This window comes from Gymnogyps californianus, chromosome 1 (genome assembly GCF_018139145.2).
Source record: "Gymnogyps californianus isolate 813 chromosome 1, ASM1813914v2, whole genome shotgun sequence".
NCBI classification, from domain to species: Eukaryota; Metazoa; Chordata; class Aves; order Accipitriformes; family Cathartidae; genus Gymnogyps; species Gymnogyps californianus.
In genome coordinates, this window is record NC_059471.1 from 154,787,267 (window position 1) to 154,892,753 (window position 105,487).

Sequence of the window (105,487 nt, forward strand, 5' to 3'; positions counted from 1 at the left end):
CTGTAGATAGTTAGTGAACGGGGAGATAAGAGTAGACAAGAACTGAGTGCCCTGTATAGCAGTGGGATGAAGGAAGTAAACTGAAATGACCAATACATTCATGTCCATTACACCAAATTTCTTAAGCTTCTCTGTGGTGTCCCAACCACAAGCACATGCCATAGTATGGAAATGTTAGTACATATTTCGTGTGCACATGTTGGGACAAACATCTAGACAGTCATACTGCTTTTAACTCTACAGTATCTAGTATCTAATAAATAATTGCAAAACTACCAGTATCCAATCCCAGCTACTCATGTCTTCATTAACCACACATATACCTTCCCCTCTGCCTTTCCTTTTCCATACAGTTAGAAGAGGCCTGTTATCTGTTGCATCTTGCCTGTCAGTATGTGATTGTTTCCTGCAGCATATTTGCTGGAACTGGAACATTGTAGTGGAGCTTAAACCAAATGGTATGAGTATAGAGGCCTGGTTATTTTGAAAGTAATTTCTGTGTGAATTAAGTCCTACGTGGCCCCAGATACAGTTAGCCCAGCCATTTCTTTTTTGCTAAACTCATGGAGGTCATTAAATGAATCCACTTCTGCTTTTTATGCTTACCTAAAGTCATCTTTTCTTGTACTTGAATGCTCTAGCAGTTGATGATGATGCAGGATGTTTGAGGCCAAATACTGCCATCTTATCATGGCCTCTCAACATCACTTGGATTAGTATGTGCTCATTAGAGGCAGAATTTGGCCTTCACAACATAAAATGAGTGAAATGCTGACTGTTGATAAATACCACGTCTTTCCACAAATGCCCAAATCAGGGCAAAAAGTACACTGCAGATCATGCATAAATAGGTTTGCTTCTGTGTTTGCCTGGGGATGTAAATGCATCCAGCATTTTACAGAACATTTGGGGAAGCCAGATCCCCAGCAACCTCACAAACAAGTACAAGTTGAAGTTTTGATAGCTGGAGGGGCTAAATTTAGGGAAGAAGCATGGAGACATTTCACACTTCTGCAGCCTGTAGATTTCATTCCCTTCTTGACTGTGAGTGCAGCATGTGTAGCACGAACTATTCATAGTACTGTAGAGAACGTGTCTTCTGTCTGTTGAAAAAAGTATCACCCGTAGCACAATGTGACAGGCAAAGCTTCTAGGTACAGTCAAGTTCAGTTAAAAAGCAGTTGCATGAGTGGACTGTTACGGCATCCCTTTGAAGCTGCTGGGAGTTCTGGTTTTCTGTTACGCATTTTACATAGAAGTTTATGAAACGAACTTTGTTTACTGCAGCCTTGTTAATATGCGTTTGCACTTCGTATTTGTTTTGGCATGCATTTTAAATATATTTCTTCATTGCTTCATTACTTCTTACCTAGTAAATAAAATTATCAGAAGAGCAGAGCAGAGCAAAGTTGTTAAAACTTTTTCTTTGCATTTAAGTTTCAAGGATGCTAACACAGAAGCTAAGTCAGCACCATGACAGCAGTAAATAAACTACGAAAATGTGGAAGGAGGAAACTTTAAAAACTGCAGAATATAGAGTACACCAAGAGCAAATTCAGATGAAAACTAGCAGGTCTCTTTTCTTTAGAAAAGAGAGCTACCAAGACCCTCTGTTAAATGGTTTACATAGGGATCCCCCAAAACAGTCTTTGCAGTTTGCCAAATGATCATGTGCCTTTGCAACCTTAAAAAGTACAACAGAATGTAAACCAGGTGCTTTGTAACTAGAGCAGTGGCTTTGGTTTACTTCTGATGCAGTAGTTTTGTATATAGCAATTACTATAGATAGGTAGTTTGGAGTTGGTAAACTTCTGTAAAGGAGCAAGGAGGGCAGAGAGCATTCCCCAAAACACCCATGATCATTTCAGAGCTAGGAATTGAAGGATACCTAATTCAGTTAGAGTAAACCTGCTGCTTGAAATCTGCTCTATCAAAAGTTAAATGAGGTTCATTTAATTTAAAAATAAATAAGCCCTCCTCCCCCTCCAAAGACACAAAGATCTTGTTAAAGAAAAGTAATAGGAAGCTCTGAAGAGGCCCGAAGTTACACTGTCATAGCATCTTGGCATGAGACGGTAGATGAAAAATGAGAGCTAGATGAGGAGAAATTGATGGCTAGTACTCATGTAATCGAAGTCCACATATATCAGACCATACAATTAATTCCCTGGCCCAGAAAGTGCAATTAATTTTGTTTTCTGGAATATCAGCAGGTTTCCTTAGTTCTTCCTCAGGCCTCTTGAGCTCTCTTCAGTGATCGCATGCTGTTATTGCACGTTAACTGTGGGAGATGGTAGGTGTCTGGTCAGCTGAGGCGCAACCAGTATGTTTGAATTTGATTTGTTCAAATTTCAAACCGTTTACGTAGACTTCTGGCAGTACCTACATACCAGTGTCATATTTAACCTACTTGTCCATAAAGGACAAAATAATGGGGTTTGGCATTAGTGCTTTTTCAGATCTTTTCCTTTTCTTCTTTGGGGCAAAACTTTGGGCATAATTGTAAATGACAAAGTTATGTCTAAATGCACAGTTCATATGGAATATCAGACCAATTTTAATTTGGTTTTGTTCCTTTTAGAAAGCAAAGTGTAAAAACGTTTTACTAATGTTCCAGGAACTATCTGGAATCCTTCTACCTACCCCAAATTCTGCACTAAAAGTACACGTGAGAAGATGGTATTTTGTCCTTTTTTTTTTTTTTTTTTAAACAAAATCACAAAGAAACTATTTCCCTAAGAGAAGGGAGCTGATGGGAGGGTTTAGAAACTTCTGAACTACCTAGGCATTTGCTTCGTAGCATCACAGCAGCAGTGTGTTCAGCTCATCCAGCCTCCTTAAGAGCCAACAGTGGCCTGTCGGGTCATTTTGTCTCGTTTGTCGCGTTTGCAGCAGCTGTACTTTAGAATAAGCCTTGTGTGACATTTACTTTTGAGTGAGTAAACCACAAAAAATAACTATGTTTTCTTTTTTTGTTTGGGTTTGGAAAATGGTTGGGTTTTGTTTTGATAAATGTCATTCTGTGTTGCATTTGTATATTCACCCTAGTTGAAAAGAAAATCTGTCTGTGTGTTTGGGAGTTCAGTGGAACATTAGGAGAAGAAATGAAGCCCACCATCTGGGCATGGATGTTGGGTCTAGGGGGCAAAATGGACCAAACTTGGGTGTTGGGTTATTTTGGGATGGTGGGGGGTTCCGAGGGCATAATTTAAATTAACTCTGTCTAAAATAAAATGTAAGTGCAATAAATGTGCTTTTTTTATTCAAAGCTGTGAACCTTTAGGAAAAAAAAAACAACAAAATCAACAAAAAAAATGGACATCATTCCTTCCATGAGCCTTGTGTCCTACCTGCCTCCCCTTCCTCCCCCCTCTCCACTTCTCAACTGACAGAAACCTGACAGTGGCCAACTTGCATGTGTTGGCAGCCCAAATTAACGTTGCTTTTCTTGTGATCTCATTTGTTGGGACTGGGGAAAGTCCTGCCCCCTACTTCTTGCCACCCTTGAAATCCCTTTGGGATCCAGGGCTGACCCGTGCCACTAGAGCAAGGTCTACCACTGTTGGGGACGCACGCGCCCACCCGCCTCGTGCTGCGGTCATCCTGACTGCAAGCGCGGTGTTGCTCCTGGCCCTTCGTCCTCCAGTTGTAACTTCCCTCCCCACCTCATTTCAGGTGTAGTGACGGTCTCCCACGGCTGGGCAGGTGATGTTTTTCTTAAGCAATTGCAAAAGTAATCAGTCATCAGCTGCCTAATTGGATCCCTTTTCCCCTTTGTCAAACCACATGTGCAGGCTGGCCACTGTTGCCTTCTGTGACTCTGCCTTGTTTTGAAGGAGCAGGTATACGTGTTTGTGATCGGTTGTGCATTACTTGCACTGTCTCTCTTTCTTACTTGAGCGCAGGCTGCTTTTCCTAGATTAGGAAAGGTGCACCGGTCTCTTGGGGGGGGTTCCACGAGAGGCGCAATTGCATACGTTTCATTAAAAAGTGATGGAAGGTGTAGCACTCACTAGTTGGACCCTATGGGGGAGTAAGAGAGGACTGGCTTGTTTAAAGTTTATAGATATACAGATCTATATCCTTTAAACTTGATTATTTTTATATATAGTCAAGACAATGGCATTACCTCATAATACAGAGGCTTGTTTATGAGAGGCAAAGTATCTAGTAAGGAGAGGAAAGGGAAATTTATATACAGATTTGATTTCTTTTTGTTTGTTTGTTTGTTCCTTAGTGCAATGAAATGTATGTCCCACCAATTTAAACTCTGTGCTAACACAACATTCCTTTCAGCTGTATTTTTTTTTTTTTTTTGACCACCAGAGGTTTGCGAGGGGCTTATGACTGCAAAGTAGAAGGTCCAGTCTGGTTACTTAAAAAAACAATTGTGTTAGTAGATTTCCATAGCTGCTTTTTAAAATCTACAATGGAGTAATTGTTTTGAAACTTGTATTTATTTTTTAATTCATAACAAAATGTTTATTTTCGGTTTCCTGTTACATAGGTCATGGCAACTCCCCTTCTTTCCTTCTCAAGTTTCCCCTGTAATTGCCAATACAACTTATTTTTCTTGTTTGTTCCTTCCCCCTTTACTTTTGTTGTCCCTTCATTTGTACTTTGGAGTTTTTCTCATGTAAATTTGTACAATGGGAAATATTGTCCAGTTTGGTTAGAGAGCATGGAGACTTAAAACATATTAAAATTTGATAGCTGAATTCAGATTGAAGAAAACTATTTCTGTGTAAAGTTATTTAAAGAACTCTGTATTATATAAAAGGCAAAAAGTTCTATGTACTTGATGTGAATATGAGAATACTGCTATAATAAAGATTGACTGCATGGAAAAGCCTGGAGGAGATTGTTTATCATGTAATTCACAACTCCTCCTCTCCATGAAGTTCCAGAGGTGCAACAAGGTGGTTAGGGGGAGTGAGAAATTTACTTTGATGTTGTTGCTTTAGAATGTAACTCTGGAAGGAAAAAAAAGGGGGGGGGTGGGGGGAACCAAACCGAAAAAACCACCAAGGAATGCCTGGAGAGTAACCCCCCTCCCTTCATCTTCCTTATGCTGGACCGCTGCCCCCTTGACCGCTGCGCTTAGCCCTAAGGCGTTTTAATCTTTGCAGAGGGTTTCACTTCACAAGGATTATTCTGGACTTCAGTAATACCCAAGGGCGATTCCCCCTCACCCTGGGGAAAGCTTGGCACCAGTTGGTCTGGGTTCTCTTCAGGGTAACTTCCCCTGCTTCTGTGGCAACTGTTATTTGGTGACAAGATTTCAGTGAAATGTCTTCAAGTTAGCTTCTCTGCAGTTCTAACACGGACAAGTTTTATTTCCCCCCACCCTTTTAATGGTTATTTGGCAGAGCTTTAATGGTAAGATTCTTGCCTACTATGCATTCATGGAAGTCTTAAATCACTCTCTGAACATGGAAGTATTGCCTTATTTCTTGGGGGCAGCACATTATAGATCAAGCAAACATTACAGAAGCTCATGTGGACTCAAGCACCCCACCTCTAAAGCTGGAACGTTTGTTCTCCAGAAATCCTACAGCACTCAAAAACAAGGTACACTTTAGCTTAGAGTTTGTTTACAGTTCACTTTTATTGAAATAAGGACCGAGGAGCCAAAGCTTTGGTTCCAGGGGCCTCTTTAGTTCCAGGGACCTGCAAGTAACAGAAGAGAATCCTGAGAACCTTTTCACCCGTCCTTTTCCCACCACTGAGAGCAGGGGAAGGACCTCCTCCATAGTGCCCATGCTGCCTTCAGCAGTAGCTGAAGCTGTTAGTTTTAGAGCCATAATGTGACACAGCAGCTTAAGAGGTAGGGCAGTTAAAGAATTAGAACAAGCAAAAGCCTCAAACCTTTAAGAGGACAACTGCACGGGTCTCTCTAGAAACAGAGAGAGCATGTCCTCAAGGTTAAGTAATGCTGGGTCTACAGAATAGCGTAAAGAAAAGAATTTTAAACTGGTAGCAGTTAAGCTACAACTCGTCAAAAAATAAGTTGTTACACTGCAGGCTTACATTGCCAAAACTAGACTACCAGGACTTGAGCGTTCAGGTACCCAAGAAAAGAGTGTGTGAAGGCACTGTTTATAGTGCAAACAAATATCTGCATTCTGTACAACAGAGATTTGGCACATCTACCTTTGGAAGTGCACAAATAATTGCTGAAAGTAGGGTACTTCTAGCAGTACCAAGAGAAGACGACCCGTAAGCAGAGCCAGGCACAATGCCCTGGCACTGTATCGCAGCTGGGAGCTTTGAAGCAAAGTTAAAGCACAATCCCGACGGCGTGTGCACTACTGACTGCATTTATTGCTGTTTAAAGCAAAGCCCAGCCTAGCCGCAGTCCCCGGGGGCAGCCGTGCCAGGGCCGCCGGGCCCCTGCGAGGAGGGGCGGCGGGAGGCGTACCGGTGTGCTGCCGGGAGGGCCGGCACCCGCGGCTGGAGGCGCCTATTCCGCGTCGTCCGGAGGGATCCCGAGCTCCTCGTCCGTCCAGGCCGAAGGGTCGGGGTAGGGGAAGTGGCCCTGGGAGAGAGGCACGGTCAGAGCTCGGCCAAGGCCCCGGCCCCCGGTTCCCGCCCCCGGCCCTCCCGCCGCCGCGCCGGCCTCACCAGCACCATGTCCGAGCTGTGCCAGAAGTGCCAGAGGATCCAGAACCACATGAAGCCGCTGAGGAGCTCGCTCCGGATCACCTGCGCCCGCGTCAGCTCCGGGAACTGCCGGTACCGCGGCTCGATGTGCACCCCGCCGCCCGCGCTGCAACAAACGCACCGCCGCCGCCGCCTCACTCCCGGCCCCGCCGGCACCCGGCCCGCCCCACTCCCCTCGCCCGCCCCACTCACTGCCGCAGCCCGGTCGCGCCGCTCCCGGCCCGCAGCAGCCGCCCCGCCGACCGCCCCAGCGACGCCAGCATGATGGCAGCTCCGCCGCCACTCCCCCCGCGCCGCTCCCCCAATGTCACCCCTGCCACCTCCCAACAACATCCGCGGCGATTGGCCCGCCCCGGCGCCTACCAACTCCGGGGGCGGGGGGGCGGAGGGGCCGCGGGCGGGAGCGAGGCACGGCACCCCGCTCCAGGCGGCGGCGTCGCACGGCGGCACGGAGACCCTCTCCGCACCGTCACGCTGCCCCCCGCCCCGCGGGTGGGCCCGCTGTGGCTGCGAGGGCACCCCTGCCTCCCCACCTCCCCCCGCCACTTGGGAGCGGCGGGACGACACCAACGCACCGGCGGAGGGTTCCTCGTGAGTCCCAAAAGTTGGCGTCGCCCACCGAGGGCGCAGAGGAGGGAGCGGGGTGACCTGCCCAGCCAAACCGCTCATTTCGGAGCGGGGAAGGCAAACGAAGCGCCGGCTGCTCGCCTTTAAGGAAGGGGCTAAAGAAATAACCCGCCCCTCTTTTCCCCCCTGGGCAGCCCAGGTGGTCCAGCCCACAGCGTCCGGTTGCGTAGCAACGGGGCACGCGCGCGGTACCGGCCGGTCCCGGGCGGCCCTGGCTGCGCCTGCCCGCCATGGCGGGGCCGGGCCCCGGCCCCGGGCCCCGGGCGCAGGGCCTCACCTTCGTGGTCGGGATGCGGGCGGGCGCGGCCCCCGCGGCGGGGCTCCTGAAGGAGCGCCTGGTGCGGAGCCTCTTCCTGCTGGCCGGCGGTCCCGCCGGCGCCCTCTTCAACGTCGTGGCGTTCTCCAGCAAGGCGAGGCGGGCGAGGAGCGGGCAGGGCGGCGGGGAGCACTCGCGGTGGGAGGGCGCCAGCCGCCGGGGGCGAGGCAAGGCCCTCTCCGTAGGCCGGCTGCTGTAGCGGGAATGCTGGGGCGAGCTATAGGACGCCTGAGCCCAGAAATACCCGATAAAGAATCTCACGCCTGTCCCACGTTAGCAAAGACCTGCACGTGTGAGTGGGCTTTTGTTACTTCTTTCCTTCTTTCTTTCCTCTTCTTTGTTTTTTTTTTTAATAGGTGTTAAAATGGCGCAACTGCCTAGTCCGGTGTTCGCTCAGCAGTGTCACTGAAGCAGCAGCCTGGATTCGATCCCTGCGGTTTGAGAATGGCACGAACGCTGCGAGCGGCCTGGCGGTGGCATTTGAGGACCCAGGCTGCCAGTCGGTGTATCTGTTCACTGACATACTCCCAGAGCAAGAGTCAGAGGAAATCTGCCAACTTCTTACGGAGAACAAGTTGCATCCAGTACATGTTGTATGCCTTCTGGGAGATTCAGATGATCATGAAAGAAGCAAGCAAAAAATAATGGAGAAAGTAGCCAGACAGTCAGGGGGGTCCTTTCAAGCGATCAGACTCCCCGCTACCTCTTCTGAAAAGGTATACCACTAATATAAGATTAGTGTATACTAATTAGTTCCTCCTGAATCTTTATTGGATGAGATTTCACAAAGTAGAACCGGGGAAGAGTTTCTGTGACCCTCTGGAAGGGTAACCTTGTTTTGCCTGGCAGCTTATGAACACAGCAGTCTGTGGACAAAGATTTAAAATAGGTTTGGCATCTCTGTGACAGGCTATACCTGTCATCCCGAGCTGGCATATCCACCCTTCTATTTGTACATTACTTGTACCTTAAATCTCTGCTTGTGAGGAAAGAGCACTTCACATAGCCCCGGAGCAAAAGGCATCACCGCCAACACTTGGGGTCAAAATCAGGTATATCTTGGTCTAGCTCCATTTACTTTTGCAGGGAAAGACTTGCCCTGTGAAGTGATTTCATTGAACTTTACAGACCAGCACTTGAAAAGAGGTGTCTCTGACAGGTGAAGGTGAAGACCCCGAAGGAAATAACAAATGCCTTGCTTTCATTTTACCTTTTCTTTGCTAGGTGACTGTGCAGCTTTGCTGACAGCCCGTGTATCCTGATTCACAGACTTCAATGTTGTTTTACTCTTAGGCAGTGGTTGTCGAATACTGTGCTTTAAATAAATAACAATCTCTTCTAAATGTGTTAACATCCCAAACAGCTGACGTCCTCAGCTGAAACAGCATAGGTTTTGCATGTCTACCCTGTGGATGTCCTTGTAGTTACGGCATTTTAAGTTCCCTGCTCTTCTGAGTCTTGTAACAGCCCTAATGCATTATCAGCAACAGTTTACAGAGAATAGCGGCAAACTATTCAACTGCTGTTTTTACTTAACATACGATTAATGCAACATGAGTTTATCTTTTTCCCTAAAAGCTGAACGCTCTAATATAAGGTTCATAGTTTTGTTGTCGACTCCACCTCCCAACTCCCTTGCATTTTGTCTTTCTCCCTTCTCGCAGTCCCTGGCATATTGTCCTCTGTGTCACTGTTCTCAAACATTTCACGTTTTCCATCCTGCTCAGGCCAGATGGCTCCACTGCTGGCTTTGACCTGCAAAGGCAACGTTGTCTTCCTAGACTCAATCCCCACCTTCTTCATTCTTCCTTGGCTTCAGCTCCTTTCATTGACCTGACAGCTCTTGCTTGCTTGGGGAGTTTGGATAGCTGCGTAACAAGCGGGTTACAAGAGGAGGCAATGCACATGTGACCACTGGCTGCCCATGAGCTACTGTTTGAGAGCCAGGGGCAGACTGACTGGGAGGAAGCCAGCAGGGCTGATATGCCTGCATTGCTCCTGGGGATGGGAGAGGCAGCTCCAGAACCCCCACCCTGCCTCCATTCTGCTGCCTGTCTCCAAGCTGCGCCTTGTCCTGAGAAACTGGTGTATTTTCCAGGTTCAAAGCTCTTTGCTAAAATCAATTAACTAAAAGGCATAAGAATTAGTAAGAAAGGAAAACTGTTCTGATTTAAGAATCACATGCTTAGTGCTTCCTTCACAGTAGAATAACATGATGTTAGGATCTGAGATGGGCCAAAATGGATATCTACTACAGCTTTGTGTACACTTGAAATGACACATTGTTCTTTGAAGAACAGGTCTCATCATGATTGAAGAAACAGTGATACACCTGCTACATATCTAGCAGCTGAACAGAAGGCAGGTGAAACACATGGGGTTTTTAATCATATAGTTCTTTTTTTTTTTCTTTTATTTCTTCTTTCCAAGCTTGATTTCTTAAAATCAAAACCATTTGTGATGAGCTTACAGATAAACAGCATAGCACCACAAGATATGATGGAAGAATTAAAACAAAGAGAGAAGTAAAATACTGGAAAGTAAATTTCAATTTTATAAATAATATTCCTGTTTAAGGATTTAAGTGTTCAATAAATCATGCTCATCTGCTTCCATCTCCTCCTTCCCCGCTCCAGGTAAGCTCCATGTGCATCTCACATGTCCAGTGTTGTCACACAGCTAATAAAGATCCCTGTGGCTCTCTGCTGCCAAGATGTCCGGTAACATAGTAAGTTCAAAATCTGTAGATGGGTCACTGGAAATGCAGAGAAGAAAACAGCTAGGAAACAAAGACAGTTACTGTGGGGTGGGGTGGGTGTCCCATGTGGATTTAGTTTCTTTTCGTTGTAGCAAGTTGCAGAAGTTCTGTTGCCAAGGTCTTCATTTCTTCTTGTATTTTTGTTTTCCACAGCTTTCCTGTTTGTGCGTGGAACCCAGATGCCCTTTGTATGCCCTTGATATCCTCAGCAAAAAGGAATTTCACTGATTCATCCCCAGAGGCTTCCAGTTTCATGAGGGGGGCTCGTGTGTTGGCAAGGAGAGAAGCTGATGGCTATTACTACCTGGGCCACATCGCCCAAGAGGTGAAGGTAGCTATTTATTGGGAACTATGCTGTAAGAGGATCTGTGTGTCTTTTCCCTGTTTTTCCCATGCCTCATCGGTCCCATGCCCTTGTTGTGGGGTGGCTCTCCCGTGATACCGTTCACTTCATAACCACTATTGTCTCCCCACATCCTATTTTCATCTGTTTCCTGATGATGACTGGCTGTTTACTGTGAGGCGTCCTGCAAGCAAAAGCAGCCTGGAAATCAATCCATCTTAGTAGTTACAATAAGTTGTTATTCAGAGACAACCAAACAAAGCAGGTCCCTCATCTCTATTGCCTACTTCTGCTCAGTCTAGCAGCAAAGTCAATCAGCTAAACAGCATAACAGTAACCCAAAACGCCTGCCTCCAGGGACCACCTCCTCCTTACCAAACTGAGAGCTTTCCTTGTTCTCTTCCATCTATGTTTCTGGGATTTGTGAGATGATTTTGGATGCCAGACAGAAAATCCCCCCTGCAGGCTTTCTTTAAAAATCCAGTTCATTTCACAGTTTGTAGGTTAGTTAAATAAATAGTGATGCTTGTATAGGTGAGGATGGCTGTAAGCTCCAGTGTGGGGTGGAACAGATGGGTACAGCTAAAGGCACGAGTGACATTAGCTGGAGTAGGAGCTGACAGCATTATTTGTGTAAGTGCACTCACAGATCTGCAGAGAAGGCTGAGATTTCGGTAATAGATCTGCCCCACACCCATTGCTGAAGGCTTAAATTAAAGCATTTAAATTTATGACAGTTGTGACATTTTACTGGTTTGTTATCCTTTTGATTACTATGTAATGAACTGCATCATACACAGCAGTTTCTTTTGGCTACTCTTTTTCTGATGGGAGGTTTTCCTGGTAAAGTTCTGCCTTAGCGTGCTAATTGTGTTCTTACAAAAATCTAAGTCCAAAATGAAAGGAAGAGAAAGCCTGTCAGCCCCTTATGCCCCAGCTTTTTAATTACTTTCAAAGTCCAATATGGACACAGTACAGTGAAAAACCTTGTAGAAGAGGAAAGCTACATTCCCAGATCACATTCCGCTTCCTGGGATTTCTGCCACTTCCCTCTTAGCACTTATGTTTGGCCGTTAATTGGACCCAGATGTCTGTCTTGCAAACCGCATGTTTTACTCTTGTAGGGCTCCAGGGAACGCTTTTTAATTGAGTTTGACAAAAGTCGCACTCTGAAAGGCAAGGTACAGCTTCGCATGCAGGAAACGCCTCTCTATGACATTCTTCACTACGAAGATGCCAGGCAACAGCCTCTTGCTCCAGGAGACAGGGTCTTGGCACCATGGGAGGCTAGAGCTGAACGTTTTGGCCCGGGCACTGTGCTAAAGGTTATGGAGAACAAGGAGGCACGTTTAGGTACGGGGTATTGGCTTTCTTAATAGTGCTAGACTCGCCACGGTTGCTGGTCATGATACAGAAAAGAACAGTCTCAGTCATGGAGAATTCACCACCTGCTGCTTGGGTTCTCCTCATCTTTTTTTTTTTTTGTTGTTGGCACTAAGCAGCCTGTTCTCTTTCAGTGCCAGAATTAATGCAGTTCCCAGAATTAGCCTTTGCTTTGTTTTGTGAGTGGAAACTTCCTAAAAAGTTGGGGGTGGGGGAGGGGAGGCACGTCCTCCTGACACAAGGAGAAAAATGTTCCTGGCCCTCATGAGCATTCACCTGATTATCTGTTAGTCTAGTTTCCAGCTTTTGCAGGGTAAAATCCTGGCTCGCTGTGATGAGTGAGAATTTTGCTATCTGCTGTCTCTTCATAGGAAGTTCAAAAGAAGGTCAAATTTTAAACCTATAAAGAAAAAATCATGGAAGTTGTTACAAAATTGTCTGAAACACAAGCTGTTACTTTTATCTCCTGCTTTCTAAGAGATAAATCAAACAGGTTGACATGCTTCTAATACATTCTTTGCTTTTTTTTTTTTTTTTTTTTTTTTTTTTAATATGCACAGCACACAACAGAAGGGGCGTGCTTGTGAATTTCTGGAATGGGCAGACTAAGGAGGTGTCTTCTGACCAAGCTCTGCGGATCCCTCTGCCCTTAAGCGAACGCATCATCCTAGAACTGCAGATGCCTTTAGCAGCCAGGCAGATGGTGGTAGATTCAAGCTTGGATTACCCATACATCGTGACACCGGGTTACAGAGCCTCAGGCCATTACAGACAGGGTCACTCAGAGCTGGACTACTGGCCAAGGGGTCTGTATTCGACTCAGCCATGTGCTAAGTGCAGCTGTAGGTGTACCTCGCTTCTCCATTGCTGCCTTGCAGCCTGGGAACCCACACGGCCTACAGGGTGCAAAGTGCAGCAGGAAGATGCCTTCATCCCAGGAATAAGCTTGACTAAACAAGAGCTCAGCAAGAAAACAGAAGAGCAACTGTCTGAAGTGAGTATCTCATCTTCAGAAAGTGTTTCCAGAGAGGAAGAGAAAGAAGATAAGAGATTGAAGACAGAAAATGTTCCAAAAGATGTTCAGGCTTGTTTGGAAGGGGACAGTGAGGTTATAGAACCTAAGAAGGTAAAAAGTGCTTCACCCTGGGTCTTCTGTTAACATGTGGTCTGCTATTTGTATAATGTCTGCTTTGTTACCTCAAGTTTTCTGCTCTTGGTACCAAAAAATTACTAGAGGTTTTAGGCCTGACCCTTATGTATGCCTGCTAAAGAATGGAGAGACTTTGCTTTGCACTGTCTTCCTGATCCTTTGACCGGGGAAAGAGCTAGAAGCTGTCATTGTCACTTGCTGGAGCAGACTCCTAGAACCTCTTCCACGGATGCAGAATGAGAAGTGTCACATAGCCCGGTTCCTCTACATTCTGCCTCTGCGTAAAGGAGGTAAAGGCCAGAAAAAGTGTCAGACAGAAGACTTTACACCAGATAAGGATTACAGTAGGGATTGCTCCATACCAAGGCAGTCCCTGGCATAATTCTATTAAGATATTTCTCCACCTTGTTAGAGGTGTCACCTCTCCCAATCAAAGACCAAAAGAGACTTTTGTGATCCTTGGTAGTTGGTTTGGTGCTTGTGAACAGGGCACTGGATGAGGATCAGTAAGGAGGAGGTTAATGTGCACCAGCTACTGCCAAGCTTTTCTCCATTGCTCTGCAAGGGTTAGAATCCCGATTTCTGGCACGTGCCAGAAACGTGACTGTCTTTCAGCCAGAGCTCCTCTGGCCTGATCTCTTTTGTACCAGTTTGGACCCTTCCAGGCAGAAGTACTGCCAGTTTTAGGTCATTTGAAGATGTAGAGAAACCCACAAAGTGATCAGAAATTACTCTACTTAAGAGTTGTTTCTTTAGGAAAGAACTCCCCTGGAGTTTTTTTTTATTCTTTCTTAAACTTCAGTTGCAACTTACGACCTTACGCTGTAAGTTCATGGAACTAACCTATTCTTTTCCATATCAGGTCTGGATTATGATTGCATTTCTTGTTGTTTCTAGAGTCCTCAGAGGGAGATGGCTCATGCTATGGTTGATACTGCTGTCAACACAGACAGCTGGTTAATGGAGACAGTCCACAAGGAAGAAGCAGACCGCAGACAGCAGGATGCTGAAACTGAGGCTAATTTTAGACATGAACATGGTATTGAAACTGTAGCTCTTTTATCCAAACGTAAGACTTACCACACAATTATCAGTGCAGCAGGCCATCATGTCTAAGATCTGTTGCCATAGTTCTTGATGCTTCAAAAGAAAATGCCATAATGCCATGCTGTGAGTATAGGCACCATAGTGTAGTATCATTATATGTCGGTATTAATGGTAGTATGGTTTGAGAAGTTGTTCATCATCTTCTCAAGGTGAAAGTATTTTCAGATGAAGTTGGGGTTTTTTGGCTTTTACAGCTACTGCAGTAGCAGCTTTTGGGTTTTCTTAACCTTTATCATAATGCTCACTATAAATATTATTTATTATAAAATTTCCTTACTTTAAAAATTAATCTGTAACCTTAACTATGACTGCCTATAGGAAAAAGATTTCACCAGGACTGTTCTGCAGAACACTCCTTCTCTTACCTGTGCTGAAAATGATTGCTTTATAATGTCATTGAGTAAACTTTTGTTCCGTTATCATCCAAAAGAGGCTGGATCGTGATTTTAATCAGATTGTTGCTGTTCTCATTTTCTCAAGCTAGTTTTGTGAGAATTGCAGGCATTTAAGTGAGGATTCTGAAAGCCTAAAGCTTTCGCTAAGTGTTATTGCTTTGCTCTGCGTCACTGCTGGTAGAGGGAGAATGAAAAGTCAAACAGAAGTGCACATTTCCTCCCAGCTGGTGTTCCAGCATCATTCCATGCAACAACTGCAACTCAGGTCCACGCTGTCTGTAGCAGAAAGGTCCAAGCAAACTCTGCTCATGTTCTCAGTTACCCAAAAGCTGTGTTAGCACGGTGTTATGCCCAAGCTAATTTCTCCTGTCTCTCAGCAGGATGTATAGCTCAGGCTTTGCCCTGTCAAGAAATTTATAATTTTTGCTTGTCTCGGAGCATTGGCAGAAGCAGCTCATGTCTGTCTGTGAAATACCATGTAAACAATCCCTTAGCCTGAGTAGCTGTAAGTACAGTCAATGATCTTGTGTTACCAGGCAAAACTCTTGCTTGATTGCAATGGCAAGCTTGTTTTTTGAAAGCTGGGACCTGTTTTGTGGAGACTAAAAAATGTCCCACTTCCTCAGATGAAAATGTTGGTACTAAGTTATGAAAGTCTTGCTTGAATATATTTTATATGAGAAGACCTTTTTTTTTTTTTTAAATTTGGTTTCTTTTTATAAGCTGCCTATAACCTCATATGTCCCTGCCCTAATTTATTTGAAAGGTCTTTTTGAGTCCAGAGTGGCAGAAGCTCCAATCCAGCATTCCCAAAGGAGCCCTTCCCTGGGAACCAGTGCTTTGGTTCCTTTCAGGCGCCAAAGCTTCTTTGACCGAGTGAATCAATCACTAGAGAAAGACAGCCTGACCATCAAATCAGCTCTACGTGTACAGAGACCACACAGTACCCCCAATGTGCAGGCTAGGAGATTCACAAATCTTCAAAAAGACAAAAGCATTCCAGTAAGTATTTGGTCCAAACTAGATTTAGCTATATTAGGATCAAGCAATTTGTTTATGTCATGTGAGAATATACTCTCCTTTTATCTCTTTCTCAAACGTTTTTACTGCAACAAAAATTATGCCTATGTAGAATAATGGCTATGTATAAATAGAAACATAAGGTTTCCACTTGGGAATCAGTGTTGTACACGAACAGGGCACTTCTGGTATTTTTACTCAGCACTTTTGATAAGAGTTTTTTATTTCAGATCTAATCTTTTCTAAATAAACCTCTCAGCCAGCTCTACTAGATAGCAAAAAATTATTCCTCTTTTACAAATACAAAAGCAAAAAAGAGAAAGTCTAGGTAGCCAGCTGAATCCCCTAGCAGAGAGTGCATGTCAGGGCTGGGATGGAACTTCAAGTCTCCTAATCCTTAGGCCAATCCTTTACCTGCTAGATAACACCATTTGTTCACCTCCCACCTATAAAAGACCTTTGATTCTTTCTTTGATCTCTCCCTCTGTATGTCATTAAACACAAACCAACCACAAGGTACAGTTTTTGCAAAGGATAGCAATACAGTGGAGAACAAAGGTGTTTACTGCCCCTAGGAAGCCATACAGATCAATGTGTTGTTAAAAGAAATCAGTCCAAATGCTACATGAGACTGGCAGGGACATTATTTGAAGGTCCTGTAGTGTTTTCCAGCTTGCGGTATTAGAGATGACCTCAGGAAAGAACTGGAAGGAGACATTCTGTTTGCAGCGGAGCAGCTAATGGCAGGAACATGCTAATTGCAGCTGGGAATAGAAGAGAGAATGCATTTGAGAGAGGAAAATATTTTGTGGAAACTGTTCCAGGCCCAAACAGCTCTAGCAATGTAAACTGGAATGCATGTCTAAGTTTTGGTGATGTTTCCTTGCTCCTTTCCTCATACAGGGCACTGTAAGGAGTACAAGAGGGATAAATATTTCACTATGGCTGTGAAAAGAAGCCTTGTAGGTGCTCCTTCATCTCTTTACACAGCACAGTGCATTTAAAAATGCAAATTAGGAACACTGCCCAGCATTGAAATGCAGCTACTACTGAAGAAAACACAAAGACTGCTTGACCATGGGTAGAAATCTCAGATAACAAGAAGTGAAGAGTTAGTACACCTGCACAGAACTCCAGGAAGATTTTGTGTTTGGCCAGGGGGAGGCAGATATTTCTCTTTCTAATAAAATCTAATAAGGAATCTGTTATATGATTTGTGGTCAGAACCTGTATTTTCCATCCAATCCAGAAGCTGACACAAAGATTGGGCAGTTTTAAGCATTGGCTCAAAATCGGAACAACCAGAACAGCACAGCCTACTGACCTATGAAGAACTCTTAAAATACTTGGATTTTCAGGCACCCCTTTGTTGGTTAAGCCTAATCTTTTGTACAGGTTTTAGCATCATACGCAGTGTTTTCATGGATGGGAAGTGACGCTATAGTATTCATGAGCCAGTGTGGCTTCCAGAGCTCAGGAGTGACATTAGAAGACTAAGCTCTTCTGGTTTTGTAGGTTACAGTTTACATTAGAAAAATATACTGATGAGATTAAGGGTTTGTTGGTTTTTTTCTCTTAGAAATCAATCCTTAATGGTGCATCTCAGGAGAGATGGAAAGAGATGGACTACAGAGCCAAGATTGAGCACAAAAGGTGGCAAAAGGAACAGAGGCAGCTGAAGAGGGAGCAGCAGCAAGAGGAAGATGGCATCCGACGCCAGCTGCGCAGGGACAACCAGAGGTGATACCTAGGAGCTAACTGGTTTTTGTAGTAAATGTCGGAAGGTTGGTAATGTCTACTCCCTGGTCCTCTCATTCAGTCTCTGAACATCACGCCTTGTGCCTCATGCTAGTCTCTGCAGTGGTCATGGTGGTTTACTAATGGGAATAAAATTGATGCTTGAGGTATGGACGAGTGAGTACGCGTGGACCCATAGCCTTTAGCATTACCTCCAAGGGCAAATTCCCTTCAATCTCATCCTCAGACCCAAAGTCCTTTTGCCTCCCAAATCCCTGTTCCCTACCCCTGGCCCCACAGTCCACTTAAGCTTAGCAGGTCCTTGCACCCATGACCCACCTCCTTCCATCTCTTCTGTTGTCCCTGTGGCTCCACCAGCAATACACATAGCCACCCAGTTGTCCGGATTAGTCCTACAGCCCTCTCCGCACAATCCATTTCCTTGGTTCCTGGTCTTCAGGGCCAAGAACACACGGCCGCACCAGGTTACGTAGTCAGGTGAAGAGATGACTGCAGTTAGCTGACATCAGGCACCAGCCCATTTGGGTGTTTTGCCACCTCTGTTTAGGACACAGGTTTAACCTTCATAACCTAACAAAGAGCCCTGGAATATTAACTGAGCACACATTGCCAGAATATCTGCTTTGTGTCTTATGCACTGTCTTTTTCTTTTATTGCTCTTTCTTTCTCAGAAATTTGAGAAATTTTGTTTTGGAAACAGGCAGCGATTGCATCAGAGAACATTGCAAGGGCTGGAGAAACAGCTGGAGCACAAAGACAGAGCTCTGCAGCATGTGGCACTGCTCCAGGCTGCTGGGGCAGAGAGGAGCAGGAAAGAATCCTTCTTGTCAGAGGAGGAGAAGAGGAAGGCAAAGTCAGAGGCTGCAGTTCTTAAAGACACAGCGTTTGCAGAGAGAGGAGTTGCACGCAGAACGCAATGAAAGAAGCTTTGAACAAGAGAAAGAAAGGCTGGTAAGGGCAATTCCAGAAATGTTTTTCCTGTACTACCATGTTTCCAACAGTGGCACCATCCAGAGTATTTGTCTTTCATCTGTTTTATATCCAATGTAATTATATCATTTAGAGATAAATAAATGAAGGGTAATGTTTTTTGACACATGTATGAAGATGAAAGATGGGAAGTAAAATTCTCCATCTCTGTGGTAGACAGAGTCTTTCTGCATGCAAGGAATGAATCCATAGATTATACCCATTTCTGACTTCTGCCAGTGATAACTGCGGATGAAATTCAGCATGAAAGCTGGCTGTACAATTGTAAATGTCTTTTTATTTTTATATAGGATTTTCTCAGGAGCAGAATGCAGTCACGGCAGGAAATGTTGGAACAAGAATCACGGGAGCAGGACAGGCAACAGAAACTGCACTGGGCTGCCAAAGGAAGAGTGTTCCAGAGCAGAGACCGTTCACGCCAGAAGATGGAAAAAGGCGGCCAGAAACTCCTGTGACCTCCAGCAGTACCTCAGAGAACAGAATCTTTTGATGCTCCGGGCATCACTGCTAGCGTAAGGAAGCTGCAGCGTGGGCAAGCAGGCCCTTGAGCAGTTCACAGAGCTGCTCTGTATCTTGTAGGTGTGAGTCAGTGTGCTGGAGCTTGGGTGCTTGAGTGCAGTTGTGACAAGTGGAATTATGATTCCTGGAGAAGTCTTTAATCTCCCTTTCATTGCAGCCAGAGTGCATTTTCACTGCTCCATCCTTTACATGCCTTTCTTTCTGGAGTTACTATTCTAGTCCACCTCTGTCCAGTGAAGTGGTGCAAGCACAGGCACAGGTTATGTCCTGCTAATACAAGCCTGCAGGGAAATCAAATACAGGCCTGAAAAGGCTTCTGCTGCTAAATTCTGGGAACTTTCTGCCCTGCTGTGTTTCTTGCAGAGCAGCGCCAGAGGAGCACATTTCTTTAAGGTCAAGGAGTACATAAAATAGGAAGTGTAGTTACGTGATGCTGTCTTATGACTTACCTTGCTATGTTAACGTTACATGAAATATGGGGAAGGAGAGCTGGACACCAGCTGGATGTTAAAAAAACGGAAACAACTGCAGCAGTGAAAATGTACATGCTAAAATACAATGTAAATTATCCACTGCGGTTTCTACCATTAACAATGGACTCTTTTGCAAGTGTCCTATTGCAGTTGAGTTGCAGAGATCCCTAGGGAAGATGTCCCCATACATATGACACAGTTGTGCTACTTCCTGCCAAAACTGCTGTAGGGGGCAGGGCAGGGATCCAGTGACATGAGAGGTGCTTCAGAAAACCTGGTAAGACAACTGGGAACCCTCCAGCTTGGGCTTCAGGTAAGTGTAGATCTTCTACTGTCAGGGTGTACGTACTGCTCGGAATACATAGGCCACTCCCCTACAGGAGGAATGACTTAGAGAAGCCCAAAATGCAAAAAGGAAGATTTTTTTTTTGGTGACAAGCCACTCTTTCTAGACATAGTGATGAGAAAAACATCTTTTCTCTGAAATACCTGTCTTTGGAGAATCACCAAACCCAATGGTGGGCTTGAGGGTCTGTTTTCCCTACAACCTTGCTTTCAGGCTGGCAGTCTCCAAAAGCAGGTAATCTGTCAGAAAGATACTCAGATATCTTTGCAGATAGGGTGCCTGGTCAGAATAAACAGACTTTTTGTTCACCATGAATAAATGAGGAGAATGCTACAAAGACAAATGAATTGTTAAATTGACAGTTAACAAATTGTGTAAGAATCCAAGGTAGCCAGTAGCGCTATAGGAGGAGAAGAGTTCCCCATTCAGGCTATAGGGTAAAACATAGTTACCACCTGGAGTCCACAATGCGACTTGCTCATGACTCCCCTGAATTTCTAAGTGCGTGCATTACCGACTCCTTAGTGAAGCATGTGGTGTCAGCCACCCCCATGGACAAGCTACCAGCTTCTCCCCTCCCCTGAAAGGAAACAGTAAGGCACATCAAGAGACAGTTTTCTGCAACAGGAAAGGAGAGAAGAGGTTTTTTCACGCATTGTACTCTGATTAGTGGAGGTGCCTTCATTCACAAACGGGAGGAGGAGGTTATGCTTGTCACCTCCTGAAGTGCTGTCCCTCTTCCTCACATCGTCAGAGGTACAAAATACAGCGGCTGTGACACAGAGGATGCTATTATCAGCTTTGGGTAGCCAGAGATGTCACTGTTCTTTTCATATGGGTATTTAGGAAAGGAGAATGGACGTGGCACAATTTATTTGCTGGAGCAGTCAGAGCTATATCGAAGGATGTTCTTATTTGATACAAAATTATGTTAAAATATATATAAAATATTTGCAATACCTTGTTATAAGTAATACCTAGAACCAAACTAGAAACAAAATATAAATGTTGTTGCCTGACATTCTGTGCACACTTAGAAACGTTACACATTTTCTGGCACATCACTCAGCAAAGAGCCTATTATAAAAATTCACCCCTTTTACAGGAACACAGCACCAGTGATAACAGCAGTTTCTAAGTAAAAATTTAAAAATTAAGAAAACTTGTAAAAGCGAGCTCCTTTGAAATTCTGCCCAATCTTTTGAATGGCCAGCAGTTTCTTAGCAGTAAGTCTCAGACTGTGTTCCTCCAAGAAGGCTATGCCTTCAGCTTTCCCAAAAAAAGACAGTTAAAGCCTCTCATCCAGATGTTTACAAACTATTCTAAGGCCTTAATAGCTAAAAGGGATATTTTAAACTTTAGGATCCATAATATGCATGAACCATCCTGAGATTTTTGTTTAAAAAAAAAAAAAGGGGGGAGGGAAGGGAAAGAAAGATGAACCTATATATAAGGTGAAGGCTTTGACATTTTGTTTGTTTGTTTAAATTAAGGTCTGAAAAAATTATAACTTGCTGCATATATGGAAACTACATGTGAAGCACAGTTTTGCATTTTAGACATGGAATTCTATCATTTGGTTTAAGCTCTGTTTAGCCTCTGGAAAAGTTGGCTGAAATTTGCTCAGCAAGAACATGGACAGCTGTGCCCCAAACCCACCTAACTGATGGACTCAGCCCCGGCTGCACACACTGCAGAGTGCTGTGCCTGGCACCTCTACCCCCCCAGCTGGGTGGAAACGGGAGGGAGCATGCACACTACTGAGGGAAAGTGGGTGCTGGCAGCACATGGAGATTTGCTTTAATGTAAAGTTTGGGGGTCGCTTGCTTTTCTTCTTTTTTGAGTTCTCTTTTATGCAAAATGATGTGCTAGTTAGGACAACAGTGTACCTAGTTATGAGCTTAAGTCTAACTAGACTTACAGAAACAAGCCTAAAACTTAAAGACATTAAACTCTACTGCTGCTTTCATCCTTAAGCATTTGGAAATGGAATATGTAATGATTAAAGGAAAGTACATGAAATATATTGAGCAGAATCTAAACTTTTTTCAGACTTCAGTTATATATCATTAATCATTATTTTATAATCACCATAAAACAGCAGATTGTCTGCTTATGTACTTTCTCTTCATTGCTTAACTGTCTGAAAACAGACCACTGCAGACACCCTGTGCTGCTGCAATTTCACATACAGTATATCTAGGAATATATTTAGTATTACAGTATTTCCAATCATTCATAGACTCTGTATTTAAATACAGCCATAAAATAAAAATAAATTTTAATACTACTATTAAAATAACTGACTGTAAAAGCCATGTATGATCTAGATCTTTTGCTGGCTTTATTTAATTTTAAACATTTACAATGTGTTTTCCATCCATTAGGAAAATGCTTGGACTCCTCGTTTTGCAAACTACTAGAAACAAAACCATTTGCATATTAGTTAAGGTTTTGAGTTGACTAGGGTGAGACTAGGGGAGCAGGGGGGAGGGTGGTAGGAAGGAAGCACACAGAGGTTAAAAAAAACAAACAAAAAACTTTTTTTTTTATGGTTCAAAAAAAACTAAGACCAGTACAAATATTCCCAAAATTTGTTTTTATTATGGAATTAGCTTTTCTGCCTAGGCAAATATTTTCTTTTGCTGTTTATAATCCAAACTCCTATAGTATTGTGCTAGAGCACAGAAGTTTGAAAAAATCAGATTGACTCATCTGTTTTTATCATCCAAAATTACTAACAGACCACTCCATGCAGGATCTCAGGACACTTCTACAATAAAAGTAGAAGTTAAAAGTACAAAAGACAAAAAGGTTTGTTGGCTTTTTTCAGCCTGAATTAGTTGCTTAGGTGGTGTTAGAACATCATTTCTCATACCACAGTGACAGATAAGTCAGTAAATTGTCTTTAAATATTTAACCTGATGTATTTCAAAACAGACTTGATCAATGAACATCTTTTTAAAGACTTTTAGACAAGTAAGACTGCTTTTCTCATCAGGCTGCAGTGATCTTGTGCACCTAAACTACATGATAAGTCAGTTTAAAAACTACCAGAGCATATTAGCTCGTAGAACTGTGTAATGAGTCAGAACTCTCCACCTGTGCAAAGTCTTCCTGGTTTCTGGAATAGACCTTCTAATCATCCCACGCCTGGTGCTTGGCTGAAGTGACTGAAGGCAACATTAATGGACAGTAACCACCTCGTGGCATTTCCCCAAGATACATGTGACTTCTCACCTTCAGCTTCTTTCTCTGCCAGCTCACAGATGGCATAGGTAACCCTGCGCAGTGAGAGGGCAGCAGCCACAAGAGTCTATTCGAGGACAGAAGCTGCAGTCTTGATGAGCAGTGGTTTAGCTGCCTCTAGGATGTCCAGTTCGGGGTCCAGTGAACGACCAAGACCTTCCAGAACCATGATGGCAAAGATGATGGAAGCAAAATTGCTCTCGAGCTTCACCTAGAGCCACAAGCGACTGAATGAACTCAGTGGACCTTTTTTTTTTTTCCCCCCTGAGTCCATTCCACAGCACTACCCGCTCTAGCTAAGCTTAGAGGGAAGGGAAGAGGCAGGGGAGAGCATACACACATCTGAAACTATAGTGCAACTCCATCACTTGGAGTTTCAGAACACACTGAAATCCAGCAGCAGGCCCAAAAATAAGACAACAGTTTCAGGGTAAGTGCATGCCCTGAGGGAACCCAAGAGTTTGTTTTTCCAGTTCCAAGAAGGGGAATGGGATCTTTTTCTTCCATACTGGAATAGCAGGAGCTTAGGAGTGCTCACCATTGCTACAGTAGTTATAAGCTGCAGTAGTATCGAATGTACTTGAACACATGCACTTGTGTAAGGGGGAGCTCACCTTCTGAATGGCCACGAGAGACCCCCACAGATCACAGAGGAAACGATCCTCTGCTCCGCATGTGAACAAACTACTCCCAAATTCCCAGTCAGGCACCAGGATTGTTTCAAGGCATACCAGGGCATTAAGAATTCATGGAGTTGGGAGGACTTGCTTTCTAAGGGCCTAAATTACATCTCATGTTATTAGAAACCAGCTTAATGAGGCTTAATGACAAAAACCTCTAACTAAGAAATGTTTAGGGGGACCCTCTGCAGGCTGGGCAGCCCTGTGGCTGACAACCTTCTCATCTCCTCTAGTTCAGGCCACCATAGCTCTGTTGATTTCCAAAGTTGTTTGCAACTGTGGAAACTTGTCCCCCAAATACTATCAATTACAAGAAGGAATCTCTGTTCTGTGAACAACTCCTCACTTCTGAGGCCTCTAACAAACCAGTAAAATGGCCTAGTGCTGTTACATAACCCCATATCAAGAAAGAGGTCCAGGGAAGAAAGCCCGCAATGATATACAAATGGAGCATACATTAGATTTCCTTTTTGGCTTCTAAGGGACTATAAAAAAAGATGGGAAAAACTATGTGTTACAGCAACATTCCTTTTAGTAAATAGTATCAACCATTAGATGCAGCATTAAGACAAAACCCCACAAAACAGAAATTGGTCTTGGTAGGGTACATATCAAGGCCTGAGAAAGTGTGCCTGCAACACCTGGATGCATTCCTGCAGCCCCCCTCCTAGCAGTTCATTTCAGAAGTCACAGTCCCCCTCCTTGTCAGCCCTTCATGTTCCCAGTAGTTCTCCCTCCCCAAATGAACTTCCAGCTATTGAAGGCAGACAGCGACAGGACCTCACCTTATGCGTCATCAATAATTTAAAGACATTCGAGAGGAGATTGGCCACCTGAAGCTGGAATACAAAAGGAGAAGTTAACAACTAATCAAAAAAACCTGTGGTCAAGAAGACTGAGCCACGTGAGTGACAGGCAGGATTCTTTCTAAGTGTTTTTTAGCATTTGGTTCTGGTGGTGGGACAAGATTATTGGGCTGACAACAGCCAGCACCAAGGTATGATCCCCCCCACCCCACCCAGGATAAGGAGTTCAGCTGTGACCCCCGGTTCTGCTTACTTGCCAGCCCAGGAAGGCTGAGAATGTCTGACCTCACAGCAGTACACAACATGCACTAATTTGTTCAATACCACCATACTACACTCTGTGAAGTGCCCAGCCTGGCCTTAGCTAACAGGATGCAAGCTGTGACATCAGGCTCAGCAACTCCTCACAGGGAGCTGCAGATGTTAGAGATTTAAAAAAAACCCCAAAACAAAACACCCCACAAACACACATGGTTTTTTAATTAAAGGGAAATAAGAAAGGATTTTATGGACTTTTGCTGCACCTGAGACTAAAAGCACCCAGTATTGGTTGGTGGTGCTGATGAGATCAGAGCTGGCCTTTCCACATGGATCATTCTGAAAGCCAAGCTGCACTGAATTACAGGTAAGTGAGGGTGGGACATTGTTTGTGCACTTGCCTTTCCTAGGGCAATGGTGTTCCCCCGGACCTTGGTCACTAGTTCCGCCATCTCAGCTTTGAATCGCTCGATATCCTGGCACTGGTTAGCACGGGCATGATGAAGGATCAGTTCTGCCACTCTCTCCCCCTGTGAAACAAGTTGAAAAGGAAAATCAGAACTTGATCACTGGTGCCAGCAGGCCTACAGGGAGCTGCACAGCATCGTCCCTGGAAGGCCTCTGCTGCAAAGGCCCCTGGAGGAGGCATACTGCAGGGAGAACTCTGAGGGCCATGCTTTCCCATTCCAGCATCAGAGACCCAACGAATCAACAGAAGGTGCAGGAAGAGCAGAACTGGTCCAAAAGTCTTAGCTGCTATCTGGCAAAACCCTGCTTATTTTTTTTGCAGGCCTCGTAGGGTAGAACACAACAAAGATCTCTCAAAGACAGTCAGGAGAAGTCTCGGGGGGAAAAATAAAATCCACAGGATTGGCACTTTCTTCTTAGTGGAAGAGAGAATGGTGTAAAGAAGGGCATATATTAACCTCCCTTATGGGCTAAGTCCAGTCTTCCATTTGCAAATTGCAGAGGAAGAGCGAGCAGATTCTACGCCAGCAGATGCTTGTTGAGAAAGGAGGGTAGCCATAGCCAAGCTTCACTTGTGAGAGGCTTTATAGCTCTTTTTGGAAGACGTGTCTGACAGCAACATACCGAGCCAGAGGCCCCAGGTTTGGCGATGAGACTTGGTGTAGAAGTTTTTCACCTGTAGATCATGAGTTACACCCAGCCAGAGCCATGAAGGACTCGCAATCAAATGTTTGCTGTTTTTGCTTAGTAGCTGAGAAGTCAGTCTGGCAGCACAGGATGGGCCTGAATACACAGTTTAGCACTGAGTCCTCGGTATGCTTTGGCAGATTAAACAGACCAAGTCAAAACATGTCCCTCTTGAGATATGCTGGTGAGCCATCCAGCCCACAGCTGAGAAACAGCAACGTGCAAGTATGAGCACAGATGCTTTTTCTCAGAATGAACAGGAGACATCAGCACTGGATTCTCTGGTCCATCCGAGAGTGTATTTTAAATAAGTGGGAAGGAGGATAAAGTAGTTCCCCTTATACAGAGGAGCCTGGCAGAGGCTAGACCTCCCCACCCCCACCTGTTTTGCTTCCTCTTCTCTACAGACGCTGACACAACAACAAAATGGAGGATGGCGTATGGGCTTTCCAGCAGCAAAGCTGCAGAAGGGAACATGTGTGGAAGACCGAGGTGTTAATCCATTCCCTCCTCTTCTCTAGCAAAACCTGGCAGATTCTGCAACAGTCTCAAACACAAGTGGGTCCCAGGCAGTCCTAAATTGCATCAGAAGCACTCCTAACCAGGGAGTGGCAGCCACTGCTTCCCATTTAACACCTTCCGTTTCCTGGGCCACTGAAGCCACTCCACTCTGGCAGCCTCCTTGCTGTAGCTGAACATCTTATCCCTGTGTCTGGTATAGCTTCCACTCTAGCAAGTCTCCTCTCCCCTCTTAGGGAGGATTGTAAGGGGAAAATAGAGAGAAAACTATCACTTCGGCCATCAGACTCTCCAGCTGTCTCCCTTCCCCAGCCTCAGCTCCCCAGCCCCACAACAGAGGCCTCACCTGGCCCTGGACCACAGCCGTGAAAACCGCCCGGAAGTTCTGCATGTCAGCGCTCTGCAGCTCCGCCACGATCCCTGCGTCCAGCAGCACCAGGCAGAGCCGCCTGAGGGGTGGCTGCACTTCCACCACGAGCGTGTCGCACAGGTCCACGATGGCTGTCTGCTCCTTGCAGCTGGTGCTGACGTGGGCCGTGCCTTGAACTAGGATGTTCCCAGGGTGCAGGTCAGCATGGACAAAGTTGTCAACAAAGACCTAGAGGATGGGCAAGTCTTAAAGCAGCTCATTCCAACCACACCTGCCCACCAAAACTCCCAGGCAAACAGCAGAGGTTTGTTTCTGGTCTGTTCGCTGTCACTACTAATGTGCATCACCCTAGGCAGCAATACAGCAAATGGCTTCTGCTGGAAACCAGCTGTGCTGAAATGGCATGGGTGCTACTCACTCTAGGGGAGTCAGCAGAGCTGTGTGAAGCAATGCTGTGCGTTTGCTAGCAGTCAGGTAGGACAGCCAGGAGTCCCAGCAGGGAACAGTAGTGCTCTCTGGCAATTAACCCTAAACTGGGGGCACACTGGTGGGGCCTTGGCAAACCGTAATGCAGTAAGAATAGGCCATTTGCCTTTCAGTGGCATGGGTTATAGTGAATGGTTAAGTTTGCCTAGTCCGGGACATCAACCCATATTACAACTGTATTGAAAAGTAAGGAAAACAAGTTACGAGAAGAGGAAACAAATGTATGTAGCACTTCTCTGCCTCTGCTAGCAGTTAGCACCAGAAAGGACTAGCAAGAGGGCAAGCACAAGACAGTACTTCTCCACTAACCCTCCTGGCCACCTGGGACTGCAGGACTTCCTGCCCCAAGGAGGTTATCTTTGTATTTCATGGATTTCTCCTACAAATTTGTCCAATTGCCACGTAAATAATTAGAGCTGTGTGAAAAAAGGAGATTTTTTTTAGGTGATTACCTCTGGTAATTTTACGTCCTCCTCATTGTTCTATTTTGAGAAACCATACACAATAGATCCATATTCACTCTCATGCACTCATGACTGCACATATCTCTGTCATAAGCTACTCATTTCTCTGCTTTCCAGAGTTAAGAGTCCAAATTATTTCACCATTCCAGTATGGAAGCCATTCCACACCAGTAATCATCCTGGCTGCCTTCCTCTGCACCTCTTCTAATTCTATTAGAGTCCTTGAAATGGAGGGTCCTAGACAGTGAGGGACTAGAACTGCACAGAGTATTCAAGAAACAGGTATTTGTTTTACTTACAGCCATAATGTTGTTTCTTTGCTCTTTAGTTCTTTTCTACTCCTAAAATTTGGGGGTTTTGCTTTGCTCGTAACCATTCAATCCAATGTTAGCGTAAAACTATTCTAGTTCCACCATTGCTTTTCTGAGTGGTAAAAGCTATTTCAGATTCTGTCATACTACAGGGAGTCAGAACTGCAGGCCTCGCCATCGCTCTAGCATGATGTTGCAGTTATCAGCTGAATTTCATCTGACACTTACTGCCCATGCACTCAGTACTGTGAAGTTCTTCTGCAACTCTTCCCTGCTAGTTCTCATGGCTCCTCATGAGACAATTGTCTCACCCTCTCAAAACTCCTTTCCAGATCATTTGTGATTATTGCAACCACAGAAGAACTAGACAGTCAGAAGCTGAATCATACGCTGAATCTGGCCAGGTTTGTTTGCTTTACTCCATACTTAGTTCTTCCTTAAAAAAAGGCAGTTTTGGAGGAGGAGTCAATAAATGAAGAAACTAGCTAGCTGTTTTCCCTGCAAGTCGCATCCATGGTCTCTGCACGGAGCATGATATTTGCTAATTACATTGCACTTTATAGTACTTGGGCAATATGTGAATATTCATTAAATGGATTAGTGGGTTTCCTAAGCAATGCACTGATCAAGTTGCCTAGGATGACCCTACTGTGTGCACGCAGATCACCCTTCTGCAGTGGAAGAAGCTCCGTGTCAAAGTCTACAGGAGTGGCGTATCTTGTCCAGGCTTTACTCAGACCTTGTGTTACACTGCACATGAAGTATGGACCCTCCCTCTGCCAGTTCAGGAGCTGCACAGTGCCCTAACGGCCCATGTCCTGGGTTACTGCGAGATACCTGGCATCCATGGGCTGGCTCCAAAAGGCACAGCTGTATCTTTCAGTCCATGGCGAGAAGGGTAGGAGACATGGGAAGCAAACAGGTTCTCTCTTTAGCCATATTGTCTTATTACCCCAACTGAATAGCTTCTGCAGGAAAACAACCTTCACTTCCAGCCTCAGCCAAGTGCCTACCATCTTTAGGAGCATGTCCATGCCCATCTTTGCAAGCCTCTGCCTCAGCTCTGTGGCAATCTCCGCATGCAGGTAGCGTGAAATAGGCTCACTCTCCTGAAATAAAGATGGAGCTGGAGTCAAACACACCCTGTGTCTCACCTTCAACCACACCTTTACCACCACCACCACACCTAGGTGCCCAGAGTTGAGGGAAGGCAATTAAGAATACCCTAGAAAGGACCTGCTCAGTAGAGGCTGTACCTGCTGTGATGGAGAATATGAGAGAAGCAAGGGTTTGTTCTTTGGAAAGGGAGTGATACAGCCTGGGGCAGAAATACTCTTGCCAGGATCACATGCACGAAAACTAAGGCTGAGAGCAGCTTTGGTCTGTGACTCAAACATCCACAAGGGAAGTGAGGCAAGCATCAGAACGTGTCAGATTGCTGAGCTCCTTGCTTTGACCCACCACAGAGGAGAGTTGAAGCGTGGTGTTGGTTTGCAAAGCACAGGCAAGCACATGGTGGCTGGACACACTGCTGGTCTGCTTGGTTTCAGGCCAAATGTTCACTTCTATATGGAGTTGTCTGCCACCTGTCTTCTGGGATGCACTGCTTACAGACAAAGAGAGTGGAAGAGACACTGAGGAAGGACACCAATCTCTTAGCAAATAAAAGCATCCTTCTGCCTCTGATTGCTCCTTCTCAAAAAAACCCCTCCTTGGCATGTTCTCCTAAGGGCCTTCTCACTGCTACCACCGCTCCCAGACCCTGCAATTCTTACCTCAAATGTTTCCACTAGGACATCTGTCGTTACCAAAGGCCGAAGGGGAGTTGGGAACTTCACAAAATCGACATCTAGGAAATTTTGTCGGAAGCGCTCCAGATTTCTGGCTTCGTAGCGTAAGTCAATCTCAAGGGAGAAAAAGAAAAAGCAGGTTGGAAATGAGGTGCAATTAGATCTTCAGGATCCTGTATGAGGATATGACTGTACAGTGCAATACTCAATACCAACAAAACTAGTCAGAAAGCCAGAACGAAAACAAAATAGAGTGGTGCTTCTTACATGCTTATAGCTTTCCTGATGGAAGAGTAGAGTAACAGACTGGGTAACAGATGGCCTACAACCCAGCACCTTCGAAATACGGGTGACTCTTACTATAGGCATGGGGTCTCAAAAAAGACAAGGACTGCATTATTTTCAAGGGTAAGACAGATCCTGAACCAAAGCTTACCGTCCAAATAGCAAGGCAGGCAGACAGGATAGAAGAACTGCAGCCCTAGCCTCACTTTACAGATAGGCAGCCATAGCAGGAAGAAATTTGATGTAACACATACAAAATAATCCACTATGCAAAGTCCTGGCCCCAGCTCTTCAGTGATCCAGTGCCTTGAAACAAGGCCATCCCCCCTGCCCACTGCTGCTGCTCAAGGGGACAGGATAACTTTGCCTCACCTCCCTCATCTGGCAATGGGAAATATCACAGGAATACTTCTTGTTCTTTCAAAGAGAAATGAAAGGAAATTACAACAAGCCTATCAGATGCTCTCCTAATCCTCAGTCTTCAGAGCATGCACCAAAAGCTCTGCCGAACTAAACTGGTACTAAGGACCTCGAGTGACATCTGAATACAGTCAACAGTTTACAACATGGATTTACTGTGCAGATTTTTTGCAATAGTAGAAAAGAATTAAGACTTTCAAAAGCTTGTAACAGGCTTCAGACTCCGCAATCTAGACACAAAAATGAAATTAGCAGATAATGGTTCATTTTAATAGAAACATAAGCCAAATTAAGCCTGTAGTGAAATCTTTGTAAGTTTGGTAGTAAGGATGTTTCAGGACTGTGTCTTTATAAGACATTAGTGAACCAGGATGTTTTCAGATCTATTTGCAAAGCTTAACTTTACCGATGCTATGAGTCTGATGACAATGCAATACAGAATGTATTATTAACTCATGTAAAAGTATATTAGTTATGCCAATATGTATACCTCGGTGCTAACGAACATGACCTGTGAGTATAGATTGCAAACATATGAGTAGGACTGAAGAGTAAAAACACATGTCTGAGCACTTGTTTGGAGAGATTCTCTTCCTAAGGAGAGAATGAGTCTCTCACCAGTGTTCATCTTTCACAATGCTGCAAAAAGGACTGTGACTATGGCTAGCTAGCTGTTCAGGCTGTTCACTAGAAAACATACTCAAAGTCTAAAAAAGATTTTTAAGTCTAATAAAGATTGTTAAATTTTTTCATTGCTTTGCTTTTTTACTCTGTGAGCATATAAGCTTTCCTACAGTAACATTACGTGACTGATTAGAATAAAGAACATAACTAAAGAACAAGCAAACCTTCATCTAACCCTTTAAAAAGTAGCAGTATGAACAGTTAGAGCCAGTCAGCAGCAAGACAAAGGGCAGTTTTGTTTCAGTACGTGGGGACCATGGCATGGCACGCACCTGCTGAATCATAAGCTTCTCAAACTCCTCCACGATCTCTGTCAAACTGAGCCACTTGAATCCAGGGAGAAGTCCAATGATGTGGCTACCCATCTTCATGAGAAACAGATCCATCTGGACTTGGTGGACCAGCCCAGGGTGCAGGACCTGCACAAGAATGAACAGTGGCAAGATCAACTCTCCAAACACTCCATTTCAATCAGCTCAAGTGATGCATTCCAAATAGACAGAACCCAGCCTATTAGACTGGGAGCTAACAAGGCTTCTCCAGCTAGTCCTCAGAAGAACTGACATTTTACCATGGATTAAGTTGTAAAGAAACATTTTGTAATTGTCAAATGGAATATATCTGTGCTGGAGACTACAGTGTCACCCAATGCCATTTTCTATTGCTTTCACGCTCCCGCCCTCTCCCTGCCATATAGTACTGACTAGTGTTTGGAGCAGCTCGAATTAAGATTTCTTTAAATAAACTTTGCTGGAAAGAACTCATCTGTTCCAGATTTCTTCATGTGAGCAGAGAAAGAGTTTCATTGTCTGGAAGGTGAAACCAAGCTTAATATTCATTCTTTTAATGTAAACTGGGCCTTTGTAGGCATCTCTGGTATCCACATGCCACGTCAAATGGTGCCATAGGCAGTATGCATACTCGAGCTCTTCCGGCTGGGAAGAGCTGGGGCCACCGCAAGTCTGGATTGCAGCTGGATGGAACCAAAGCGCTGAGAAAAGACACCGAGGGAGACGAGCATCACTTCTCTTGCTCTACTTGGCCCTAGCCACCTACTCAGCTCCATGGGAATTAAAATCTCATTGGCCTCATCCAGCACGCTCCATTTTCACACATCTACCAGCCAGATGTATGACTTACTTTAATGGCTACAGGCGTGAGATGTCTGGCTGATGAAGTATTTGCATTCAGGAGTGGTTTGGCCATCTGCTCCATTAGGGACATCCCACTCACAGGACTTCCCCGGGAGCAGTCTGCTGGCCTCAGCTCCTCCCTGCTCCTCTCGTCCCGCATCTCCTCGCTCTTCCTCCTCCTCAGCCACCTGAGAAGGCCTCTAAAGCCTGACACTTCCCACGCTTCAAAAGCGGACTTTAACTCCGAGTGTTGCGCTAGCTCCTTGGCCTGGGAGCCGGCGATAGCTGTGAGGTCGGCATAGGCTTTATACACCTGGGCGACGCAGCCTGAGCCAACCGGCTCCCGGCTTTGGAACTTGAGGATGCCTGTCCAGTCCTCACCAAAGGCCTTCCTTAGGAGCTCATCGGTGTGGCCCCACGGGTGTGGGCTCACCTCGACGTGCAGCTTGGAAAACTCATCGCAGAAGGCCTCAGAGAAGAGGTCCCTCCGGGTGCTGGCCCACTGGCCCAGCTTGACACAGGTGGGGCCGGCAGCCTCGGCCGCCCTCCGCAGCAGCCGCAGCCACAGGGCACCCAGGCCGGGCCACAGGCGGCTCAGCGGGTAGAGCAGGAGCAGGGGGCCGAAGCGCAGCAGCAACCCGCAGGCCCGCAGACTCAACCGGAACACCAGACCCAAGCGCCATAGCAGTCCCCCAGGCGGCCGCTCCGGGCCGCGCTCCCCCACCCACACCGGCCCCCGCTGCCCCGGCCTCTCCTTCCAGCCGGTCCCAGCGGGCACCGCCAAGGCCACCGCGACCCAGCGCCCGGCACGTAGCCCGCCGCGCCCCGCTGCCGCCCAGCCGGACAGCGCCCCCCTCGCCCCGCCGGCCCGCCCGAGGAGGGGGCGCGGGAGCGGCAACAGCCGCACCGCGCCACCCGCCACCATCGCCCGCCCGCCGCCGTTAACGGCCGCTAACGGCCGCCCGGGGGGGCGGGGGAGGGGGAGGGGGAGGGAAGGGGGCGGGGCCAGCCAATGAACGCCGGCGGGCGGTGGCGGCCCGCCCCTTAAAGGGACAGGAGAGAGAGCCTCGAAGGATTATGAGGTGATTTTCCCTGCCTCACAGATTGGCACCTGAGCCTTGTGAGGGGAAGAGCTTGCCTGAGCTGTAGCCTCATGAGCGGGAGCGTCCCCTCAGGTTCAGGCTATACTAGAGAAGGATGAGAGGCCCCTTCCCTCTTGTCACCGGGCGCCCGCAGGGACGCGGATGCGTCCCTGCGGGCGCCCGGTGACAAGAGGGAAGGACCCCGCACTTGGGCCGGGGGCCTTCACGTCTCCATCCATTTTGACAGTTGAGGTGGGGTCTTGCCATCTTGGTTTTGAGCCTACCTTGGTTTGGACTGGTGCAGTGCACCAAGCTACGGGTGAAATGAGGGGGCTGACACATGCCAGGGGGTACTTCAGCCATTGCAAGGTGGCGGCTGCCTCTCCTTTTTTTCCCATGATGAGAGAAGCTGGCAGTGACCTTTTTATTTTTAAGCAAAAGCCGAGGCCTTCTAGTGGTAGCCTGCTGCTGGCAGGTGAAGTGTTGTGATTATTAGTGGTTTCCTTAGTGGAGTATTAATGAAACAGTCAGTGCTTTAAGTAATGGAAGTACCTGAGGGCACAAGATGGTGCATCATGACTGGTAAAAGAAATTAAAAGCAAAAGCCTGCTGAGGTGATGATGGTAGTTCAGTAGAGCTAACAAGTTGTTTCATCTTCCAGGCTTGCTCTGAACCTTGGGCTTTCTGCTCCACAGAAGGGCTGCTGATGGCAGTGCTGGGTCTCCTGCTTATTCCCAAGTCAGCTGGCAATGGATTGACCTCATTCGTAATTACACAGCTACAGAGGAGTGCTCATTTCCTTCGCAAAGGACACATGCCTTTTATAAATTGAAACTAATGCACCCGCTGCTGAGGATGCAGCTGATGACGACATCATCCATCTCTCCCTTTTGGGAGCTTCTGTGTATGTGACCGCAACCCACCAAAGAGTGTGTTTTAGGGGACAGCCACCGCAAAGGTGATGCCGCAACTCACGTTGCCATTGCGGCTGTTCAGCAAAGCTACTGTCTTGCGCAGGGAGGCTTTGGGCTGGGAGCTGCGGCCTTTCACACTGGGAGTTCGGTTGGTTCCCAGCTTTAGGTGTATGTTACTAACTGCATACTCAGAGGAAAAAAAGTTTGGGAGCCAAAAGCCTGCAGGAATAATTAATCCACTTTCCAATCCAGATCCCTCCCTCGCTTTAACGGGTAGCTCAGATCTGACCAAACAAATCTCGGTGCCAACAGGGAGCTGGATTATGGCCCCGCGCAGGTGAACAGATCAGCTGATGGAAATCGTTTCGCAGGCTTTCGAGGCTTTCCTGGCCAGCTGCTTTCCTGTGAAGCGTCTGTGAGCCGATCAGATGCCGTGACAGGTCCCTTCAGCAGCGGGAAGCTGTTGGAGCAACTGGTGCTGGTTTGGTAGCACGTAGGGACTTTCTGCTTTCCCTCGGGTATTTCTGTTTGCAACCAGAAAGGCGTCTTGCGCACCTCGTCGCTTTTTTTTAATTTTTGGCCTTGCCACCGGCAGCCCCCCCCCCCCCCACCTCCGCGGCCCCCCCGCCCCAGCCTTGCCTACCGTCCCACCGCCCGGGCCGGGTGCCGGCTGGCGGGCAGCACAGGACGCGGTATTCCCCCGAGCGGGGGGGGGGGGGGAGGGGGGGGGGGGGCGGGCGGGCGCGGTTGCCATGGCGGCGGGGCGGGGCGGGGCGGGGCGGTGCTCCCGCCGGAGGGCGGCCGGGGCCGGGGCCGGTGCCGGCGGGGGGCGGCGGCAGCAGCGGCGCGGCGCTGCATGGCGCGGCGGGCGGGGAGCCCCCAGCCGTGCGTCCGCTCGCCGCCAGCCCGGCGCCGGGCGCCGCCGCCGCCGCCATGCCGGGGCACGGTCCCCCACCCCCGCCGAGGAAGGTAGGGGTGCGCGGAGGGGCCCGTGGCGGGGCCGGGGCAGCGGCGGGCGTTACCGGGGGAGAGCGGGCCGACGTGCCGGGAGGCAGCCCGACGCCGCCGCCTGAAGACCGCTCGTCTCCCGTGGCGGCGGTCGGGGCGCGGGGGATCGGTGCCGCTCCAAAAAAATCTCTAATGCATTTTTCCCTTCAGCCCCCAAATTGGCTTTTCTTCTCCCCAGTACTGCGTTCGGCTGCAGAGACGGAAACCGGGGGGAGTGAGCCGAACCCCCCCACCCTCCCGGCCGCTGAGTGCACCGCCGCTCGCCCCCGCCACTTTCCCGCCGGGACGGGGAGGGCTGCAGCTCCCTCCGTCCCCGCCGGGTGCGGGTGGGCCGGGTCGGCTGCCGGAGCGGCTCTTGGCCGCGGGCGGGTGGGAGAAGGGCCGAGGGGACGCGGGGAGCTGCTGAAAAGCCGACCCAAGTGGTTCGGGAGCGATGGGGCGGAGGAGCAGAGGCAGCTCAGCCACCCAGCATGGGGCCCCTGGGTGAACTCAGCCCTGCCTCGGTCTCCGGCAACAAAAAAGACGAGGAAACGCTAAGCAAATCCTTTGGGGGAAACCTGGGCCCTCCTGAAGCAAGCAGCAGAGTCGTCCTCGGTTTCAGCAAAGCCCTGAATCCCTCCGTGATCGTAGCTCTGCATTTCTCTCTTTCTGCTCTGGATAGCCTGCTTTTCTCTTACTTTGCCTCAGCAGGAGGAAATGTCTGCACTTGGGTGCAGCCTTTAGCTTAACAGGGTGGCATTTCTGACTCCCGCTTGGGATCCATAAGAATATTCACCTGTTATGGGGGGAGAAACGCCAGCTTGCGTTCCTGCTGTGGTACCCAGGGATGATGGGTGCTAATGGGTTAGGCATGGAGTTGGTGGAGGAGAACAGTGGTTGGGAAGGGAACAGGGAAGAATTTACAGCTGTCTGCTGCCATGGTGCCAGGGTGTCAAATGCAAACTGGAGGGTAAACCATGCAAGGTGTATTTGGGATGCTTTCAGAGGTTTTGATTTTATGAGTCTCCAAGGAGCCTGGCTCTTGATGCTCGGTGCTGGAAAAGGGATGGTCTAGCGGGGATTGAGGCTTTCTGACTGCTTGGGGCTGCACTGGAGCCTCTCAGGAGCAGGCAGCAAGTGCTAAGCACGGGGCGCTTAATCCTGCTTTTTGTAAGAGCACAGTTTGTTTCCTGGACAGGTCAGCAAGTTGTATGGGAGCTGTTCCTGACCCTGAGGTGTTCCTGGCCACCTTTGCTCTTGCTATTTAAGCAGGTTGTTGCTTTTGGAGAGGAGTGTCTCCGGCCTGGAGCTCAGCTGGGAGGATAAAAAGAGAGAGGCAGAGGGATTTCCGTGGGGCTTTCATTTGCTGCTGGGAGGGGAGCTGTTGGTGTTGCTGGTGGATTAAAAAGCTGTTTTCTGTGTTGGCTGCCACCTTACTGACCACTCGTTCTTGGTGTGTGGTGGTGAAGTCCAGTAAAGCGTACTGGCTCCGTTTCTGAACCACCAGAAAGGGAGTCGTTACTGCATCCTGCCAGAGGAAAGGAATGCGTTTCCTTGACCCTTGTGTTGTATTCTGAATTGTTGTCATCGGGGTAGTGTTTGTGGGGTTTGGTGGTTGTTGGGTTGAGGGCGGGGGGTTGTTTGGTTGTTTTTTTTAAAGTAATCCAAACAGTGTTTCAGTGTGTGAGAATGGATATCTACCACATTGGGACAGACTTGGAAGCAACTGAAAACGCTAAGTATGGAAATGAGAGGAAAGCCACAAGATTTCCCAGGGTAATACAGCGCCTCTTTGAGAAACGGAAGAGAAAGCACTGGAAACAAAGGGCGCTGGAGCGACCCAGGATGTAAAAAGCAGCTTAAAGATTTATGGCTCAGCTGGGACCTCTCTTTGCCTGTGGGTGAGAAGGTTGTGTGCTGAAGCCTGGGTTGGCCTTTGGCACGTCCCTGTCCTGACAGTCTACGCAGAAATTGCTCCCTGTTCATCAGCTCAGATCCCCAAGTACAGTACTCCTTGTAGACCACAAGTGCATGTGGAGTGTCCCAAAGTGCTGCTTTCAGTAGTGTCCCCAGCTCGCTGCCTTGGGAAATCTTTTAGGACATTTTGTCTGCAGAGACAACCACGTGATGCTTTCTGTTCTCCAAAAACAAGAAGGGCATTTAGATCCTTTGTCAAGTGGTTACAATATGCTTGTCTTTCTCCCATGCCTGGCATATTTACGTGTTAGAAATGTTCATTTTGACAAGGAGATGATAAATAAAGACCACATCAGCTGCAAGGATGTGGTTTTCAGAGGTGACCTTAATTCAATAGGAGCTTTTCCACTGAGTTATTCTGAACATCAGCCATAATAACTAATTCATATGGACAGGAATTGAAACCTCTGTTTTGCTAGGTGCTGTGGGGGCACAGAGGCTAATGCAATCCTTGCCCCAAGTTTAAGAAATTTGCCAATGAGATCTTCACGCAACAGAGCCAGACTCTTAAACATGGAGAGATGCTGGGCATTTCAGAAATGCCCGATAAGTGTCATGTTCTTTTGGATCCCCCTGAATGCATCATCCAAGGCAGCTGGTTCTCTCTTCCTTTTGTAGCACCTGACATTTATTTCCTGACTGGAACTGTGCTGAAGCTGCTCCTTCCGAAGTGGAGGCCAGACCAAGGGGAGAGAAGGCTCCGTAGTGCACCATTAAGCCCATGAGAGTGGAGAAGAACCTCTCTTAAGCTGTTGTTGAGGCTGGTTAATCGTGATGATCAGGTCTCTTAGGCATCCAGAACTGGGGTATAAGCTCTTTAGGGAAGCATTTTTTAGCGGAAGGATTTAAGTACTAGTGGCTGATATGTCTGTTGGCAGGATCCCAAGAGCTGGCTGGAAGAGGCCTCTACTATGAAGGAAATGCTGAAATAGGACTTTTAATGAACTTGCATAGCAGTTCCTTAAGGACTGAGAAGACTCTCCACAGGGAAGAAGGGAGTGGGATGTAGCTAGAAAGAAGTTCTTTGTTGCATTCAAGTTCTGACAGTAAATGAGTGAGCCCAGTTTTGCCTAGATACAGCTCAAATAACATTGCATCTGAGGGGTACCGATCTGTAAGCACCGTTTTACCCAGACAAGGCTGGAGAAGAGACAATGTTTTCTTGATTATAGCTCTGAAGTGTGATGGAAAGGACAACAGCACGCTTATCTTGCTTATGGGGTTTTTCTCTGGTTTTCATCTCTAAGCGGCTTTACCAACTACTGGAAATGAAACCAAAGGCTGAAATGTGTGAATATGGATGCCGTTTGGTGGTGGTTTCAGCCCAGATTTTAGTGAAGACCACTTTCATTCTCGGTGTCCCTCGTCAGCCTTGTGTACACCATATGACTGGACTCCAGGCTCCTGGGTTCATGAAGGCTGTGCTTTTGAAATGTAGGCTTCCGCAGGGGCCTTGGGTGATCTTGAAGTTGGGTGCCTAAGACAAAGAAGCTAGAATCCCTGGAGCCGCTGACCCTCTACAACCTGGGTTTTCAACCGAGAGCCCTGTCATTAGGTGGAAACCTGGCACAGAACAGGCTGAGGATCAGTTCAAGGTCTCTGTTGTCGTTATAGCACTAAAAGGCATCATCACTATCTTACATAAGTAAATACTTAAGGTCCTATAGGCCAATCCTATTCAAGATCTGTCCCAACCTTTACGTGGTTCACTACCTAATTGGGTCAAGGTACTCTGTGTCTGTAGACATAGGACTGATGAGGTGGAAGTCGTAAGTCCCCAGTCTGGTTCCTGATCGGAGCAATGGATACTTGGCCTGCCACTCATGTGAGTCTTCACCAGTTCATGTCTTTTAGTGAGCCAGGAGCTCAGTGGAACTCGCAGCACAGAGCCTACAGCGAAAACACCTTTGGGGCTCTGCCATCATGATGGTCCCATCCCTCCTGTACCGAGACGGCTCTGAGCAGCTCTGAACCGTATGATGTGGTTCCAGCCTGTCACTGTTGCAGTTGCCAGCAGAGGTTGTGCTCTTGGGATAATCCTGGTGTGATGGCCAGGGTAATCCTATGTTGAAACCCCCTGGGTTTGTACTGCTCTGAGGTAAATACGTTGCCTAAACATTTGCTGGTCAAATGTGGGGTGCCACATGTGTGTGACAAAGACCCCAAAAGGGGGCTCATGAGAAAGCTTCCTCACAAGAAGCTTGACACACTAGGACTCCTTTCTTTAGTGCAGATAACATGTATTGAGAACCTTATTTCTATCTTTTCTGCAAATAGTACTGTCCCACGGTAAAGCTCAGGGGAAGTCACGCATAGCTGGAAAGATAGAAGCTCGAAAGAGTAACGTCCTGCTGAACGAATGCTGTGAGTGCTGGTATAATCTTCATCCTTTGTTTCAGTGCTTCTTCCCCTCCCCAGGTTAGGGAAACCAGCTGCAGCTGGCATACTGTTTGAGGGATTTTAGCAGGGCAGATTCAATAGTTACAGTGGTGATTAAAGGTCACTTTTTACTAATTAAACTTGTTAGGAGGTAGTACAGCTCTGAGGCTGCCTGATACATTTCGGGCAAGGTCGTCACCCCACCGCCGGGACACTGCCAGCCAGGTTTGCTTGGGGTCTTTTGGTTTTCTTTTTTAATCGCTTGTGCGAACGAGAATTTGGCTTGAATGTTACCTGTTATCTTTATGTGCTATTACACGTGTCCTTTGCTGAACGTGAGATACGTCTGTGTGGGCCATCTGACGAGCAACTGATGGGTGGTTGGGGTAGAGCCTCGGGTTGCTCATCGGGAGCAGGGGGGCCAGAAGAGGAGGCGGTTGCCCTGTGGCCAGGCTGCCATGTTCAGCCCGGGCAGGAGTCACTGGTCCTCAGTCCCCCTGCGCTGCAGCCAAAGCTCTCGCTCAGGCCTGTGCTCCTGGGCTGGGAACTGGCAGTGTTTATGCAATGAAAGGGAGCAGAAGATGGCTTTTCCTGAGCACTGCCTTTGCCCATACATGTGCTGGCCCAGAGCCAGGATGGAAACTCTGTCCTCATGAGCAGAGAGAGGGAGATGGGAGGGGCGAGAGATGGAGAGGGGCCCAGAAGCAGAGGGAGTTAAAATAAAAACACCAACCCACACAGAGAAAAGCCTCTAACAGATGGGCCTGGCCATTCCCCGGGTTCTTCACACGGTTGGCTTCACATGCAGTGCTGATGAGGTCTCATCTAGGAGTGTGGGTATGGGGCATGGATCATTTTGAGATGTGTAATGGAAGATCAGAGTAAAAGGCAAAAGGAAGGAAGCTAGACAGGTAAGTTAGCTGTTATTTAGCTCCATCTGTGGATGGAGTAGGGTTTGTGAGTTGCTACGGGTGCTATGCCACTAGGAAGACAGATGCTGCTGTGAGCCATTGGAGGGCCATTACTTTGTTTTCAGCTGTGCCATCCTTTAACTGTGGCAAGTCTTGTCTTCTCTGTAAAATAGTATTGCTAGTGCTGATGGAGGTTTGTTTCACTGGTCTTGTTCCTTCTAACACACATACAGCAGAGAGCTATTGATCTGGATTGAGACTAGTGTAAAGATAGGTTCTGCATGTAGGTGCTGGCAGCTGTATTTTCCTATGCCCAGCTCCTCATTAGGCATCATGCTAAGTAATCAGATTTGCTGAACAGTTCAGCATACGGGGTGCCGACCTTGCTTGGAAGGGTCTTGCCTTGGTTAGATATCAGTGCAGGAGACCGTGCCTGGCAGAAAATCTGGTCTCGGAGAAGCAGTCACAAGAGCTTGGCTCTGAGCTCATTTGAAAATCTGGCCCAGACACTTCAAATATCGAGAGCTGATGATGGTTAGGGGCAGCTCACTTGGAAGCGGACAAAAGAGTTCTGGGTGGGACCCTGCCAGGCACTGAGACTCCTGATCCTGCAGATCCCTCAGAGCAGATGGCTCCTGACCAAGTTCAGGCACGTAAGTTGTGTTTCCAGAAACTTACTGGGGACTCTGGCAATCCACCAGAGAGACTGTTTCGGGGGCAAGGACTTACTGCTCTTTGTAACCAGAATAATTTTAAATGACTGGATGCTCTGTGTTTTAATTAAATTTCCCTTTGGGAATAAAAGTGGTGAACTGTTTCTGTGATCCTGCTACGCTTAAATGTTCTGTACAGTGCCCCCAGTTTGGCAAATCGTTTAAGCAGACGTGGAGGTCTAAGCGCCTGCTTAAATCCACCCAGCAGAGCACTTGGGCTCCCAGTGCAGTACATCATTCCTGCTCAGGGAAGTTTGGACTGGACTTCATGCAATCTAACTGAAGATAGTGGGCTTTGAGCATAGGCTTAAAATTAAACACCTGTTTAGGTGTTTTGCTCATCACAAGTGGTCTCTCACACACCCAGTTGTATTCTGTAGAATCATTTTATATTAGCGATGTCCTTGAACATTGCTTTCCTCTTAATAATCCTGCGAGACTTCTTGCCAAGTGCTTGCTGATGAGCCGTGTTGCTGTGAGCAGTTCAGGTGAGATGCTGTCACCGCCCTGGTATTTTGCTAGCATTGTGAATAGGCATGCATATGTGAATGATTAAATCAACCCATCAGGGTGTCATCTGGAGAGGAACAAATGCTGAGCTTGCTTTGCAGGCAGGGGGAGGATGAGATCCCCCTCTGTATTTTTTGCTGAAAGCTTTTCCCCTCTGCAGATGTGCAGCTGCTGTAGTTCTTCGCCAAAAGCCAGCCGTGACTTTCAGAGCTGGGGAACGTGCACACATCTGTGTGCAGAGGAGAGCAGCGAAGGGGCTCAGGTCTCCTGTCCTAGGGGATTATGTTCTCGTGATAGATAGTGCTGACTGTTGTGGAGGGAAATGGCAAATTTCACAGGGCACTGTGAGGGCACTTCATAAATATGAGTTTGCTTGCCAGTGTCAGCCAAACACCACCTTGCTAAATTGAAAAGGAAAGAGCTCCCAGAGACTTTTCAGACCATTGGAGCTTTTTCTTTAAAAACGTTAAGCCCCCCCAGAAGATGGATGTGTTTCAGCTGCAAAGCATGCTGTGAATACAGGCTTCACGTTTTCTTTTAGGTAAGAGTAGAGTCTTGGGTTATCCAGAGCTCAGAGTGGCACAGTAGCAAAGAGAAATAAATGCCTCTTACTAAAATCGAGAAGGGTGTCTTCTCCAGTGCATGTAGCACTTCAGAAATCAACCTCTGGCTAAAACCAGACCCTGAAGCATCCTCTGCAGTCTACTGAAGTCCATGGGAACTTGTCCATGAATTCAGGGAGCTTGGGATCAGGCTGTAATTGAGAATCTTTTTCCCTGCCTTGACATGCTAGGCTGTATGTGCGGCAATCCGCAGTCAAATTCTGCAAGAGAATTTCTTACTGAAAAGAGATGTGTAAGGTATTGAGCTTTTTCCAGATGATGTAAGAAGCCCTAATCTAGCTGGCTGCCATTTTTCTGCTTTGTCAAACTCTGAGAGAGGCCTGAGAGGTTTCCTGCTGGGAAACCAACACGTGGTAACTGTTTTTTGCATCAGATTTCTGTCTGTGCCCCCCGAGATAACTATGAGTGACTTCAAGTTGAAGTTTTGCCATGGTGTCACCTCTCATGTACAACAGTCCTGTACTTCTGTTGATGGTGAAGGATATTGATGGCTATTGCCATTAGTCTGTGCTAAAGCTTGCCCCATCGGTATCCTCTTGTTTGCACAGTAGGAAACTTTCCTTGTAGGATGATTTAGTGTACACAAATTCAGTGGGAAACCAAGGTTTCCCCTGTTAAATTCCTAAATTCCTTCACTGGTCAGAGAAAGACATTTTTGGGTGTGTTTCAAGGAAAAATAGGATCACCTCTAAAAGGCACAAATTTCATAAAATGTTGTCAGAATTTGATGAGGTTGGTTTTTTTTTAAACTAACTTATTCTTACATGTAATATACTGCTTCATGTCCCACTTGCTTAAAGTTTGCTTGCATGGGGTAAAATTATTTTTCTGATCCAAAGGAATCTGCAAACATTACCAGAAACAGAGGATCTGCCCTGTCGGAGCAGTGAAGGACTTCAACTCTGACCAGCAATCACTGCAGGAATAAAAATTCTAGCTTTTCTGTTCTTCAAACCGAACTATTCATATACGCTGATGCCAGTCCCTCTGCTCATTCATGCTCAAGGCAGCCTTCCATTAGATTTTTATTATTATTATTCTTGTTAGTACAATAGAATAGACTATTTCAGTTGGAAGGGACCTACAACAATCATCTAGTCCAACTGCCTGACCACTTCAGGGCTGACCTAAAGTCAAAGCATGTTGTTAAGGACATTGTCCAAATACCTCTTAAACACTGACAGGCTTGGGGCATCGACCACCTCTCTAGGAAGCCTGTTCCCAGGTTTGACCACCCTCTCTGTAAAGAAATGCTTCCTAACGTCCAGTCTCAACCTCCCCTGGCGCAGCTTTCAACCATTCCCATGTGTTCTATCACTGGGTGCCAGGGAGAAGAGATCAGCACCTCCCTCTCTGCTTCCCCTCCTCAGGAAGCTGTAGAGAGCAATGAGGTCGCCCCTCAGCCTCCTTTTCTCCAAACTAGACCGGAGTCCTCAGCCACTCCTTGTAGGGCATTCCTTCCAGCCCTTTCACCAGCTTTGTTGCCCTCCTCTGGACGCATTCAGTAGTAGTATTTTATTTTTACTTCAGGCTCCTGGTAAAGATCTGCTGTTTGAAAAATCAAGCCTGACCTTGGATTACATTGATTTTTCTTTCTTTCTATTTTTAAGTAAAAAGAAATTTTAAAAAAAGCCTGGAAACAGGTAATCGCCAACCCATTCTTTTTTCCTGAAGGACTTAAGAAGTTCAGCCGTCTCACTGTCTCTGTTGCACATGTAACTTTTTTCTTTTTTTTTAAACTTGTGAACAATATTTTGCAATAGAGGAGTTTTTTGTATGACTTGCCAAGAAATCATTGAATGCAGAATTAAGCAGAAGATTGTATAATGCAACTTAAGAAAGCAGTTGTTTCACAGAGTCAGCATAACTTGGTGACACACTGATGAAGCACAGTGAGAGATGTATGTGGATGAGATCACCAGAAAAACAAGGTGGTGTCAACTGTCATTGCTTCATTAACTTGAGCTGAGCAATGACCTGGAAGTGAGGTTCAGGGCTTTTTTGGTGCTTTGGAGGAAATTTTGTGGTATTTCTTTTTCAGTTTTGTGGTTGAATTAAAAATTATATAACTAACTATTTGGAGAAAGGTGGCAGGGTAGCCCCATCTCTTCCCTTCCCTCCTTTTCTCCCTTCCCCCCCAAAAAAAGGTGGAAAGGAGAAGCCTAAACAAAGTGTTTCAGCTCCTTGTGAAGGGAAGGTTTAACACACACCCACCCAATCTAGCTATATTTTTTTGGGGTAATGTCATTTCACAATAAAGAACCTGACTCTTGTAAGCTTCCTTCAGATTACATCAAGCATTTTCTTGGAAGTTTCTCTGTTGTTGGTTTGGGGTTTTTTTGGCATACTGAATTTAGATCAAACTTGGCACGAATTATTTCAGTTGATCAGAAACCATAAGTAATTTACTCATCCAGCAACACTCAAACCTGTTTGTGGTTTATGCAAATTGAATTGCTGAGACCATGCAGCTGTATTTCAGGTATGTGAGTGCATCTTGCCCAGGTAAGTTAGTTTCTGGACCCTTTCTGATCAGGTAAGAGAAACGGGCACTTTTACAGTACGGTTCAGAGTTTGCGAGATGCCTACCTCAGGAAGAGAGAATACTTACAGAGCACAAATTACCTCTTGTGAGTATTAAAGAGGCTGAAAGAGTAGCTCACGTGGACATCAAGAGTTAGCTGAGATGGATCGGCCCATTGTTCCAGTTTAGTTCCTTCATAGAAAATTATATTAATCTGAGGTATCTGGGAGCATATTTGCCATATAAATGGCTTACTTAGTGTACAATATTTTGAAAAGTCAGTCTTGCCAAACATATGACCTGAGGTAGGACTGATTTCTTATTCATCATCATTTTTACCTGTCATCAAAAGTCAGATTCATGTGAAGAAAGTCTAAAGAAAAGTGATTTCTTAGTTTTATATTATAACTGTATTTACAAACACTATGCATCTCTAATATTCTTTTTGCTTGGGAAGGCATATAAGCAAAGATAACCTTTTGCTAACCTGTTTCTAGTGCCGAAATTTCTCCTCTGTCTTATTTTTCTTTTTAATATGAATACAGTGAACTCACTTGAAGAAGTGAATGACAGATTTTTATTAAGTAAATGCTATCCAATCTGAATGTTTGAGTTATTACGTGTGGAAGAGATGGGAAGAAGAATGCCTACTTCAATGCCAAACGTTTTTCTTACCAGCCAAGAAGTGAATCAAGTATAGCATTACATAAGCTCTTCTTGCACCTCTTCTAATTGGAGAAGGGGAATTTCCCCTAAAAGATCAAGTTTAGGTTTAGTTTGCCAGTAATGTCTGTAGACATTCTCTTTTCAATAAAGAAAATCTAGTTGTTATCAAAAGATCCATTGTGTTCGGCCATGGATAATTGAAGCAACATAGTGCAGCTTCTGCCTTTGCATACAGAAGGTGGTTCTGGTGAGGTATATCTAGCTGGCCTATTCATAGGGTATCTAATCTAGAGAACGTGTGCGTTTGTTAAAACCACCATCTTCTGCAGGGAGGAAGACATTTATGGGCAGCCTCTTTCCTGAGCCAGACCTTTAGAGCTGAGTGTGTAATGCTGATATTTTGGGGGCCTGGGGGATGGGAACTTCACAGAGGAACCTGCATATCATCAGGGTGTTGTACCGGGTAGGTCACCTGTCTCCTAGTGCTGGTCATCTACTGTGGGAGACCTCATCTCTCACCCTGCGGGAAACCTTTGTAGTCTTTTAACATCACATAAGAACCTGTAAGACTTGTCCCCTCCAGAGAGGTTTTATGGACTTGAGCTGAGGGGGCTCTGCTTGGGTTTCTGTAGGTAGACCTGTGTTGGTGAGGAGCAGAAATGAGGTCAATGTGGAGGGTTTGGTGGGTGAAATGCAAGCCACACCATAATCACTGGAGTCAAATCAATACCTTCAGTACAGCTAGGATTTTGCCTCGCATTGGACTGGAAACAAGATGTTTATGAGCATTTAAGATGAAAGGGGATGATGTTTATTGAATAGTTCAGGGGACAGGGGTTTCCGCAAAGGGTTCGACTCCAGAAGACTCCTACTTTGATAGTTTGTTCTGGGTCCTGTAAAATGCGCCCTTGTGAAATGCATTCAGTACTGGCTGCTTTGTAGTAATGAGTTTTTCCTGTGCACAATAAACAGTATCGGGGCCCAGTCCAGGACAACATTCAAACATCTTGGGTGGAGTATGCCCTTGTGGTTACCCTGGAATACAAAACTTGGATGCATGTTCTCTGGGTTGGAAGCTTCTGTAAGAATAGCTCTGCTTTGGTTGTGAGATAAGGGCTCGATGGAGGAAATTGTACATGGGTGCTCTGCTTCTGCTCCGTTATCAACCAGTTTGATGTATATGAAAGAAAGTAAACAATGGAAATTAAAGTCCTCTAGAGTATGTATTGCCTTTAGCACATCCCTTGGAAGACTGTAGTGAACAATATGTGCTTGTTTGATAACTCTCCAGTTTCTAGTTTTTCTGCCATAAGATATCGAAAGAAATGCTTCAGCAAAGAAAAAACCCAAATCTCCCAAATAAATGCTTTCAGTATTTCTCAGTTTTGTTTTGTTTGGGTTTTTTTAATTTAGTTATGAAATAACTTTAAGCTTTTCAAAAAATTGTACCCTGGTCTCTCTGAAAGTGGAATGAATTTGGGAAGAAAATATTTTCTTTTTCTAATAGTGAGAATTTACAGCACTCATCAGTATTTGCCAAAGCAGCCTTACGGGTGGATTCATGGCCTCCCTAATAGCTTCCACTGAACTGTTGAAGTTTGTTAGGCATTACAGAATTACTAGGGACAAAAGACTGTGGAAATGGGTTAGGGGTAGCATAATTGTATGTCTTGTTTTAGCAGCCATTTTGTACTGCTTGCTTGCTGGTCAGTTGGAGAAAGACAAAAAAATATCTCTTGGGGAGGAAAAGGCACCTAGTAATAATGTTTTGAAAGGGATTTTTTGTGCAGTTTTTTGTTTGTTTGTTTTGTTTTCTATAGAGAAAATGAGAGTGAATTCTCTCTTTTACAGTAATTAATGACAGGTTATCATAGGATAATCCAGGTTGGAAGGGATTGCAGGAGGTGTCTACTCCAGCCTCCTGCTTAAAGAGGTTCAGGTCTGAGCTCAGACCAGGTTGCTCAGGGCTTTGTCTGGTTGGGTCTTGAAAATCTCCAGTGATGGAGACGGCAGGGCTGTTCCAGAGCTGTATTATCCTCACAGTGAAAAAAATTTTTCCTTATATCAAGTCTCTACGTTGTTTCCACTTGTTCCCATTGTCTCTTCATCCAGCCAAGAGAGAAGCAGCCAAGGAATTTGCTTCAGGTCACACACTGTGCTACACCGATGGTTTTGTTTTTACGAGAAGTAATATGTTTAAAAAGTCACGACAGAATGTGGAAAACTGAGTCTCGTTTCTGAAAGGGACTGGGGCATGTAGGGTGGCAGTCCAGATCTGACTTGGACAGCCTTAGGTACAGAGTGTCACTGGGTCAGTCTGTCCATCTTCTGAGCTGCCAGGACATGAAGCAGCTCTTTAGACCATGTCTGGATTAATCAGTTCTTCTGGAAGTGCCTTTTTCAGGACTGTGACCTGTTATCTCGGACATCTCCCACATTAGCAAGTTCTGCTGGCTCTGTGGAGCTGGATCTGGCACCTGGTAGGTGCCAGAGTTTGCAAGGTATGTAGGCACACAAAGGTGCAGATAGATGATCTCTCAGTTTTCCCAGCAATATCTAGACAACATCTCCTGTTGCAATCAGTGGAAAAGGAACGTGTGCTTACAATTCCTTGAAAACGTTAGCCGCTTTCACAATGTTTGTTTAAAAAAAATCAGATCCTCGGTTGGTTTTGAAAATGGGTCTTAAACTTCAAAGTCGTGTAGTCACTTCTGAAAATTTTACCTTTCTCTATTTTATTTATTTATTTCCCCCGGGGCTTTTCTGCCACAAAGGTGGCAGAAGAATATGCCACCAAGCCATCATGGTGTTTTGCCAGCATTTTTGCCTGACAGTACCAGGAGAAGATCAGATCTTTTTTCCTTCCTGTTACATAGTTTTGTTTTATAGTCAGAAGCTGTACCAAAGCCCACGGGGGAGAATGTATGGGTGGTTATATGCAACAGACTTGCTCCTTACGCTCTACCCTTGTCTGGTGGGTCGGGGAGCCAAAGAGCAAAGGGTCCTTCCCCAAACCATTCTGTGCTCAGGTTGCTAAATGCCTGGTTACTGAGAGGGCGTGGGCAGATGAGCAACATGGTGATGTGAGTTGATTTTCTGTTTGTGGTGCTTTCTTGTCTGGGGGTGCCAGTGTCAGCGCAGGGGGAAACCCTTGTGTTTCCCCAGGCCATTGCCCTCCTGGCACGCTCCTCTGCTGAGCCCCTTCAGCGGTTCCTGTGCTTGGGATCACCCTGGGAGGGAGAGTATCGAACCACATGCGAGAGTGAAAGGGCGGAGGAGGAAGAGCAATTTTCCGTAGGATTTGGGGTTTTTGGTTAGGGTTTTTCTTCCCACTTTTATTGGCCGTGAGTGCAATGACCGCTTAACCACATGGACTGGGCTCGCTCCCTCCCCCACGCTTCCTCTCCCTGGCAGAGCACAGGCTCTCAGATTTCCTCCCAGCGCGGGCGGATGGCGGCTCTCAGCTACATTCCTCTTAGTACAAAAGGAAAGGAAAAACTGCTCTCCACACGGGCAGATGGCCGACTGTTTCCTGGCAGCTCCGCTCCAACGTCCTTTTTCCTATTGTCCTGACAAACACACGCACACATGCACGCACACACCCACCGAGAGCAGCCTTCCTCCTGGAAAAATAAATAAATGCAAGTCCTCTTTGCAGAGGTTTTTCTTCTTTGGAGCTGTGCGGGTTTCCTCCTCGTGATGGGTAAATCTTTGGCGGCTCACGTGCTGCCTGGCCCTGCTCTCTGCTGAGGAAGGTCGAACGAGGGGATGGTGGGCTGCGCTGTGGTTGAAAGATTTCGATAAGGAATAAGATCTGCAATAAGCAGATTCTGCATTTGTGATGGCCAAGATATGTGGGAGAGTGAGGGTGGGAGGAAAGAGGAGGTTGAGCAAGGCAGGGGGAGGCAGGGTCTCCGGAAGCAAAAAGCAATCTACAGGTGACTTTTTGCTTGAGCTCAGAAGGTGATGCTTAATAGAGACAGACTGTAGTGGCAGGTCATGGTCTCGGAGCTGGTACAGGAAGGTCTCCTGGAGCATGCAGCTGCCAGGGCTCTGCAGATGGTGCCCCAAGGTTGTGGTGATGGACACTTCAGGAAGCTGTGTGCTAAATCCTCATCAGGAGGGGCAAGAGTCAGCATCCTGCAGGGTGAAGGCCACCAAAGAAGAGATTTGCTGAGGCTCCGTTTGTCTTCCCCGATGATAACTTATTTTGGAAGAAGTTGAGGTTCTTCATTTTAATGCTCTCATTTCCTTTCTGAATGTGAGACAATTTGTCTTCCTGCCAGGAAACTCTTTGCAGAGTTGCTCCTCGAAGGGACCTCTTTGAGTCCCGTTTATGCTAGAATAGCAGAGGTTATCTCACCACATCGAAAATGAATTCCCGTGTGGTTCATGAGCTGAACACTGTATTTTAGTGGCAGGTTGTTTCCTATGCTGTCAAATGTTTGGGTTTCTTATAAGCACAATAATATCCCTGAATTCTTTCCAATTCTTTTTACACTGGAAGTGATTTACTGTTGTAGTAGGACTGGTCTATTTGTAACACAGCATTTCTGTCAAAGGAGAGAAAGTATCTACACCAATTGGCTACACTGGTAGAAATGCATATTTGCCAATGTAGTTTCGTCTTTGTTGGGGACTGAAGCCAGTTCCACTGCATCTGCTAGGAATCCTTCCTCTCCGTGTGGCTGATAGACGGTTCTGCTGGCAAATGTGTGCTTGTGTAAATCTGGTCCGTATTTCTTTTGTTTTATTCTGTATTGACTACAGTCGTCTTGTATGTGGGTAGTTTCAAAGCCAAAGAAAACAGGTATGAAACGCTGGCTCTGCTGATGTCATCAGCAAGCTTATGTTCACTTCAGTAACACAGGATTCACCATTAATGTCTTCTTCAGCCTTGACTTAAAGTAACTGAATTTTCATTTATTAGGCTGCAAAGCATAAGTAAATATTATCCCACTTTGAAAGGGGCTGAGCAACCCCACTGTGTGCACACATGCGCTAATGCAAGATCTAAAACACAAGGAGATGGTGTAGTATTGCCAAGAACCGTCACAGAAGAGCTGTCCTCTACTCCTGCCTTCACTTCTCAGGGTCTTGGTTTCTCCATCTGGAATTGTATTTTTTTCATCTTTTATTCATGACTTCCTTGTAGAAAGCTTAGCTTGAAACATGTCATTCCACTAAACATTGTAATTAGGCTTCATTTTAGCAGCCAGATTGGGAAATACTGAATCTTTCTCTTCCTTCCCATGTGAATTTTTTCTTAGTATTTGTTAACCTACCTGCAGGAGTGAAGACTCATCATGTCTCTAAGCAGTAATACAAACTATGCTTGCCACCACAACGAATAACAATATTTACCTTCTGTACATGCAGGACTTAATCTGTGCTTGTGAGCAGTGAATTAGAACAAGAGTGTTGCTGTTTTGTTTGACATGGTCATGTAACATCCCACCGCTAACCCTGGAAATGCTGTGTTTTCCAGCTGAGGGTGTGGTTGCCTGAAGGAAACTGGAGGGATGTCGAATACCCTTTGAGTTGTTGAGCTTTTTTTCTGTTTGTTATGTGTTTAGAGGGAGGAACAAAGGGAAAATAAGACAATGGGAAATGTGGGACAAGCTTAATAATAGTGGGTGCAGCGAGCCCCACCTTTAACAGAAGACAATTCACATTGTGAGACCCTGTTTTCGATTTCTGTCTTCGGGTCAATTTTTTTTTTTTTGTTTCAGTCTGCAGTTTTCCATGCTGAGCATTGCCTCTGGCTGAATTACTTTTGAAAGCCTTCAGCCAAAATGTTTCAGCTGTTTCAAGGAGTGAAGCTAGGGGAGAAAAATGTGCTGTTTCCCCTGCGTTAGTACATCAGGCTTTTCTTTTGCTAAGACTAATCTTATGCTTTGAAACAGAAGTGTTATATGCTGTTTGGACCAGGAATTTGTCATTTGCCACTCCTGTGTCATCTCTACCTTAACTTTTCCAAAGCTCTGTGGGAAGAAAATTTCAGCTGGCGCATGGTCAGCAGAGGTTTTTATTTTTAGTAGCTAAAATCTTCTGTAGTTACCTTGTTCCCAAATATGCTGTCCTTCCAGCTCCCTGTGCCAGGCAGGTGACACTGGTGCTGTCCCTGTGGAGCTTGACCTACAACCTTCAGCAAATGGGTAGTGGAGGGAAGTAATGGCCAGGAGGTGAGAGTAGTTTTTCAAGGGTCCAGCTGCTTTGCTACAGAACAGGGATGGCGTAAGGATGCAATTGAGACCCAGGGTGACCCACCAATATTGCCCACAGCAGGTCCTGCTGGCTCCGCTCTTCTCGTTGCTGAGGGTTAGCTTCTTTCCAAGCAGAGTCTTGTTGCCAACCCAGTCCTGACACTGGTCCTATAATAAAGCCCCAACCTGGGAGTCGTAAGTGGATGGATACATGCCATCTGCAGTTCAGAGCCAAAGGCAGGCCACCTAACCAGTGGTACAGAATACATTTCTGGGGTTTAGTAGGACCTCCATGTAAACCTCTGTCCAGGAACAGTGGACTAGACTACCAGGAGTTTTTTTCTCCTGTGCCATCGATTATCTCACTGGCACCGTAGCAGAAAAGAGGCGGAAACAGCTTAATTTACTAGTGTCCAGAAGAGGCGAAGCCTGGACTAGGAAGGAAGGAAAAGTTCATTGGTCCTAGTCAAGGTCAATGATTTGGACATAAAGATGCAGTCATTCTGCTTCTAAAGAAATAATTGCTACACTGTGCATGTGTGGGTATGCAATGAGGAAGAGGTGTGGGATCCACTCAGGATATTGACAGTGGAAATGCATGTATGGAGTCCAGTGTCTTCAACATTTAGGTGCAGACCATCCGTGTAGGGCAAAGATTGTCTCAGATAAGCACTGTGGACATGCAGAAGCTGTATCCAGGAGTTCGGGATGTTTGGTAGCCAGGAGACAGCTGTAGTGGATCTTAAACCTGGGGAAATGTGCAAGCTCCTCAAGTTCTGCCCTGTAAGTGTGGGCAGAAAGGAGGTGGTGTCAGGTGGCTTTGTTTTGGTGATGCTAGGCCTGGGGGCAGGTAAAAAAAAACCAAACTGGAAGCTGTAGGGAAGCAGCTTTTAAGGTAGTAGACTGAGTAGTGGAGGCTTCCTGAGGCTGGAAGTGTGGAGGGGAGGCTGTTTCTGCTGGAGCAGGGAGGTAGGACGGGGTGGGTGAGGAAAACTGAAGGCAGGGCTGAGGGCCTGGTAGGTCTGGGAGAGCCCTTAGTTTGGGCAGGGAGGAGGAAGTAAGGGGAGGAAGAGTCTGCAGCTAGGAGCCATTGTAGAAAGTCCTTAGGATGGAAGGAAGGTATTTGGACGAGCTATGGGTAGAGAAGGACTCGCTAAGCAATGATTTGAGGGGACAAGTCTGGAAAGAGAGGGATACAGGGAAGTGGTGATGGGGAGGGGCAGAGAGGGCCTGGCTGGGACAGCTGATAGTGAGTGTGAGATGAGCAGTAGGTGAGGAAACTGGGTCTTAAATCGTGACCTTGGAGAGTTAAACCCGGGCTGTCTGGGCAAGGGGAGACCTGGGAAGCATGGACTGGTATTGAGTAGGTGAGGAAGACTATACGTAACAAGGATCTAGCGTGAGGAGGGGAGAGGACAGAGGTGGGGGCAGATCAGAGGAGTTTTTTGCCAGACGGGGTCAAACTTAAAATAATTGTCAGGCTTGACTGGGCGATCACAGTCATCTGTTTGGTGCATCTGTGGTCTCCTTCAGTGCAACAGAGGGGACCTGCTCTGGAGGTGAATCTGGGTAATGTAGCAAGTGAAATGGGTGTCTGCAGGGGTTCCTTGCTTAATTTGGCAGGTAATGAGGGAGAAATGGCTAGGAACATCCTCACCAGCCCTTCCCAGAGCTCGCCGCCATGTTGGACAAACCCTGAAAGTGGAGGTTTTGCCAGCTGCAGCCAGCTGTGTGCTCTCTGGCCTGGGTGCCAGACATGGGGACGTGGGGCCAGCCCCATGGCTGCTTGTGAAGGCAGCGGGGGTTGCACTTGTAACAGTCTGAAAAATCAAGTCTTGCTCATCCCTGTACTAAGAGCAAATTGTAGTTTTGCCTGTAGTCAGCGCAATCCCGTTTTGCCATTTATATCATTATATGGTGAACAACAGCTGTCCTTGAAGGGAAGCAATGAGGAGAAAGCAAAATATTCAGTGAATCTGTCCCAGCAATATGATTTCATCCCTTCCATGTGCTTCAGTGCTCATCAGGTTTTCTATGACAGCTGACGTCACTATCCGAGCAAGAAACTTTTTGCTTTTCCCCCCTTTTTATTTCTTTGCTGGTTTAGCGAGTTGAACTAGCTAGCTTGCTGGTCCCTGCTAGCTCAGAAAGGGCTTTACAAGCATTGGAGCTGATACAAAGGAAGCAGGAGCAAGAAGGGAGGAAAAAGTAGGCACACCCTTAGTCAATGGCAACTATTAGATCTGATCAGGCATGTCCTTTACCAAGGACAGGGATGAGACCATGTTGCTGGCAGCCAAGGGAAGAGCAGGGGCCCAGGGAGAGGAAGAAGCAGGGCAGTCCCTTTAACCATAGTAATCCTTTAAATCAGATTAGTGACATATAAGCAGGCAGAGTTTGTTCTGTGGGCTTAGAGAGGGAGAAGGTCAGTAGAACAAATTGTATCATAAAATTAAAGACATATAACACACAACACAGCTTTTCTGCACACAGGCTGAATGCCGACACTGCGAGTTTCTGCATTCTTTGCGTTGCAGCATTGTTCCTCTGACATGAGGTACATGCATAAAGAAAGAGGTTGCGGTACATCGCTTCCACTTGAGGTTTTTGAAAATACAGTTTGTTTTGACACATGGGATTCTCCTGACCCCCTTGTAAGCCCTTGTGGTGTAAGATATGATAGATCAAAGGGAGAAGTTAGGACAGAGTGGGGCAAGGCAGGTAGGAGGCTGTGTGGGATCTGGCTCTAAAAGATACTGTAGGAGCATATCGCTTCCCAGTCATTGGTCCTTCATGGATATGTTTACGTAAGTTTATCCTGCTTTTTTTTCTTTAATAAATGACTTGGGCCTGACTATCTACAATTAGGATCCCATTACGAGTGTGATGAACTGAACGATCCTGCTATTAGTGTCTTCAGTCTCTGTGGCCTGCAGGAGACTCGCGTAGCCAGGACAATCAGTGCCTGCAAAGAGGTGACAGCGCATCTTGCCCCAAACTAACTGTGCCCAGCACAGGATGGCAGAGTAGCTGAGGGGGGAAGGCACCTCTGGAGATGGCCAAGTCCAGCCCCCTGCTCAGAGTGGGGTCACACAGAGCAGCTTGCTCAGGACATTGTCCAGTTGGGTTTTGAGTGTCTCCAAGGACAGAACCTCCACAACCTCTCTGGTGCTCAGTCAGCCTCTCGGTAAAAAAAGTTTTTCCTCATGTGTAAACTGAATCGTCCTTTGACTGGATGCCACTGAGAAGCCGTGCTGTTGCGGAGGTGGCCTGTCCTCCCGGACCTTGGGGTACACTTATCTGCAGGGCTGACTGGGAGAGGAAAGAAGTGGACTTCACGGAAGTCCTCTGAGGAGAAACTTGCTGCTGTCAGCTAGGGAAGGCTCATGGCACATGTCGTGGAGTTTTGGGTCAAACACCCTGAGCTGAAATTTCAGAAAACCCTTGCCTTGCCACTGGGTTGGCGTTGGACACCTTGAGTCAGTGACTCCCCCACTGCAAGCATCTTGTTTCGCCAAGGGAGCCTGCTCTTGGGTCCTGTTGCCCTTCTCAGCTCCAGCCGCGTCCCCACTCGGCTCATGTCCTACTCGCTCTGCGGGGGTTACCCCCTGAGGTCGCCCTGCTGCCGGGGACCTCGGGAAGGCAGCGTGCTTGTACGCAGGCCCAGGGACACTGCCTGGTGCTGGGACTGTGCACAGGGGCCCATGCGGCGGCCTGTATGTGTGCGTGCACAAGCACGCATCCTCATGCCTGCTTCTTCCCCCAAAGGGAAGCGGGCTCCAAACAGAGCAAGGGTTGGGGGAGGGAGCCTTGAAGGCTTTAACTGTTGGCTTCCTTACTCACGATTTTCCTGTTAGTGTTTTGTCTTCTTGGCATCCTTCCTGTTCTTTATATATGTATGTTATATATTGTTGTCTCATTGCTGCTGTCTGTATGTTGCATCCTTTGTTCTGTAAAGCACTGGAGTGGAGAGGTGTTACTTGCAAGCTTTGTCTGGCTGCTTGGAGTTAGTTGTGAAAGTAACTGGAGAGACTCGTGAAAGTAACTGTGAGCACCCAGGAGAAGAAACGCAGCGTGTCTTTTTTCTTCCTGGAGGAGAGTTTGACCAGCTGTGGGTCGCTCCTGGTGCCTTACTGTTTATATGCACCAGTGGTGTGGCTAGTATCCAGCTACGGACTTGGATCCAATTTTTGTGCGAGGTGCAGAGTAAACAGAGCAAAGAAAATCTTGAAACATGGCCTCCAGCACGCGGCAATGGTAATACCCATCCCCAAACCACAAGACCCTTTGAGGTATGCTTGGTTTATTCCCCACAAACGAAATAGCAAAGAAGGGAGGCCTTGGGAGGCTTGCTGCCATCACTGCCTGACCTTATCGGAGGCAAGACACCATGTGTGCGACCTGTGTGCTGGCTGCGTATGTTTCTGATGATGTAGACTGCAGGGCATTTGGTGCTTTTCTGGCTTTTGTCATCGTCGTGGCTGCACCAAGTGCAGCGGGCAAAGCTGGTTTCTTCCTCTCCCTAAAGGAGTTTAGCTGGTATTTCTGTGGAAGACTTCTCTGTCCTTTGGGGGTGGGAGCGTGCCTACTGTCAGTGCCTCTTTTTTTAATTCACCGGTTGCTTTGGAAACATCGTGTAGTATCTGGTGCCCTGAACCAGATGTGCGTACTCCAAAAGCGTTTTGATCGGAAGTGGGGAAGAGGGCATAGGGGAAGGGAGGGTGGGAGGAAAACTTAAATTAGAAGAAAGCCAAACAGCTATTGCTGGAGACAGATGATTACAGCTCATTTCAAGGCTGTTTCCTGCATGCCAATGATAGATCAGTAAACAAACGCCTCTTTGCGAACACAAAGCAGGCAGGAACTCTGTTTGGAAGAGAGAGGTCAGGGTAGGTCTCGCTTCGCTTGGTAGCAGGAAGCCCCTATCACATGGCCCTGGGAATTGTGAGGCCGAGTGCGTGTGGGAGATACGCCGAGAGGCTTCTGCTGGGAGACTTCACATCCTTCCCAGGGTCCCGCCAACAGGTTTGAGAGCTCCCTCCCCTCCCTCTTTCCTCCCACCTCCTCCCCTGTCCTTCCTTTCTCAGTTTAATTTTGAAACGATATCAGATGACTGCTTTGTTCCCCCAAACAATGGCAGGGATTACTGAATAAATGGCAGTGGTGAGGCTCTCCAAATGGGGTTCAGCATCTTCTCTCCCCTTTTATAGCGTTGCTGCTCCAGAATGTACGTGCCAGGAGCAGTGGCCTGGGGCTCAGGTTGCCACGGGGATGTGCATCCTGTTGCCGGTAGAAAGTTCTTGTGGGGTTTTTAGAGAAAGCAGCAATTGGTCAAGAAGCACCAGCCTGATGTATGTATGACCTTCTTGGGTCGCCTGCTAACTGAACTCAGCCCTGCTTGTTTCTTCTAGGCAGTTTGTAGGGCTGTGGTCACCTTGCACATGAGGGAGGAAAGGAGAGCGTTTCGGATAACGCTTCTGAGCCTCTGGCAGGTCTCCCTTCCTGATCCCTACACGCACACTCTCTCGTGCTCTCTCTCCCCACTTCCCTCCCTCTTTCCCTCCTGTCCACACAGTCTCATCACCTCCCTTGTACCACATCGGGGGCATGCTGGACCCCTTCAATGAGCTGCTTTGTCTAAAACTCTCAGTGAACTATAGCAGGTCACAGAGGTGCTCCAAAGAGAGCCCAAGCCAGCACACAATCAGGGTAGTGTGTGGTCAGTCGTAGCAGAGATGTGGGGAGACAGGAGGCACAGGAGCTCCCCTTGCCCTTTGCAGTGAACTGTCATGTTAACTCTGGGTGCCTTGTGGAGCCAAACCTCGGTAGAGAAGATCTACCTTTTGTTTTCCTACTGGAGGCAATTTTCCATCACTGCCATCCCAGCTTCCTCTTGTCAGGTGTTGGCAATGCCTGTGGGCCAGGCCTGCAAGTCATTTCTGGTGACCTTATTAATGGAAGAGATGATCCCATCACCTTTGAAGTTCATTTGGGCTTGGGATTGGCCCCAAGCAAATTATCTGACTATTGGACTAATTGGGAGGTACCTTTTTATTTTCTGTTATTTTATTCCAGAGGTGACTCTTTTTTTCCCTTGTGTCTTCCAGTGTGTTTGGATAAATATTTACTCTTTTGGGCAGGACCAGCTAACGTGCTACAGTAATCCCCTAGGTGATGCTGAGGACACCCTGTATACCCTGCTCAAGGGTGAAGGCACAGCACTCTGTGTATCTCCTCGGGGTGACTTTACTCCCCTAAGCGGCGTGTGTTGTCAATGGGTGTGTCGGTAGGTACCTGGTTGTTGTCACGTTGCAGCATCTGATGTGTTGCTGCTTTGGATGCTCCTGGCCCGCTCTCTAATCTGCCTAGCGTGTGTGTGTTACTTTGGTTACTCCTGCCACACGTGGTGGCTGGGTGGGACAGATGTCCCTCTGTCCTTGGCTCCAAGTCATGGTGATCCGCTGGTGGCAGTGGTAGTCCTTTCACGGGAGACTCTTTTGCAGCACTCGGCAACTGCTTTGTGCCTCGCTTCTGCTCACCGAGGGCAATGGGGTCTGTCCGATCCACTACAGATGAAGAAATGAGTGCACCTCTTATTCCGTATTATCTTCTTTTTGGCCTCTCCCACAGGAGGTATGTCAGGTACGTGACTGTGCTGAGCACCAGCACACATCTGCTCATACCCAGATGTTCATTTTCAAGGCAGTGTTTGTTAGGGGGCTATTGGAAAAGGCTGAGAGGTGGAGTTTCCTGATGGGGAAATTGTGTGATCTTATCAAGACAGAGGAGCTCATCCCAAGCGAGCGTTCGGTGTGGCAGCAGAGCCACAGCGCTTGTGTGTATGCCGACTCTTGTTGTCATTACATTTCTTACTGCTAAAGGCAGTGCTGAGGAGCTCCGGCCACTGACCCTGCTGTGCGAGGCACTAAATGAGTGATGAGTGAAGAGACCATCCCTGCTCTAGGGATGTTGTAAGCCAAGTGCAGAGCAGCCTCTGTTGCAGCTTTGCAGGAATCTGCTTTGGCTGCCTGGGTGAGTCATTCTTTGGCCAGGGACGCGAGCGATCATTAGTTTTTCATTACTCTCAATCCATAATAGTTAATGGATGGATGAATAGATTTTGTTCGTCGGGCTGGTAAATTTTCTTGACAGTGTTGCAAGGCTGCTCTGTGTCTAGAAGTGAAGTGGGTGTTTGTTCCAGTTACTAACGAGGAAGAGAAGCCAAGGGGGTTTATTGTCTGGGGAAACAGAGTCCGCTAAATGCTTAGCAATGAGCTGCCCTGAGTGTGTACACATTGAGTTGACCCAGAGTTCACTCCTTGCCTCAGGAACGTTGCCAGTGTGGGATAAAGGGAGGGAGAGAAAACTGCGAACAAAGACTGATTTTTTTTTTTTTCTTTTTCCCTTTTTTCCTCTCTCTGCCCAAAATACTTGAACAGTGGAAACGAGAGATCCTTTTGTTCTTTACTGTTTCTGGTATGGTGGTTTGGGGTTTTTTTATTGACAAGAACCTACTAAATTTCCTTAGGCACTCGGTCTTGTTGCCAAATGCTAGGCATGGCGGGGCAGCATCTGACAGACCAACCAAGTGGACAGGTTTGAGAGGCTTCAGATTTTCCAAGTATTGCCTACAAGATGGTGAGCCTGTTGTCATTGCAATGCTGCAGAGCAGGCAGACCACCCTGAGAAGTGAGGAGAGATGGTGCTGCAGAGTAACAGAGTAATTCTTTTATTTTTTATTTAACGAGTAAGAGTATTGTGGGGCAATAAAAAGAGGACAGAGTCTGTTGCATTGACCGGGTAGCAGCAGTGCTCAAAAGAAAGAGAGGGACAGGCGCTCCATGAATGCTAGAAATCATGAGGCAAACAGAGTGACTCATTTTTGTGACTGATTTATCTTACCCCCACGAGGAGTTATCCTCTGAAATCAGATCAGCCTAATCAGTGACAGCCTAACATGGCCTACCAGAGAGAAGGAAACCAGTGGCTGCAGTGCAACGTCTCTTCAGCCTAAAATGTTTTTTGTCCCAAGCTGGGGACGTTGTGACAGTGTTGCATGCCCAGGGACCACTTCAGTCATGTGGCCTTAACACAGGTTATTTTAAAATTGTTTTTGTTTTAGTCTTTTGCGAGGGGAAAAAATCTAAATCCGCTGAGATTTTGGCAACAATAAAAGCCTTCATAAAATGTGCTCCATATTCAAGTCGTGGTACAGCAGTTGATGCTGAGTCAAAGATAAGTTTTGCCCTCAAAACCCGTTGACTCCTCCCTGGGCTTCTGTGGGGTGATGCTATCACCCCTCTTCCCATTTGGCAGAGGAGGAGACCAAGGCTGTCCTCGGAGAGCTGTCATGTCTTGCTTCTGCTCTTCTCCTGGATTTCAAGGAGAAACGTGTGTGTGTGTGTGTAGAAGGAAGAGAGAAGGATACTGAGCACAGAGCAACACTTCTTCCTTGTGTCTGTTTGCAGGTGACCTGCTGCCCTGCTGTGTGCTGACATGATGACAGCTAGCAAGGCGGCCGATGTGAGCAGCAAGTCTGAAAGCAGTGTCCGCAAGTGTGTTGAGAGGTGAGAGCTTTCCGTGTTTCAGTGCCGGGGTGCTTCGCTTGTGTTTATTATCCCCAACAGAAAGAAAACCAAAGGAAGGAAACATTCTCTGCTCTGCGCTGTCCCTCTCTCCTCACACGTTAAAACACACCCCTGCAGGTCTTGGGTGGTTTCACTGCCATCTCAGGACTGTGATGCTATGCATTTTAGCATCCAGTCAGACTGATAATGTCCTAGACTCACAGTGCTAGAAGAGGTCTGCCCCAAGGCAAGACCGTTTGTGCTGATTGATATCCCTGTCAATATTTGCACCGCCTGCACTTGAAATCTTCAGCGCTGCAGACTCCTCAGACGAGCCCTGCTGTCCCCACCTATTGCAGGTTTTTCCCAGTGTCCAACCTTGGTTTCTACTGTGCAGTCCAACCACCAGTGGCACTGCGATGCCCTGCTCCTTGGGAAAGGCCGTGGTGTTCACAGTGCCAGCTCTTAACCAAAGCATGATGTTGTCACTGAGACAGCAAGGAGTTAAATATCTGTAAGGCTAGGGAAGAACAGTATCTGGCTCAGGTCCCATTTCTGCTCAGAAACCCATCCCAGACTCAATTTGCGCTACAACTGAGTCTGCAATGGCTGCCAGCGTTGCTTAACTCAAGGACAAAGCTCAAGGCCTGCCAGTGCACAGGGTGTCCACATGGATGCTCTTACAAGAGCGCTAAGTTCTGGAAGAAGCACACCTGATACATTTAAGTTAATGGACCAATTTCCCAAGTTGAATCTCAGTGTTAGGATCGTGGTTAAATGGGACTAATGATATGGGTTTGCATCCCAGTAACTACCTTGTGTTGTCCTGGTGCTCTTTCCCAAGCCCAGGCAAACCCCAAAGACATGGCTAAGCGCTTTGGTTCAGAAACATTTTGTGTTGGAATAACTGTCTGTTCAGCTGGACCTTTACTATATTGATAAAATATCACTATGTTGATATTGTGATAACACACACTTGGAAATCGCTAGACTAAATATACTAGGGATTTTTGGTGCAGTTTGGACTCAAACAGTGAAGACGTTTAATCCTTTGCTCTGAGAATGTTGAATCTGGTCTCTGGGTGCTACGTCACGTGCTCTAGGCTGAGGGAGTGTGCCGAGGTGCGTGGGAGCCCAAGCCCGTATGTGGTCTGGGATGGTAGGGCCATAGAAATGTAATAATAAAAGTGCAGTCTTTGTGCGTTAATATGCATTTGGGAAACATTTGGATGGACCGAGAGAGATGCTCTGAGCAGGCACTAGAGGAATGCTAGCTGTATCATATGTTTTCTCCTCTGTTTAACAGCAGCAATTTTGCTATTGTTTGCAGATGGTCCATTTTGCCTTTATTTGCAGTGGACCTGCTTAATGTCCTGACGATGTCCAAAACTCTGCTGCACTTCTGAACACGCACACACACACATACAAAAATGCTGGTGAACCTCTCATTGGTGTCAGCATGTCTGATGTACAAAAAATACCTCTCTCACCTGCCACCTACTTCTTCCACAGAGAAAAACTTCATTTCAAACTGCATCTTAGTTGTAACAAGAGGAGAGTGTTGTGTTCTGGCTAGAAGGACCTTTCCCTGAGCGTCCTCCCCCATAAGCCCATCTCTCAAGTGCTTGGCTTGAGCATCCTCTCCTGTTATCAGCTTTACGAGTAGAGCTTGTAGAGCTGATGGTCTAAACCAAGGCTGAGCAACAGTGGTGAATGTTTCTTCTCTTTTTGTCTTTGGTGTGTAGGATCAAGCTTGCAGATAAAAACAATACAGCAGCTGTGAAGGAATTAGAAAGACCTTTGTGTGGATTTTTGAGTGAGAGATGTTCTGAAGGTGCCTCTGTCACCCTGGGTTTTACACCTGAAGCTGAACCAGTTTCTTCTGTGGTGAAGAACCCACTGGGAGCCTTGGAGAACTTGATGCTGGATCCAAGGCTAGACTGCTTTCAGCAGAACATGCTTAGTCCCAAAATGATCATCAGTGACCCGTCTGTGGATCTGAACGTTAAAGAAAACAGTAAAATCATCAGGAGACAGATAGGAGGCACTCAGAATATACGGTCACCTGGAAAAATTGGCTTGAGGAATAAGTCCTTCAGCATCAAGGACAAAATTTCAGAATGGGAAGGGAAAAAGGAAACACAGTCCACTCCTCGCAGAGAGGAGGAGCAGGGAGTTAAAGAGGAGCACAGGGTGCCCTGTGTAACTGAGAAGACAAGCGGGGAAGCACTGGTGACTCGGAAGGTGGAGACCAAGAGACTTACGAACTGGGAACTGGAGTGCAAAGGGGCAGGCAAAGAGAATGAGCGGAAAGCAGGAACTCAGAAAGGCACAGGGCAGGCAGCAGAGCGAAAGGGGGCAGCGCAGAAGGATGAGGAAGCGGAGTCCAGCCCTGGAAAATGCAAGGAGGTGAAAGGTGGGAAGTGGGAGGTCCAGAAGGAGAATCTTTCAGTGCTTAGTCAGGTCAAGAAGCTAGAGCAGGCTTTGAAAGATGGCTCAGCAGAGCTGCAGCCGCAGTTGCCTGGTACTTACTATTCCCCACAGTGCTTGCAGGAGAAGGCAGCACAAGGACACACCGCTCCCGAGGGCCATGAGAGCATATGTGGAGCTGAGCTCAGTAAAAGGCTTCTTGGCTTGGACTCTGAAATCAGTGAGCCAATTTTTGGAACTCTAGAAGAGGTAAGAACTTCTCATGTGAAATCCAAGGGCTGCACAGTGGAGAACGTGTACACAGAGCCAGGGGTGCCAGAGAAGAAACCCTTCATCAACCCACTGCCAAAGCCCCGGCGAACTTTCAAACACGAGGGGGAAGAGGACTGGGTGCCAGCAGCTAGGAATAAAAGAAACTTGCCCCCTCTGCCATCCATTCCTCCCCCTCCTCTACCATCCTCTCCTCCCCCGTCAGCTGTCAGCAGGAGGCTCTGGAGCGGGAAGCACAAGAACAACGCCGACCACAGGTATTCGGACTGTGTTTCACAAAGGTGTTGGTCTTGATGGTGGAGTCCTGCCTTCCCATATCTCTCTGGGAGAGACGGATCTTCCCTGGTCGCTCATGATACCCAGAGAGCCTTGCTGACCATAACCAGCACTCAGTCATCTCTCTGAGAACGTATGAGTGGCCAGCACAACTTCACAGGATAACTGTGAAGGGATAAGTCATGGCAGATTTGGGCTTTAAGGTTGCTGTATTACGTGGCTTAACCTTCGAGCCCAAGATTGAAGGGTTTGGGGTTTTGTTTTGGTGTTTTAGCAGAAAATCTATTTAATTACAAAATGACTACAGCTGGTCTGGAATGGGGTCTGGAATGATAATCTCTAGACTCTACCGCAGCATTTTCACTGTTCATAGTAAAGCTATTCCTTTAACTGAATCTGATGTGTATATATTCTTCTGGAGTGCTTTCTTGCCTTTTCTCCCCTCCCACATGGTTGTCCCACATTTTTGGGATGGGGAGCATAAAATGCACAGCTGTTTCTTATGCCCTCTGCGTAAACTGTCACCTAAAAATTCCTGGCTTGGGTGCAGGAAGGAAATTGAAACTTTCCAGGTTTGTTAGTGGAGGACACTTAATTGTTTTTACCCTTTCTACCATCCTGCATGCAAGTATTGCTTTCCTGTACTGCTCAAAGAGAGCTGATTTTGGGGCCCCCCTATTCCTGCCGAGGGTGGGATCTGCGCTGTAAATGGGACCTCTCATGGCCTAAGGTTCTGTGCCATGTTGCAGGATGTGGCACTTAACACTTGCATCTTCACAGTGTGCTATTGCCATGACAACCCAGATTATCTACAGCATCCCCAAAATGCGTTTATTTGTGTGGCTGATAAAAATAAGCAATCTCAGTTTACTTTTCCATGCTTTATATGGGATGAGGCTGTGAAATGTTCTCAGTAATTCGTTTTGCTAGCTGGGTGGCATGTTGGAGACGTGAATTAGCTGTGATTTGGTTATAAATGCTGGTTAACTGTATCACTCTCCTCTTTGCTCCTTCTCCCCTCCCATCAATGGCGCAGGAAGTCGTATGAGTTTGAAGACTTGCTGCAGTCATCGTCTGAGAACGGCCGGGTGGATTGGTACGCGCAGACCAAGCTGGCCCTCACACGCACTTTATCTGAGGAGAACGTCTATGAAGACATCCTGGGTAGGAGCTTTGGACAGGACATACTGGGTAGGAGCTCTGGACAGGGAAGCGATTTGACTGCTAATGCTGAGTAACTGAGAAGACTCATGATCAACAGGCACTCACCCGAGGTGCTAAATACAGTATGTCTATTATCCAAATGCAAGCCAAGACACATTTTACACAGATTATTGGCAAGTAATGAGAAAAATGGACGGAATATTTCAAAACTCATCAGCTTCAAAGATGAACCTGAGGCATGTGGGAACCAGCTTTTATTTTTTGCTGGCATCTCTCCTTTGTCTTCCTTTTGTCCTGTGGACTAATTCTCACAGCTCTGGTCTGTCCATTGTGGTGAGCTTGTCACCGCTGAGATAATGCGAACAGTCTGAAAACATAGCCTTGAAGTCAATTCTGCGGTTCAGAAATAGGATTGTGTATGGCTCCAGGTACCATTGAAATTAAGAAACTAGGTCCCACAATCTCTGAAATTGAGTTTTATTTCATTCTCTGACTTCGGTGGCAGATCAATGCCATTTTAAAGATTATTTCCTGTAACACTCTCAATTTATATAGTGTTTTTTAATATTGTGAGTTAGATGGCCTTTTATGGAACATAGAATAGAAGCATCCCTCTTGAAAAAGCCTTAAGTTTTAGTAGCTGTAGGCTGGTGCTGTGTAAAGCTCTTGGCTGAGTTTAGCAGAATAGGAAGAGAATAGCTGCATCAGCTCTCGCCATGCAGCTGTAATCCTACAAAGGTGGTCTGTGTTGTTCAGCGTGGGAGGAGCTGCGCCTTCTCAGGAGCAGGCCAGGCATTATTATTTTGATATGAATAAAATCTGATCATACTTGATGAGAAAGATCTCTCAAAGGAATCATGTTCCTTTGGGACTGATGGCAGACAAAGTGATGCCAATCTGTCCTTTTTGACATTTTTGAAGTTGTCGGCCTCGTTTGTGGAGCTAGGGGCCTTGTGTTTGCTTTTTTCTTCTCTTTAGTTGGGGGGGCCAAAGGAACAGGGAGTGCCTGAGCAGCTGCCGGGGTTTTTTTGTGTTGGGGCGTGGTGGGAGGTCTCAGAAACCACTGAGTAAGGGTCACCTTGTCAGCTGGAATAACATGGATAGCGTTACAGAGTGGCTGTATAGGCAAATCCATCCATTCAAACATAAGCACACTCCTGCATCCCAAGCTTGCAGGGAACTCAAATACCAGGCTGAAGTTCCTCTCCCCTCCAGCTTTTAGTTGCAAAGATTAGAAGAAAACAAAGTTACGGGTAATTGTAGCTAATGGGGCATGTTTGGTTTTTTTGTTTTCTTGCTGCATGTTTAGGCTTTGCCTGGAGTCAGTGATCTTTAATTGGTTCCTGCAGTCCTGGTGGTGTTACCATGGAAGCTTGGGAAAAGGGGTGGACAGGGATAACTCAAAAAAAGCTACAGTTTTGTTTTTCACAAGACCACAGGCGGGTATAGGTCACAAAACAAACAACATGTGAAAACCACACCAATGGAGGGGGAACCGAGACTTCAGCCACAGGACACTAGTGCTGACCCACAGATAATCATGTGTGTCCATCAGGGCATGCAAGCACACACATACACCCCATATTCATATGCGTGACTTGCGGGGGGGTTCAGCTGTTGGTGGGAGAACCGTTCCCTTTCCCAGCAAGTCACACAGATTCCCTTCGTGCACCATCTTTTTACCCCTTTGCCATTGCTTACCTGGAATATTGGAAATTGTACTGGGCAGATGGATGACAAGGTTTATTTGTCAAAAAGAGGGAAATGGTGTTCTTTCTTCTAGACTGAGGCTAATTGGACATGCTGCCGAGCAGTTTGAGGATGGGGTAGGCAACAGAACTCAAGCTTGTTCTTTTTTCTCCCATCTACCCAGTTATCTGACAGCTGAAGTATATTTTCAGTACTGAAGTGTGCCATTGAAATTAGAAAGTGGAGCCACTTTCAGGGACAGGAGCATGTTTGCTGACAAAATGTTCATGCAGACTTGCTTTGCTGGTGTCACACATGCTTACCTTCTCCTCCTTGGTGAATTCAGAGCCACCACTGTAGTGCTGGGTATCACCAAGCCACAGATAGAAGGCAGTGTTGGAAAAGACTTGAGTTTCTGTCCTTGTCTGAAGACTCCAGCTACATTCCTGCCCCAGCAGGGCAGGCAGGTGGGAGCACACCAGTTAGACAGATCCTACAGCCATTGCCGATCCCTGCTCCAGAGGCCTGCAGCATCAATGACCTCCGGTCTTTGCTCTCAGCCAAGCATTACGTGACAATAAGAGAAAGGCAGTTGCTTCAAGTCCCAGCTGTCCACTGGGATGGCAAGAAATGATGGCAATGAAGAGAGAAATGTCATAACAAATTGCCTGCCCGTGCAGATGCTTGGGCTAAGCCTTTGTCATTGGTTTCTTAGATGCTTGGATGGAGATGTCACAACCTGCTTTTTCGGAGTTGTGTGTTCTTTTTGAACACACTTGGGTTTGCATTTCCCAGCGCTGCTGAAGAGTGGGATGTAAGAATTTCATTATACGTCATTTTGGGTGTTTAAAACTCAGATTAGTTGTGTGCCTCATCTCCAGAATCAGTGGAAAGAAAGGGACACCTCTGTGTGGTCATTCAAGCTCTGTGTTTTTGAGGGGATCCTAGGTAAGAATGAGCTGAATGTTACCTTAGAGGTGTCCCTTCCCCCCACCCCTCCAGGGAGAGAGCATCCTGACTTTGGATGGCCTAGGCTAGGTGAGGTGAATCCTTCCCTCTTTCTAAAGTGGGGCATGTGAGGTTGAGGCATCCATGATTGGTAGATGTGTTTGAAAACCTATGTTGTGTGATGGACATCCATGTTCAGAGAGTGGATTAAATCTTTCTACAGAGTCAGCCCAAGAGCAGTGCATCGCTTCAGCCCCAATTAAATGATGATCAGAGGTCCCCCTAAACATGGGGTTTAAACAGAGGAGAGAGGACCCTTATGCTAGCCTTCAGCTCGCAGTTTCATTTAGAGAGCAGAAGACTGGAAAGAAGGAAATATAATTATGGATTGATGTGCATGAGAACTTCACAGCTCCTCTGAAGACAGGGAAATGAACTTGAGGACTCGCTGCATCTTTTCCATCTGTAGTATCTGTGATACGTTCCTATGGCTGCATGTGTCAGGGTTTGGACACTGTCCAGCGAGCAGCTGGACTTCTCTCTTCTATGGAGGGAATGAAGCAATTGCAGGAATGCCTGAGAACAGGTCTTTATGTCTGATGTGGGAGGTGGGAGAAGGCCAGCAGATCCCCAAACAGATTTTTATGGCAAACCTCAAGGATTTTCTGCACTTACAGTCTCTTGCTTGTGGCTTTTTGCTGCAGATCCACCATTGAAGGAAAACCCTTATGAAGACATTGAGACCAACAGCCGCTGTTTGGGGAAGAAATGTGTCCTGACCTTCCCAGCATCCCCCACCTCTTCTGTACCTGGGACTCCCACTAAGGTACTTTGCCTGAAGTGGCCACCTCTCCTGCTCCAGAAGGTTTTTGGGTGAAATCCAGGTTCTGTGTGGAAAGAGTGGTATTTTGCCGATTTGACTTTGATCATGTTGGATTTTTTTCCTTTTTGTCTTTTACCGCTTATCATTTACAGTATAAGAGGGTATTTACTGCCCTTTAGCAAAGTAAAAACCAGCATTCCTTTATACAAATGGTTTGTTGGCTTTTGCTGTTTTTCACACCAGGGCTACCTTCCCCTGGTAGGGGGGAAGTCCTTTTGCTGATAGAGTGCAAGAAAACTCTTCCTGCCCCCAGAGAGGGCATTTAAGTGCTTGGGTAATCAAGCCCTGCAGTCATCTGGGCTCAGTGTCAGCGGGCCATACACAGTCTGCCCGTGCTGATGCCAAGATGCCTCTGCAGCCCCCTCCCTTAAGGATGCCTCTTTTGCTCTCTCCTTGATGAGACTGGTTGCTGGTAACTAGTGCAATGCCAATCCCCTGGTTAGGGGGCCGATACTAAAAGGATGTCCCCAGCAGCAGCACAGCTCACAGCCTGGTGCCGTTTTCCTCCTTGGCAGTGAAACCAAAAGAAGAGGCAAAACATTGGTCTGTGCCTCTTGCTCGGAGCTCAGGGCTTACCAAGGCCAGCCCTGCTCTCAGCCTCCCGAGCTGTTTTGGTTGGTTCCTGTTTTCTGTTTAGATAGTCCAAGCTTGGAACAGCAGGGCCAATGTGACAGCAGAAGTCATCTTGGCAACAACTGGGTTCAGAGTGGATAGCAGGGATCTAAACATGGTTTTCCTGACCAAAGGGTTTTCCCATGCTCTCCAAGTTGTAGCTATTATTAGAGCTGTTACCCAACGTTTTCAGAAGCTTGACGTGCAGCGTTTCTTGACATATTGCTCTTTTCCAATGAGCTTAATCAGCAACTGAGGTTTCTTTGGATAATTCAGCACTTAAAAGTGAAAATTCTTCTGTAGTTCTCAATCCATTCTCCTTGTTGCTAGTTAGGTCTAGAGCAGCAAGGGTCTATATGTTAGTGTTAGGATGAAGTTGATTTCCCTCAGAGAGCTTTGCAATCACCTGTGCACTCTGATTTCCCACCTGTACTCTCAAAAGAGGGCTGCAGTGTTACACAGGAATGCCTTTCACCATAGATATGGTTCCCAGCAGGAGACACTTAGTAAAGATTTGAATAGGAGTAATTATGTTACACTACAGTGCTTTGACATCTAAAAGCCATGATCTGCATCAGTCAGAAGAGAAGTGCTGCAGCTCTCTTGGCAACTAACGGGTTTGCAACTGCAGTGTGAATCACGCTGGAGAGCCTGCTCAGGCTGGAGACTGATGGGGAATGGGTCTGGACAGACTTTCAGTAGTAGCTTGTATCACTAGTGCAGGATGAGATTCTTCAGTGCGAAGGCTCTTCCCCGCCTCATTTTAACGTGTGACTTCTCTGTGGGTGGTAAGCGTTTTTGTGAGTTGAGCGTCTTCTGCCAAATCATCCAGACACCTGAGCTAACCTGAATGAATGAATTGGTCTGGCTGATAGCTCTGCAGAGTGTGTCTGTTGATGGAGGCAGACCATTATGCTGCCTCAGCTATGGTGCTGCTGTGACTTGTTCAGAACTAGCTTCAGAATTAGCCTAGTGCCAAGTAGATACATCCTCTGGGAGTGCAGATACAGTGCCCACAAAAAGTGCGACTTAACCTTGTCATAACTGCTGGGAAATTCTGTAGGAGAAGACAAGAAGAGTTCATATTGAGCATCTTTCTGGTGAGAAGTGGTTTGCCCTTCTTTATCTGGAGCTGAGCTTTCTGCTTCTCTGATGCTGTTTTTGGTCAGGGACTTTAAAAACTTTACTCTGGTACTTAAATATCTACTGTTGTGCTCACACTGAACTTGTTAATGAGCTTAGGAGGAAACTAGTCTCCATAATTGTCTATCGTGGCATTTCTTGTACCCTCCTCTGAAATAGTTAATTCTGGCTACTGTCAGACAGCCATACTGACAGTGCTTTTTGTCTGGTCTCCCCTCTTCTCTGTTCCTGCTGGCTAGCTGCTCCTTACCCCAATTGCTTGTGGTTGGCTGGTTGATTAGTCTTGTCTTGTTTACAGTCCCAGCCTCTGGATTACACAAGTCCTGGGAGATTTTTTTTTGCACTGGTGCAAGGCTTCTTGGCCACCCCCTAAGACTGCATTCTGGTCTGGAATGAATATGGGATGGTTAAATTCCTGGTCAAGATAGTCCTGGGCTAGCCCGGCGGCTGGGCGAGTTCCTTGCGTGTGCAGAAATCCGTGAGCGTTCTCAGGGCCATTTTGCCAGCTGAGTGCTGCGGCCAGCCCACTGGATTTACCACTATGACAGTGTTAGCAATGAAACAAAGGTACGTGAGGTACTGGGTTCATTCATTCCTTCTCCTCCATTTCCAGTTGCTTTCCAAGCCCATTTTTTTCCGACAAAACTCAGAGCGGCGGAGTTTCAAACTGCCAGACATACGGAAACTGAGCCGTGATGGGACTGGGTCACCATCCAAAATCAGCCCTCCCTCGACCCCCAGCAGTCCAGATGACACCTTCTTCTCCTTGGGAGACCCTCAGAATGGCAAGAGGAGAAGGAAGATTCCCAAGGTAAATCTAGGGCTTTCTATCTTTTGCTTGGCTTCTTCCAGGCAGGAATGTGAGTATGAGAGAATGTTTTCTTTAGTTTCCAATGTGGCATCCCTGCAATATAGCTGTTGTCCTGGCAGGTGACTTGTGTTTAACTCCCTTTCTGCCTGAAGGAGAAGGCTCACAAACATCTCTGCAAGTTTTGAAGAAGTTATTTTTCCATCTGAGATACCATGATTGTCAGGAGAGATAAAATAAGAAGGGAAAAAAAAGCATTTTAATTTTTTGATCAAAGTTGAAGTTTGTCAGAGGGGAAAAAAGCAATTAAGATTTTTGCAGAAGACATACCCCATCGTATTTCCTTCTTTGCTTGATGGACAGGACAGTCAGAAATTGTCTGTGTGTTGTGTTGTTATTTCCTCCTGGCAATCTGTTGTTCTTTGCTAGGTCTGATTCATGCATTGGCTGATTCTAATTCAAGGTAGGGTGTGATTGTAGGTGAACAACGAAAATACTGACATTTGAGTGGCAAAAGGAGTTGTCTGTAGTCATGAGCATTTTCTGGAGCAACGTTTCCTACTTCATATTTGGATACAGCATGACTCCGTTTCAATTTTATTTTCTTTCAGATCTATCAGGAAGTGTATTCAGTCCAGATGAGGTTTGGCAGCAGTCTATCTATTGAATGTTTCAAAAACACAGTTATAAAAACACAGTTGCTTATCCCAGTCTTTGCAGGACAAGCAGAGGCTACCAGGGACTGTCTGTGGTGATTTTTTTCTGAACCCACAGTTTTCATCTGGGGAAAAAGGGATGTGTTTGTATATCTTCTTTGTTTCCTGGTTGCCAGATCTGTATTCAGGTTTGCATATCTGATTTTTGAATGCCCTCTCTGTATCCCTCAGCTCTTCAGGAATGAGCCAAAGACTACAAATGTCTAGGGTTTTCTTTCCCAGTATGCCTACACATCTGTGCATGTGCTTGAGCTCTATCAGTGTGTTCACACATACTTTTATGTCAACTGAAGGGAAGATTACAAGTATATATTTACCAGGCAGTGCCACTGAGCAGTCTTGCAGAGCAAGCTCAGAACTGAGTTTTACTGCGTCAGTGGCAAGATCAGCCTGAGGCTTGAGCTGGGTGGCTGGGTGGAGGCTGTACTTCCACATCAGAGCATCCTATCTCTCACTTAAATATTTTGATTCAGAGTTCCCATACCAAGTGTGTGGTGGGCCTTTCTTCCCTTGAGCTCTCAGGACATGTGTGCAGGGATCCCAGACTTTCTGGAATAAATCTGAATGCTGTGGCCATGTCCTGCTGCTTCTGCCTGGGACCTTGACAAGGAGGCAGCTCTGCTCAAGGAGGCTTGGGGAAGCCTGGCATGGTCCTTCTGTGATTCTGCTCCCCTTCAGGGATGGATAGGGAGACCAGAGGCACTGAATGAGCCACTAAGCCCAGCTATGCCCGACACTGAAATGTCCTCCTCTCTCCTGGTCAGCTGGGAGGCCAGGGGGTAAAGGATTTGCAAAGAAAACCACTAGTATAAAGTACTTCAGCATCATTGGCTCCCACCCATCTCAACTTCTTCAGCATTCCTTGTATGATGTGTTTCCCCCATGCTTCATATGAAGCCTTTTCCAGCACATCCCACAGCAGATGTTAAAGGCATAAAGACATTAAAGTTTGCTGTCATCCCCCAGCCAGTTTTCTGCTTTCAAAGCTGCAGACCAGGGCAGGTTCCCAAGGGACCCTCTGGTGCTCCCTGGAACAAGGACCATGGTACAGAGAGGCCCAGGTGGGCACTGTCAAGCTCGTATGGCCACACAGTGTGGAAGTGCATTAAAGGTCTGGCCTTTCATCAGGGCTTGTTGCCTTGGGCTCCTGCCATACCAGCATGACTGTACTGCTTCTGTACCAGAGGGAGTGTGGCCATTGGCAGCGCAGGTGCAGGTGGGTGTGCAAGGTGGATGCTGGTAATTGTCGGTTTTGGGCCATCAAGGGAAGAGTTTCAGTATGGCTGGGGTTGGGAAACAGAGCACTTTGCATGAAATTCTAGCTTGCTTTTTTGCCTGGGTAGGAAAATAACCTTGTTCGTTTGTGTGTTTGCTGAGCAGCTTGTGTTGAAAATCAATGCCATTTATGAGGCACGAAGGGGAAAGAAACGTGTCAAGAGACTATCGCAGTCTACAGAGAGCAATTCAGGGAAAGGTAAAGGAACTTTGAATCATCATACATCTAAGACTTTTTGAAGACTTGGCTTAGAGTTTAGGCTGGCTTAGTGATTTATGTGATGTTTTCTAGCGCTTCTTCCAGTCCAGAGTGAGATTGAGTTGGGGCTTCCACCCTTTCTTTTGGGAAGATAAAGGCTGTTCCTCTGCCCAAGAGACTTTCATTAAAATGGAACTTTTTATGTTTTTCTTGCTTTGTTTTCATTCCATGGCTTTACATGATAACCTTATAGGTCATACCAAAAATGTCCCCCCTTTTTGATGTTTATTTCTGGACAGGCTGGAAGCTTTGGAGAGGAATGTTCTGTCCAAAGAGACTGATTTGTTGAGATCAAAATATCTTGTAGGAATGTGTCACTTTAGTGAACTGTCCAATGGAGGATAGTAGATTTTGAAACAGTCCTGGTTCCTTCAGCATCCCAATAAACAAATAGCCTCAGTTGGGAATCAGAGTTTCTAGACTTGACTGTAGGACCATCTCCATCATAGCAAGATTGAGACTTTCAGCCTCCCGCTGTCAGTTAACAACTTGCCAGAAGTGTTCAGGTACTTCAGAGCAATTGCTTTTAAACATTTCATCTCCATAAAACTTAAAATTACATCTTTCCAACACAGTATTTTTTTCCAAAACACCCTAATTTCCAGTGAAAGGTGACCACCAGCTCTATTTGTTTCCCACAATTACTTGTTACTGTTTATCCTATTTTGTATAGGATATACACCCACAGGGGGGATGAGTGTGTTTATACGAACCTTAGGCGAAGCATCCCAGACTTGTCTCTACATCATTTTTTATACCCCTCTCTGAAGCACCTAAGGCATCATTGACAGAAATATTGGACCATAGAGACCTAGAGTCTGATTCAGTCTGGCAATTGTTTTTTTTGTTTGTTTGCTTGTTTTTATCCCTTGTCCCGCAAACTAATGCATATTAATCAGTATTTTGCCTTGGTGTTGTGCTTGTACAGACTTGGATAAAATACTGCTCTGGCGTTTTATTCTTTATGCAACTCTTTTGGCTGTGCAAAATTGATCTTGTTGTTTGGGTTTTTTTATTATTCCCTGAATGAATGGGAAGATACCAAGATTGGTAAGCTAAATGTCTGTGGGTATGTGCACCCTTGAAAAGAATAAGGCCCTTGGGATCTATACTGTCTTCCCCCTGAAGTTGCCAGGCCTGGTTTTCTCATGCCAGTGATAAGAAATGCAGTTATAAATAGACTTTACTTAATTCATCTTCCCCTTTCTTTTTTCCTAGTTACAGATGAAAACAGTGAATCGGACAGCGATACTGAAGAGAAGCTGAAAGGTGAGGCAAATGTGTGAAGAGAGCAAATGGCTCCTGATAAACTCTGCTCTGGGATCCTGGGTCAAGATCTCTCTCTGTGTTCTGCTTTTGGAGAAGGAGCTTGTTTCCACTCAGAACACAGTGAGAAAACAAAGATCTCAATACTGCAGAAGAAAATCCATGGGCAGAGGACTATAGTAGTCCAAAGCAAACATCTATTCCAATTCCCATCAAAGCTCTTTGCCCTGACTTTCCTAGGAGGTGGCTTGGACACGGTGGAAATACAGTGAGGTTTTTCTAAGTACACAGTCACAAATGTGTGACCAGGCTGACAGAACCAGTATTGCATGGGACACTGTTCAGAAACCCCACTATGCATTTACTAAGGGAGAAAAAACACCAGCCAGACTGGCTAGCTAGGAAAACAGAATTGCACTGTATAATTTATTGCTAGTTAAATTCTTCTGCATTGGCTGAGTTGGGATAAAGCGCTGCATTGCTCGCTTCACTCCAGTAGAGCTATATGGGATACTGGTGTCCATAATACTCTTCTAAAACCTTCTTGTACTGGTAGTTAGCCCTGTGACATGCTGGTGGCATTACAATCTTTTGGGAATTTATATGGCAAATTCAAAGTCCTGGCAGAGTTAGAATGCAAGATGGAAACTCCCTCAGATTCCAAAGTTTCCTGACTTGCATGCACACCTGACCTGGGTAGCAGGTCAGTTCCCAAGCTGAAAAGACAGGCCTAAGCAGCAGTTCCCACTCTGTGTCAACCACAGTGCGTTGTGCTTAAGGGTGTTCGTCCTTACCCTCTTTCAGGTTTTTAGAACAGAAACCTCAGACTGAGTTCCCTCTTGTGAGCACAGCTTCCCACACAAGAACTACTGTATGCTCTTGCTCTCCTCTGCATTGGGAAATCTTTTATCTGTACTGCTGTGTTAGCAAGATCAAGCTGAAAATTGCTGCAGCCGCCTACCTTTTAACAGGTTCTCAGGCTAGCCTGGAGACAGGGAGAGAGGGTTTGTGCCCAGATTGCGCAGAAATTACATTCACAACTGTCTTAACACTATTTTGTGAAATATAGTTCAGATGTAGCTGAGAAAGACAGTGTAGGTGAGGCCAGGAAGACTCAAACTCTTGTCTGTTACTGGTTGCCATAGTGAATCATGTGCATCACCCAAGCTTCTCTGTAACATCTGTATAACTGCAGCTAGGAACTGCCTATAGAGGGGATGATGGAGATTGTGTGAAGTCACCTCAAATCCAACAGCACTGGACTCCAAACAATATCTAGATCCATACCTGGATCTGAGTGATTGTGCAAGTCTACATAACTGTGAACAGGAGCTCTGGCACTTGCTGTTTGCTCTGGCTACACCTGTATTTTGCTTTATGCCCTGTTGAACTGTCAACTTTCCTATTTTTAAATAGGAAAGTGAGATGATTTAGCAAGTCTCTTTTATGTAGGACTTTTGATTCTGTACGTTTTACTTAACGGACCAAACACACCAGCTAGTTGCCTCTGCTTAGAAAGTCACTACACATCATCTGAGACACAGTAAATCATCAGACAGCAGTCATCAGACTGCATGTGAGAGCCGTAAGTGCTGACCCTTGGGAAGGAAAAATGTTTGAAGACAAACTCTGCCATGATGACAGCAGTAAAATCCTGGTATCTTTAGTAGGTTGCACAGAATATAAACAATGCAGAGCTTGAGCGAGCTTTTCAGAAGTGCTCAGCGTTGCTATGACACTGCTCCTTTTGAAGTCCCTGGTAAAACAGAAACCACTTCTGAAAACTTTTGAAGAATTACAGCCTTAGAGTAAATAGCATAATAGGTGATGAGAGAAAGGAGTCTAAGCCATCTTTCCAGGCCTTTAACTGTCCAGGGATTGTTACGCTCTCTGATTTAAGAGGCACCTCAAGATTGCTTTAAATTATATTGTCTGGTTTAGTCCAAGTGGCACAACTTTACCAGACAAAAGGTCAAGTGTCTGCCCTGAAATATATACCATCTCTCAGGAAGCCGTGTCTCCCAAGCAGACATCTTATGTATTTGGAGTTCCTGCAGTATCCCTGTGGTGGTTGTTTCTGTCAAAATCTTGCATTGCCACCCACATTCGCAAAAAGCACAGTTGTGAGAATGTGCTGTAGTCTCTGCTTGTAGTTAATTCTTTCTTTCTTTTGTAGTAGGGGTAAGGGAGACATCATGGAGATTTAATTTGGGATGCGACTGTAAAACAAAGCAGGGGGGTGGTCTTAGCAAATCTCATCTGGTCTCTTCTCAGCAGGCAGCTTTTCATTACTTTCCATGCTGGAATGTTTATTGTCCCGCAGCTCATGTGTGTTGCAGTTACAGCTTGCTTGGCAGTTTTTCTTGTTTCTACAAGTTCACCCAAGACAATGGGAAAACATGGTCCTGAGGGATTAGTTTTAGGCACAGGAAGGACTGGCATGAGCCAGTCTTTTTCATTTGCACCTCTTTCCACATTTTTTTGTTGTTGGCCTACAGCCCAGCCTGTGTTACTGAAGTTGGGAGTCCCCAGCGTTACTCAGCCAGTGAAGCCCTAGCCTGACCCAAGTGCTGGTCTTGTAAAACCGTGGGGATTGCTACCCACAGCCTCCTCTGAACAAAGGTGATCCATCACCTAACTGGGCTGGCTTTAAAAGATGCGTAAACGAATGCTAGGATGAATGCCCAGACTTTATCTGTTATACCATGTCGCATATGGATCTCAGTTTGGGTTGTCTTCAGCTGTAAAAGCTATCCGTGAAATCCTGCTGCTGCCAAAGCTCTTCAGGGTAATGGCACTCACAAGATTACGTCCTGTCTCTGTCGATATTTATAATGCAGCTTCCAAATGGTTCCCACCTCTTACTCAGCCACTGACAAAGTAAATGCAGTGAGGTGATTTTGAGTTTATCTGTAAGTCTCTGCAAAGCGGTGTTGGTGCTCTGTGCAAAGAGCCAGACAAAATCACAATCTCTAATCTTTTTCTTTGTAGCTCACAGCCAGCGCCTGGTGCATGTGAAATCTCGCCTGAAGCAAACCCCACGGTACCAAACCTTGGAACGGGACTTGATTGAATATCAAGAGAGGCAGCTGTTTGAGTACTTTGTCGTGGTGTCCCTGCACAAGAAGCAGGCTGGGGCTGCCTACGTCCCTGAGGTTACCCAGCAGTTCCCATTGAAGGTGCGGTGCCTGTCGGGAAGGACTGGCTGACATGTCTCAAATTGCGTGGTACACTTGCACAGCTGGAGAAGCCACAGCTTCTGTGTTGACTGCGCATTATATCAGTAACCCTTCTGCTGCGTCAGTGTTCAGTGAGACTGAAGATAGAGGGGCTGCAGTCACCCTCAAAGAATTGTCATGGTATTCCTCACTGTTGAAAGAGCAGCTGATTTAGATCTTTTGCTGCCCTTGGCTATGACTTTTATGTAGCTATTCCCTTTCTCCCCCTTTTCTCTTTAAAGAAAACTGACGCTTGGGAGAAGACACGTGTTCTTAAAGGGAAGGCACAGCTTTCACTAATAGGCTAGCTCAAAACGGGGAACGAGGAATGGGAGAAACACAGAGCCAGTGTGACAGCATGTCTGTAAATGAGATGTAACCAGAGCTCCCCTCAGACTTCAGTTCTCTTGCCGCTTGCTGGAAGATGTGTCCCAGATTAGAGTCACAATATAGCAGGGATGGGTCCTGCAGGTGCGAGGCTTGGTGGAATTGGGGGCACAGAGTTACTTTAAGATATCTAAAGATTAGGTGAGCCAGAATCACAGAAATTTTAATATCTTCCAGGCAGAAGCTTAGCCTCTGTCATCACCTCTTCATTTGTCACAGGAAAAATATTTGAAGTCATTCCATCCCCACATGACTAATTGGAAACATTCCTTCTCTCTGTTCTGCTAGCTTGAGCGCTCGTTCAAATTCATGCGCGAGGCAGAAGATCAATTGAAAGCTATTCCCCAGTTTTGCTTCCCTGATGCAAAGGACTGGGCACCCATCCATCAGTTTGCCAGGTAAGTACTGTGCTTTGAATCCTGATTCATGAGAAACAGATTTATATATCAAGCTAATTAAATATGAGCGCTGTTACGGTAGAAAATTGGGCAGAGCCCTGAGAGGGGTGTATTGGAAATGCAAATGTATTGTGAGTTTATTGGGTTTGTATGTCAAAGAATTTTAATGTGGGTAATGGGTATCTTGTCATTCTGGTTTCTCTTTCTGCAGTGAAACGTTCTCATTTGTCCTGACGGGGGAAGATGGAAGCAGGCGATTTGGATACTGTAGGAGGCTGCTGGTAATTATCCCTGTTTTTTTTCTTTTCCTAGAGATGCAGCCTTCTGTGGGGTTGGTGTTACTGGCACCCGTTCTGGAAAATGGAAAGCTGCTGCTCTTCTCTTTCAGCGTGGAAAGAAAGAGCAGCAGCAGAGCAGCTTTGCTCTCTTCTGCTCTGCTCAGTGCCAAAGTCCGTCTCTGAGCACCATCCTCCACTCCAGGCATAGCTCTTTCACTTTTTCCTTACACCAGCGCTTAACGTGATGCCCACGGACTGTTGTTTCACCACTAAGCTGAAGACAGGGTTTGTCTCCCTTAGGTTTAGATAGCTACTAAACAGTTGTCTAAACCTGTGCTGGCCCTGTAGGCTCAGAGTTTTCTCTGTAGAGCAGTCTGCCCTGCCTTAGTCATTTGACTTAGGAAGGTTGGGATCATACTGTGGATGTGCCCGTTTCTCCCCACTGTTTCTAGCGTACCAGGGTTTGAGCCAGTCTTAAGGTATTGTCATCAGCAGCATGCCGTCAAATATCTGCCGGTTTCTGAGCCAGCCAGCGAGCTGCAGAACTAAGAGACCGGTCACTCTATCTTTGCAGTAGTTATGACACTGACATTTTCTTGGTGTTTTTTGTGTGTGTATTTGCGTTTGTCTTGAAAGCCCAGTGGGAAAGGGAAGCGTCTCCCAGAAGTTTACTGCATTGTGAGTCGCCTTGGATGCTTCAATCTCTTTTCTAAGGTGAGCGGGGAGAGAGAGGAAATTTGTGCTGTAGACCAAGAGGGACCCAAAAGTGAAGTCAACACCAGAAGAATGGGGATCAGGGAAGCTGATGGCTGAAGAAAGGGCCTGAAATGGTGTTGGCGAGGCAACCACACGATAATTCCAGAACCTAGCAAAAACACAGTTAAAAGGAAAACTAGATTGTCAGCTGTTGCCTTCTTCCTTCAGCAGAACTACCAGAACACAAGCACTGAGAGGTTAAAAGGTGGAGTCCTGATTCCAAGGGTGGTGGCAAGTTTGCAAATTGTAAGCTTTCCAGTGACCTCACTGGAGCTAGGTTTCTCTTGCTGAAGGAAATTAAGGGTCTTCAATTGCACCTTTTACCTTCTTCCTTGTGATTCAAGGCTCCGTGTCAATGCTGGGTTAAGAAAAGAACATAGATGCTGATGCACTTCATTCCTGGTGTTACTTCCCTGCTCCTGATTTACAAGTTTTTGTGTCTTCATGCCTTTATTTCAGATCTTGGATGAGGTTGAGAAGAGACGGGGCATTTCCCCAGCCTTGGTGCAGCCTCTCATGAGGAGTGTCATGGAGGCACCTTTCCCAGCTTTGGGCCGGACAATTACAGTCAAGAACTTCTTGCCAGGCTCAGGAACAGAGGTAAAGACAGCACCCTGGAGAGAGGGAGACTTAGGCCAGCAAATGGTGCAAGACTGGTGATTGGAAGTTGGGACTGTGACATAGCACTGGGGATCTTCAAGGACAGATTGTCTGGCAGCTGTGGGGCGGGGGAACCTAAGGAGTAAAATAAGGGACCCAGAGGGGATGGCGTGGAGACTTTTCCAATGACCATCAAAAAGGAAATCATACGGTAAAGATGAAGGTGAGGACACATTAGCTGTGCTAATATGGCAAAATGAAACGGGGCATTGACCTTGAGGCCAAGTGGCACAGACTGGTGGACCTCATGCTGCAATAACACATGACCTTGGATGTGCTTGAGGCCCCCCACACTTAACTTCCTGAAGACAGGATTCATAGCATGTGCTCCAGCGTCTTTAATACAGAACCACTGTTCGTGTGGGACAGGGCACGGGACTCCGGTCAAAAAATACCTGAAACCACACAAGGGCAATGTTGCATCCTTTCAGAATGGCATTTTCACAGCATGGAGGTGAGGGTACGTGTTGCATCTCCCACAATGTGGTGTGAGGACAGTGGGAAGGTTTTAAGAGTGCAGAGCTTTCGGGGGCAGCGTTGAAGGACTGTGGGAGGGTGGAGGGAGCCAATTTGAACGTAGTCTTGTTGGGCATGGTATGCCTTGAAAGTGAGAGAGAGGAAAGTGAGCGAGGTGATAGAGGTTGTGTCTGAGGGCTTTCAGCATAGCACTACATGACATTCTCCTCAGCCAAACTGAAAACAGTCCAGATTAAATTACTGCAGAGCACATGTATAGCTGGTTAAAAATCTGCACTCGAGGAGTAGAGTCCCAATGGTGTGCTGTCAGGCTGTGAGAATGTTTTGGCTGTTTTGTTTCTAGGATCCTTAATGTTCATTAATTATCTGGTTGATGGCATAAACCCCAGATTTACACAATGGGTAAATGACAGCATTGGGATGGGTTGCAGGCACTTTGGAGAGTAAGGGATTAAAATTCAAAATGACCTTGCTAAATTGAAGGTTTGGTCTGAAATTCAATATGGACAAGAGCAAAATGCTGGGAAGAAGAAATGAGTAGTGTAATACGACATGGAAGTAACTGAGTGAGCAACAGTACTTCAGAAAAGGATCTGGTGGTGTAATGGGGCCATAAGGTCAGCAGAAGTAACAGTATGGTATTATTTAGACAAACTCCTGCATTGTGAAAGAAAGTGAGGGGATGAATAATAAATAAAAGCAATTTTTTTCTGCTTTCCAGCATTGGTGGAAATTTATTTAGAATATCATTTTCCAAAAAATGCAAACACTAGGAGAAAGCCCCAGAAGAGTAGTTCCACTTATTAAGTAGTTTAGAAAATATAGGCAAAGCTTGAGAAGATTGTTTGCTTAATATAGAAAACAAAGGACAAAGGAGGACACATGACAATAACCTTCCAATATACGAGAAGTTTCCTACAGAGAGGAAGATGACCAATTGCTCTGAGTGTATACTGAGAGTAAGACAACAAGTAGTTGAAGTAATTTGCCACTGAGATGTTTCAGTTGCAGGCTTGGTGTTGGTTAGGGTAGTTCAGAACTCCAGTAATTTTCTTGTGGGATTTATGAACTATCTGGTGTTGGAGGCTTTCAAGAACAATTTAGATAAGCATCTGTCTAAGATAAGGAGTATGAAGTGCTAAAGTGCTGTGACAGGAATTATTTAAGTTGATATGAACAAAGGAAAATGCCCACAGGGTGCTCTTTTCTGTAACTGATATAAAAAAATTATAGTCAGTAGGTTAGGCATCCAGATTTTTGCAGTAAAAAAAATAAATCATAACTGTAAAAATAAGAGTGCAGATTTGAAAGGCTCCATGCCATTCTGCTGCTTGAATGCCAGAAAGGCTGGAAACCGCTCCTAGCTGGACACAAACTAGTTTTCCTCCTTATGAAGAGCTCCCTGTCCTCAGTCCAGTGGGGAGAACTTGTGGTTGGTCTCATGCTGTGCCCATTGGAGTGGACTCTAAATCCTCTTCATCTGGAAGAAGGACTTGTGGGAGGTCTTTGGCAAGACTGTCTTTGAGGGCTTAACGCTGTGCAGTGTTCGCCAGCACAGTCAGTAAGGCCCGTTAGCTGTGAAAATACCTATTGGGTCCTTGCTTGCCACAGTGTGGGTGGACAGCAAGAACTGACCTGTGGTCTTTTTCTCTCCAACAGGTCATCGAGCTGCGGCGGCCTCTTGACTCCAGGCTGGAGCATGTTGATTTTGAGTCCTTGTTCACATCCCTCAGCGTGCGGCATCTGAGCAGAGTCTTTGCCTCCCTGCTTCTGGAAAGGAGGGTGATCTTTATCGCAGACAAGCTCAGGTACCCTCTTGCATTTCATTAAACAAAATGCTGCCAAGGAAGGGAGGCTGGGAAGACTGCGGTGACTGATCTCTCTGCTTTGTTCTTCTTTTTCTTCTCTGCTCTTTTCCAACTTCATATCTGACGTGAGTAGGGCTGTACTTCCCAGGAGTGGGGAACTCAGGCCACGCACCATAATTTCGCTTTGCAGCTTGCAAAAAGCGTGCTGCTTCTTGTCCCCAAGGAGAACCAAATTCCCTTCCCTCCAGACGGTTTCAGAGCAGATCCCCGGTGCCAAGGAAGCAAACCCCCTCCTTTTGCTCCATGATGCTGCAGTGTTCCCCACTGAGCTGTGCTGGAGTTTCCAGGGATCAAGCCTCAGGCAGAGATCACCGTCCCTTCTGGGTTGTTCCCTGATGTCACAAAATCTTCTTAAATCTTCAGCTTGTATTTTAATATTGGTTTCTAAAGAGTTTTTTCTTGTGGGGGATGAAAGTAAAGGATGCAGTGAGGGGGAATGAGACAGAGGACTTCCCCCTCCTATTTTGAATCTGCTCAATTTGCTTTTTTTTAAATTGTTTTGTTTGCTCTCCTAAATTATGAAAATGGGCCCAGGTTTCTTTAAGATCTTGTGCAGCTGGTGGCTGGCAGCTCTCCAGCCCTTGAAGCACTTGAGGATTCAGGGAGGAGAGTTCTCCAAGGCTGGGGAAAGAAAACCTGCCTGGATGAGTAATGACACTTAGGAGCACGCTCAGGTTTCAGGAGTGTACAATGCCCCTAAGCTGTCTGTTTTCACAACTTCCAGGCAGCAGGCTGCAGCTCTGGGACTGGACTGAGCGCTGGGGCAAAGAATGGGGAGGCCCCTTCTACAGGAAAGCGAAGGGAAAAATTCATCCTGAAGGGATCCGGGGCTCTCTGCGGGCAGAGCTCAGGCAGTCTCATCACAGGAATAGGAAGGCTGGAGAGAGGGAAGCTGTAGCATCGAGGCAGCACTGGCTGCTGGCAGTTTTTGGCAGCTGCCTTGGGTCAGAGAGGGGAAGATTTGCCTCTTTATAATCACCAATACATTATATGCGTAGATATTTAGTATGCTGGATACTTAAGCCACACATTTCATACAGAGCATTCAGACTTGCATTGAAAGTGAGAGAATTCATCCAAATGCTAGATTTCTATGTAGCATATATGATTTATGTGATAATTTATGATGACAGGCTTTGTTTTCAAAGGTTTTTCTCCTCCTCTGTAGGACACATTTTACGTTCTGAGAAAATCTGTTAAGGACACAGATGACATTGTAATCTCTACATGAGGGCTAGGTGGTAAGAGTAAATGGTAGGGAACTACTTTTTTCTTTTTTTTTTTTTAAGGCATCGCTTTAGAATGAACCTTTATTTACCAGATCTTTTCCTATCACATCTTTATATGACAGCACACCACCATGTATTCTGAGCATGGTGTGTGTGTTACAGAATATCTCTAATTCAAAGCACTTCAATGGGTTTTGGTGGTTTTTTCCCCCTGTATCTTTTGTCAGTATATCCAGGGTCCTTAGGAAGGAGTCCAGCTGCCTGGGCCTGTGAAAGAGAATGGGAGAGAGCTATAGAATCATAGTTTCTAGAATCTCTAAATATACCATAAACAGCTTTCTTCTGTGAAAAAAAGAATTGTCACGTTTTAAAGAGCCAGGGTCTGTTAGGCCACAGGGCTCAGATTCAAATATTTACTGTAGATTTGCCAGCTCTCTACAAGACTTTTAATATTTGATGTTTCTGAGAAGACCTTGCTCTGAGCAATTTGAGGAGAGTCTTTTTCCTTTCCTGTAACAACATACAAAGTTTCTCTGGCTCATTTTTGTGGAGAAAAAACTTGAACATGACCCCAAAGGACTTCAAAGGCTTGAAAAACAGAAAACAAAGAAAATAACCTTCAAAATAAAGTAAACTATTGTATTTTAATCCAGTCCAGTGACTTGAGTGCACTGGATTGGTGAGCCTTTCATAAGGTCAACAGTCTCTTCTACTTGGTGGAAATTTCATGATTTGAAAGCTGATGGTACTGTAGATATAGGATCTTCTGTCCAAATGATACTTTTCCTGGGACAGGAGCGCATTGAACTCGATGAATATTAAGTAGTATTTACTTTAGGGGTGAAAATGCCAATTTCAGAGGAAAGAAAAGAAACACTTTTTGGCAATAGCTTAAGAGAAGAAAAAAAATGATAAAAGCAGCTGTTGGAAACTGCTCAGAGGTTAGGAATGTTAGAAATAATCCAGCTGAGATGGATTAACGGGGAGAGTGCAGGTGACATGGTGAAAGATGCATAATAAATTACATTTGTTATTCATCTTTGCAGTTCTTCATGTGGGCACTATCAATAACTATCTGTATGTGTGTCTAAAGGTGTGTCTGGGTGTGAGTGACAGAGAAAACAATGTATGCAATTTATTTACATCTTTTAATTGCTGTAAAATCAGTCTGTGGGAAAAGAAAGCTGAAAGGTCTCTTGCCAGATACTGTGTGAACTGTGAAATGTTTTCAAGCTGAGCCAAAAAATGCACCTAGCAAGTGTACAGCAAGTGAAATACTTTGTGTTTTCCATCTTTAGAATGAACATTGAGTGTTTTTTAAAGACCTGTCACTCCAAAGCTTGGCAGCGGAAAAGGAAAGAATTTCGGGTTTTAGTTTTGGGATGCTTTTTTTTTTTTTTTCCCTTCTATCGCTATGGAAACTGGAGTATACATTGCCTCGCAACCCAGGAAAATGACTTTGTTAAAACGGTGTTGGTCTGTGTAGTCTTCCCTAGCTTTTGTTCACTCCTGCACTGTAAACTTTAGTCCTGGGGCGGTGGAGGCCGTGGCACGGGTTAGGCACTGCAACACGAGAGCTGCTTTTGTTTCCAAGTGGTGCTGCCTGGCATGCAGTTCGAGGCACTGTAGTCCAACCTTTTAGAAGGCATCTTCCAAATAAAAGTGGCCTGATTTCACAAGGTACCTAGAGCTGGGCAGTTTTTACTGGCCTGAGGGGGAGATGTGTTAGATTCAGAGGGCTTTTTAAATCAGGAAAGCTTACACGGGCTTAAAATCAAGGCACTCTTTTTCCAGATCTCCTCAAAAGCCTGTTGTGGATCTGACCAATTCGAGCAATTGCCTCTGTCCCTGCCAGAAACCACAGCTGTGTCAACAACACAAAGTGGTCATTGTTATGAAAGGCAGATCAGAAAGAATTAGACACTTTAAATGTGGTCATCCCCAGTAAAAGGTAATTAATCATCAAAAAGAAGCCTTTTCCATGTGCTACAAAAACAAATCTGGGACTGTGAATCCCAGCCTCCCACATTTCTCCTTTTTATATTGTGGTTAGGGAGAAGAATAAACCCAAGGATGAAGTCTGGATGTCAGGTAATAGCGTTGTTTCTTCAGAGCATCTTAACACTCCCTTCTTCACCTGCACTAACCTGCCACGTCGGTGGGAGGCAGTGACGGTCCCCACAGCCGGTGGAACTTGGCATCCTCCTGGCGGGATTTGCAGCAATGCTGCGCAAAGTCACGGGGCAATGTTTGGAAGCTCCTGCGCCTGTTAAATGTTGTAAACCAGATCTGTGATCCATCATAAGTAAATCCAGATGTGACACAGTTTCAGAAATCCGAAGGTGTTTGTAAAACGAATCCTACTGTAGCAGAGCTTATAAAAAAGAAAAGAAAAAACCACGTAATCAAACCATCTTAAATTGGCAAATGCCAGCGTATTTTCAGCTGTTTGGTTAGTGCAGGGAGCAAAGGGCTTCCTGGCATTAAACTCCAAAAGGCTGATTGATTCAATAGTGTTTTTCAGAAATCATGAAGTATCCTAAGCCCAAAGAGGGATTCAGCTTGGGGGGGCTTTTTGGCATAGGTGCTTGCCTTTGGAGCGGAAAGCTGGAAACCCTGTAGTCAGTCTAAAGTTTGGGAGGAAAGCAACCAAACTGAGCAGCCAGTATCCTTCCTTAGAAGCTGTTGCAAGTTGTTGAGGTGTCTTTTTAGAGCAAGTCAAGCTAGTCTTGGAGCAAGTTTTCCCAAGAGAGGAAGAAGAGTTTCTATGTAGTTGCAGCTGTTGTGTTCAGATTCTGTACTGGCCACCTCTGTTCAAGGTGGCTACCAAGAAGCAGCAGCTTCATAGGGTGCCGTGTGGTAGGTTTTTGCATAGGATGCTGTGTGGTGGCAAGGCCCGTTGTTCGAGCAAACAATTGTCACAAATTGCTGCATATCATTGTTCTGACCAAGGGAGCGCTCAGCCAGAGATCTGTGTGTCAGTCTATATCCAAATTAGCCCTTTAGGGAGGGATCTGACACGGTTCTTTGTGTACATCAATGCTTTTTAGCCTCTATACTAGCGATATCTCAGTCTCTTCCTACAAGCTTCCGTGCAAGTGACATCAGACATGCAGCTCAGCCATGTTCCCTGCAGGAGGCTGAATGAACCTGTGAAAATGTGCTCAGGATCTTGAAAGTGTACTTTAAAGAAATGCAGTATTTTAAGGATTACTGTTGAAACTAAAAGCCTTGAAAAGTGGTGTCTGTGTCCCATTTGAACAACTGGCATTGAACTTCTGTGGCCTGAGGGTAGTGCATGGCACTCCCCAGAGCAAACTGCAGTCACATTGTGTAGATCTTTTCATTCCTGGTGGCATCTGGAGTGCACCAAGCAAAACACAGCACACTGGGTCAGTATTATTCCAATGGCAGCAGTTGTCATCATGGTTGTGGTGCATGCATCCTGGGATATCAGGATTTCAGTAGGGACATTGGCTGTAGCTACCCAAAGGCATCGGCTGCCTGTTTGGTATAAGAGCCCTTAAAGGGCTGACCGACACTGAAATAGTGCTTTAAGAGTGCATTAAACTGTTCTGGTTGTGTTGTGCACATCAACTGTGGTTGATTCTGTGCACATCTCATAGAAAGAGGCATCAAGCTTGAGCAGCGCCCGGAACTTCAGTGGCCATATTCACCTTCTGCACAGATGGGTACCTGCTGTATTATGACTGTGGTGTAGTTTGGGCAGTCTCCCCCATCGCTGCTGGCTGAAGAGCCCACGGTCACACAGGTGGTATAAAAGGAATTTATCATACTGGGTTCTTTTGCAAGGCTCAGTAGCCGTGGTGTGAATCAGCAGTCCCGTAGTGCTTGTTGCAGTGCCGTATGCAAGAGAAGGAGGGAGCTTAGGCTTGAGTCATTCCAAAGGACCGAGATTCTGCTGGTCTCCTGGCAAGCTGCAGCTCCCTGAGACTATTTGCAGAGCAAGTCTGACTGAATCACATGTGGAAGAGACACCTCAATGTTACCTCCTCTGTGTCCATCTCTGAACTGCTCTGCCTTCAAAGGAGGCTCACAGACCTCAACCCTATCAGTATAGTTCCCTGAAAATGTCTTCCACAGTGAGAAATGTTTCAGAGCAGAGATCACTAGGATTCATCCTGGAGGCGATGAGGCATTCACAGATGGAAGGGTGGAAGGGGAAGCTATCTTTACTTCCCAGTGCGTGGTGCATACAGTTTGAGACTTATGCAGACTTCCACCAGCTGGATCTCAGCCATCTTTCCTCCCACTCAATCTCTCACGTACCATGTGTACTCACTGGGACTTGAGAGCAGGGTTGAGGGAAGAACAAGCCACCATAAATATAGTAAGAGACAGTATGCCATAATACCTCACCATGCCATAAATAACCATGTACTTCAGCTGCTCACTGTTCCTCTGTGGAGCTACCTGGAATCACAGAGATCTTTTCCACTGGTTTTCAAGTGCTGTCTATGAAGTCAGTTCCCACCTTTAGGCAGGAAAGTTGGATGTGCCTTCAAGGTCAAGGATTTGTGACAAAGGTGAAACTTCTAACACTTCCACATTCAACCTCTCCTCCAAGAAGAGGAAGTCCAGTGGTGGTGGCCTAAGAATAATGCCACAGTGCTGCACACAAGTGATGGAAGGAGGAGTTCTTTCAGCTTTCACTGGGATGCTGCTGCTGTTATTACTGGGGCTATTACCAGTCAGAAATTGAGGAGTGGAAAATATGCTCTGCAGTAATGGAGGGGTAGAGAAGCCCCTGCTTTTGCATCTGCTAACATGGCCTGAAATGTATGGGTGTACAAGTAGCGCAGCCTCAAAGGAGACAGTTTTTAAAGGATCTCATTAACTTGGAGTGCACTTCTAAGATGGCACATTCACTTTGCTGTGGTTCCTTTCAAGATTAGCTTGTATGAAAGATACAAGAAAATTAATGTACTCTGATATTGTTCCCACATTTTTTCTGGGTGAGGTTTTTTCTTTTTGTAAATGTTCCTGTTTCTTACTAGCTCTGTGTTTTCTCATTATTTTCATTTTGTTTCTCTCAGATTCATTATCTATCTTGCATGTGTGGTAGACACAGCAAGACATGGTCTTGCTGATGAGGGCAGGCACAGCTTGAGAGCAGCGACAGAGGGGCAGCCAGCAGGAATGAATGCGGAGAAGGGAGGGGGATACTCTAAGACCTTCCTAAACAAGGATGTGGAACTGAGGGTTTTTTCCCATTTAAAGGCTTAAACCTACCAGTCTGCGACACATCCTTTGAAGGGTCCTCCTCTGTTTTTATAGAGTATCCCCTTAAGAAAAGACAAGCTTCTGGGAGTGCAGGGAGAGGAAACTGTCCCCATGTTGTGAGGAGACTTTCTCAGCACACACGTCCCAGGCGTCCCTCCCAAGCGCCCGTTCCCTACCTGTTGCAGTCCTAGATAAAATTCTCATGTTAAGCAGATTCCAGTCTCTCCCCTGGGATTTGCTTATCTCCAAAAAGCGTCATGTGTTTAACGATGTTTACTGCCTGATTACTTCATATGGTCACAGTGATGTCCCAGCAACCACAATTGTGTTCTGCTAAACTGAACTTATCTGATGAAAGCCAGCCAGCTGTAGCCCAGCCAGGCCACTCTGCTCAGTGTGTGTTAGCGTTACAGTGCAGGGATTGGAATCCACCAGATTTAGCTGGAGTGGGGGGGGCAGGGAAAGCAGGCTTCACTTTTCAGAGTGAGCTCGAGTCCACACCCATCAAACCCCTTCCCTCTCAAGTCAGCAATAAACTGCCAGATCCGGGTTGCTGAGTGTAAATTCCCTTGTGGAGTTTAACAGGAGCCAGCTGGGCGTCCTTCCTCCGCAACGTGACTCCTCCCGGCCGCACCAGCCTCCCTCCCCTCATCCAGCCTTTCGAGACCTGGATGCTAGTAAAACAAAATGACGTTATATACAGGGTTTATAGCGGCGAGCCTTCCCCCTCCCTTGACGCATACAAATGCTTCCAGACCCAGAACGGATGAGTAACTGGTGCCCTGCGGCGAGCTCTGCCGTGTCTGACTGCAGACCCTGCCGGCCTCCTGCCAGAGAGCTGATGGGGTTTCTGGACAGACCCTCTTGGAAGCTGTCAGCAAAGGCACTTACAGCCGAGCCGCTGGTGGCATTTGAAGGGGGAAGAAAGAAGGCTGCGGTCCCGTGAGCCGTGGGCAGCTTCCTACAGAGGCTGGCCGTGTGCTCCCCTCCTGAGGTTTCAGTCTCCCGTGGTTCTGAGTAGCCTTGGCAGGCTCCACAGGCTGCAGGGTGCCTGGATAGCCTCGGCTGGAGACTGCTGCCTTCCTCCTTCCCCCGTGCTCTAGCATGGCTGCTAGGAGCTATCGGTATGATTGGGACCAATAGAAAAACATGCCATTGGCATGCGATTACTCCTGCTAAGGGTTGCCCAGAGGCAAGGCAAGGCTTGCACAGGTAGCAAGCCAAGGGGCAGGGGTGGACCATGGCTGGAAGGACCTGCAGGAATACCTGGGGACCTTGTGGCTCCAGGTGCTGCCCAGGGCTTTGCCGAGGGTCCAAGCAGGCCATCCAGCTGCACTGATGAGGCCAAGAGTATGGCCAGCAGGTAAGTGCAGCCCAACAGATAGCTGCTGTAGTGGTGGAGCCGTCTTCTGCACCCCACGGCTGTGTGCTGTCTGTGCTGGACAATATAGCCCCTGTGCATTCAGACCTGTGGCTTTCCCATGGGAACAGCCACAGCAGCATGCTGTGGGAGAATAAACTCATTTCTCTAATGAAAGGCAGTGGCATGGAAGACACCGTGTCTGTCTGATATTTCCCATCAGGGCACTGGAGTAGCAGATGCTGGATTCAGTGGGACCCATCTCTTGTCACATGCGTGTGGGCCAGGATCATCTTTCATAACCTGGGATCCTACCTCAAGCTGTTGCTCCTGAAGCTGAAAAATGGGGTCGGAAATCTGGGAAAGCCCCTAGTAATTACAGAGATCAATCAGGGAACAATTTAAAAAGCCCAGATTTGTAGGAAGCACCACTCATTGCCTGACTCACCAGCCATTGCCCTTGGTTGTGTTTCATCTTCCAGCACTCTCTCCAAGTGTTGCCACGCCACGGTGGCCCTGCTGTACCCCTTCACCTGGCAGCACACCTACATCCCCGTGCTGCCGCCTTCCATGATCGACATCGTGTGCTCGCCCACCCCCTTCCTCATCGGCCTGCTCTCCAGCTCCCTGCCCCGCCTGAAGGAGCTCCCCGTGGAGGAGGTGAGCCATGCACCCACGCCGCAGCCTTGCTCTCAGTTGCTTCCAGTGGGCTGAGTTGTCTTCTGTCCCGGAAGGGCTGGCTCTTGAGAGTCTGCCTTGCTGGCAGCGTGAAGGAGCTGAGCTCTCGTCCGCTGGCTCCTGCAAGCGTGGGGTGAGGGAGGAGGCGGATGCCCCCCGGGGAGGCAGAGGTCTGTGCTCTGCCTTGTCCGCAGCTTGGGAAGGCGGGGGGCTGGGATCTCCCACCGTGGGGCTGCTGCGGGTAGGAGATGATTTTATTAAAGTTTCTGTTGGTTTCTGCATAGCGCTGTCTAAGGGCTAAGCACAAAGTCTGCCAGGCTTGAAGTATGATTGCTACAAATTGGCCAGGATAGCTGCCCCTGTAATTAACACAGGTGCCTAATGAAAGCAGTAAATAATTAAGAACTGGATTCATGGTGCACAAGGATGAACACAGCAAGGCTGAACGTGGTCGGGGAGGCATTTCCCTCCCTGCCCACCCAGGGGACAGCGGTGTAGTGCACGGGGAGAAAAGATGGAGCTCTGACCCCGACGTGGCGGTGAGGAGCGGTGGGCTGGGCTTGGAGCACAGCCTCCTGCTGTCCAAGCTGTTCTGTGGTTTGCCGCGACATTGTTAGAAAGCCGCAACAAGGGCTCTGCTCTTGGCTCACGCTGGGTGCCTCCTCCAGCTGCGGTGGTGGGTAGGAGGAGCAGGGGCAGGACCAAAGCGTTTCCTCCAGAGCAGTTACAGATTAAGATAAACTCCGATGATGGAAATAATGACTTCCCCTTTTTATTCTTGCTCTCTCCTTCTTAGGTCCTCGTTGTTGACCTTGTAAATAACCGGTTTCTGAGACAGGTGAGCAGAGCTGTTTCGTATCCTTCATCTTCTCTCCCCGTTTTCCACCATACCTTACCTCCATCTGTGTTTGCTGACCTGCCTGGCTGGCTGGATCGCTTAATCCGCACGCAAACTGAGGCAGGATTTGTGGTTGGCAGCGTTATAGGGGTTGCTGTGTATGTATGTAATATCAGCGTCCCAAACCACAGCTGTTGAGGACCGAATCATTGTGCGTTATCTCTCTCGCTGTTGTTTTTTTTAAAAAGGGGAAACGGTGGCACTTGAGCGCTGTGGGTCCTTAAGTGGCATCCTGTAAGGCTGAGGGCAGAGCTGGAAAGCCTCAGCTCAGCGCTGTCTGCTGGGGAGCAAGCAGCGCGGCCTCTTCCAGCCTGCATCTGTCAGTCCATCTCCTGTCGCACACCCAGCCCTGAGTGGGGAAGGGAGCTTTGATGATTTCTTCAAATCCTTCCTGCCTGAGGAGCTTGTGGTTCCTCACTCCAGTCCTTGCACTGGATGGGTCACAAGTAGGAAGCCGGTACACGGAGGCCTGTATGTTGCTCTGCAGACAAGATTGCCTGCTGATTGTTACTTCCCTTTGTTGTGGAGAGGAGGAGCGGGATATTGAAGGGAAGAGGATAGATAAGCGAACATACGCCTGGCCCGGGAAGCTAGTTTTGCCCCAGAGCTCTCTGGCAGGTTGCTGAGCAGTGCTGGCTGCATCGGTGTCTGCCACGCCTCAGGTCCCATGGGTGGGATGGGACAAGTGCACCTCCTGCTGCAAGGAGTAGCCTGTGGATGAAGGCCACTCCTTCGGTGCAGTTCTCGCTTGCCAGCTGCCTTAGCTGCAGGGATATGCTTCACCTTGCACCTCTCTTTTGGAGGTTTAAGCTAGATCACGCTGTCTCAGCCAGGGCTGGTAGGAGCTCGCACACGGTCACCGGCAGTTCCTTGGCTTCGTTGCCCTACCGGAACTCGTTACGCCTCCGTAACACGATCGGTGCCTGAGCAGAGCTGAGCAGGGGGTTGTGCTCACCTGGCTGCACGCCAGCATTGTTCAGATACGTCCTCTTTGTGGTGGTGCGAGTGCTCGCAGGCGGACGGTGGGGCCACGGGTGAGCCCTGCCCGGTAGCCTCTCAGGTCGGACACCTGAAATTCTTCCAGAATAGGGGAATATTTGGGAGAAGACACCCCCTTTCTCCTTCCTCTTGTGCTTCTTGATAGTCGTGCACTGGGAAGTGCTGGGAATGTGCCAAGCATATTACGCCTTCTCCCTATCCCTCTTCCTCTCCTCACAGTTCATTTTTAGTGCTCCCTCTGCCGTGCTGGGGACGGGATAGGAGCTGGTGAGGAGAAGGGCAGGGGCCAGCCGTGTCCCGGCCCCAGGCCCTGAGGAGGTGGCTCTGTCTTACAGATAGAAGATGAGGACTCCATCCTGCCCCGCAAGCTGCAGGCCGCCCTAGAACACATTTTGGAGCAGAGGAACGAGCTGGCGAGCGACAAGGAGGAGGGCCCTGTCAATGGCAAGCAGGGTAAAGCACGGTGCCTTTCAGCTTCAAACTACGTCTTTTCCTGCCCCTTTTTCTCCTGTCGCTTCTTAGGGGAGAACTAAGCTTGTATTGAATTTAACATCACAGAAATTGGAGGTAGGTCAGGATTTTGGTTGAAGCTGTATTAAATATTCCATTGCACCAGGGACAATTCTCTTTGTGTGAAGAGAAACAGTACTTAATCCTTCCCAGCTCTGTCTGTCCTTCCCTTACGGCTCCAGGGAACACCTGTACTCCTTTGGGGGGGGGTCCCACAGGCCTCTCTCTGCTGCTGACCATGTGAGTGATGCAGGCTCCTCCGGGGGACAGTCCACCAGCAGAGCTGCAGCCTCGGAGGTGGCCATGCGGCTCACAGGCGACTGGGCTGAGACAGCTCTTTGGGGGGCAGTATGGGCACCTCCTGGTTGCAGGGGAGCCAAGACAAAGCTTGGTGGCTTTCAAAGTAGTACCAGCCCGGTCCTCTTCCGTGGCAAGCACTTCCTAGGATGCTGTCTCTCTTGAGCAGCTTTTTCTGCTCAGGCTGGATCTGAGAAAAGCCAGGGAGTTTGTACCCAGGGCTTTTCCTGGCACGTCCTTACAGCACTGTCCTCACCACTGCCTCTTTGTTTTCTCCTTAGAGACCAGCCCTTTGAACGAGGTGGTGTCTGAGGCCTTTGTCCGTTTCTTTGTGGAAATCGTGGGCCACTACTCCCTCTTCCTGACCCCCACTGAGCGAGAGGAGCGGACCCTGCAGCGCGAGGCTTTCCGCAAGTCCGTCTCCTCCAAGAGCCTCCGACGCTTCCTGGAGGTCTTCATGGAGACACAGATGTTCGGGGGCTTCATTCAGGAGCGGGAGCTGCGGAAGCAGGGGGTCAGAGGTGAGGGGCTCTGCCTGGGCTCTGCTGTTGGGGAAACTCTGCTGTTGCTCCTGCGAGAGCTGGGAGACGCTCACCAGCCGCCAGCTCCATCCCCAGCACCACGGCTGGAGGCTGCAGTGTCTGTGCAGGGACACTGGGAGGGAGGTGGTAGGGAAGCGCCAGCGCAGGCTGATGGCTTGTTCTGACACCCCTGCATGGCCTTCAAGAAGTCACTTGGGGATTTTTTTGTCTCTGTTTCCGTAGCTTCCCAAAGGGGAGCATCGCCTCACAGGAGCGTGGTGAGACATAGGGTTTGCACAGTGCATGGGAACCAGCTGCTGGAGAACAGGGGCTTTTTGTGCGTGATCTGGTAGTTTCTTGTTGAGGCTGGGGTTACAGGCACCCTTCACCGCTGCAGTAAGGGTGCAGTATCCTCCATGTGTGTGCCTCCATATAAGCAGTATCCTCCATGTGTGTGCCTCTTCCATTCCACATTGAATTCCCATCAGGACCGTCACAGAAGGGGTACACTGCTGGAAGGACATTTATTCTTGCAGTCTCTCATGTTCCCTTCCCACGTCTAGAGGAAGAACTGGCTGGATTGGTTATGGCTCTTTTGGCTAGTAGAAAATATGGATGCTCATGTCCTTCCCAGAGCTGCTTCTGTTGTTTCACTCCTGTTATCCCACAGTCCTGAGGGCGCTACTGGCAGCTGAAGTTCCTCATCCCTGCTGCTGCTCAGTGCTGGCTTAGCAGTTTCCTCCCAAGCACTAATGAGCAGTGGACACTTGAATAGGTGGCTGAGTAAAAGAGGTTTTGCAGCGTGGTAGACCCCGCGTGACGATTCCCCAGATGATCTCACTCTCTGGACTTAGCCGTGTTCGTAGCAGAATGAACGGAGGTTTTGTCTCTCCCTGTGCGAGGTACAAAAGCTCAGTCAGCCCTGCAGTGGGGAGGGAGGAGGCAGACCAAAGCTCCTGTCCCAGGTCCGGGCACAGCTGGTGGAGGAGGTGGGGAGAGTTGTTCCTTCTCGTGTGCAACAGTTTGTTGGTAAGCTGGGACAGTATGCTTTCAGATGGGTGTTCTTACTTTTATTTATAGGGAAGCAAAATTCAAGTTGTTGACTTCTTTCTTTCTGCAGGTCTGTTTGAGGTACGGGCTCAGGAGTACCTGGAAACACTTCCCAGTGGGGAGCAGAGTGGAGTCAATAGGTTCCTGAAAGGCCTAGGTAAGGAACCAGCAAAACCCTTGGCTTCTCAGGAGGCTTGTGCTTCTTGTTGCCTTCAGGTTTGGCAGCAGAGAAGCTGCCGAAGGGTGGCAGGGCTCTGCTAGTGCCTGTGTGTGGCTTCCTGCAGAGCAGTGCTCTGAGCCTTGAGTGATCAGTGCCTAGCTGTGTATCCCTGCTCTGGCACACCGTTGGCTCTGCCTCCTGATCTGCCACTTGTCTGGAGGCTGGTGGAGAACCAGAGATTGGGCCACGAGCTATGTCTGTGTCTTCCAAAGGAGGCGGGCGGGTCTGCAGAGGCAATGGAGCAACTAGTGACTTGGGGGTGGTGGATGCAGGTCCTGATGGGGGGAGTGACACAGTCTCCATTGCCTTCAGGTTTGCCCTTAGGGATCAGCGGTGGGAATTGCCCAGGAGTATCCTAAGGTTGAATCCATTTTCCGCTATAAGGGGAGCTAGACGAGAGCTAGCTAGACTGAGGTTAGAAGTCCTTGATAAGTCATTGGACACCATGGCTAAAAGAGTTTGATCTTCTGTTCAGATCGCATCCCTGGCCCTCTGGTCTTTTCTTGGCCATTTAAGAGCAGCAGTGTCTGTGGGGCTGGCGTGCCCTGCCTCTTACCCACACACGCTCTGGCCAGGTGACCTTAGTAATACGTTCACCTTCCAGGACCGCTGGGCAAACGGGCTCTGGAGGGTGTGCCTGGGGGCTTGCAGAGTCCCAGGCTGCAGTGCTGTTCCCAGGGGGTGGGCAGAGCTATGGCCTGCTTTGCAGGCACCTGCTTCCAGCTTTGCAGGGCAGGTGGCTGTGGATAAGGACCCAGGGCTGGCAGCAGGAGCGATTCTCTGCATAGGCTTGCTTGGCTGGTGAGGAATGACACTTGTTTTGCCTGTCGCTGCGGGGAGTCCATTTTCCTTTCTCCGTCTCTCCAGGTAGCAAAATGAAATTCCTCCACAAAAAGTAAGAGCGAAGCACATCCTCATTCCACAGAAGAGAATGGCCTTACCATTTAACAGCAATAAATCAGACTATTATCAACCGTTCCCATTCAGCCTGATCCCAGGAGCCAGCAGCCTTGGGCGAGCTGACCACGGCCAGGAAGCGCTCGCACAGACGTGTGGTGCCGCAGGAAGATTTGACGGCTGCGGGGCTGCCGGGACAGGTTTCTGGATATCTACAGTACCATGCACTGGACCAAGCACTCTCTGAACTCTGCACTAGCACGTTGCAGGCATCCCAGCGGATCGGATCTCTTAGCTAGTCAATTCTTTGTTTTGTTGTATTTTTCTATTTATATTGGGGTTAGAACAATTATTAACCGATGACTTTTGCCCTGCCTCCTCTCCGCCTGGTGCTGCAGGAGGCCAAAGCGGGACTCCCATAGAACTGAGCAGGCAAAGCTCAGGCATGCAGGAGGGGAGAAACAGAGATGTATGGAAATAGGTCTCTGCAAAGCGAGGATGCCGAGGACTGCAGGGATGATGTGGACTGACCAGGAGGAGCTTCCAAGCAGGGGAGAAGGGTGAGGGGGAACCACTAAACCTACTGAGGACTTGATGGGCCAGCCAGCTCCCCAGGTGGCTGTGCCAGGGGGTCCTGGCACGAGGAGAGGCCTTTCCTTATGCAGTGTAATTAAAAGCGAGTGGTGTAAAAGGCGTGCGAACCCTTGGTGTTTTGTGGAGGGGGACAAGCTGTGTCTGCCCACCGGCCCACCTGGCACCAAGCCTGAGCTGGAGAGGATACCAAGCTGAGCCCTCAGCTTGGCAAAGCCCTCGGCTTCCCTGTGAGCCTCGCAGCCTGAGTGGCCTTGTTCCCTTGCCTGGCCGCTTGCAGGGGGAGCCCAAAGTGGAGCTCACCTGCAGGGTCTCACCTGGGAGACCTGCTTCCCGAAGGTCAGAGGGGCTCTCCTTTCCCATCTCGGGTGTTGCTGCTGGGGAGCGTGGTAGGAAGCAGGCAAGGGGAGAGTGCCTGCTGCTGCTGCTGCCTTCTATGCTCCCGGTTGGGGAGGAGGTAGGACCTCCTGCTTGCCTCTCCTCTGTCTGTTTCGGTGGGGAGGTGTCATGGGAGGTGCGTGGAGGTTGGGGAGCGGGGTGAGGGCTCTTTTCCAGCTGGTGTGAAAGCTGTTTCCATTGCACCGCTTCTGAGGGCAGAGTCAAGAGCAGCTGGAGCATCCTTGGGTCTCCTCTGCTCTTCAGAGAGGAAGCCAGAGGGTAGCTCTGCTATGGCCTGAAGGGAAATCTCCTCTCGGCAGGTTGCAGGGTGAGAGCTGCATGGGGGTGCCTTTGCTGTGGGCAGCCGTGCTAGGCTGGGCTACACAGGGCTGCCGGAGGTTTTGAAAATGGTCCGGGTGCCCCTGTGGTCAGTGGGCTTTCCCAGGTGAGAGGGCCTTGTTGACCAACAGTGGGGTTCAGAGGAGCTCACCTCCACTCAGTAACGGAAGGGGAGCTGTGGGTCCAGTGCTGCTCTGTCAATCTTTTGAAGCCTGCGTTTCCAAAGTTTCCTACAGCGGCAGCCTCTTCCTGTGCTGTGTTTAAGGACGGAGGAAATGGGTGGTGGCAGGAGTGGGCAGCTGGGTGGGTGGAGAGGTGGAGGGGTGAGTGCTTGGAGAGATGGTGCTTCGCTGGCTCCCAGCGTAATGGGGCTTGCTATGTCTGTGACATGTGCCGCTATCTGGGGACCAGATAAGCTGGGCAGATGGCTCTAGGTGGCCCTGCTGGAGCAGGGGATTGGCCCAGATGACCTCCAGAGGTCCCTTCCCGCCTCAACCCCTCTGTGGTTCTGTGGTGAGCACCACAAATGCCGGACAGCAGTAGTGCCATGCCGAGCAGGGGGCAGGTAGGCAGCACCTGCAGCTCTGCGCTCCCCAACTTGTGTGCGGGGACAGTTGAAGCAGCGACAGAGGGGGTCAGAGAAGCCAGCAGCATTTATCGCCCCCCCCCCAGGGTCAGGCTCCCACAGGGGTGACCAGGTGGAGGGTGTGGGGGGCGGCCCCTCGGGTGTGCTGAGCAAAGTTGGCACTACTTAAAGCCTAGTTTGTCACAGGAGGCGGTGGTGGCCCACCAAAGGAAACTGCAGTGGAGTTCAAGGTGAATCAAATGCTGTGTTTTGGTTCTCTTTTTAATGGTAGCAAAATGAGGTTTTGCAAAGCTGGGGTGCACCCACACATGCAGAGGTGGCCAGGATGCCTGCAAAGCTTTGTGGGGCACTAAACGAAGCTGATCTTGTGGCTCAGCTCAGGCCTCCAGAAGCAGGTGTCCTACGTGGTCCCCCGCCGCCAAGCCTGTTCCTGGGGGCTCCACGTTCCGCTTCTCGAGTGATGTTTTCAACAGCATGGGACTTCGTCTTCCTCGGCGGGAGCTGTGGTAAGAAGCTGGGAGGGTTTCCCGGGATGCCCGATGCTCACAGGCTCCTTAGCTCAGCTTGAACTTGCGTGTGAGCATGCCAAGATACTGGCAGCTTTTACTGCGATATCCTGATAGCTCAAATTAAAGAGCGTGAAATAGCCCTGTTTGTCTCATTTGGGGGCTCCAAGAGGGCTCTGCCAGCACGGGGCTCTGTGGCCGCTCAGTGCTTTCACTGGCAGCTGTCAGGAAAGTGGGAATCAAGCCTACATAGTGTACAAAATCCAAGGAGGGTGTTAAAAAGCAGCAGCATGAGAAGTGCAATGAAAGAGACATTTACGGCTGTGTAATTAAGGATTTAAAATGAAACTCGGACAGAAAGCATTGGTCTCCAACTGCAGGACAGCCTCTTCAGCTTTATACTGAGCCGTGTTGCTCCGGGACGAGCAGGACCCTGCGTCCCTCAGGGCTCTGGATGCTTTGGAGGAACCCACCTGCGAAGAAAAGCCGTAAGACCGGCTGTGCTGGGTCTGACCACAGGTCCATGTGCCCTCCCATGGAGGCTGCCAACAGCAGATGGCCAGAGAAGACTATGAACAGAGCACATATGCTGGGTATGCCCTATATATTATATATATATGCACATACTATATATACTATACATACCCAAAGCGTTATACTTGCCTACTGTACGTCCCACAATGAGGGGTTTCCCGCACCAGAGCATCTGTGTGTTTAGTAGCCTTGGATGAGTTTGTCTTCCCTGACCATGTGTACGCGGGTGTAGACAAACGTGCTAAGGCAAGAGGCCAGTCCAGGGGCAGTACGGATTTACCGAAGGGTACTGGAGAACTGGGACACTCGCTCTGCGAGGTTAAACGTTAAAAGCCGCGATCTCTGCTCCCTGCTGGTCCCTGGTTAATTAAGCAGCTCGCACACGTCGACACGAGCAGCTCTGCAGGGCCAATGATGCCCGGGAGAGCTGCTCTTGCTGACTCCCAAGCCACTGGGTAAACCCTGAGCACCGTACCCTTCCTTGGCTTCCCCGCACAGGCTGTTGGTGTCCTGCAAGAGCTCAGGGCGCCGGGCAAATCCCAGCTTTTACAGAAACTTAGGGGAGTGTCCCATTCACCATACAGTTGTTCGTTCATCACTGATGGCGGCCAGTGCCGGCAGGACAGACAGAGCACCCTGTGCAGTCAAGAGACGAGACCTTGCCCTGTACAGGGTAGGTCTGATTTGGATTTGGAGAGGTGCAGCTGAAGGGCTGTGCTTGTGGGTGGCTGCGTGTGGGGGTCCCCGGTGCCAGTGGCCGGGGGGGCTTGCAACCTACCTCTCTGCCTGGAGACGGCTTTCAGGTTGCAGGTGCCGGCGGGCAGCTTGCAGGTGTAGAGCCCCAGGCAGCCGCCGCAGTCGGAGGGCCTCTGGCAGGGCCGGGACTGGATGCTGTGGCAGGAGTGCTGCGGAGGGAGGGAGAGCGGTGGCCATGGTGCCGGTGTCCAGCCTTGCCCGGCCCCTGGCCCAGGACCCCCTCCCAGTCACAGCTGTGTCGTCACTGCGCTCATGCTGCTGAGAGCCCCGGCCTTGAGGAGCCTGTGCCATACGCCGGCTCGAAGAGATACTTTCTGCACAGGCTTGGGCTGCCTGAGAGCAGCCTCTTGTAAAGTCAGAAGGTTTTCTTTTAGCGTATGCATGCCCCACAGCCAGTTAGTCATTTTGGGGTGACGTGAACTGCTCAGCCCTGGGACCGTGCTTGCCGGGGGCTGTCAGCTCCGGCATACTCAAGCTGACAGCAGTGCAATGCCTGGGTGTGAGATGAGATGAGCTCAAAAGAGCCTCCTCATCTCCCCCAGACAGGCCAGAGATGGCTGTCATTAGAAAGCAAAGCCAAGTTGCAAAAGATTATATGATATAATGGGATGAACATTTGCTGCTGGATGTTTGATTTCCACTTAAAACGGTAAAATAATGCAGTAAAACCTGCAGCAGGAGGACAAGCTGCTCACCAGGCTATAGAGCAGCAGCTTCATGCAAGGAGCTGGAGAAGTTGGGACCTGAGGAAGCAGGTTCAGGGGCAGCTCGTTACTGCTTTTGGCAGAAAGCATGCTAAGTGGCTGGCCCCCGTGGCTGAAGGGCTGCCACCTGTGCGGGACAGGTGGGTGCCCCCAGCCCCCCTCCTGGGCATGGCATTTTGGGACACACACCCAGACCTGCGCTCGCCTCCTGACCTGCTCACCGCCTGCATGCATGGCCATCGGCTCTGCTCTAAGCCTCGCCAGGTACCCAGTGGTATTTTAGAGTTGTCGCTGCCCGCCTCCCTTGTCTGCACCACAAGCCAAACAGTGCTGTGAGGCCGTGTTGTGGCCAGCACTTTCACACTCTGCTCACGAGGAACGGCCCGAAAGCGGCTTTTCTACCCGATGTTTGCAGGATCATGGCACGCTCAGCACCTGCTCCTGCTGCCCTCAATCCTGCCTGATTTTTATGTCCCCATGGTGCCACAGGGACTGCTGGGCAGCAAGGCTCTGCGCAGGGGTGCTGGGGCTCAGGTGTGCATGAGGGACCCAGTTTTGAAGCTGGAGAGCTGGCTGAGCTGCTCAGGCAGATACCACCGTGAGGGTCAGACAGTAGCAGCCCATGGGTCACAGTGTGGGTGCAGCAGCCCTCTGCCTGGAGAGGAGGTGCCGCCCCAGCCCTGCTCTGCCAAAACCCCAGCCTTGGCTGCCTGGCGTGGGTGTATAGCCATCCAACTGCAAGCATTTGGGTGGTAAAATTGCTGGGAGCTGAGGGCGTGGGGGTGTGCCAGGAGGATGCTCTCCTTTCCCTGCATTGTGGCGTGGCGGCGCGTTTTGGGGCTGTGCTGCCTGGTTTCTGTGTCTCTGTGCTGCACAGACCTGCCAGAGCCGCTGCTGGCTCCCTGTTACAAGCGCCGGGGGGCCAGTGACATCCCACCCGCCCTGCAGGAACCCATGGAGCTGCGAAGTGGAGGGAAGGACCCGTTTCTTTGGCCCCGTCCTCTTCATTAGGCGCTCTCGACACCATTACGCGCGGCCCCTTCCTGCCTTGCAGACAGGTGAGCCAAAGGGGCTCACCGAGCTGCCCGACCCCGGGGTCAGGAGCGGGGGGCTGGCGCCTCCCCTCGCTCCCGGTCCCCCTGCAAACCCTCCGTGCGAACCCTCATCGTTGCTGCCCAAGGGTGGGTTGTGCTTACCGTGTCCCCGTTGAACTTCCCGTGGCCCTTCAGGTGATGGCTCAGCCTCGGGCTCCTGCTGCGGGAGGGCTGCGGCGGGAGCCTCCGGGCCTTGCCGGGGGGCCCTGCTCGCCGCTGCCCGGCGGGAGCTTGGCCATGGCCTTGCTGGGGGACCCGGAGCCAGGGGGGGCCTCTCCCATCACCTCCCATGCACCAGCCGGCAGGCGGCTCCCCTCTGAGCCCTGCCCAGGCAGGTTGTCTGCTCTATCTCCAGGCGGCCAAGGGTCTTCTCCAGGGCCCCCAGCTCCTGGCGGCCTCTCCGGGGTGCTGGCCCGGCCCCCCAGTGCCTCAGATGGTGCTGGGGCTGAGCAGAGCAGCACCAGGAGGAGCGCAGCGACGGTCAGTGCTTGGACCTTCATCCTCAGGGCCTGGCTTTGCTCGGGGTCCTCCTGCCTGGACAAGGCTGTTGGAGGCAGGAGCAGAGGTGGAAGCTGCCTCTCTTCCCTGCTGCTGGATCCAGCCAAAGTCATTTTTATAGCGCCCGGACCTACCCCGAGGGCACAGCCCTTTTCCCCCGCCCCTGCCACGTCCCACCTCCCCACTTGTGAGCAAACCCGGCTGCTTGCGTGGGGCCCCGTCCCCCTCCCTTGCGCTCCCAAACGCCCCAGCACCCTCCTGCCACGGCCACCCCGTCCCCACTCAGTGACGGGTACACGCATGCCTGCGTGCGGGTGCGCGGCATCTCCCACTTCCGAGCACTGAGTCTGTTAGCTAAACCACACTTGCAAGCAAGGTCTTAGTACAGGGGGGGCTGCCGGTAAACGTTTGTGCGTGGCAGGGGGAGAGGGGCTGTACAGGGTCAAAATGAGTCCCTTCGGTCTCTGAAAAGGCAGCCATTATATTTTCACTTTGGTTGCCTAAGGAGGTAGTGCTGATGTGATACAGCTTTGTCAGTTCTCCAGCCCACCCCTGGTGCCTGCTCAGCCCTTTGCCCAGTTTTAGCCAAGTCTGATGGAAAGGCAGCAGGCTCATGGGCAAGGAATTGCTACGAGCCTGGTGAAAGTGGTCTGGGTAGAGGAGAGGCACCCAATTAATGCCTCCATCCGTTGCAGTGGGAGCTCACTTCTTATTAAACAGCAGAGCCCACCTGGGAGAGTTGTGTTAGAGCTGCCCTGACCAAGCTTTGTTCGGCTTTTCTGCCACATCAGACACCAGTGATCTGCTCCTCGGGCAAGGGTCCTCGCCGATGGGCAGCCTCTATATGAAACGGAGGATGAGTCTGTACTCCAGGCTTACTATCAATCAGGTTCAAAAACCAGCCAGCACCAAGACCCAGCTCCACTGGAAATCAATTTTAGTGAGTTTCAGTGTTCACCGAACTGTTGGCGCCCGCAGTTGCATCCTGTGCACATCCTTGTCCGTATTTGGCATCTTTCTTGGATGGAGAAGGGATGGCACCCTCCACCACGTCACGACCTCCCCGTCAGCACCCTCTTGGCTGAAAGGCTGTAGTCACAGTCCTGAGCACGGGGACTATCCCCTTCCCCTCAGCCCCACTTACTCGCGGGGAGGTTCACCCCCAGAGTCTTTTTCCACCGAGTCCTGTCTCCTCATCCACCAAAGGGCAACGTTTGCACATGCACGGGGCTGGGAGAGAGATGCTTTTTGTTCAAAATTGTTCTGTGTGCCTGCTGAGGAAGGGCTGACAACGCTGGCTTTAGACACAGCATTTGGGTAGGATGCAGTTATGGTTTCCAGCCAGTGGATAGCTCTGAATTAAAGCGCTGGGCAGGACGGGCAGCAGTCGCACCACCGTAGCCTCCACCACCTCCAGCTGCTCCAAGGCCAGATTTCCAGTGTGAAAAGTGTCTCTGGTCCTGCCTGCTGCACTGCATCCTCCTGGTGGGAGGAAGGACTCGGAGGGTGTAGTGAGTTGCCAGCCCACCCCCCTGGGTGTGAGCAAAAGGACGGCAGGAGACCATGCAGGAGACCAGAGAGCTGATTTCTACACATCTGCTGCTATTATTTTCTGTATAGACAGCAAAGGTGTACTAGCAAAACATAGGTATTTTCATGCATGGCTGTTGCAATGATGAACTTGGACACCGCAGCTGGTGTAAGGCTGTAAGGGAGAGGGAGGCTGTTTCGCAGACAGTGTACCTGAAGCCTGTGCTGGACCCTCTCTGTCCTGCTCTCCCCAAGACATCAGTTTGGCGTTTGTAATTGCACAGTGGGCGTTCCCCTGTGGACCAGAGATGAGTTCACGTGGTCACTGGTCTCCTTACCTCTGATGTGGGAATGGCTCAGCAGCCTTGAGCCAGCAAGCATCCCCATGAGACCCACACAGAGCTCTCCTGCCACTCACCCACTGCCATCCCCTAGTACTCCCCTGTCAGCTACCGATGGTCCTGCGTAACACCAAAAAAACATAGGCAGAGCTGGTGTCTTCCCACCCTCAAGTTTAGTTGCTCAGGGGCTGGAACATGCCTAGAAGAGGTATCTCTGGGAGATAAGTTACACAACAGAAGAGTGAGAAGCTGATTTCCATAGCCAAGCTGTTCCGTAGCCAAGCTGGCTACATTAGCTAATTTTCAAAAGGCTGTGGACCAGACTTAATTTGTATAAAATTGATTTAAGTGTAGACATCCTTGCTAATAAAGATGCTGGAGGGGTTAAAGGCAGAAGGACAACTGTGCAGCTCTAGCCTGGACAGGGTCAAGGAAGCTCTGTTCTGTTCCTGTCTTTGCTATGGACTCACTGTGAGCTTGGCAGTCATTTGAGCTATACAGCTTGCGTGTCCACTTGTAAACAAGGGCTGTGCTTCCAGTCTTCCCTGGAAACAGTATCCTTAGCCTGATCTGCTGGGATGGTACCAGGAGACTTCTTGTTCCGGAGGGAAGGGAAGGTGTGACTGAATGTTTTGGTCCCAGCACGCAGTGCTGTATTAGGAGCGCATGCCTGCCGGTGCTCCTCTCCAGCCAGCCACGTGTGGGAAGTTTTCTCTGTCAAGTATCCAGTGGTTTGCCAAGTGGTCAGTAATGGAGGCGTGGTGAGAGGGGCTTCCTCTCTTTTGCTTCAGACTTGACACTCTGGGCTGAAGAGGAAGGAAGCCCCAAGTTCAGAGGAAGGCGTGTGGAACAAGGGGCAGTCATCTTTTACAGGCCACCAGCTGGCCCCTGGTTATCCCTCTTTGATTAGTCTTGCCTGCTTTCTCCAGGGGCATTGGACTTCAGAGCAAGAAAGTGCGGCGTTTGCTGGCTGGCTTGGGAAGAGCGATGAGGTACTCCTACGGTGTTATGTGCCTGCCAGCTGCACCTTGCCACAGGTTGTGGTCTCTCTTGGATAGAAACCAGGAGTAAGCAGCAAGAGAGGATGTTGCTGCTGAAGATCTAGGAGTCGATGACAGAGGAGCTACCGTGATAATAGACAACAGTGACACAAGGTGGAGGAAGGGAAAATTCCCTCAATAGAAAATCTAGAAGGACTGGAGGTTCAGGGAACCAGGAGGTCTGAAAGACCAGAAACCAGCTTTTCTTTACAAAGAAGAAGTTCCCTGGGCTGGTGCCTCCTTCCCTGAGGGTTTACTCAAGACCAAAACAGATGAGTGTTCCCATTAGACAAGGGGGTGAGATATACTATCAACAGGCAGTAGACAGAAGAACCAAGCTGTGGTTGCTGGAACCCACTAAATAAAAAAAAAAAGGAGAGGAAACAACA

The 105,487-nt window shown here is 47.8% G+C and overlaps 4 protein-coding genes across 5 annotated transcripts; 2 read left to right on the top strand and 2 right to left on the bottom strand.

The window, feature by feature from the left end:
* Positions 1-5,583: 5,583 nt before the first annotated feature.
* NDUFB2 (NADH:ubiquinone oxidoreductase subunit B2) lies at positions 5,584-6,926 on the bottom strand. The gene is made up of 4 exons (XM_050909453.1): positions 6,856-6,926; positions 6,625-6,769; positions 6,422-6,538; positions 5,584-5,670 (listed from the first exon to the last, which is right to left on the bottom strand). Exons 1-3 carry the CDS (start codon positions 6,924-6,926, stop codon positions 6,464-6,466), a joined length of 291 nt encoding a protein of 96 aa, XP_050765410.1. The 3' UTR covers positions 5,584-5,670; positions 6,422-6,463.
* A 3,357-nt stretch (positions 6,927-10,283) lies between these two features.
* On the top strand, positions 10,284-19,567 carry LOC127025314 (trichohyalin-like). The gene is made up of 9 exons (XM_050910228.1): positions 10,284-10,334; positions 10,518-10,689; positions 11,832-12,060; positions 12,651-13,216; positions 14,138-14,279; positions 15,509-15,744; positions 17,342-17,502; positions 18,192-18,471; positions 18,801-19,567. Exons 2-9 carry the CDS (start codon positions 10,555-10,557, stop codon positions 18,963-18,965), a joined length of 1,914 nt encoding a protein of 637 aa, XP_050766185.1. The 5' UTR covers positions 10,284-10,334; positions 10,518-10,554; the 3' UTR covers positions 18,966-19,567.
* A 2,892-nt stretch (positions 19,568-22,459) lies between these two features.
* Positions 22,460-33,383, bottom strand: ADCK2 (aarF domain containing kinase 2). The gene is made up of 8 exons (XM_050906950.1): positions 32,466-33,383; positions 31,598-31,744; positions 29,922-30,050; positions 29,160-29,255; positions 26,862-27,113; positions 25,243-25,371; positions 24,563-24,616; positions 22,460-23,308 (listed from the first exon to the last, which is right to left on the bottom strand). Exons 1-8 carry the CDS (start codon positions 33,381-33,383, stop codon positions 23,165-23,167), a joined length of 1,869 nt encoding a protein of 622 aa, XP_050762907.1. The 3' UTR covers positions 22,460-23,164.
* A 1,993-nt stretch (positions 33,384-35,376) lies between these two features.
* On the top strand, positions 35,377-96,888 carry DENND2A (DENN domain containing 2A). 2 transcript variants are annotated; one of them, XM_050905174.1, is made up of 20 exons: positions 35,377-35,423; positions 60,419-60,517; positions 62,263-63,474; positions 64,530-64,657; positions 67,999-68,120; positions 70,546-70,743; positions 72,837-72,930; positions 74,209-74,259; positions 77,248-77,435; positions 78,150-78,259; positions 78,471-78,540; positions 79,174-79,251; positions 79,753-79,893; positions 82,090-82,238; positions 90,614-90,791; positions 91,606-91,647; positions 93,042-93,159; positions 93,795-94,034; positions 95,155-95,241; positions 96,172-96,888. In XM_050905174.1, the coding sequence occupies exons 2-20, from the start codon at positions 60,447-60,449 to the stop codon at positions 96,201-96,203; spliced, it is 3,309 nt and encodes a 1,102-aa protein (XP_050761131.1). In that variant the 5' UTR covers positions 35,377-35,423; positions 60,419-60,446; the 3' UTR covers positions 96,204-96,888. The 2 variants fall into 2 exon arrangements, with proteins under 2 accessions (XP_050761131.1, XP_050761140.1); XM_050905183.1 differs by having other exon boundaries at positions 74,215-74,259.
* Positions 96,889-105,487: the final 8,599 nt, after the last annotated feature.

Coding starts and splice junctions, on each gene's coding strand:
- ADCK2 (XM_050906950.1), bottom strand. CDS start 33,383: ATGGTGGCGGGTGGCGCGGTGCGGCTGTTGCCGCTCCCGCGCCCCCTC. Junction 27,114..29,159: donor TGGACATGCTCCTAAAGATG/GTAGGCACTTGG, acceptor CCCATCCTCTAG/GTCTTTGTTGACAACTTTGT. Junction 23,309..24,562: donor AATTATTGATGACGCATAAG/GTGAGGTCCTGT, acceptor TTGTGGCTCTAG/GTGAAGCTCGAGAGCAATTT.
- DENND2A (XM_050905174.1), top strand. CDS start 60,447: ATGATGACAGCTAGCAAGGCGGCCGATGTGAGCAGCAAGTCTGAAAGC. Junction 79,252..79,752: donor GCTTCAATCTCTTTTCTAAG/GTGAGCGGGGAG, acceptor CCTTTATTTCAG/ATCTTGGATGAGGTTGAGAA. Junction 82,239..90,613: donor TTTATCGCAGACAAGCTCAG/GTACCCTCTTGC, acceptor TTCATCTTCCAG/CACTCTCTCCAAGTGTTGCC.
- LOC127025314 (XM_050910228.1), top strand. CDS start 10,555: ATGCCCTTGATATCCTCAGCAAAAAGGAATTTCACTGATTCATCCCCA. Junction 14,280..15,508: donor TAATTTTAGACATGAACATG/GTATTGAAACTG, acceptor TTTATTTGAAAG/GTCTTTTTGAGTCCAGAGTG. Junction 17,503..18,191: donor CTGCGCAGGGACAACCAGAG/GTGATACCTAGG, acceptor TTTCTTTCTCAG/AAATTTGAGAAATTTTGTTT.
- NDUFB2 (XM_050909453.1), bottom strand. CDS start 6,926: ATGCTGGCGTCGCTGGGGCGGTCGGCGGGGCGGCTGCTGCGGGCCGGG. Junction 6,770..6,855: donor GGCGCGACCGGGCTGCGGCA/GTGAGTGGGGCG, acceptor CGTTTGTTGCAG/CGCGGGCGGCGGGGTGCACA. Junction 6,539..6,624: donor ACAGCTCGGACATGGTGCTG/GTGAGGCCGGCG, acceptor CCTCTCTCCCAG/GGCCACTTCCCCTACCCCGA.